This window comes from Nelumbo nucifera, chromosome 1 (genome assembly GCF_055504915.1).
Source record: "Nelumbo nucifera cultivar China Antique chromosome 1, China Antique-T2T, whole genome shotgun sequence".
Lineage (NCBI taxonomy): Eukaryota > Viridiplantae > Streptophyta > Magnoliopsida > Proteales > Nelumbonaceae > Nelumbo > Nelumbo nucifera.
Window position 1 is genome coordinate 54,477,338 of NC_142649.1, and position 144,179 is coordinate 54,621,516.

At 38.6% G+C, this 144,179-nt stretch overlaps 2 protein-coding genes and 1 pseudogene across 3 annotated transcripts; 1 reads left to right on the forward strand and 2 right to left on the reverse strand.

Moving 5' to 3' along the window:
* Positions 1–10,375: 10,375 nt before the first annotated feature.
* Positions 10,376–12,041, reverse strand: LOC148803280 (serine carboxypeptidase-like 50 pseudogene; annotated as a pseudogene).
* A 12,719-nt stretch (positions 12,042–24,760) lies between these two features.
* LOC104590227 (Sterile alpha motif (SAM) domain-containing protein) lies at positions 24,761–37,302 on the forward strand. Of its 2 annotated transcripts, XM_010248800.3 has the most exons (7): positions 24,761–25,225; positions 32,224–32,288; positions 32,389–32,669; positions 35,532–35,606; positions 35,683–35,745; positions 37,020–37,081; positions 37,211–37,302. In XM_010248800.3, exons 1-6 carry the CDS (start codon positions 25,119–25,121, stop codon positions 37,062–37,064), a joined length of 636 nt encoding a protein of 211 aa, XP_010247102.1. In that variant the 5' UTR covers positions 24,761–25,118; the 3' UTR covers positions 37,065–37,081; positions 37,211–37,302. The 2 variants fall into 2 exon arrangements, with proteins under 2 accessions (XP_010247102.1, XP_010247100.1); XM_010248798.3 differs by having other exon boundaries at positions 37,020–37,302.
* Positions 37,303–39,464: 2,162 nt separating this feature from the next.
* Positions 39,465–90,844, reverse strand: LOC104590226 (GPI transamidase component PIG-S-like protein). The gene is made up of 13 exons (XM_010248797.3): positions 90,529–90,844; positions 89,743–90,442; positions 87,041–87,125; positions 86,841–86,930; positions 71,567–71,640; positions 71,027–71,111; positions 64,155–64,244; positions 56,502–56,632; positions 54,377–54,458; positions 54,233–54,280; positions 43,651–43,723; positions 43,383–43,486; positions 39,465–39,944 (listed from the first exon to the last, which is right to left on the reverse strand). Exons 1-13 carry the CDS (start codon positions 90,677–90,679, stop codon positions 39,825–39,827), a joined length of 1,833 nt encoding a protein of 610 aa, XP_010247099.1. The 5' UTR covers positions 90,680–90,844; the 3' UTR covers positions 39,465–39,824.
* Between the last annotated feature and the right edge of the window lie 53,335 nt (positions 90,845–144,179).

Genomic DNA, 144,179 nt, shown 5'->3' on the forward strand with positions numbered 1-144,179 from the left:
GTTCGACCCAATTTGCACAAATTTGTGTTTACTGAGAAATTGGTTCTTAGTTTTTGGGTGTATGATCTGCAAATTAATTCTTTATTTATCTGTAATAATTATAGAATTGTTCTATCTTTATTTCTTGGTTTTTGGGATGTTCATATGGTTGGGGTTGAAATCTTTTTTATGCCAAGATTTGTGCTCTCTGCTGTATTATTCTATTCATTTTGGTCTGTAAATATTTTTTTTTATTTTTAGACAAAATGTATAGGATTTGAATTTGATGTAATTAATAGAAAAATAGGTTTTTCTATTTTTCCACATCCGAAGAACTACTGGAAGCACGCGGAGGAGAAGAAGTTTTGCATAACCGAATTTCACTATCTGCGGTTTGCAGATTTGGAAACTGCAATCTGCAACTAACATTTTTCTTGCAGGTTTGCAGCCAAATGAACAACCCTCTATTATTGTTTTCGTAGATTCTTGATTGTCTTTTATCAGCTATAATTAATTTTCAGATCATAATCTTGAATTGGATCTTGAAATGGATACCAAATCCCAGGCCGATTTATCCCAGATTGGTCCAAACTGGTTAGACCGAATCTATGGTTCAAAAGGGTCTATTCACAGCCCCAAAATTCGATTTTGGGCCAGGGGTTTGATGGCCCATTATAAGATGCAATTCGGTCCACCCCCGTAAAACCCAGTTTTATTAAGTTAAAACTGCATTAGCCCAAATTGAGCATAAATGCTATATGGGCCAAACTACTTTTTGTAGTTTAGCCCATATACCTAGATAATGTTATATGATAATATCATGGGCTTTAATGGACTGATATTGATTTAACTTAATTAATTAAGAGTTTTACAATTGATATAATTGATTGGATCAATTGTGTGATTGCATGTGCATATGGATGTATGTGTGATGTGCTGATTGTGATTCGCACATGGGCCATAAGTACTTGGCCCATGTTCATTTGATTAGTGGCTCTTTCGCACACCATGGCTGAATGCACATCATTGCCATGGTGTCCTTAAGATCATTGGATGCTCTCCCTTCTTGATGGGCCCCACTTCAGCTTCATCCCCAAGACAAATCGTGCAAAACCCTAGCCCGTTTAGGGCCCATTTGAATCTAACTTTAAGAAAGTCAGTGGAAGCCACTTTGGTTTGACCTAAATCAGAACTAGGGCATAATTGCTTATTCCCTCTAGTTATATATAAGTGCATATGATAGGAAGATTCATATGATGAACTTTCTAAAGGCCTTCCATCATTAGCATGAAAATTGGCTTATCAGTAATGTGGAGATGCACCATAAAATTGGGTTATCCATTTGCTGGTGAATCTGTCTGATTGTTTCATAAGATGATAGGGGCGTCATAGACTGACGTGGGAGGGGCCTATCCTAAATTGGAAGACTCTCTCATGATGCCTTGGCGTTTACGGGACAGAAAGTTTTAACCAAAAATGACAATGAACCTTGTCTGACTAAGGCCAAAGGGAAAGCTCATAAGATGAGTGGATATGATCCTTCACAAAAGGTGGTGGGGTTATGCAGCTGAAACAGTTAGCTCCATGCACTGTATGTGACTTCCCACATTTCCAGAGACATACTTCATAGTCTCCGTCACTGAGATGGGAGAGAAATCTCAGAGATAAATAAATGGAAATGACAACGATTAAAAGTCATTTCTATGTAATTAAGATGAATTGATTTAGGTTATTGACTAATAATCTGCTTTGCCTTTATCAGAAATGGCAAACGGACAGTTTGCCAAATTGTTGGACGACAACAAGCTTAAGGGCCCAAACTATGCTGACTAGTTCCATAACCTTATGTTGGTATTAACGTCCGAGAAATTGGACCAGGTTGCTAAAAACCTTGCTCTGGATCGTTCGGGTGATAGGGCTTCTAAGGCTCGTAGGAGAGAGTATCAAGAATGGAAAGAAAATTTCTCTTGCTCGGTGTTATAACATAACTTCCGTAGACAATCCGATACAGAGACAGTTCGATCATATTGAAGTATACAAGGATATCTTGGATAGTCTGAGGACCATGTAAGAAGAGCAGAATCGTTCTACTTGGAGGAAAGTCTTAAAGTTGTTTATGACCTTAAAAATGACTAAGAGCCCATAGGTTCATGACCATAGTCTAAAGATGATGGGTTATATTAATGAACTGGAGGCTCTCGGTTCAGGGCTTGATCATGACAATAAAATTGATGTCATCCTAAATTCCTTGCCTCTCTCCTTTAATCAGTTCATCATGAACTACAACATGAACAAGATAAATGTTAGCCTTTAGGAACTCAACAATATATTGCAGAGGGTTAAAGAACTTATAAAGAAGGATAAGCCTATAGTCATGCTTGTTGAATGTGGCAATTAGGGCAAAAAAAAATCATAAGGCAAAAATGAAGCCTCAGAATAAGAGTAGCAAGCCTAAGGCAAAAGAAGGACAAGACATCGGATGCCTATCACTTTTGCAAATAAACTGACCACTGGAAGAGGAATTGTCCTCAATACCTAGAGACCAAGAAACAAGGTAATTTCGAATCTTTTGTCATAGAGACGAATTTGTTGGTCACTTCTTCTTCCTGGTGTATTGATTCTATGGCTTCTACTCATGTATGTAACACATTGCAGGGTTTCAAGACAAGAAGAAGGTTGAGTGACGGAGAAGCTACATTATACTTGAGGACTTCTGCAACAGTTGCAGCTATAGCTATAGGAACTGTAGATTTACATTTCAGAGAAGGAATTGTAACACTTAAAGATTGTCTTTATGTGCCAAATTTGAGAAAAAATTTGATTTCTGTTTCAAAATTGTTCATGGATGGTTATTCTATTTTTTTCAATAATGTGATTACTATTAAACGGAATAACAAATTACTCACTTATAGAGAACTTGAGAATGGTCTCTATGTTCTTCATCCTTCTCTAGAAACCAACTTAACCAAAACTATGTCGGAAATAATCCTCAAGAAAAGAATACGTGAAACGGTTAATCCCACGTGCCTGTGGCATTACCGATTTGGCCACATTAACATAGATCATATCACAAGGTTGGTAAAGGATAATCCTTTGGATTTTCTAACTGTAGAAGATCTTCCAACCTGTGAACCTTGTCTTTAGGGTAAGATGACGAAATGACCATTTACGGGAAAGCCTGAAAGATCTATAGACATGCTTGACCTAATACATACTGATGTATGTGGTCTCCTAAATGTTAGGACACATAACCAGCACGCTTATTTTATAACATTTACCGATGATCATTCACGATATGGTTATGTGTACCTAATGAGACATAAGTCTGAATCCTTTGAAATGTTCAAACAGTTTAGGCAAGAGGTCGAGAAATAGTTGGGGAGATAGATTAAAGCCCTACGATTAGATCAAGGAGGTGAATATCTTTCCGATGAATTCAAGGACTGCTTAAAGGACAATGGGATTGTTTCACAGTTAGCTCCTCTTGCTACACTACAATTAAACAGTGTTAGAGAGGAGGAAGCGGACTTTATTAGATATGGTCTGATCATTTCTTGTACACTCGGAACTACCTACATCCTTTTGGGGGTACACATTAGAGACTACAATATACATGCTGAACAGGGTTCCAACCAAATCCATTCCTAAGACTCCATATGAGCTACGGACCAGTAAGAAACCAAGTGTAAGACACTTGAAGATTTGGGGTTGTCTAGCACATGTTAAAAAGACTAGTATAGACAAATTGGAATCAAAGACCAATTGTTGCCTATTTGTAGGCTACCCCAAAAGCTCTATAGGATATTTATTCTATGACCCAAAAGAGCAAAAGGTGTTTTGCAGTCGAAATGTCCATTTTTTGGAAGAAAATTACATCCTAAACAATCATCAACAGAAAATTGTTCTTGATGAAAAGAGCTCAGGGGTGGTGGGAGATGTTCTACAAGCTCCAAATAACAACCAACCTAGAAGGTCTACCCAGGTATCTAGGCCTCTGGTGCGTTACAACTATGATCAAGAAAGTTACTTGATGGAAGCCATGAACAGTGAGGAAGATCCTATGACTTATACGAAAGCTATGTTAGACATAGATTCCTTGAAGTAGGTAGATGCCATGAGAGATAAGATGGACTCAATGGAAACCAATGGAGTCTGGACTCTCATAGATCCGCCCCCTGGGGTAAAAGCAATTGGTTGCAAATGAATCTATAAGAGGAAGAAGGGCCCTGGTGATAAGGTTGAGACCTACAAAGTTTGTCTTGTGGCGAAAGGGTACACTCAGAAAGAAGGAATCGAGTATGAGGAAACCTTTTTGCCCATTGCCATGTTTAAATCTACAAGGATCCTTCTAGCTGTAGCAGCACACTATGACTACGAGATTTGGCAAATGGATGTCAAAACCGCGTTCCTGAATGAAGATCTTACTGAAGATATCTATATGTAGCAACCGCAAGGTTTCATTGCTACGAGTTAGGAACACATGGTATGTAAACTCAGTCGATCCATATATGGACTTAAGCAACCTTCTAGGAGCTGGAACATCTAGTTTTACTCTACTGTCAAATAGTTTGACTTTGAGTAGAATCTGGATGAGCCCTGTGTTTATAGGAAGACAGTGGGAGATAAGGTTACATTCTTGGTTTTGTATGTAGATGACATTTTACTCATTGGGAATGATGCAGAATGTTAACTACGGCGAAGGTATGGCTTTCACAGCAATTCTCCATGAAAGATCTTGGAGAAGCCTCTTATATCTTGGGTCTTCAACTCTATAGAGATAGATCAAAGATGATAATAGGATTATCCCATTCTATTTACATTAACAAAATTGTAAAGAGATACAGCATGGAGAACTCCAAGAAAGGAAATGTTCCTTTCAAGCACGGAGTCACTAAGGGTATGTCTCCCAAGACTTTTGAGGAGATTGAGGGCATGAGAGAGGTTTCTTATGCCTCAGCCATAGCGAGCATTATGTATACCAGGCTATGCATTCGACCAGACATTGCTCAGGCCATGAGTGTAGTAAGTAAATACCAGTCTAACACAGGACAAGAGCATTGGACAGCTGTGAAAAACATACTCAAATACCTTCGAAGGATAAAAGAGTTTTGTTTGGTATTCAATGGTGGTTCACTACAGATCCTAGGGTATACCGATGCCAACTTCCAGTCAGACCCAGATGATAAAAGTCTACATCTGGATACATCTTCACGATGAGGTCCTATGCAGTTACCTGGAAGAGCAGTAAACAAGGGTCCACAACAGATTCTGTAACCAAGGTTGAGTACATTGTCGTAAGTGAAGTTACCAAGGAATCCGTTTTGATGAAGAAGTTCATTCAGGAATTAGGAGTTGTTCCATCCAGCACATCATCCATTCTACTGTTGTGTGACAACACTAGAGCCATTGTTCATGCTAAGGAGCCACGAGCCCACTCAAAGTTGAAGCACATCAAGAGGAAGTACCACGTATTGCAAGAGATTGTTGGTAGATGGGACATCCAGATTCAAAAGGTAGCATCAACGGAGAATGTAGCAGACCCATTGACTAAGCCACTAACACAAAAAGTGTTTGAGAAACACGTAGAAAATATGAGATTCCGACTTATACCCGATTGGACCTAAGTGCAAGTAGGAGTTGTTAGATAGTGTATGCCCTTAGCTCCAATCAGTTTGATGTACATTATGACATTTATTGTAAATGAATAAAAGTACATATTTGATTCATGTTATATGGTGTGTTTCTGTGTAATACCCTTAAACTGGACACTATTGAGACTCATGTTAGTTTAGAATATTCACAGTCGTTGGATAGACCTGGGGAGGTTTATCCTGCCAAGGCTGACACTAATGTGTTGCCAAGTGGGTTGGGGTGGCTTATCTCAATTGCCAATGTGAGACCTGAAGCATATATAGTGTGGGTTTACTTGAAACTCTAAACCAGACCATTTTCCAATTACGCCCTAGACCTTGGAGATAAATGCGCAAAATTGGAAAGTTACATCTGACCCCTAGACTCGATTATGGTACTTTACTAAGTGTCGGATTGGGCTATCTTTGATATGTCAATCAGTGAGATCTTTAGAGGGGGTCAAAACCTGGGTATGTTGGGGCAGTCCGAGAATTCACCTAAGTAGGTGATCATAGTGACAGGATCAACCACTTTGTTAGACAAAGTGAATGATCAGGGAATACACTCTCTCCGATGGAAACCTAAATTGTAGGCAGTTGATTTCAAATTTATTGAGATTTGTTTTTGCAAAATAGATTTATATAGAGAAATACATATATATTATGGTTTCACAAAATATTTGTAAAAAGGTTTTAATTCTCAGGATCCATATGAGTAGAGAGTGCAACACCATACCTTCCAACCGAGGGAGGGGTCCTCTCTTGTCGGGTAGTGTTTGATCATTATAAGCTGAGAGGTTAAGTATAAGACCATTTAGGGCTTTTACCTAATGGACTAATCTCACATCTGCCCACAGTCCTTGGACCTTCATAAGATGGTTGGACCCAAGGACCATTTAGTGTAAGTGTTGGGCCCATTAAGAGCCCATACTGATGGACTCAAGGGTTCACTGTATTCAGCAGTGAATTTGGCCAGGCCTTGTAACAGAGGCTAGGCTGAACCCATGTGGCTTATGTGGAGATCAATGATAGGGTCCCCACGCCATACAAAGAGAGTCAAGCTAGCCAACATTAAAGAAAGTGAGCTCGAAAGCTTAATGGGCCTAAAGCCCAGTTTGAACTGGGTTAATTTGATTAATTAAATAAGGGGTGAAACTGGGTATGGATCAGTAGATAAGGAATCCTCTTATCCACTTAAATAGTCCAGATCCAAATAAAGATTTGTATTAGGAAACTCCTAATTGGATTAGGAGAAACTGATCCTGATCCACAAATAAGATGAGGGATAAGCCTAATCACTCAAGGAGTCCAGATCCAAATAAAGATTTGGATCAGGAAACTCCTAATCAGATTAGGAGATTAACTCTTTAAGTTTATATAAAAGGAGGAGGGTGAACTACAAAAGCCCACACTGTTTGATTGACTTTTCTGTATTCAGTTCTTTCTCTCTTTGTTCTTGCCGCCCTACCCTGTTCGATCTCCACCTCTTGGAGTGATCAAGATTGGATCTTGATATTGTTTCTTGGTCGAAGAAACAATCTAAAAGTTGTGCTCACATCCCTACATAATTCTTGCTGAAGAATCCCCTTGTTGATCCTGCCTCGCCCTAAGTTGTGTCGTCTTCAGTGGAGGAAGGATTTGGTACCCTCTTTGGGCATGAACACCTACGTTGGGAGGAGTTTTTTGCATGGATTCCGTATCAGGTATTCCTCTCCCTAATCTTGGTTTCAGATTTGGTCTGGTTTGTTTCGAGAGCGATCCTTGAAAAATGCATTTTTTCTAAAATTGGGAATAGGATTCCCCGAAGGGTGAAAGAAAATTTTGAAATTTCGCCCAACCTCCGTGCATGGTTCGGCCATCCATATGATGGATCACCCTTCCCTTCAAAGGTGTCTTCTACCTATCCAGCGATCAACATCTTCTTCATAACCGTCCTAATAGCATGGAAGGAAAGTCGTAGATAGAGGTATGCAACTCCAAACTCTCTAAACAACTTAGTGGTTTATTCTCCCTTCTCCATGTATGTTTCAAAGAGAATATCTAGGTTGAATGCATTTCAGTTCATGCTTCTGCTCTTTTATTATTATTATTATTATTATTATTATTATTATTATTATTATTATTATTATTTTGTTCTTTTTAAGTTTTTTATGCTTAGTTTGATGCCGATGAAAGAAAGCTAGGACAAAGTTTAGTAAAGAGTGTGTCATCTTCTTAATGTTGACTCTTGGACTCTTTTTTTTAACAATGCATAGGGAGACTTTGGCCGAAGGGATGTGTAGGTGCAGTGGTAAGGAGATGGAGATTGGTCAAGTCTCCGAAGGTCCAGAGAGGACAGCAAGGAAGAGAGAATACGAGGCCGAATATTGGTTGTGGAAGATGGTGGGAGAAGAGTGTAGGAGGGAGTGTGAGAGGGAGAGAGAGAGTCCGAGAGACTTGACCAACCTCTATGGCACGTGGCAAAAGCTCAACGGTGCTCCCTTAATAGATGACATAAAGATCCGCTTTTCTAATAAGAAATGTCTCCTTTTAGATCTTTCTCCTTATAGCCTTGGGGTCCTCTCTATAAGAAGGGGAATAACTCTCCCCCTTGAGAGAACACCAAGTAACCCTAACCTAGGGCTTCTCAGAGGTCTTTCTCACTCTGTCTCTTTCTCTCACACTCCCTCCTATGCTCTTCTCCCACCGTCCTCCACAACCAATATTCAGCCTCGTATTCTCTCTTCCTTGTCGTCCTCTCCGGACCTTTGAATACTTGACCAACCTCCATCGCCTTACCACCGCACCTATAGGATGTGGTCGCCTTATTTATCTATTCATTTATTTATTTTTGTTGACCGCATGAAGTCAAATCTACTGATAGTGGGAATGAAAGCCATTTTAGTTTAATGGGACAAAGTTTAGTTTGATTGCTTTATTTTCATTCCTTTGCTTGCACTCAAGATGTCTGAAAATTCATTTTAGTCTTTCATTATTAGTTTCTTGTTTGGGTTGTGCTTGTTTTGTTTTAATTTGGTGGACGCATGATCCTAATTAGAAGGATAATCCATAGGGTATGTGCTTCCCATGCTCTAACCCCTCTTCCCCTTAGGTAGGAAGGTGGGAAGCCTTGGATAATGAGGGGATGGGTGTGTATTCACTCATCCCACACCCAGAAGGAGGAAGAAGAGAGGTACGAGACAAAGGAGGAACCATTTCTCCAATGGTAAGGCCTTCATAATCTTGGGGGAGGTTCTTGGACAATAAATTAGCTTGCACTAACATTGGCATTCACAAGATAAAAAAGGGCAAGCCTAACACCTTCCCTCCCCTCCCTTGATTGCCTAGAATCTTGCCTAATGTCGGTTTTGGAATCATATTTTATATTATTACTAGCAAGGGAGGCCCATCACTCTCTTATGCTAGTCCTTATGTTGTCATAAAAGTGGAACCCCAAATTCATTGGGATGTCCACAGAGGGAAAATCAATTTGAAATTTAAAAAGGAAAAGAAAAGGGAAACATTTGGGAAAAAGAAAATTTTAAATCTATTAAGCCCTTGTTCTTGCTTAGTTCTAAATATTTTTGAGCTATATTTGAAAGCCCAAACCTTTGGAATTTTTGTGCTGAGCTTGAAAACAATATTCGAGAGGTTTGTGGGAGATACAAGTGTCAAATTGCTCTTGCGGTGTGACTAGCACTATATCAACTAGCATGGTTCTTGTAAGAGGGCATAGTTGTATGGTATAGCTAGCAGCAGGTCAACCAGGTAGGGGTTTTATAAGGTGTGTCTTGTACTAGATCTATTAGCTTGTGTACATTTTACTTGAATTAGTGGATTGAATTGTCAAGGGGTTTTCTTGAGGAGGGGACGTAGGCTGGGAAAGCTGAACCTCTATAAATCTGTTTACACCTCTTACTCACTCCTCTCTATTCTTAGTTCATCTCATTAAATCATATACTTGTAGTTGGGATTAGCTCTTAATTATTTTATGCAATATTGTTTAGTGAGTTACTAATGTTTTTGATAATTAATATCATATTCATTCACCATAGTTCTTATTTATCTACAGCATTGTACTATGCGTGAACATTCTCATTAACTAAACCATATATTTGTGAAAAATAACTCCAAAAACCTAATTCACCCCATATGGGGTTATATATATTTACACAACAACATACATATCCCCAATTCATAACCTTCATACATGTCCACAATGAAAAGTCCATATTCCTCAAACACTTAACGTCACCATCACCAGACACAACTTCATTCTCTACTACTAAATTCACAATCAAGATCATACCCAAGACATACAAGCATCCATATAGAAAGACCCATTATGGCCATATTCAGGTATTACCAGGTTGCATATCTTCATGAAACCAACCACCTCTTATCACGTACTGCACATATCCACTATTCAAAAATGTGATCTAGTTCTCTGAAATTTTTAAGCCTTAGAATTGTTTTGAAAATTTAAAGAATAATTATAGGCATTCTTTTTCTTTTAGCTTGTTCAACCAATCTTAATAGTAGAATGTTTTGACATATTATCCAAATAAACCTCAATTTATACCAAAGTATTTAACATAACCATAGGGCTTTAATGATATAGTGCTTTAACACTACACACAAGGGCTTTAATGATAGGAATATTACAAAATATCTCTTCATGTAGTACAACTTGCATACAAATACATGACTAGAATTCAATGCGAATCCTCTAAATTTAGACTTCATTATGCCAATTTCTAATCTGCGGAAATACCATGCTCCAATTCCTAATCTTCATCCATTTCTTGAGCACACACAAATTGATCAGTGGAGACCATGTGCCCAGAATCTAAAACAACAACATGAATCAAGCTCATCCATTACTGCATATAACTCTTAAGTGATCCATTTACATTCCGAATCTTTCTCCTAGCCATTAGGAATTTCTATAGACCATCCCATTTGAATTGATTGATCCATACTTTGTTGTCAACCACCCCAGCTTTTAAATCAAATTGCCCTTGACATAGCAATACCTTACTCTTATTTACTAATTCCTCCATCATAGATCTTGCACTCTTCATATGATCATCTCTCAAAGGTTCACTTATACCATTGTTGCATGCTTTTCAAATCAAACTTTTTTACCCAAAGCCGTCATTACATCTTCTTCAACAAGAAATTCACTAGCCCATTCAGTTAATTAGTGATTCTTCCTCATAATATCAAAAATGTAGCTAAACTTGTCATTTCCTACAATCGGTGCATGAAATCCTTATCTACCTTAGCTTCTTGTCTCCATTTTCCCTCTTTGGCAAGTGTTGTAGTCTTAACTTGAAGTGCCTCAAGTTTGACCTTATCTTTCCATTAATTAAACTTAAGAAATATGTAGTTGTGGGAATTATAGCCGATTGGATAATAGGGACAGTCCACCCATTACCAATTGCAATTCCCTTTAAATTCAATTTGTGGGAGGTAGATACAAGAGAATTTTGTTGAAGAATAAAAGACCCAATTGTGAGAATGCACTTTCTAGCATAGCTCTCATCAGTGATATAAATTGGGCGAGAATTAAATAATGGGTTAAAGGACATAAATGCATTGAGTGCAACAAAAAGATGGTTGACAATAGTATCCATATCCCTTGGTATTTCTTCAAGTGTTGAAACAATACTATAACCAGTTCCAATTGGATTATCAAGGAAAAGTATGCCAAACTTACAATTCCAAGCACTGGGATTTGGTTTCATACTTGAATTAAATTGCAAGAAGTCCACTTCGCTTAGGTGTTCAAAATCCAATCCAAGGGCTGATCTCATAAAGGTTTCCAAGCACCTTTGCGCTTTATAAAATGCATAGTACATGCCAAAACTAGACTTCGGGCTGATTAGAAGGTAGCCACTTTTGGTGAGAAGGGCTTGTTTTGGGAAGACAAAGGCGTTAGCCAAAGAAATGCAGAAAAAGAAAAAAGAGGACGAGGCACAAGAGTCTGGTGATTAAATTCCATTTGTATGTGCTACTTAGGTCAATGAGCTAGGTTGTATTCTTGGTAGAATGGCACCTACAAATGCATGTAGGAGATTGATAGTTATTATTAGCCGAAAATGCTTTTACAAGATAAATTATATTTAGATAGATATTTTTAGATATTAAAATTATGAAATAGACATTGTTGCATGTCCCCAAAAAGATAAACAATAAAAATGAAATATGATGCAAAATCTTGTCCTAGGATCATAGAGTCTGTCTTTTATTGTCAAAGTGTTTTAGCTTGCACGCATCGATACAATACCAACTTATCGTTTATCCTACTTTTTTTCCAGCACAAGTTAGAGTAGTGTTGTAAAAAGCCTGATCCAAAATTGGGTTTGTTGTATTTTCTAAAAGACTGTCTAATGAAATAATAAAATAGTATTTCTAAAATATTCAATACATAAACCTTACATTAGCCATGTTGTTGAGGGTTAAGACCCCAATTTAATGTGTCATACCTAGAAAATTGAATGTGTCAAAAACCCACTTATAAATGGACCTTTTTTCAAGAATCTAATTTTGAATGTAATTTTAGAGTATGTAACACTTTTTTTGTGTCCAAGTAATTACATTTAATAATTTCTTAGTGGAATTATTTTAATCAAAACCTCTAAGGCCCCGTTCGCTTTTCGGTAAGTTATTTACCCGGGAAAATACAATTACCTAGGTAAGTTTTTTCTAGGGTAAGTGCATTTATCCATTTTAGTCATAAAAATCCACTATTAAAATGGGCATTTTTGTCCCATTCAAGTGTTAACAACTTTCTTCCTAGGTGGGAAAGTTATTTATCCACCTAGGAGATGGGTATCACTTACCTGGGTAAATGATACCTAGGAAAATGAACTTTGCAATGTCCCCACATTAATCTGAAAAATGAACATGAGATTCTTGGTCAATGGGAACCAAAATCCCATTAACCAACTTTCTCCCCTCTCAAAATCCAGAAAAAGAACACCCCCTAAATGGGAAACCATTGAGTAGTTATATTACATTCTCTTTCCTTTGGTTCTTGTTATTTTTTTCTTTTGAGTAATGTACCATATCAAGAGACTGTAGAATATATAATGGATTAAAAAATTCTTATATAAGGTATTTGACAAACTATTTTCTAGTTCATCTTCAATTATGTAGACATTTGAACCATTAGCTTTTTACATATCTCTTTTGTTATATATCTTTTTAATTTTTTTTATAAATGTAGTGATTTAATTAGTAGTTGAAAATTGATGCAGTCTATGCTGAGTTAGCCTCTAACAATGAGCATCTAGTATATGTTTCAAAACATTGGATGACATTTTAATTTTAAATTTTACTAAAAGTGTATTAAAGATTTGTCAACGTTGATGTTTACCTTATTTATGCTCAAATGCAATAGAAATTTAATGAATTAATTAATTATCTCATGAAGAAAGTGAATACATATGGACAAGGAAACTACTATCGTAAATGAAATATCATCAAACCGTAGCAAATGGAATATATAATTGGATACATAAGAGAAAGAATTGAAACTTTTTACTTGGAATATATATTAAAATATTTTTCTACTCATCAAAAAGTGTCATCTTACATTTTTTATTGATATTGGAGTAAGATATGATAGAGAGATTGATAAAAGAGTGGATTTAGATCAAATTGTTCCTACAATAACAATTAGAATAGATTGAGACCATTTGAAATGGACATACTTGCATTATTCTTTAAGAGAAGAGAAACCAAAGGACTTTGGCGAGTAGTTTTTCTTGTTTTCTCCTTTTCCTTTTTTTGTCGACCTCCAAAACTAGGATGTAAATTGTTAAGTTATGAGTTGGTTTTCATTACATAAGACTATTGATATGGAGTTATAGGTTGTTTCTTCATTAACTACACCAAATTTAGGTTTCTATGAGGTGTCTTAAGCTTTGCAAAATGAGCCTATTCCAATGTATAAATACTTTGAACAAAATTAGTGCTATATTTAGATTTGATTTACTTTTTAACCAATTTGATGCCTAAAATAGAAACATAGAAAACATGATCCCCGCTACAAATGAGTATTTTTTCCATTTTCAAATCTGAAGCCATATACATATTCTTGATTTTCTAATTTAAAAAACATGTTATCACCTATTCTAATATTAAGTTCCATAATTTTTCTTTTCTTTGTGAATTCCAAGTGTGGCTAATGTTTTTAATCTATTGTCTTGTAATAGAAGAATGACAGATACTACTCATTCGACTAAAATAAGTCAAATGTCTTTGGTTGGATCAAGCAAAGTGCAGAAAGGAGGAGCTTACATTTCCTTACTATGGTTTTAGAGTCATTGTCATGTATTTAGATTATTTGCTTGTGACAAGGGTTCAAATTTGGTTATATTGCACCTAAGGAAGATTTTATGGACCATGTTAACCATTGAAATTGGTTAGAACTACTATAGTTTTGATTTAAAATGATTTGGCGGAAATTATGATAAATCAATAAATTTCTACAGGTCAAGAAACATCCCCCAATCAACCATGAATGATCCCAGGCTACAACAATACATTCCCGATCTACTAGTTCTTGCTTAGTTTTAAATCTATTGAGCCCTTGTTCTTGCTTAGTTTTAAATATTTTTTAGTTATATTTGAAAGTCTAATCCTTTGGAATTTTTATATTGAGCTTGAAAACAATATTCAGGAGGTTTGTGGGAGATACAAGTGTTGGATTGTTCTTGTAAGAGGGCAGAGTAATGTGGTATAGCTAGCAACGGGTCAACCAGCTAGAGATTTTATGAGGTGTGTCTAGCACTAGATCAATTAGCTTGTGGACATTTCACTTGAATTAGAAGATTGAATTGTCAAGGGGTTTCCTTGAAGAGAGGACATAGGCTAGGAAAGCTGAACCTCTATAAATCTGTTTGCGCCTCTTACTCCCTCCTCTCTATTCTTAGTTCATCTAATTAAATCATATAATTGTAGTTGGGATTTAGCTCTTAATTATTTTATGCAATATTCTTTAGTGAGTTACTAAAATTTTTTATAGTTAATATCATGTTCATTCATCACAGTTCTTATTTATCTACAACATTGTATTATGTGTGAACATTCTCATTAACTAGACCATAGATTTGTGAAAAATCAAAACAAAAACCCAATTCACCCCCTTTTGGGGTTATATATATATTTACACAACAGCATACATATCCCCAATTCACAACCTTCATATTAGATTCGTTGTGCCCAACAATGAAAGTTCATATTCCTCAAACACTTGGTCAATACCTAGTGTCACCATCACCAAACACAACTCCATGATCTATTACTAAATTCACAATCAAGATTATACCCAAGACATACAAGCATCCATATAACAAGACCCATTATGGCCATATTCATGCATTACCAGGTTGCATATCTTCATGAAACCAGCTACCTCCTATCTTGTGTTGCACATATCCACTATTCGTCATTTAAATTTTGTCATTTTATTTTGTCTTTTTAGGGGTAGGGGAATCAAATATTCAAAACTGGGCATACTTGGAGAGGAACTGAGTATTCAAAAATGGGATCCAGTTCTTTGATATTTTTAAGCCTTACAACTTTTTTAAAAATTTAAATAAAATTATGGGCATTCTTTTTCCTTTAGATTGTTCAATTTTTGTATTAAGCTTGAAAACAATATTTAGGAAGTTTGTGGGAGATACAAGTGTCAGTTTGCTCTTGTATTGTGGCTAGCATTATTTCTACTAGCTACGATCTTGTAAAAGGGTAGAGTTATGTGGTATAACTAGCAGCGGGTTAACCAACTATAGTGGATGATCCATCATGGGCCAACCAACCAGTGAGATCCATCATGGGTCAAATATCTGGGCATGTTATGGCAATTTAGCAAATCAAATGAGTGGGTGATCATGGTGATAGGATCGACCCTTTTGTCAGACAAAGTGAATATCAGGATTTACACTTTCTTTGATGGAAACCTAAACTACCAACTATGGACTTCAACTGCTTTTGAAATCTGATTTGCAAAATGTATTTATATGTTATATTAATATTTTATGAAAAGACTTGTAAAAGGTTTTAATCTAGGGATCCATCCGAGTAGAGAGTGTAATGTTGCATTTTGTAGTTAAGGAAGAGGTCCTTCCTTGTAAACAGTGTTAAGGATGATTATGAGTCAAGAGATTAGGTGTGATAAATCATTATAGGGCTGATTACCTTATGGGCTTCATCTTACATAAGTTCATTATTTCATTATCCTTGGGTCTTTATGGGGTGGTTAAATCCAATGATCATTTATATGTACATGTTAGGCTCAACTAAAGCCAAGCTGATTAGGGTGGGGGGCAATGAATTTGGCCTAACCTCTTCTAGAGGTGGGGCCGAATCCTTGTAGGTCCTACACCATGCAATGTTCAAACCTATATGGCCTATTATGGGCCATAAGACCCATTAATATGATTAGTTAAGTAGGCACATGATAACTTAAGTTGTCATAATCGAGCAAATTTTGGGTGATGGATATAGGTATAGAGCACCCATTCTTCTTATAAGATAGAGTTGATAAACCTTGGTCCAATCTAATTTGAATTTATCTCCTAACAAGACTAGGAGAGTGCTCTATATAAGAGAAGAGATGGATGGGCAAACCAAGATATAGTTTGTTTCATCTCTAGTAGGGACTTATTTCTTTCAATTCCTAACTAAGTTTTTGGATAAAAACATCAATCCTAAAAAGTCTTACACCGTTGCATTAGTCCCAAGAAGGTTGGAGGTTCGAAGTGCAGAAACTGCATTGCTGAATCGACTTCAAATCATTGCTACACCATATTCAGTGGTAGGCTAGTTTGGTTTTGACATTGGGTGTGAACCACCACTTTGGGAGTTGCGTTTATGGACTCCATATTAGGTATGATCAGAAATTAATTTGGATTTCAAATTTGGTCCAATTCAGATTTGGGAGTTGTGTTTTTGATTTCAAAATCATTGAGAAATCGGTTCTTGGAATAGGTTAGAAAAAAAATTAAAAATTCAGTTAACCACTAGGTCTGGTTCAGCCATGTCTAATTTGATTTCTAACCCTTCCAACGACCCTACTATTGAAGCAACTAGCAAACTTCAAAGGCTGTTAGGTGCCATTGTTGCAATCTTCAACAGTCAACACTATTATCAACTCTTCTTCTACTCCCTTTGGCATGATGGCATCAATTATTTCCCCTATCACTTGAATCATTCTCAATCTTTGATTTTGTTGCATGTGTTGTTTAATAAACCTGACTCCTATCATCTTTGTATATGCTTGATTTCTTGTATACAATAATAGGGCTTCTACAATTGATTGATGTGTAATCATATTTTTCAAATTAGATTTTTGGCTCTAGCAACCTTTGAACTTTGTCAAAAGCCACTTTTGACCCTAAAGATTCAAAAGGGCTATTTTCGCCTTCAAACTATGTTGAAAAGGCCATATTAAACCCACATGTGATGACACTAGATATGTGATTGACAATTATGTTAGACAAATAATAAAATAATAAGGCCTACTGATATGGCAATGTTCAAGTCAAAATAAAATATGGGAAATGAAATTTGAACATATCAACTAATGCTAATCAACTTAAAATTGACAATAATTTCTTACCTAATGGTTAGGATGTGTTGAGAAATTTAATCTAATAAAATTTCTTTCTTCAATATGAGTTAACCATTTGCATCCCCCCTTTTTTTATGTTCATTTGAATGATAAAGCTATCAGACTACGACGGTGACTCCAACAACCCCAAATCATGGAGGTGACTAGTTTCATCTTGACAAACCATAACACAACCAACCATTCATCTAAGAGATGACCAAAATTGCTCTTAGAACCAAACTGAAGGGATGGGATATCCATCACATGGATGCCTAAGTCTTGCAGAATGGATTGGGCGAATTTCAAAAATTTAATCCATCTTTGCAGGGAATCGAATTCCCTATTTTAAAATTATTTCAATGATCAATCTTGAACCATGAACCAAACCAGATCTGAACCATGAACCATGAACCAAATTATTTCAATGATCAATCGAATTCCCTATTTTAAAATTATATAAATATATTTTGTAAAACAAAATCTCAACAATTGAAATCGGCTGCCGGCAGTCTTGGTTTCCATCAGAGAGAGTGCATCCCTGATCATTACCTTTGTCTGACAAAGGGGCTGATCCCGTCACTATGATCACCCACTCAGATGAATTCTCGGACTGTCCCAACATACCCAGGTTTTGACCCCTGCTAAGGATCTCACTGATTGGTACATCAAAGACAGCCCAATCCGACACCTAGTGTAGTATCATAATCGAGTCTAGGGGTTAGGTGTAACTTTCCAGTTTTGCCCATCTATCTCCAAGGTCCAAGGCAATACTGGAAATCTGGTCCGGTTCAAAGGTTCTATTAATCCTACACTGCATGTGCTTCGAGTCTCACCCTAGTAGCTGAGACAAGCCACCCCAACAGTTGGCAGCACACCAACGTCAGCCTTGGCAGGATAAATCTCCCCAGACTTACCCAATGGCTATAAACATTCTAAACTAATACAAGTCTCATTAAGTGTCCAGTTTAAGGGTATTACAGAGAAACACACCACAGGAACATAAATCAAATGTGTACTTTATTCATTTACAATAAATTCATAATGTACATAAATCTGATTGAAGCTAAGGACATACAACTGTCTAACAATGGTGTGGCTGTGTTAGAAGTGGACAGTTGGTTGCTTACCTAGCCAGTCCTTCTCTACATGTCATTCGTCTAAGAGAGATGTTGCTATTAGACTGCAATGGTAACTTCAGTAGTCCTAGTAATTGGTACATTAATGGCCAAATCGTTGCTAGAATTTACAGGAAGTGGATTTCACTCTTCCTCCATAACCAAATCTAGAAGATCATACTAAACATCTTCATTTCTTTAACTAAAACAAATAGACATTTTTTGGAATGATTTGCATAGGATATTTTCAAGAGTCCTATGCGAATTTGTATCTCCTACCCACACCTACCAATGCCTCATTATATTTTTACATTGAGAATATCTCCTATATTTTCATATTACCATTCATGAGGAGATTTTCCCAATTGTAGTGTCATGTGGGCATGTGTGGGTAGGATATTTGAATTCATCCTATGCACACCCTTAGCGACGGATCCAACCTTTAGTGCATTATGATAAAATAATGATAGAAATTTTTAGCAACAATTTAAATTCCATCAGTATAGCATCATAAGACCATACCAGTATAACCCTATATCGACACTCATTGTGGGTACATGTTGATCACCACAAACGTAATAATGTAGAAGGTGCTAAATCGATGCCACAGAGACACCCGTGACAAGTTCATGAATCGACGACACACATCTGCAATGAGTTCAAAGCCTGCACAGATTTGCGATGAGCTTAGGGTCCCCATGGACTTGCAAAAGGCCCAAAGCTAGGGCACCATAAAAGAATTCGAAGTCACCAGAGATCTGTGATGAACACAAGGCCATTGCGAGCCCACGATGAGCTCAAAGCCATCGTGAACCTATGATGAGCTCAAAGCCATCACAGGTCAGAGACGAACAAAGAAATACATGATTTACTTACACCAGTCGTGACATAACGCCTAGTAAGATTAGAAAAGACACGTAAGATTAGTATTGACGTCATTCGTGCTACATTAGTTTAAGAGACTTGCAAAAGGAAATAGCATACGTGTATTATGAAAATCCTTAGACAAAAAGAAACCACGTCCTGCAGGGATTTAATAAGACATGTGACAAAACCCTAGCGGTGTCCCCTTACAACTGACACCTAATCAAGGATTCCCTTTCCTAATTGGAATAAAACACTTTTTGCTCCTTCCTTTCAGGACATTGGGTTCTCTCCCTATAAAAGGAGGCCTAACTCATAACGAGGACAACATTCAGTCAACCATAGCCTTTAACCTACCATTTGCTCTTACCCTTCCTTCATCCTTCAAGGAGACTCCTGTACGTAGCCTTACCACTACACTCACACCCGTAAATCGCATGCCTTGCTCTACCGTGATGGATATTTTATCTATACAAATGGTTCATGTCCATTGGCACATGTCACATTTTTTGTAGTGAAATGTCATATTAATCAATGTATTAAGGACTGTTAGATCCAACATTCAAATGTTCCTCTCTTCCCCTACCTTAAAATCTTATCTCTTTTAGTCCTCACTCCTCAAAATGAACAAGAATAAAACACAACTAAGACTGTTAATGATGAAGAACATAAGAGAAACTTCTATAGGATGTTTGAAATGCTTTTTCAATACAAATCTAGAAAATAACTAATAACTAAAGAAAAACTATTTCAAGTGTTTTCTATGATCAATGTTTGAACAATTGCACTAGAAACAAGGAAAAAACACAATCCTTCTCAGAAGAAGGAAGTCTAAACTCAAATTTTATAATTTTCTCTAACCAAGGAATTATAGCAGATTTGGGATCGAATCCCACCTACACCTGGGTCAAAATTATAGATCCATGCATTGAGAGTAGGGTTGTACAAGGGCCAGTTTAGTTTGGTTTCAGTTAATTGTACCAACCAAACTGATACTATCGAGTTGACATTTGTACTGACCAAAGATAACTTGCAAACTCTTAAAACCAATTATATCATTCAATTTACTCAGTTAAACCGTTAAAAGTTATCTTATGGTGGTATTGTTTTGTATTGCAATATTAAAGGTCATCATTTACATTAAATGATAACTTTGTACGGAGAAACTAGGCAAGAGTTTAGGTCTCACCATGAAATTAGATTAGATGTGTGGTGATAGACCTCATTTCATTCAAACAATTAGATGGTGTTTTTTTATCATTATATTTATGGGATTGAGGAGAAAGTACAGAACCTAGCCTAGGAATCTAGCACTAGGATGGTAGATATATAAAGCCTAAGAGCTATTGATTGTATGAAAACATTGACAAAAGAAATAAACAAAACCACTTATTTCATAGCATATGATAGGTGTAGTTGGTTCGGTTTAAAATTGGTTTATAAAGTCAAAACCCAAAATCAAACCAATACTTTATAATGAATAAAACCGAAGCCAACCCAACTCATTTGTAAGCTGACCAAATTGGATAGAATCGATCCGGTTTGGTTTGTTTTTACCATTTTCTCTCTCTCTGTTTGAGACACTAGAGAAAAGGGTATCCAATTTTGTCTTAGTCATCATCCATCATCTAGCATTATTGTAGTCACAAGACTAGAGTGAAGAAGATGTGTGTGGATTTGTGACTCAAAGAAGCAGAGTTTATCTTAGGTTATTTAGAAAGAGACATTAAAAAAAGTGGGCCCACCTATAGTTAATACTTTATTAATTATTGTTAAATAAAAATAATTAATTTTGTTTTTACTATTGCTCATGTCTAAAGAAGTGGGAATTTTAAATGCCACCCACCTATAACTTTTTAGATTTATTTTGACTTCAGTAGTGTCATATCAACAAGTCTAACAAAATGGCTAATAACGTCTCTAACATCATCACTTTTGGATTTATTGTGGTCTTTTCACCACAGCCTCTTTCGAATCTTTAGGGTCAAAAGTGGCTTTTTATGCAATATTCAAGGGTTGCTAGAGCCAAAGACTTGTTTCAAAATAGAAATTTCAGTTTAACCAGGTAAAGTTGCTAATTTATATATGATTTTACAAAAACATCATAGTGAACACAAGACCAAAACTGAAGATCAAAACTCATTTGACATTTATGCATTTTGAAGCCAAATTGTCAAACATCCTTCAATTGTTTGGTTTGATCATTTATCCTAGTTTGTGTTTTTTAATTTCTTTTTATTTCTACATTTTTCTATGTTTTCTGTAATTTTTCTATAGCTTTTTTGAATTTCTGCAAATTTATGTGTTTTAAGTATATAGGTTTACCCTATTGATATCTACCATGTGGTTAGGGGTGGCCACGAGCTAAGCTCTTCACAAGCTACTCAAGCTCGCTCAGCTCAATTTCAACCGAGCTTCGAGCCGAGTTCAAGCCTAATAAATCTCGGCTCGTGAAGCCCGCGAGTCGGCTCGAATATCTACATACATACATACATATAATAATAATAATAATAATAATAATAATAATAATAATAATAATAATAATAATAATAATAATAATAATAATAATAATAATAATAATAATAATAATAATAATAATAATAATAATAATAATAATAATAATAAAATAATAATAATAATATATGATATAAATATTATATATTATTTTTATTTTTATATATAATAATAACTAATTATTATAATTCTTAATTTTTTAAAATATCAAATAAAATTATATATATTTTTTAATTTTATAAAACATTGTTCTCAAGTTAAACTCGAATCGAATTTAAACTTATGAGCTTTTGACTCGAGCCGAACTCGAATAACTAGCTTTCAGCTCGACTCAACTCGAATCCACCCTTACATGTGATAGTCATGAGAATGACAAAACAATTTTCTAAAATTGATTTTTAGGTACATGGGTTGACCTAACCCATATCTACCACATGACAATCATGAGAATGACAAAACATTATATTTGATTTTAGGATTTGCGATTAGCCCAACCCGTATCTGCAATGTGGTACAAAACAATCCTCTAAAAATTATTTATCTAGTATGTGGGTTGATCCAAACCATATCTTCCATACATACATACATACACACGTGTGCGTGTATATGTATGCATATGATTGTATATCAGTCTATGTATAAAGTATCTATAAATAAAATTTGTACATATTTTTAATTAATTATACTTTTAAATTGGGTCACATAAATCATTTCAAACCCGATCAATCCGTCCAAACTTAACTAATCCAACTTGGCCCAGCCCGAACCCAAGCCCAACTTGAGTTGTGTTTGGTTAAGCTTGGATTGGGCCTGGGTTGGTAAACTTAAGTTTAACCTCAAGTTGGACTAGGTTTGCACCTTTAGGAATGGGTCTAGATTGACCTTCAACTCGACCCAAACCCACTTGAGTTGCACTCCTAATCATCAGCATCATAAAAAATTTTTGCGTGTGAAGCACGTGCACACTTACTAGTTCACTTAAATACACTTACCTCAACGAGTGTTTCCTGTTTCCTAAGAAATATATTAAAAGGAACAATTTTGTTAAATAACCTAAGGAAAATAATTTTTTCATAGATTCCACATAAATCAGAAAAAAAAACATGGGTATCTTAATCAATGAAAACTAAAATCCCATTGACCAACTTTGCCCCTCTCAAAATCGAGAAAAAAGGGGCCCTAAGTAAATTTTTATACTTTAAGGGTAAATAATCGTATGATAATTAGACCAACCTGCAAACCCGACCCAATACAACTCGAAAAAACAGGGTTAGGGTCTCATATTTAGCTACCTGAATGTGAAAATGACCCGACCCGATCCAATCCGGAAAAAAATTGGGTTGGGTCATGGGTCAACCTGTTGACCCGATTGTCAAGTTTAATTGGAACTATATATGCATTGTTAGAAGTTTCCACTCTTTAATTTTTTCTATTTGGTCTTACTCTTTATTAAATTGTTAAATGTTCAAGTTTTTTTATTTTATATTTGAAATTTTAAGGTTAATTCCTTTAATTTTGACATTTTCATGTAATTTTTCTTTATTTTTTTAAATTTCAGTTATTTTTTGGGATGACCCGAATTGACACATGGGTCAACCCTAACCCGAACATTTAGAGTTAGGGTCTAGCATTTGATAACCCAACCCGAAATTCAACCCAACCCGAAGCCAACCCAGTGTCTTGGCCCAACCCGAACCCAATCCACTAACCCAATTGCAAGGTCTAATGATAATAAGAAGACAAAGTAATAAATCATTCAATTCAGGCTGTTCAACCACTTCATCCATTGTTGAACGTCCCCTAGGTCCTCACTAGTGGTGGCAATTGGGTGGGTTGGGTTGGGTTTGGTTTGGGTTGAGCTTCAACCCAACCCATCTAACCTACCAACCCATTAATGACCCAGTTATATAAAATTAAATGGGTTGGGTTCAACCCAAACCCGTTTTAACCCAATCCAACCCGTCCAAACCCATTAATCTTATATTTATGGACTTAAAAAACAAATTCTCTTAACAAATAAGTTGGCCATAGCTTGGTGGTAATTGTATGTACTATTTACACAAGTAGTGAAGGTTCAAGTCACATTACATGCATGTTATTTTTACACAAGCGATGAAACCATTTGACTATGTTCAGATTTCGGATTTGACCGAACCACTTAGGTTTAAACTGGACAGACCAACTTGAACTATCTAGTTGGATTATCTTTGAGCTAATCACATCAAGGGTGGTTGAACCATTTAGGTTTGGATCAATCCGATCGATTTAGTCAATGGTGAATTAACTTGGACCAGACCATATCATATTTATACACGGGTTTGGACCAAACCGACTGACCCGAAGCGGGTCAACATAAATAAATCGGATCAGGCTGTGTGGATATTGGTCAGCCAGACGGTCAACAGATCGGGCAAAGCATGTGGACTCCTCACTTCAATAAAAAAGTAGTCGGGATTTGCTGACCACGATACATTTGAGGTAGGGCTGTTCATAAGAAGGCCCAACCCAGCCAAACTGACCCAACCTGAGTCGGCCGGGTTTTCATCAGCACGAATCGGTTTTGGGTTGTGCAAATTCCTAAACCGATGATTCGGGTAAAAAACCGAAACCGACCCGAACCGAACCGACTTAGTTCCTAGTTCAAACATGAAGTTCCAAAGCCCATTAGGCCACCTAGTTTTTGAATGGTTGCAAGAAACTTTGGATTAGTGAATAGTGATTAATGAACAACTTTTGTGATTAACTTTTCATTTAAATTTTATCATAGGAGATGACTGAAATGATGTTCAATTTATGACTGTTTTTAAAATTAGCAAGATTTTATCACAGGGATGAACTTAGAACCGAAACCGACCCAAACCGACCCAATTCGACTCAAACCGACCAGGTCGGTTTTGCTTAAGACTGAATCGATTTCGGTTTCTATGTCAGGTAACCCGATCAGGTCGGGTCGGTTGGAAAAACCGCATTAAACCGATCCAACCCGACCCGTGAACCTATTTTGACGTATCGTATTTCGGCAACCGTCGCATTTCCGGCTCCTAACTCTTTCTGTAAAAAACAAAAACGAGTCTCTGATTTCCTCTGTTCATTGCAGAAGGGGAAAGGGGTACACTCAAACTACGATGGCGCATTTCGTCTTCCACTGTATTTACAGCGGACCCAATTCCTGAAAAGGCCCAATCTATTCTCTGAATCCTAGCCAGTCCTCCCCTTCCCCCAACCGTATTCTCCGTTTCATTCTGGTACCGGAAGTCTTTCACTTCTAGAGGGTTGAAGCGCTCTCATTGTTCGTCTGGAATCAAAATCCTCATCTCGGTCTCGGTTTTAGGGTTTGTCGTTTTCGTCAATTAGGGTTAGCGTTAGGGTTTGGTTCTTGCTGGGAGGCGGTTTCGAGTGTTAGGTTCTACGATGTACGCTGATCGAATAGCGGCTGGAAGCAAGAGGTCGGTGAAGGAACGACTTAACGGGAATATAGGAGATGATTTTGGCCGAAGTAGGCAAGTTAACGGCAAAAGGTTTGGTTTCTTCTCTTGGTAAAAAAAGTTGATTTGTTATTTGTCCGTTCTTGTTCTCGTCGTGGTTTGTTCTTTGTTTCGAGCTCGACGTGTATTTTTTCTTCTTTGGTGGGCGTATTGAAATGGTTGGTTTTGTTTCTTTTAGATTGTGAACGAAGACATCGTGTGCTGGAATATACACTTTTGCTTTTTTTTTTTTTTAATTTCTTTCTTTATTTCTTGTCATCTACCTTCGATTAGGGTTTTGGGTTTTGCCAGATGGGACTGGGTTTCATTGTCCCCCCCCCCTTTGGTTAAATAGGTCATGGTGGAAGTTCTTGTTCGTTGTTTAAAAAATATACAAAGTATTGTTATGATACCGAACCTCAGAAGAAAAGGATTGTGGCAAATATAATGGGTTTTCAAATATCAATGAATGAAAATTCGTTACGGTAGAAACATTTTTTCTTTTTACTTTACAAGAGTTCACTTGGCGCCGGTTCTCTCCAGCCTGAACTTTCTGCTACTTTTAGATCTTGGGACCCATTTGAACAAGAAACTCTAGCTAATTTCCAAGTCTCTTCTATGTCTGACCAAGCAAAGTCCATAGTACCTCCTCCTCCAATTTCAACTAGTTTATTAAAACTTGACAAGCTCCTCAACTTGTTTTTGATGTGCAACCCACATGTTTAGCAAACTTAACTCCTTGTAGTGCTGGCACTGATTTTGCTTTCAAAAAATTTATTTCTTGGTTGCTTCCCAAAATATCAAGGCAGTGTATGCATTGGAATCTCTAAGTATTCCCCCATACCCAAGGCATCCATTGAAATTTTTAACTTTCAATTTCGAGGTGCTTTTCTATTAGCAATCATCATTCATCAATTCTCTTTGATTAATACCCAGCCACTATCTGCCATCTCCTTTGTAGTTCATCTATAGAAATTTCTTTGAATTCCTCACTATAGTGTACCCAATGACAAATTATTACATGGTAGGTTTTATAGAGTTTCTGAGCACTTCATTTGCATTGGAGTCTGTGGTTTAGCCACCCTCACCATGCTTGTGCTGAAACAAGGAATGGAGATCAGTGAGTTAGATATTATATGGAGCAGCTTTATGGATGGATTGCAAGAAGTAATAATGTGAGATGCCTTGGAGGAGATGCTTGAGGGTTGAAGCAACGAGATTTCTATTGGAGGATACAAGAATCAAAGGGAAAAATACTTTGAAGAAGAGGTGTATTGAGTTGAGTTGAGCCAGGTATCAGATTGCTCGAGCTCAAGCTCAACTAAAAAACGCAGAGCTTGAAACTCGACTCGAGCTTGACTGAGTTTCAACTTTCATGTATTTGGCTTGAACTTGACTTGACTCGATACTTGCGAGCTACTCAAGCTTAGCTCAACTTGAGTCAATTATACATAAATTAGTATTAAAAATTATAAATAAATTAATATTAAGTATATTAAAATATTTAAAATAAATATATTAAAAATTATAGATAAATTAATATTATAAATACTATAAATAAATATATATTATGAAAATAAATTATAAATGTATTTGTTTATATTATAAATAAGTTGATGTCAAAAATTATAAATAAGTTAATGTAAAAAACTAATGTTTATTTATATTATAAATACAAATATAAAATAATATTTTATTATGAGCTCGATTATACTTGCGAGCCACTCGAGCTGGATATTGCAAAGCTTGAACTTGGCATGACCAACTACTCAATTTGAGTCGAAGTCGACTTGAACTTGATTATTTCAAGCTGAGTTCAATTATTTAGCAAGCCAAGCTTGAGTAGCTCGCAAGTTGGCTCGGCTCACTTACACCTCTACCTGGAAGATCAGGAATTTTAATAAGGCAATGATACTGTTAGTGGGAGAAGCTATTGGTTGGTTCAAAAGATTTTTAGATGGCACGACCACTACTAGAGTGGGAGGGAAATGGAGGGCAATGAAGGAATATGGTGAAAGGAGATATGTAGCAGAAAGAAAAGTAATGTGAATGGAAGATAGATTGCACTCTAGGATTTTTTTGGGTAGGGGAGAAACAATTAACATGTTTTACAGAGGGGAGAAGTAGAGGATGGGTGGAGATTTCCAAGGAGAGCAAGGAAAGTTACTAATGGCAAGTCATGTTGGAGAACTTAAAATTGTTGTCAGAAAAGGGGGGAGAGCTTTGGGAGAACAATTTAGTGCTGTCAGAAAAGAAGAAGATAGAAGGTTGGTTGACTGTAGGTGAAGCTATTTGTAGTTTGTTGAGACTGAGGGGTTCATTAATGCTAACCCTTTTTGATGCAAACAAAGCTTTACTGGATTTGCTAGATGAGAATGTGGTCATTGTAGCCTCCTCCATTCAAATGAAGGCTGGACAGATCTTTTTTTTTTTTTTTGATGAGTAATAGTGCAATTTTATTAAAACAGAAACTGATTCAGTATTACAATCTCATGCACGATCCCTTAGAGAGGTGCGAGATGCAGCCCCTCCTGACAAATACATGGCTGGAATGATCTTACTATCTAGATGGTGCCCAAGTTTGAATGCGAAGGTATTGAATCTAGAAGATGAGGCAACTTCCATTCCACTTATGGCAGCAAGCAACTTTTGAATCAATTTTATCAATTTGTGGTACCTTAGGAGCTTTTTTCGTTAGAGACCTGCACTCAGCAGCAGTGAGGCTAAGTGGGAGTGAGGCCTGGCCTAAGTACATTCCTAGGAGGATTGAAGGTCTCTCTGATAGGATTTGCTCAGCATCTAGCTTGCTACCTCTTTTGAAGCTGCTCTATGGAGTGGAAATCACAAGTTGGAAAACGAACAAGCTGAAGAATATGACCTACATGGAATGAAAGGATTAGCTATTTGAAATTGCTAGAAAAACTGCTCAATTACAGGAATGGAAAGACCTATAGAAGGAAAAATGCATTCCAAAACTCCAATAATAGCTTATCTTTGGGAAGTGGAGAGCAAACTTGGGGCAAGTCCTACGTGTAGGTGGCATCCTCTGGTAGAATTGAAGTGCCAAGCATCTCAATAACCTCTAATGTATTCAACAAGCAAATAAACTCTTCTCGACAATTAAACTTAGGTGGGTTGGGTGGTAATTATTTTTGAGTAGAGGTGGGTACTTGTGGGGTTAATGGGGCATTGGAAGAAGACCCATGTTTCCAGGCAGGTGATTTAATTGTAGTGGACCTAACATTGTGGCAAATTGATTTGAGCAACTCAAAGGATTATTGTCAATTGATACCAACTGGGTTATTCCAGTTGGTACATTATCAATTAAAGAGTCATGTGAACCTGGATAAGGTTGTGGTAGACGGTGTAATTGGTATATCATCATCTTCGTTGGAACATGTTTTGAATAGTTGAGTTGTTCAAAGCTTTGTTCTCCTTGGAGCGACCTCCTCTAGACTGTAACTTGAAGATTCTTGAGAATTTTTCCTTAAGGGTGGATAAATGTAAGCTTGATTGCAAAGATCGAGCCCACAAGTTCTAAAGGTGCTGATTTTTACAAGTGTTGCTTAACTAAAGGCACTACATTTTGGAAGAGACAACTTGTAGTAAAGGATAAGTGTTTGGGTTTTAAGTAGCAAATTACAAGAGCGGACTCTAGAATTTGGACCCCTACCCCCACTAGCTTCTTTTCTTGTGCTTCCTTTTTCAAAGTCTTAAGCTAGTCCACCAGTCCTGGAACCCCCTCTTTCCTTGATGAGGTTTGGTGCAGAGCAATCACTCCTAGGGTTGGTAGTTTTTGTTGGGAAGCCTATCTGGAAAGATTCAACACTGGTGATCTACTCCAAAAGAAGAGACCCAATACTTGCTTGTCATCCCATTGGTGTGTTCTATGTAAAGCGGATGGGGAGACTGGTTTTCATCTACTGGTGTCTTGCCATTTTGCGAGGTCAATTTGGGAATGGGCTTTTTCCCTCTTTGGGTGTAGATGGAACCCTCCATCAGATCTACAGGGCCTCTTTTCCCCTTCTTTCTTCAGGTGGCGTAGGACTATGTTGAGAGGACTGAGGGCTGCAGTATGTTGGACATTATGGGAAGAAAGATTTTCAGGATATTTTCAGAAGCTGAGAGAGGGGTGGAAGAATTAAAGGCTATCATTCATATTAGGGCTGTTCAGTGGCTGAAATCTTTGGAACTATTCACAGATTACACGGTGGATGACATGTTGAGGAAGTGGGGTGAAATAGCAGAATGCACATAGACCAAGTCAGTAATGAGTGTGTATTAGACCCCTCCACCTGCTGGATTCATGAATTAAACTTTGATGGGAGTAGTAGGGGGAACCCTGGACAATCAGGGATTGGGGGTGTCTTTAGGGATGAGAATGAGGTCATTTTTGCCATGTTCTCAGGCCCAATTAGAGTGGGTGACTCCCTTAGAGCTGAGATCTTTGCAGTTATGGAAGGAGTCCAGAAAGCTAAGGAGATGAACATCAGAAAACTCCTATTTGAAGGGGATTCGGAGGTGGTGATAGGGTGGCTGAATGCAAACAGCAATGGTCTATGGAAGTATAGCAATCTGAGGAGGAAATTTAAGTGGCTGGTGTGGGTGATGGAAGTTAAGATGTGCTGGGTTAAAAGATCAGTGAATTCTTTAGCTGATGGTTTAGCTAAACAAGGGGCAGAAAGGGATTCAATGTTTTGGGCTAAGTTGTAACTTTATTGTATCTTCCTATTCTTTTGTTTTTCTTGAGGACCTTTGCTGTTTGTCTTCCTTATGTAACGTTTTTGGTGAATTAATGAAATTGTTATTGATAAAAAAAAATATCTGTGTTGGAAAAGGGAAGGAAATACAGTTTGCCCCTTAAGAAGTGGCAGAGCTTCAGGGTAAGTATCGACTCAAGTTCAAAAGGAAGGATGTTTGTTGGAAGTTTCTCAAGCTCCTGCTTGTGCAAATTCAGGTTTGGCAAAAGATGGGGAACCTGATGAGGATTTGGAGACAGTGAACACAGTAATGTTGGAAAAGTGCAGTGTCAGCTTGGCAGGGCCGTGGGGGAGTCATAAAAAGAAATTTGGTGAAAAGGAGGATAAAGGGAGGTATTTTGAAGCTCTGTGGAGGAGTTTTTGGCTTTTGAAGTGGCAGGAGACGGAGGTTTGAAGGAAGGAGCTAGAATAGAAAGGAGGTAAAGGCAGTCATTCCAGAGGGTGAAGTGGAGCCCAAACATTTTGGCTACAAGGAGATCAAGGTGAAAATGTGTAAAATAGAAAAAGGAAGTATAGAATGGAACCTTTAACAACATTTTTTTTTATCTTTTTCTCTAGCGGGGAGGAATTTGCAAGGGAAGCTTTTAAGAAATCGGAAGAAAGATTTGGTGTACTGATGAGGAGGGAGAATAAAAACCTGGATCCTGAGGTAGAATAATGCAGTCAGCTTGGGTGATCAAAGTGGTATGAGGTCTTTAGGGATTGGTTGCAGGTCAGAATTTTTTAAAAAAATAGGGTATTGGAATTAGAAAGAGCTAACTCCATGGCTTCAAAGATCATTGAGAAGAATCCTAATGCAGTAAGATGCTTCAAAAGTCAGAGAAACAACCGAACTGGTCAGGTTTCAAAAGTCTTTGCGGAATTATTTGGGGTTAGGCCTAAAAAGAAAGTTAAGAAATCAAATAAAGCTAACAGGAGTGTAGATGTCGGTGTTCAAGAATTTGAAAAAATGGAGTAAATGGGTAATCCCTACTCCCTAGTTATTGGGAAGGGGTTTGCAATTCATAATTTGTGATTTGGAATCAAAGGGCTAAATCTTAAGGTTTACCTGGGTAACTTGAATGGGTGATTTTTTTGTTTTATTGTTGGGGTTTTTGGGAAGGAATTTCTTGGTGGATGTAGTCTGGTTTCCAGGTTTTTCTACTTTTCTCTTGTGCTGGGTGATATCTTATCACCCCTTTTGTATTCTCTTCCTTTGTTCTTAATAACTTTTCTTTTTTATTTATTACCAAAAAAATTCATTGTTTCATAGATACTTGTATTCCCTTTTCCCTATATCCTCTGTAAAATAGCTCCTTTAGGACAGCACCTCATAATCTTTACCAAGAGCGACTAACTGAGATAAAAACTAGTCAAGGATACTTGAAGTGTCACCAAGACTTCAAAAAGATGAAGAGAATGTTCCGTAACTGGGATGTTTACTGACAGGATAAGAGGTGATTAATATATTTCCTTTTCCTTAGACAAAAGATGTATACATGAGGAGATAGACACAGGTTTTTTTTTTTTTTTTCCTTTCGAAATATCTCCCCCATATTGATCATCAATGCAGCCTCCGAACAAAAAGCTTTGACTTTTGGAGGTCAGGGACATCCTTCTCTTCTAGATCTAAATGCCAAATTCCAATTAACCTGATGACCTATTTTGCTCGGATGTGGATATGGACACATGGATATAGGAAATGGGGATATGACCAGTGATTAAAATTCAAGGTCTGCACCCTGCCTAGGCCCTGGTGTAGTCCCTTTGGAAAGGTACATGCCTGGTGTGCCTAGGCGTGTGCATTGTGCCTCAGCCCCTCCCATATTTCGTATTAATTGAATTACATTTATTAAAGAAAGCTGCTATTACACCTAAGGGTTCTGGGACTGGGTTGGCAATTTAGCATATATGGAAGTTTGATTAACTCTGCCACTACTTTGATTAACTTGCTACACATTGCCATCCTCTTATGATAAAGTGCATAGAAGTCCCTCTTAATTAATCTTGTGTTAAGGACCATTATGCCATTCTCAACTGTAGTTGGGTTTTCAAGAATGGTATGTTTGCAAGAACTTGTGGGCACTGCTATTTATCAAGTTTTCTAGAACTGATGTGACCTGGAAATGTGACCATGCCATCCTTCATTATGTAGCATTATGATTAATAGATAATAGAATAGTTGTTTATTCTTAATTCAAGTGATAAGTGGTATACTTCGTAAGGATCTCATTGTTTCTTGTTTTTGCTCCATGTATGCTATTGGGTTAGATTTTGCAATTTATGTTTGTTTTTAAGCAATATCTTTCACAGGCAGCGGCCAAATGATGACAAGTGGGAACACGATCTTTATGAGGATGATGGACCACAACTATCAAGTATGTATTGATTTTGATATGGTTATTTGTGACCAAATATCATACTTAAGTTATTAAGTTTGACATAATGATGTTAATGTTATGTTCATTCCATGTAAAGATAACAAAGTTGATAGTCGAGACCTCAGATTGAAGCTCCAAAAGAAGGGTATCCAGCAAGAATACCAAAGTGGAAAGAGTACTGTTGCAGGTGTCCGGGATCTACGTGAAAAACTATCTGGTACAATGCATCTGCAACCAGCAAATACTGATCAGCCTAAGTCAAAACCACAAGCAGAGGCTACCAAGCCTGCTAGAAAAAATGTTGCAGTTGAAGCGTGTCCACAAGAGACCAAAAAAGTTTCTAGTTCGACTGCTTCAAGGAAAAAGACTCAGCAAAAGGTAGTACAAAAAGTTTGCTTTCTACTGTATGTAATTTCCTGCTCTAGAGTTATAGATTAATTTCAAGGTGCTGAATACAGGTCTTGGGTGCTAGATGTAAAGAGGGAACATATTAGGTTTTAAGGGTAGAGAAACCATGGCTGGTCGTGTGTCCCTGTTAACCATTTGATTTTTGCATTATTTTGAGAGCTTTGTTTTTTAATAGAGTTTTCTGTCCCACTGATAAAGAGTAAAACATACCATTGGATTCATCTCTTTGAAGGAGCCCATTTAGTTGGGACCTGTTGTTGGCCGGACCAGGCCGGGCTGGGTTTTGATAGAGGTGCAAAAGCACATTGCCTGAGCTGATAATATATGCCTGGCCATCTACGATGTATGCCGGGCTCGATATCTGGGATTGCAGGAAGAGAAAATAACTTAGCGGTTTCTGCCAGTAGGAGGTTATTACAGAAATTCAAATTTAGAAATGCCAATATGTATATGTTTATTATGGTAAAAACCTTTCTCTGAAAACCAACCTTAGCACCAATCTGCAGGAGTTTATGCAAAAAGGAGAACAATGGGAAAACCCTAGAAAGAAAAACAAACAAGAATTAATGCAACATGTTTAGAGACACTGTGGAATCATGCAACCAAACCTACAAAAGAGAATTAACTTCACAGTTAAATGGGATTACTTGAACCAGAATTTCCCTGAGTCTTCAATAAATGAGTATGAACTAAATATAGGAAGAAATGGAACTGGTTCATGGGAAGAGAGGGAAGACAATTCACCAGCTGCTAGACCCATCTTCTTCTTAACCCTTGATGAGGATGAACAGCGAAACCCTATATAAGAAGGCCATTGCCCAATGCTTATCCCAACTTGGCCTCATTGTTTTAAATATGGAGTTGATTGTTGAACATTGAGGCTAAGAGTTTGATTCTGAAGAAGGTAGTTTGTGGGGATTCCACCTTAGAGATGGCATTGTTTTTTCAACCATGGAGTTGACCCTTCAAAATCAAGGTGAAGAGTTTCATCCGCAAGGAGGTAGTTTGTAGGGATGAAGTGATGCTGAAAATTGTAAGGGGATAAAGGATCAGTTGTAGTTGATGGGAAGACAGTAGTCCGGTTTAAAGGTTGTGGATGGAGCTTTATTTTCAGAAGGTGGGAAGGGTTGGAGGAACAACATAGGGGATGGCTAACTAGTAAAGCAAGGGGTGTATAGAAATCATTTGTTCTGGGCAAAAATGTAAATTCTTACATTTGGGGATTGGTTGGAATGGTCTGACAGCTGTTACCATCAATTATGGACCTTTAGAGGTTTCTAGATGGTGCTCAACATCAAATTTGATGCTTCCACATATTAGTTCTAAAGTGATAAAAATTGGAATTGCCAGGCTTCCTTTCAACCTTTGGACGGAAGTAGTTCTTAGGTGAATGGGTGATTTCTGTGGTGGATGAAGTTTCAGGTAAGGTAGACATACAAAAATTGGTGGATAGAGAGGTCACAATTGGAAAAAGCTTGAGTCTGTTGTTTTGGCATGGTTAGGAATTTACTAGGAGGGCCTTCGAAGAATTTGAAAGAAAAAAAGAGGAAGAGAAATTGAAGAAAAAAGTACAGATGGAAAGGAACAAGGAATGGGATGAGGAATTCTCGAATCAAGAGGATGAGTTCACAGACGAAGACTGATGTGGGCATCTGGAAGGGTTTTTGTGCTTGATTAGATTGGGGGGTGGCTTCTAGCTTTTTTGGGTTTTTGGTATTGGGTCTATCTCATGATCTTTTATCAGAGTTGTTTGGGTAATCTTTTGTACAAGGTGTGGTTTTTTAGGATCTTTTTTTTGGGTTTTCTGTGGGTGCTTCTTGCTTCTGGTGACGTCTTTGCACCTCTTGCTGTACGTAATATTTTCTTAATGAAGTTTTATTTGATTCTTCAAAAAAAAATTGTGGTGGATTTTTGCAGGCTGATAAGTATATGTTGAATTTCTAAAATCTTTGCTTTGCTTCCATGGTTGTGGGATACCACCCAGATGCAATCCCTAGATCCATCAGAATGTTATTGAGGGGTTTAAAATTCAGTATCAGGATTTTTTTTCTTCATGTAGGAGTTGTAGAGGCTATGTTGTAAGGTTGAAGATGATGAGGTGGGCAAGTGTGGGCCATGTGTTCAAGCTGGCGTAGTACAAGCCAAGCACATTAATACTTTAACGAATAAGGAATTTGAACAGGCAAGGCAGTTTGAAGAAGATTTGTCAGGGCTATGCACTTGGACAGAAGCCAAATTGACTATTGGGCATTTGATGACCACGTTTTGTTTGGATGCCATGCTGATCAGCCAAAAAGAAGGTAGCAATTTGATATTCAACTTTGAATCAGAGCCCTATATAGTGGTGAAGAGTTAAGTCCAAACCAAGTGATTTCCCCTTACCTTTGGGTTCACAGCAAGCAATTGGTGGAAATATTTCTAATGAGAATATGTCTTCGTTGTGTTGTGGCCAAAGTTTTTAAGCTTGGTCAATTTTTGGTAGTTTCTATTTGTGGAATAGAACTATTGGAGGAAATAGAGAAGAGATACATAGAAGAGAAAGGCATAAAAAGGGTAGGATGGAAAGGGAGCTTTTCAGAGTATCTTGGGGCAGTAATTTAAAAGGCACGCCTAGGCTCACAGGCAAGGCACATTTTAGGCTTATGTTATTCATTCATTCCTAATACAATATTTTCTTAAAAAGCAATTAAAATTATAAATTCATTATTTTTTTACGTTAAATATTTTCATTCCTAATTTTATGATGCTATTGCCATTGTTAATATTCATTTTTCACTTATCAGAAAAAAATGTTAGTCTTCACCTTTTCCTAATGCATGTCTACCCATGCAGGATGATAAATCAGTGGATGGCTTCCTACAATCTCTGGGTCTAGAAAAATATTTGATTATTTTCCAGGCGGAGGAAGTATGTAATCTTTGGTTGTATTGTATTTTTGGAAGTTTAATTTATTTAGGTTTAACATATATATTGCGTCCTTCAGATTGACATGACTGCTCTGGTTCACATGACTGATGAGGACCTTAAAGCCCTAGGGATTCCTATGGTAAGCTCATTTAGACTTGCTAGCTACTTTGGCTCATTATTATTCTAACTCTAATAGTGCCCAATTCTCATTATTATTTTCATTTCTTTTGCTTGTCTTGATAATTCTGGATTTTGAAAAATCTCCTCTAGCTGATTTTTGTTTTTACATTCTTTCTGCATGCAACATTAGTTGGCCCTTGGAAGTTTTAGTCATGATTGACTTATTGCGACCTTATTGCTACTTAGAAACCTTTTTGGAGGAAATATTTCTTGGATGCCAAACACCGTTAGATTCAAGAATTGATTTAGGCTACATTCAACAGGTTCTTGGATACGTGTATCTTAAGTGAAATGGTTTTGTCGGTTATTTATTATTTTTTTTTCAGTTTTTATTTGTGCAGTGTTTAGAAACCAGGTGATCTGGCTTTGGAGTTGCCTGATCTGGATCAACTCAACAGTAAACCTGGGAGAGTTGACACCTGGGAAATATCTGATCCTCTTAGAACTTGACTTGGTTGTCTAGATCTTAGGATGACTAAAGCCAGAAGATTAGATTAGGTGCATCAGGCTATCTGAATCACCTAAAAGACAATGATGATAATGATGGGATTAAATAATAAATAAAAAGAAAAACCTTTGTTTAAACTATTGATAAAAAACCTTCGTTTAAAACTATTGAAGGGTTAGTAAGAAAATGCGTTCACAAGGAAAAAGAAGCTTGCAAACTACTTGAATCACTTTTAGTTCTGCAGATTTTTCCCCTAGTTTTGATTTTGCTCTTGAAGATTTCAAGAGCTATTATATAAGCAAATTTTCAAAAGTTGTGTTGAGATCAAATATTCTAACACACTTGTGGTTACAGTACCTTCCCTTTTATGCCAACTACTTGCACGGCCCATATCTGATTGATTTGGTAGTTGTACATAATAGTTGGCCATGTTTTTATACCAACTTTGGGAACCCTGTGTTTTGTACCAAGCCAACAACACTGATGGCTATTTTATACATTTGGCTTTTTGTATCACAGTTATCTTGGAACTTGATTTTTGGTAGATGCTTTTCTGTTATCTCATCTCATAGTAAATCCAAAAAGGTAAAATGATTTACATCTGTTATCTCATCTCATAGTAAATTGTACATTTCTAATAATCAAAGAGTGTTACTGTCAGCTATCAAATATTGACATGCATGGGCGCAGACCCCAGTATGACCTTTCTCAGCCAGAACAGGGATTGAACCCATCTACTTTTAGTTATTTCTGAAATTTTAACAACATGGTTGTGGTTTCTTCAGGGTCCCAGAAAGAAGATACTTTTGGCTTTGGATTCCAGAGTCTGAAATTGGGAGTCATCTAGGTTTGCTTGCTTTATCCTGGAGGCCGACACAACACTACCTTGCACAGTCGCAGGCTAATGTTTTAACTGGTATAAGCCTGTCATGTAACCTCTTTGGTTTTAAATTTTAATTATTCCATTGTATTGTAGAAGTGGCATCGTTGGGAGAGTAGTATTGACATCAAACTAAAAGAGATGATTGCGACAAAGGAAGAACTTATATTAATGGTTTTGTTAGTATCCTTGTATCTAAGTCGTTCATCTCCCCTGCTATCTTTATCTTGTATCCAAATTATCTTTCCTTTGTTAGTGTTCTTTTCCCTAGGGGGAGGGGGTGGATTGAAGCAGAATTTAAGAATTCTTTTGTTTACCCTTCTGGCGAGAAAAGAATTCTTCATCTGGAATCTGGAAAACGAATCATGTGTTTTTCTTTTTTTGGAGAACTTATAAATTTTTGCTTGCATTCAAGGAATGTGGAGTTAGGTATTGCAAAAAGTCACATCTAATGGAAGCTTGTGCCCATGAAGTCCTCTTTATAATAATCATACATCTTTTGTAATTTTCAATGATTAGAAAACTGGACCGGATTGGTTGGGAGATCGGGTTCAGTCCTCAATCTTCACAGCCACTTGCAACTGTGGATTGGGAGTATCTCCCAATGAATAAAAACATGAATTACAGAGATTGTGTGAGCACCGTTCTTTAGGACTGAATCCGAGTTCATTGATTGGATCAAATGATTGGGCCTCTAGCCAGTTCGGTCATACTCCCAAAATTGCATTGGGTAAAAACTGGCTAAAATTGCTGACTCAGATGTATGAAACTTTGAACCAGAAAATTAGTGACCCTGTCTTGGTTTTAGAAAACCGGTTGGGTTTTTTGAAAAACTTTGGCACATAAATTTTAACTTCAAAGGGCCATAACTTTGTGCTCGATGTCTGCTGAGGTAGATCTTTTTTTGGGGATTTTAGGTAATTTTTTGAGATCTGTATCCAAGGTGCTAAAGGTGCCTTGCCCTCCACTATTTTCGCCCAAAAAAGTCTTTCGACTCCAAATCTTACTTAATATAGAATAGTTGAAACTGATATATATATATATATATATATATACATTAGTCATTTTTCTCAGCAAGAACGAAATTTTAGGCGTTGAGTTTTTTAATATTTAGTAGCTGCCCAACTAATTAGTATACTGTATAGTTGCACATCCAATCCAATTAAGGCTGGTTTAAATTTGATGCATTTGTAATTGGATATATGGATCCATCTCCATGTGATCTGGTAATATTTGTGTATCAGAAGAATTGGAGGAAAGTCGATTAACAAAATCCATAAAATTTTTAAATTTGGATAAATTACAAAGATCCCTTTCATTTGTGACAGACCCCCTGGACGTTTACATTGTGACAAAGGCTCCCCTTAATGGTGTTCCATGGAAAAGATTTTTATTTGGTTGTTTAAAGCTTTTTAAGTTTCATAACTGCCATTTTATTATTTGCTTTGATGATTTTATCCCATCACTTACACTTCGATAACCCAACAGCTACTAAAAATATTGGTTTTCATATGATTTTAATAGCTGGTATATGGCATGTGAAAACAAGTTCTTTGACAACAATTAAAAATGCCTTTTGGGCCACCCAAGTTGAACTTGTATCACTAGATAAAAGGAGTTGCCCTTCTCTAATAGCCTCTGACGTTTAAGCTCGGATGTAACGTGGAGATGGCAATAATACAATTTTGCCAAAAATAGATATGCTCAAAACCAAGGTTTAATACGTATCATTCTGGGACCCCTCCAATACATCCCTATAGTGGGTGTATTGGGGGTCTGACTGGTTCAGGGGGTGGAGGAGCCCTAAACCGGTTTCAGAAAAAAAGTATCGGCAATCGATTACAACACCTTCCATCTCATTAGCTTGTATTTGAGCTTTTTAAGCATTCAAAAGCTATTGAAACTTGAGAAAAGACTCAAATCGAGGTTCAAAATATCATTACGTATCGGCCCGTATTGGCTGATATGTATCGTATCATGGCCTTCCTGATACACCCCTACAGGGAGTGTTTTGGGTCAGATAATGGTTCAGAGGGTAATTGGGGCCTTAAACCGACCCCTCTGAATCAGATTCGGAAAAAAAAAAACCTATACAGGCCGATACACCTTGTATATACTTTGAACCTTGCCTCAAATTTTCAGTGAAAATAATTGAATCCAATTCTAGGGAAGAGACACTATAGGCCAAGTAAATTTAAGGCCCAAATCAGATGATCTCTAATATTCAATGGAGTACTTGATATCCCTTTTAGTTAAAATCTTTGTATTTGCGATAAAGCAAATGGAAACCATTGACAGGTAGAACCAATTGCACGAGTGATCAAATTCTCTGCATATTATGACTAGGATATATCAAACTGCAATTCGAGGGTATTTGATATTCTACTTTTGTATTACTTTGGAATAAAAGTTAACAGTTAGTATTTTCTTCACTGTAAAGAAACAGAGAAATATGACATTACCTTTTGCAGAAAATTTTACATTCACCTCAGCTAACAGGCAATTGTAATCAATTTGTACCCTTGAATGTGCACAGAATAGAAACAATAAAGGGCTAGCAGGAGAAATACTGCTAATACCCTTCCGCTGACAATAGCTATATGATCATGGTGAACGGGATGTTTCATCTCTCATTAGCCCTTTGACTGCTAGTGTCGTTTAAATAGAGATCTGATGCATGAGAATGACAATTTGAATGCCAGTAAGATGATTAGGATTGCGGTTCTGCTTTAGCTTTCCATGCCAAGTACTTTGCCTGCTCTTTCTTGTACCGTCTCCACTCTTTGAGGGCTGCAAGGATGATGTGTAATGTAACTGGCAAAAAGAAGGGCTGTCCAAATAGTAAAGAGAAAACACATGAGAAGACAATAATTAGATTACAGCACAAACAAACATGTATACAACTGACAGGCGATTAAAATTAAAGGTAAAGAAATAAATAAATCAAACACAAGGATGCACATTCTTGTTGTGAAGATCCGTGCTTGACAAGGACCAGACTGTGGAAGAAATAGTACACATTTAGAAGAAAGTAACCAAAATAAAGTATATGTAGGATAGAGCATTATAGAAATGGCCAACATTTTACCATTTCACCGATCAATGATCCCCATGTTAATGCACTGTTTCTATGTTCTAAAAGGCAGCAGAAGTTAGCCTGTTGCTCCACCAAAGTTCAAACTACTGAAATCAAAATCCCTAACATCCATGGTAGTTCCACAACAATTTACAGCATTATGGATCAGACACCTATTACAGAAAAAAAGATTGAACTTTGGTATTCATAGATGAGAGACGTATCATAAAGGGAATGTTTCTCCTGAAAGAAATTTAACGACTTTTAGGCGTGATGAAACATAATTTTTTATTCATATGTTCAAATATCATCAAAATATTTATTTATATAATTTAGTTAATAGGGCCACTGCTGGGTTCAATGGTAAAATATTGGTATGCCAAGCATGATAATGTGGGTCCAAGTCTGATAGTGGCTACTTTGTGCACACACATAAAAAAAGCCAAAGGTTAGGTCCATATCCAACCTACTCCCAAGACACTAGATAGCTAGGACCATTTGGTAATGGACTTTTTTGTGACATCTTCCATAACCTTGGTTCAGTAATCCATAATAAAGAAGAGATTGAACAAGATGGCAAAATTGAGTGGTGTATCTGGAATCTTACATGATAGGAGAATACTATTTAGAATGAAAGGAGAATTCTATAAAACAGTCTAAGGCCAGCAATATTATATTGAGCATTGTGTTGGGCAATCAAGAAACAACAAGACTAAAAATTGAATGTGGTAGAAATGCAAATGTTGAGATTGATAAACAAGGAAACTAGGAAGGATAGGATTAGAAATGAATAAGGAAACTAGGAGTAACTCCAATAGATGATAAAATGTGGGAAAGTAGTAGAGTTGGTTATTTCTGCATGTGGCCGCATTGCTAGGTCTGGCCTCTCTTGGAAATTTCTAGGCCCAGTTATATATTTTTCTTCTAGACCTGGCTTTCCCCGGGCTGGCACACAATGCAGGTTGGGCCTCGGGGTGCAACTCTGGTGGGTTGGGTCAGGTTGAAGGTCAACCTAGGCCCAACCCTAAAGGTGTAAACCTTAGGTTCGGGCCTGGCCTAACCCATGGTTAATCCCAAGTTTATCAATCCAGGTCCAACCTAACACAACTAAGGTTGAGCCGAGTTGGTTTGGTAGGGCTTGGGCAGGTTGGTTGGGCTTGAAAGAATTTATGTATATATTTTTATATAGCCATCTTTTATTGGGCTTTATGGCCCAATTTAAGAGTTGAATTGATTGAAAATATATACACATTTGACTTACAAATGTATATATACATATTTTATACATATACACATGTACGCATAATTAGAAAAAAGATATTTTTGTATAAAAATAATACACATATGCATGTGTTTGTTCGGGTGGGCTCAGGTAGGGTTGGGCTGGGCTCAAGCTACTTGAGACTTCAACCCAAGTTTAGGTCAGGCCCAGCCTGCAGCCCTAAAACCCGAGCCCAACCAATGTTAAAATTTTACAATTTACAATAAGATTCACTATTTGAATCATTAATCCCAAGGATATCTATTCAAATCTTATGCCTGAGTCCTTTTCTAAAAAAATCTTCCGATTTTTGTTTGAATCCAACATTTGATTCTACAATTGCTGTAATTCATTGTGGTTCGAATAAATTCAGTTAAGAATTAGTTCTCTACTTTGTAATTTGTTTTGTTTATATTTAGTTGTCAAAGTTGACTTGTTTTAAAGAGCTTACTAGAAATTGATTTATTTATGCTATGATTGCTATCTAAGACCATATACTGAATTATATATGTATGTATGTATGTTTTGTAATTTTGATTATAACTCAAATTATAATTTCGATTTTTAAAAATGTAATTTTATTAATTTCCATGGGAAAACCCAGATGCTTGGTCCAGCCCGGTCCAGACATATTATCAGGTAGGCTGGGCTGGGCCTGGGCAGCCCTACATGCTGTACTACCCTGTAAAAACCAAGCCTGGACCTGGCCCATGATAATCTCTTAGAAAGTAGATCAAGATGGTTTCAGCATAGGTAGAGAAAGGGACTGGATGGGCTGGAGACAAAATCAAGCACACTGGGCTGGGCAACCTATCATGAGTGCAAGCTTCAAAATTTTGACATGATATGCCCAGTATCAAGTGTATTGTATCGCATTGGCAGGCCCTTGAAAACCCAAATAAGGGATGTGTTGTACTTCAACAGTTTTAGGGGGGGGGGGTAGACAAACCTAAAATCAACCCTTAAAGCAATCTTGAAAAAAAACTAAAAAAAGTTATTAGGTATTGAAACACCTGATACACCTGTTGTGTGTATTGGTTGTATCAATACTTTGAATCCTACACGAGTGAGCATGCCAATGTTCTGTACACATGTGGCCCATGTTGGATCCACACCTAATTTGTATGGAAAGACTAATATGTTCGCTCCTGTGCTTGATTTTGTCTCCAACCTATCCAGACTCAGAGAAAGACCATCTACAGCACTAGTAAGAAGTAATCCATTACTAGCTAAAGGGTTAGAAGTGCTAGGGGCAAAAGCCAAAAAGGACATTGGCATTGGTGGAAGTAGTGAGTAATTATTTAAGGGCCCATTTTACCAATGGATATGGCACTGAATAGAACAGATTAGGAGAATAGGATTATGTAGCCAGCTTCATATAGTTGGGACAAAGGTTTGGATAATGATGAGAATACATCCTACCAACTTTTACATATACGTGGCATTTAAAGAATAATAAAAAATCATAAACCAATATAAAATTTTCCTAGTTAGACCTGCTCAAACTGTCATGTAAAGGTGTTGTTATATATCTGGACCCCCACTTATGCAACATGTGCCTGTACAATCACTTGATTTAATCTTCAATTTAATGTATATATTGCAACACACATAGACAATGCTCAAAGAAACTGGACATGGTATATCATTTTACAAGATGCCCTAATTAAATGTGACATTTTTGAGACTTGTTTGAAACCCCAAGGAACACAAGAATAAAATTTATACAGCTGGATTACCAGCAAAGTATCTTGGGTGGTTGGATCCTCAAGTGGTGGTTCCACCCCTTTACTGTGCAGCATTTGCATAGATGCATTTGTCAGATAGCTCAATATGCATGCTACCTATCCAACTAGAAACTAGCTAGATATTTACTTGCTCTGAAAAGAGGAATACTTATGTCAGTTCAAGATGTGGCTGTAGTAACTAACCGTGTATATGGCAAAGCAATGCTCAAAGGAGTAATAGCTAACAGACATAATGGATGGATGAAAGAATGCATCCTCTGCTAGAACCCTTGATTGCCTTGATGAAACTGAAGAGAGGAAGAACACATATCATAAGATTATCTCTCTTTCCCCAACCTTACTAAGGGAAATGTAGAACACAGAACCACTAAATAACTTTAGAACTATTATTTATCAAAAAAAAAAAACTTTAGAACTAGTTCATGGTTTAGAATGGGTGATCAGAAAGTACCAGCTGAAGCATCATAGATCCCGAGAGAGGCATTCTCTTGAGCCAAACTTGCAGCTTTGAGAGAGAACTTTACCTACCCAAGCAGATTTCAACAAAATCAAAGTATTTCTATTTATATTATTAATATTTCTGCAAAAATAAAACTTACAATTTCAGAAAATAATTATGTCAAATAGAAGAAATTAAAATCATAACCAGACTACTACTGAGTATCTTTGTCATCATTACCTTACTGAAAAAAAAAAACACAAGAAAGATAAGAAATCTGTGCACCTAACAAATGACATTGCAGGACAACATTGCATTCCAAATAAAAGATTCAAGGTCATGTTTTCTGTTTGGGCAGACCTATTCAAATAGGTGAAACGGGGGGGACTAGAAACATGCCAACAACCAGAATTCACTAAGCCAAACTTGGCTTCACCAAATCAACTCTCTTTAATTGCAATCACAATGATTTTATCTATGGACTCAACATATGAACACACATGTTCCTTTGGACCAAGAAACTGACCCAACTTAACTTTTAGTTGCTTTAAAACTAAGACAAATCCGTAGGTAACCCATATGGACACCAACTCCTAAAGAACTCCAATAACACCTCAATACACCTACTAAAACTAAATATAAAGACACCAGAAATTACTGAAATAGTAAATTGTGATTTTACTATAAATAGTAATTATGAGAATTACCATCTAGTAAGTCCAATGTGATGGTCTCTTGTTACCTTGGTTCAATAAGTCATAACAAAGGAGAGATTGAGGAGGATGTCATCCATAGAATTAGAGCAGGATGAGAAAAATGGAGGGGGTGCATCTGGAGTCTTATGTGATTGGTGAATACCACTTCGATTAAATGGAAAATTCAATAAATAGTTGTAAGGCCAATTATGTTGCATGGAGTAGAGTTTTGGGCAGTTAAGAAACAGTATGTCCAAAAGATGAGTGTGGCAGAAATGTGAATGCTTATACGGATGAGTGGTAAAATTAGAAAGGACAGAGTAGAAATGAAGAAATACAAAGGAACCTAGGAGTAGCTCCAATAGGTAATAAAATGAGAGAAAGTAGATTGAGATGGTTTCTCCATGTACATAGAAGACCCCTACAGAACATGTTGGGAAAAGTCATCTATTAAGAGTTTAAGGGGCTAGAAGGGCTAAAATCAAATGTAGATGCATAAATTAGTGTAAACGCCATTAAGCAAACAAAGATTGATCATATTGGATTATCAAGTATTACAAAGTTTTTGAGGCTCTTTAGTGACATGCTACAGATGTGACAAAGAGAATAATCTCTTCAAGTGTCATGTTGGTAACGGTGTCTACATGTGTCCAACATGGACATGGTTCCCATTTTTATGTGTCCATGTAACATATCTTCAAAGGTGAGGATTATATCGAGTCTACTCCTCCCAAGACACTGGATAGCTGGGACCAATATTGGGTAATGGCCTTTTTATGCGACATAGCTACAAAGCCAGCAATGAAAAAGAAAACTTCTTTTATCAGTGAAAGTAAAAGAATATTTATTGATAAAATAAATAAATAAATAAAAGAATACTCTTCCACTTTAAAGATTTATCTAATCTCTAAAATTGATCTCCATGATCATCATTTAGGATTACAATGGCCTTACAAACATGTAGGTCGAGATCAAGAAATAAGACATCTGGCATTTCTCATCCAAAAAAGACCGAAGCAGGAAGTGTTTAAGGCATCAACAGATGAATTTTATGATTGAGTGGGGGAGCATTCTCATTTTGAAAAAAAAAAAGAAGTCAGTATTACAAATTCATCATTGAGAAAAAGTGAGTATTACAAATTTATCAAATATTACAACCCTATCATTTATGCCCACATTTTACCCTAAGATTTTGTGTTCCTTTAGTCAAACATTGCAGATGTACCAAAGAGAAGAATCCTTTCATGTATCATATTGATATTAGTGCCTACACATGTCCAACATGGATATGGTTCACACACATTAACTCTCTAAAATTAGCCATTATGATCCTTACCTGGGTTTACAATGGCTTTATAGATATGTAGACCAAGAAATAAAACATTTTTGCTTTTCTCATTAAAACACAAAAACGGAAAAGCAAAGGCAGGGAGGGTTTAAGGCATCAGACGGGCCTTATTTGATCGAGTGAAGGGGCGTTCTCAATTTGAGAAAAAGTCACTTAACAATCAGACTAGCAAAATTCTGGCAACTAGACTAAGGGCCTGTTCATTTGCTCTGAAGTCTGACATCTGAAAGTGTAATAATTACATTAAGAGGTATATTGGTATTGGTGAAATTTTCTTTCCTTTGAACTCTGAATGCAGAGAATATTGTTTTGAATTCTGAATTCTGAATTCTGAAAACTATCAAATATCCATTTTGACCCCATATATGAGAGTTTTTGTTTGTCTTTTTGGGGGTATCATTGGAAAACAAAAGGTTGTATGATTGCACTTCAAGAGAAGATAAGAGATAAGAGGAAATGAACAACCAATTTTCTCTTAAAGTTAAAAGATTCCTCTTAAGAGATAAGAGTTAAGAGGAAACGAACAGACCCTAAGAGGAGTAATGGACTCTTTGGTTTCTAGCTTCCAAGGTGCCTTTGTCCACAACAAACAAATCCACGATGGAGTTCTTATAGCCAATGAGTTAATTGACTCAAGGAAGAGAAGTGGAAAAGCAGGGATGGTTGAAAATTAGACTTAGAAAAAGCCTATGATCATGTAAACTGGGTTTTTTTAGACTATATGATGGAAAGAATGCACTTCGGACCAAAGTGGAGAAATTGGATAAAAGTCTGTTTCTACTCCAAGGTTCTCAATCTTGCTAAATGGGTCAGCAAAAGGAAATTTCAAAAGCTCAAGAGGGCTGAGACAAGGAGACCCTCTATCTCCGTTGCTCTTCCTCTTAGTGATGGAAGGTCTTAGCAAGTTGGTAGACAGAACCTCAGAACTGAATCTTCTAGAGGGTTTTGAAGCAAGTCCTAATGGAACAAAAATCCCCATCCTACAATATGCAGATGACACTCTCCTTTTCTTCAGTACTTTAGAGGACAAAATCCTTAATCTGAAGTATTTACTATTTTGGTTTGAGATAATTTCAGGACTGAAGGTGAACCTAGCTAAGAGTGAACTATTAGCTGTGGGAGAGGTGCCTAACATTCAAAATTTGGCTGATATATTGGGATGTAAAGTGGGTAGTCTGCCTACAACTTATTTAGGTCCACCCCTTGGAGCCAAATGTATCTCCAAAGCAATTTGGACTCCAGTCTTAGAAAGGATGGACCAAAAATTGGCTTTTTGGAAGGCAAGGTATCTCTCTAAAGGTGGTAAGGTCACACTCATCAAAAGTGTGTTAGCCAGCCTTCCAACCTACTTTATGAGCCTATTCCCCATTCCCTCAAAGGTAGCAAAGGAAATGGAAAAAAAGATGGGAATTTTTCTTTGGAAAGGCTGGAAAGATTCTCACAAGTATCACTTAGTGAGCTGGGAGCAAATCTGCAAACCCCAGTCACAAGGCGGGCTTGGAATAAGAAACCTTAAGCTTTTCAACCTTGTGTTATGTCCCAGAAACTTGACACACAATTCTCAGACTCACAGCAGAACTCACACAACTAGAACATCAACAAAGGAACTGTATTCATTCAGAAGAAAAGAAGAACATTAACAGTTGGTAGGTTCTTCGAGAGACCGCCGGCTCTCCCAATCACTCACAGTATTCTTCACTCAACAAAAGCCTCCCTCCCCCATCCCTCAAAGCCCCTTCTTATACTCTTCTTACAGCATAACTGACTCCCTCAATAAATGCTCAGCTGGCCAAGTTATAAATGCCCACACTCTTCTTATTCCTAACTGACATAGCTATAAATGCCTCAAGACTCTCCTTATTCCCTCCAGCCATAATTGCCCCCATGTTCAATTATTTCCCCCTTTAGCCGAAAGCTGACCTTTCCCCTTCCTAGCATACGTAAAGTTAATTGGGGGCCTATCATTACCCGCCGCCCAAAGTCTAACCTTGTCCTCAAGGTAAAAATGAGGAAATTGGTCTCGAAGTAAGTTAAAAGGCTCCCACGAATCTTCAAAATCAGGCAGGTCTTGCCAATGGATAAGCACTTCCGAACCAGTAACTCCAGGCATAGTGGATGGACGCACCCCTTGAACGGCCACAGGTTCCACAAGCATTTCCATATCAGCCGACAGAGTGGAAGGAACCATGGGAGAAGAGATATGATTGCCAATCGCCTTCTTGAGTTGCGAGACATGAAAAACTGGGTGAATCCTTGCATTTGGAGGAAGCTGAAGTTTATAAGCGACAGCGCCAATTCTTTCCTCAATAGCAAATGGTCCATAAAAACGAGGGGCAAGCTTTTCATTGACTCAGAGAGCTAGAGACTGCTGGCGATAAGGTCGCACTTGCACATACACCAAATCCCCAACATCAAAATTCACATCACGTCGTTCACATCAGTCGAGTCTTTCATCTTTTGTTGTGCACGGTGTAGATGAGCACGCAGCTCCCTAAGTATAGCGTCTCGCTGAAGGAGAACAGCTTCAACATCAGCATTAGCCGTAGAGCCAAGCTCATAGCGGATTAATGGAGGAGGATCGCGCCATAAACCACCTTGAAAGGTGTCATGCTAGCAGCAGTGTGAAAAGAGGTATTATAGCTGTATTCTGCCCATGATATCCAAGAAGACCAGCGGGAGGGGGAATCAGCCGCAAAGCATCGCAAATAAGTCTCTAAACAACAATTAACCACCCCCGATTGTCCATCCGTCTGAGGATGGTAAGCTGAACTGCGACGCAATTCTGAACCTTGCAGGGTAAAAAGCTCGCGCCAAAAGAAACTCATAAAGACTTTATCACGATCTGACACAATTGATCGGGGAATGCCATGCAAACGGTCTATGTTGTGCAAGAAGGCCTGAGCAACCGTGAGAGCTGAGAAAGGATGACTGAGAGGGATAAAATGGGCATACTTGGAGAGACGATCGACCACGACCATAATTGTATCAAATCCCTTCGACTTAGGAAGAGCCTCGATAAAGTCCATAGCAATATCCTCCCAGATCTGTTCAGGAACGGGTAAAGGTTGTAAAAGGTCAGCAGGGGACATGGCTTCATATTTACTACGTTGACACACATCACAGGCCTGCACAAACTCCTGGACAGAATGCTTTATCCCCCGCCAGTAAAATTCAATTGCTATTCGCCGATATGTCCGGCGGATACTAGCGTGACCCCCCAACTCCAGAATGAAACTCTTTAAGTAAGAGGGGAATAAATGGGGAAGAAGCCGGCAGAACCAATTTACCATGATAACGAAGGTGATCTCCAACTAAAGAGTAGGCGGGATAGGCAGTCGGATCATGCTGTATGGCATGCTTAATGTTGGCCAGAAAAGGATCAGCATCAACTTGCTCCTTAAGGTCATCAAAATCAAGAAAAATAGGGACTGTAAGAGAATTTAAGTGCATTTCAGCAGGAACTCTGGAGAGAGCATCAACCACGGTATTATCAGTACCTGGTTTGTACTGAATCTCAAAATCATAATTCATAAGCTTAAGGAGCCACTTATGATGCTCACCTTCGACAACCCGCTGCTCCAATAGATATTTAAGACTACGCTGGTCGGTACGAACAATAAATCGTCTTCCAAGAAGATAGGGGCGCCATTTTTTAATGGCAAAGACAATAGCCATTAATTCCCACTCGTAGATAGATTTTGACTGTGTAGACAGGCTAAGCTTGTGGCTGTAAAAAGCTATAGGTCGACTATTCTACATTAATACCGCACCGAGACCTACACCGGATGCATCTATCTCGATCAAGAAGGGCCGGGAAAAATCCAAAAGGGCCAACACAAGTATGGTCGTCATAGCCCGTTTCAACTCCTGAAATGCATTCTCAGCTTCCGCATTCCATGAGATGGCGTCCTTTTTAAGCTGCTGTGTCAATGGCCATGCTATTTTACTGTAGTTACGCACAAAACGGCGATAATAGCCTGTAAGTCCCAGAAAACCGTGAAGAGCTTTAAGTGAAGATGGTTGAGGCCAATCAACCATGGCCTGGATTTTAGAAGGATTGACAGAAACACCAGTCGAACTAATAATATGACCCAGGTATTCAATGCTAGGCTGAGCAAAGATACATTTCTTTGCGTTGGCAAAGAGACGGTGGGCGCGCAACACAGAGAAGACTTGTCGAAGATGATCCAAATGGGCAGCTTCAGAAGCATTGTAAACTAGAATATCATAAAAAAATACCAGCATAAAGCGACGGAGGAAATCATGGAAGACGATATTCATTAATGACTGGAAAGTCGAGGGCGCATTGGTGAGACCGAAGGGCATGACAAGGAATTCGTAATGGCCCTCATGGGTGCGAAATGCAGTCTTGGGAATATCCTCACTGCGGACCCGAATCTAATGGTAGCCTGATTTAAGATCAATTTTGCTGAAAATAGAAGCACCATGAAGCTCATTGAGAAGTTCTTCGATAACCGGAATGGGGAGTTTATCCGGAACCATAGCACGGTTAAGGGCTCTGTAATCCACACAAAAACGCCAACTTCCGTCTTTTTTCTTGACTAAAAGGACCGGGCTTGAGTAGGGGCTTGTACTTGGCTGAATAATACCTGCAGCCAACATCTCAGAGACAAGGCGTTCAATTTCATCTTTCTGGAACTGAGGGTATCTGTAAGGACGAATAGAGATAGGGGAAGTGCCCTCCTGCAAGACAATAGCATGCTCCGTAACCCGTGTAGAGGGTAAGCCCGTAGGCATATCAAAAACATCTTTGAACTCATCTAGTAAAGCGGAAATTGGTGGGGATGTAGGCAAGACAGAGTTCAACGAAGAATCCACTACCTGTAATTGTTTTAGTTCTAACAAAACCCCTTGTCCCTCATGTTGTAAGTTACGCATCATAGCATGCAAAGATACCTGAGAAGAACAGAGAGAAGGGTTGCCCTGCAATTTCACACGGACACCTCCCAAATTGAGCTTCATAGACATGTTGCCCCAATTCATCACTGAGTCCCCGAGGGATGCTAACCAAGGAAAACCAAGAATGGCATCTGTAGAGTCCAACTTTAAAGGAAAGAAATCAGCAATGACATCCAATTCGGGTAAGTTGAGGCAAACCTGACGGCAAACTCCAGAAGTTCTCACCTCATCGCCATTCCCCATCTGAACTCCAAACTCGTGTGTAGGAGTGCGGGGTAATTTCAATTTTTCCACTAATATGACCACCTCACGTGACAAAATGCGTCCACGTACCTTAAGGGAATTGGCCGCACACAATCCAACAAGAGACGAAACACAAAGCGCAGCTGATTCTGGAGCCGGAGCAATTTCAACCTCCACATCATCTTGAACCCATAAAACCTAAAGTGATTTTTGAGCACAACGATGTCCCAGACTGTATTTCTCGTCGCAATGGAAGCATAGACCCTTCGTACGTTTCTGCTGCATCTCTTTATCAATCATCTTTTTGAAAGCAGGAGGTGGGGCCTTAATAATAAGGACTGATGAAGGAGGAATCGCAGCACGTGCAGGTCAGGTGACGACAAAAGTAGTCACTTGCGAAACCCGTGAGTTAAAGTGAGTTCCAGAGGGGGGCGTTGTGGGCCCACGAGGAAATAAACCTGATTGATAAGCCCATAAGGCCTGATTCTTCTCAATTTTCTGGGCCGTAGCCATTTTCCTGATCAACCCAACGGGTTCCATCTGTCGGAGTTCGGCCTGGATATCTGGGCGCAACCCATTAACAAAGGCTGCTTCAAGGACTGATTCTGGCAGGTCACATAAGGGAGCGGAGAGCACCTCGAATTGGCGACGATATTCCTTAACAGTAGTGGATTGATGTAATGATAGAAGCTGCTCCTGCAAATTTTCCTCCTGAGTCGAACGAAAACGTTCAAGGAGGAGCTCCTTGAATTTTGCCCAACTACGAAAAGGTCGCCGACCATCTTCCCAGTAATACCACGCCAATGCATCACCCTCTAAACAGACCAGGCCGCACGCAGACGCTCCGCCGGAAGCAAGCCATTAATCTCAAAATAGCGCTCCGCGCGAAAAAGCCAGCCGTCTGGATTTTCCCCATCAAAAATAGGTAACTCCAACTTCCGAGGAAGTGAATCAGAAGTATGTCCCGACACCGACATTGAAGAAGACGTCGGGAAAGCTGCACTCTTCCCTTTGTCAGCCGCACGACTTGATGCGACTAAAGGAGGAGCAATGTCAATTGTAGACAAAGGAGCTGAAAAGGTATGTTGCTGAAGCAACAGATCAAAACGTCTTACCAAATCTTGAACGCCTCCTTCCAGAGATGAGATCTGAAGTATGTTCCGACACCGACATTGAAGAAGACGTCGGGAAAGCTGCACTCTTCCCTTTGTCAGCCGCACGACTTGATGCGACTAAAGGAGGAGCAATGTCAGTTGTAGACAAAGGAGCTGAAAAGGTATGTTGCTGAAGCAACAGATCAAAACGTCTTACCAAATCTTGAACGCCTCCTTCCAAAGATGAGATCTTCGATAGTCTAGCTTCTACCTTTTCTGGATCGAGTCGCTAAATCTCATTACGTAAGCCATCCATCTCCACACGAAATTCAGAATGCAGAGAAGTCAAGCGTTCTTCGAAACCCTCCACCTGCGATGCCACTTCCTTAGCTGTCACCATGGGCAAGGAAAGACGGGCTCTGATGCCACTGTTATGTCCCAGAAACTTGACACACAATTCTCAGACTCACAGCATAACTCACACAACTAGAACATCAACAAAGGAACTGGTATTCATTCAGAAGAAAAGAAGAACATTAACAGTTGGTCGGTTCTTCGAGAGACCGCCGGCTCTCCCAATCACTCACAGTATTTTTCACTCAACAAAAGCCTCCCTCCCATCCCCAAAAGCCCCTTCTTATACTCTTCTTACAGCATAACTGACTCCCTCAATAAATGCCCACACTCTTCTTATTCCTAACTGACATAGCTATAAATGCCTCAAGACTCTCCTTATTCCCTCCAGCCATAATTTCCCCCATGTTCAATTATTTCCCCCTTTAGCCGAAAGCTGACATTTCCCCTTCCTGGCATACATAAAGTTAATTGGGGGCCTATCACCTTGCCCTATTGGGAAGTTGGCTGTGGAGATTTTCATCAGAACCAAACAAACTCTGGAGGAAGGTGATTGAGGAGAAATATGGCTTAAGGAATAATGGATGGGATGCTGGTATTCCCTCTGGCACCTATGGTTGTGGGGTGTGGAAAGGAATTTGTAAGGCTTACAGGCAGTTCAGCAGTGGTGTTAAATTTAAAATGGGATATGGAAGAAAAACCAGGTTCTGGTTAGACCAATGGGCTAGTGGCAACACCCTAAAAGAGCTGTTCCCGGCCCTGTACAATGTGGCTGTAGATAAGGAAGCCTTAGTGGCCGATTCTCTGTGTCTCCAAGAAGGCAGGCTATGTTGGGTTCCTCTCTTTAGGAAAGTTTCAACGACTGGAAAATTCAGCAGATGGCAGATTTTCTTAATCTGTTACAAGACCAACAGCTAAGTTTTTAGGAGCAAGATTCAACAGTCTGGAAATGGTCAAAATCTGGAGAATTCACAGTCAAATACTTCTACAACTTTCTGGTGGGAAGGCCTGAAGTCTCCTTTCACAACAAGGCCACTTGGGGGAACTTGGCTCCTCCAAAAATCAAGTTTTTTGTTTGGGTGGCAACGCTGGAGAGGTGTCTGTCCAAAGAAATGCTGCTGAATATTGGAGGTTCTGTTTTTGCAATATGCAAATGGAATCCTCTGGGCATCTCTTCCTTAATTGCAAGTTTAGTTCTGCAGTATGGTCACACTTCTGCAAATCCCTGAATCTAAGCTGGTGCATGCCAGCCTCAGTTAGAGCTCTGCTAGAGAAGTGGCATATTCAGGGGCTGTCGAAGAAAGGAAAGTTGCTTCCATCCCTCCGGCAGTTATGTGGGCTGTGTGGTCAGAAAGGAACAAGATTTTTGAGGAAAAATTTACTACTGAAGCTAAGGTCATTAACTTGGCAATAGAGGTTTTGAGAAGTTGGATGTCTATACATAATGATTTTAGAGATAGTATATTTGATCATACTTTTTTGAGGATGGCCTTTTTTTGAGGTTCTTCATTTTGTACAGATTCTCTTTGTACACAGGACCATATATTAATACAATCATACTTTACCTTCTTTCAAAAAAAAAAAAAAAAATCAGACTAGCAATTTGTCACTTTTCCTTTACAGTAAATGATAAACTGTATACATAGAAAGTCTCTAGAATGAATTGTAAACACTCATTTGATACCATTAACTATTTTGCTTTTTGGAACATCAAAAGGTGGAAATCCCAATTTTAACCAATAATTTATCTTTTGCGTTCTCAGAACAGACTGGTATAAACAAGTTTTTACATGACCTTGCATTTTTAAGGGACTAGTCAACCAGAGCCCATAGTTCAAAAGAAGCCATCATTAAAGAAATTATTACTGAAGCAATATTTAGCAATTATATATAATATATTAAGATCATAAATTCAAGAAATCTTTATCACAAGAACTGACCTGTTTTCCTATTTCATCCATGATAATCATTCTTGGAAGTGATTGGACCTATTCCAAAGATTTCATCATAACAGTTGACCAATTTACGAAATGGGAAAATAAGATTTTGATTTCTGCAAAGTAGACCAGCTTTGAAGAGCATACCAATCTAGAAAGAGAACCAAGGGTTGTTGCACATGAAAGAAGATTAAAACATGTGTGATGCCGTGACAACACATCCAATTCCCTACAAAGGATAAAGCATTAAAAATATAGAAATCCCATGTTGTATCTGCCAAACTACCAACTGGTAGATGGAATTACTACAGAATTATGGTACAATAAAAAGAAATTCAATGTGTAACCAAGGTTCAAAGTATCGGAAATGCAAAGTGTATTGGACGAAAAACCAAGATACACATGGATATGCTATGAAACTCAAATAAATCCTAAAAAATATATTAATAACAACAAGCACAAGGTATATATGATCATAAATAAGTTATTTACACATAAAAACCTTGCTTTAATGGTTTATATTAAGTGTGAGAGATTGGGATGCAATCGGTAACTGTTGAAAATGGCAAAATTAAACTAAAATGTGTACATATATGCCTTGATTTTCAGAAAATCAATATAATTTTTCTTAAAATTTGTTAACACATAAATTGTAATAATCAATTTTAGAATTTATTGTCAAACATCTAGGGGTGATGATCATTTGGAAATTCTAGGTTTGGGCCTTGGGTTTTGTGTTCAGGCTTAGCCCAACCTATATATTTAAATATCTGTATTTTATATATAAATATTATAATATTTATATATTATACTATGACACGTATAATATATATTATATAATGTATCAAAAAAATTTATATGCATATTATATACCATTTAATATAAAATATTATATATGTAATATTTTATATAGAAAAGACTTACACCTGACCCAACCCATAATCACCCCTATAAACATCCACTAAAAAGAAAAAGTTTATTTAAGGATCAAAATGTATAAAATTTAAACAGCAAAATAGATTTGGCATAGTGGTGGACTCATGGTCATTACAAACTAGTGACTAGGGTTCAAACCTTCTTACAGCCTACTTTAGTTTTTACACCCAAAATTATGTGCATCAAGTGTTAGATGGCATGCCGAGAGGAAGTAATTAATGAGAAGGACTAGCAATAATGAGAGAGAGGGAGAGTAATTAATTAGAAGGATTAGCAATAAAAGAAAGATTAATGAGAGAGGTAGATTGGCCCGATACAGATGAAAAGAAACAGAATGACTACTTTCTATACGCAAGGTTCAAAGTATCAATACAATGCGAGTTTCGACTGTATCGTATTGGTACCTAGAAACAGCCGAAACACTTTTTTTTTTTTTTTTTTTTTCAAACTTTGGTTTTTTGGAAAGATTATAGGCTGTTTTTTATTATTAAAAAAATGGGGGTCCGAAACACCTGGAAACAGGCGTTTCAGACCGTATTGTTTGTAAAAGATACGATACGATACGCCCAATACGGGGCGTATCGTACGATACTTTGAACCATGTCTATACGTTCTGTGTATCGGGCCTTTATTGGAACGATACGTATTGGCTGATACAGGCTGTTATGTTGAGAAATTTTGAACCTTGTGTGTGTAACCTATTATTTGTGGACACAGACACAAATCTCTGGTGTCAGTACAGACATGGAGTATCAGAGAGCAACCCCCAAAATGTACACATGGACATGGAATATAGATATAAAGACATTTTGGCATTCAATTTCTTAATTATTGTAATGAGATTGATGAACAGTTAGGAGTTCAACACTTGATAGTTGAAGGAGACTCTAAAATTGTTGTGGGATGGCTGACAGAGCCAGCTTCAGCTATGTGGCGATATAGAGATTTATTGAGGAAAGTCAATTGGCTCACAAGAAATATGACAATTACCTCTCTTTGGGTGGAAAGATCAGCAAATTCCTTAGCGGATGGACTAGCTAAGCAAGGGGTTTCAAGGGATCATTTGTTTTGGGCTGCTATATAATTTTAGTTCTGTTTATTTCTGCTTATCCGGTTCTTAATTGATGTAATACTTGGTTAGAAGAGGTAACAGCTCATGCCTCTTCAAGGGTTTCCTGTATTGCCTTAATTTCTGGATTAATAAATTATTTTCATTCATCAAAAAGATGAGATGAGAAAATACTAAATTCTATTGGAATCTAGAAGCATGTGAGATAATCAGGTAATGCTAAATATTTTTACTAAAAAAATGCAAAAAATGGCTTTTTCACCTCACCATTCTGTAAAGCCACTTTGACTAGCTAAAAAGTTGGAGATGCCTGACCCAGCAACTTTAAGGTTGTCTGAGTTAAGACCGAAAAGTTGCCGAAGTTGTCCAATGAAAACTTCAAAGACCTTCTCAAGATCCTGTTTCAGAAGATGCATGCATCAACTTTTGAGGATATTAACTAGAAGTCATCTATAATAGTGGCACATGAGGTTTTGTCATTTCATGTTCAGAAATAACTAAGATATAATGATAACCAAGAGAAGAAATGAAGAGAGCAGACAGCTTGTTTCAAAGTGGTTTCTTCAGAATTCTCCTACAAAAATAACCGTCCATTGGGCTGGAATTATATGTGCATAAGAGAAGAAAAGAGATAAACTTGAAACATGATCCATGTATCTCCATAATAATAATGCATGTCACATAGTGACAGGCTTTAGTCAAATTTGTGTTACTTAGTTACAAGGACAACTTTCACATTCCATTTTCTTCTTTTACCATATTCCATTCAATTTTAGAAACAGCAAACATTGCAAACACAATCCAGCATATTCAGTTCATTCTTCATCTTTCTTATGTCTTTTCTTCTCATTGTCCTTCAAATAAGGTAAGACACACTTTCAAACAATAAATCTTTTACCCAGGGGCAGAGCCAGGGTGGGAGCCATGGCCCCCCTATGGTCCAGAAATCCCCTGTTAGTAATACAATTTTTCATGTAAATTTTTTTTTATCAAAAACAGTAAACTTTATGATGTGACTATTTGTGAAAATTTAGATACAAAAGGGGAGGTAAAAAGACTTAACTCCCCACTACAGAATACAAAGATAGGAAATAAGAAATTAGCCCAGAAGATAGCTTCCCTATTCACCCCCTGCTTGGCCAGCCCATCTGCAATTGAGTTGGCGGACCTCTTCACCCATCTATAGTGTATCTCAATGTCTCTGCCCAACCAACAGAATTTTTTCTTTTCATTGTTATATCTCCACATGCCACTGTCCTCTTCCTTCAGCCAGCTAATCACCACCTTCGAGTCACTTTCCAAAACCAAGCGTTTGATATTTAGTTCCCTAGCTCTTTGAATTCCTTCCAGAGCTGCAAGGATCTCAGCCCCAAGGGCCCATTATATATTTATTCGCCCCCCCCCCCCCCCCACCTCCTAATCCACTTTAGGTTTGGCTCCCATCATGAAAATTTCCTGGCTCTGCCCCTGATTTTAACCCAAGGAAACTGCAAAAGGATATAATCTTTTTTGCAACTAACATGGAAGCCAAAACAAGGACATCATTGGATGATATTGCATACTGTGATCATTGGATGATATTGCATACTGTGATCATCTCCATTGGGCAATCTGGTTCACTTTCAGCTTGGACATGAAGTTTTTCCTGCTCCTTCCCGAGGCATAAGTGTGAAAAAATCTGTGAGTTATTGTCTCCTTTTAGCCATTTCACTCTTGATCTTTGTCTCCAGTAAATTTCTTCTCTTCTGATTAGTTCTTCCCATTCCTTTTTCAAATCTGCTCTTCTACTTCTGTTTAGAACATCAAGGGTCCCGTTTTGTTTTTTGCTATCCAGCTCCTCGATCTCTGTAAGAATTCTTTTCTTGTCCTCTTCAACAGTTTTGAATACCTCCCTCCTCCAAGCTTTTAGGTTTCTCTTTAGAGCTCTTAATTTCTGTAGGAGCCTAAAGCCAGCCCAACCCTCTACTTTGCAATCTTCCCACCATTCTGCAACCTTTTTATTGAAATCTTTGTGAGATAACCAGAATTTTTCCAATCTAAAAGGTGCCTTTCTTCTAATGATTCTTTCTGTGTTTAGCAAAATAGGCCAGTGGTCTGAAGTACATTTGGTGCGAAGTTCTTGGCAGAGGTTGGGGAATCTTTCCAGCCACTCCTGAGAAAGCAGAAACCTATCAAGTCTGCAGCTTATGACATTTTCTTGCATATTTGAACAGGTGAAGAGTCCATTAGTAAGGGGGAGGTCACACAGATTATGCCTGGAGATGAATTTTGAGAAGTTCCTCATACTTCTTGTTGGGGCTCTACCATTAGAATGTTCCAAACTGAATCTTATGACGTTGAAGTCTCCAGCTAAGCACCATGGAATATCCTCCTCCGCATGCATGGAATCCAGTTCTTCCCAAAATCTCTCTCTATCAGAGGGAGAGTTGGGGCCATATACTCCAGTAAGAATCCAGCTGAAATCATCTTTTAAGTTTGTGAACAAGACCGAGACTGAGAACTCACCTATGTCTATCTCCAAACCTGAGATTTCATCTTTCCTTCCAAGCTAGGATGATGCCCCCAATGGAACCCACCGCTGGAACAGCAGTCCATTTTCTACCCCTTATTCCCCAAATTGCGTTCATAAGTCTCCTATCAATGATTTCCTTTTTAGATTCCTGAAGGATAATTATATCTGGGTTTTCTCTTTTCAAAGTTTCTTTCACTAAGCTTCTTTTGATCTGCCCACCACCTCCTAACATTTTATATATGCTTCTCATGGTTAACCTGTAATAATAAGATGATTAAATTCCTTATTTTATAGAGGATATCCATTTTCTTGAGCAAATTTGGATCATGCAAGTAGCCAGCAGGTGGTTGTGCTTATGATTGGAAAGGTGTGTAGTAAACAAGGTTTAAAATATTGATTTTGATGGAAATGTCGACCACTTAAAAATAAGAAATATTGAAAATATCACATGGATTTATTTTGAAAATTCTATAACATTGGAAAGATTAATTTATGAAAATTTGTGTATGATGTACTCCTTTTTTCTTTATTAGTAACAAAAAGGAATTCATTAAATTAGCAAAGAAAAAACATTACATCTCTTGGGTACGCTCGGCTATCCCTGATACAGCTTAGCCAAAAAACAAAAACTACAAACTTCACTCTTTGACAGTTACAACTGAGCCCAAAAACACTGCTCTCTATTAAGCCCTTGCTTTGCTAGATGATCAATAAAGCTGTTAACCACCCTTGGAACCTATTGAATTATCACCTGCATATCCCTTGAGAACCTTCTAAATTTTTTAATTTCGTTCCTGAAGCACCATGGAGTCTTTTCCTCTTGTTTCAACCAGATGATGCCTTCAATGATTAGCTTACTTGCCCCCCTATCTCCAAGGCTTTTTGCACCCCAAACACCACTGCACTCAACTCAGCTGCTGTGGAATCTCTTGCCCCGAGAGGTCCTGAATACAGACCCAAGAATACTCCTTTCTCATTCCTTAGTACCCCTCCACATCCAGATGGACCCGGATTACCCAAACTAGTGCAATCAAAATTCAACCTAATAAACCCAGCCAATGGTGGATCCCAATGCCTGAAAAGTCTCTTCTTTGAAGATTAAGTGGCTGCAACTATCCCCTACTTTCTTATTACATCATCAAAGGTAAAGTCCGATAATTAATTCAATGACTTCACCCATTGTGCCACCTTTACCATAATACCTTCTATCGATGCTTCTTTATTTCTTTTTTTTTTCTTCAAAGAGTCTTAGGTTTCTTTCCCCCCAAATTGTCCATAACACCACTTAAATAGAAATCAACAAAGCTTTAAAGAAAGAAGAACAACCAAAATATCCAGGGCCATTTAACTAGAAGTGTTAGATTCTTTTCTTTCATTCGTCCTAGCCCCAATCCACCTAACTCCTATGGTCCAAAAATCCCCACTCGTGATACACCATTCCATGTAAATTCCCCCCCCCCCTCCCCATTCCAATGGGTTGGCCCCATAGTTGTCAAGGCGATGCCTAGGCGACAAGGCACCCTTGGAGTCTTGCCTCGCCTAATCGCCAAGCAGTTTTCTATAGTGTGTTATAACAGACTTTTATATTCTTAATTTTTTGAGATTATAATTATAAAATAGACATTTTTAAACTAAAATACTCATTTTGTGTGTTTATATACTAATTTCTTTTTATTATTTTCTTATTTGTTAGGGTTTAATCAACACAAACATGCTAAATGCTGTATTGAACCTTCAAAGACTTCAAAACCTGAACCAATAAGTAAGAAAGAACATAAAATGTTGTCCAACCAACACATTTTATTCTTTTTCTTTACTAATTTTGTGTTTTTATATACTAATTTCTTCTTCTTCTTCCTCTTCCACCTTTTCTTTTCTTCTTTTCCTATAACAGAAATAGGGGTTCAGCCCCTATATTTTTTGAAATTTCTTTTCTTTCTTCTTTTTCTTCTCATGAATATGTTGGAATATGTTGATTTTCTATACTTTAACATGAAGTTTATACTTTTCTTATGAAAATTATGGATATTTATTAAGGAAATATGATTATGGAACCTAGGGAACTACCCTAGGATGCATGTTTTTACTTGATAAAAGATCCATCGCCTAGGCGACTAGGCGCCCCTGTCCCCTAGCCTCGCCTTGGCACCTTGAAAACTATGGTTGGCCCCCCTATGACCATCCATATTTACCCCCCCATTCCACCTTGGGTTTTGGCCCCCCTCATGAAAATTTCCTAGCTCTGCCATGTTTATCATCAGCTTGTGGGCACCTTATGTATCTTACAATGACTCACCCAGACATCTCACATGACAGTTGTACACCAGCGTATCATCAGATATATCTGTGGAACAATATCTTATGGTGTGTTTTTCCCATCCACCTCTTCACTTCAACTCTCTACGTAAGCAGATGCTGACTGGGCTAGTTGTCCAGACACCAAAAGATCTACTACTAGGTGGTGCATACTCCTAGGTGATTCTCTTATCTCATGGAAATGGACGAAGCAACAAAATGTTTCCAAGTCATCCACTGAAGCAGAATATAGGGTTATGCCCTCAGTATGCAGTGAGATTATCTGGCTCCAATCTCTTCTACATGATTTGAATGTTGCTTAGTCCCCTCCTGTTCCTTTATTGGTTGACAATCTAAGTGCAATCAAAATTGCTTCTAATCCTGTCTTCCATGAATGGACGAAGCACATTGAGGTGGATTGTCATTTTATACGGGATCTCCTCACTTCTAGCTGCACTTCATTGCCTCATGTATCATCTAATCTTCAACTCTCTGAAATTTTCACAAAGGCTATGACTAGGGCCCAACATTCCTTTCTCATGGGCAAATTGATGTTGGTGCCCCTTCATCAATTTGAGGGGGAGTGTAGAGATAGTGATAGTGAGGGCTGAACAGTAATTTTACTTTCCTATTGTATTAGTAATTTTCTATTCTTTATTTCTTGTACATAACTTATTGTATTATAAGGATAGAAGTGTCTCTTTACATTCTTTAATATAAATAGTTCTTTCTTGGTGTCGTCACCCTAAGGAGACACACCCTAAATATGTTGTGTCTCTCTTGTACAAACTGCACTGATAACAACTGATCTTGAGCTCCGCAAGGGAAAGAGGAAGTGTACAGCCCATTACATTTCAAACCATCTCTCCTATAGTGCCCTTTCACCCTCCTACCGTGCCTTCCTTTCTTCACTGGATTCTGTGTCTATACGCAGGAATGTTAGTGAGATTCTCTCCAAACCTAAGTGGAGAACAACTATGATAGAAAAGATGGAGGCTTTGCTTAAGAATCAGAAATGGGAGATAGTTGATCTTCCTACAGAAAAAGAAACGGTTGTAGATGGGTGTTCACTGTGAAGTACAAAGCCGATGGAAACATTGAGAGGTACAAGGCAAGGTTGGTTGCAAAAGGGTATATAGGCCTATGGTATAGATTATTTAGAGGCCTTTGCACCAGTGGCTAAGTTGAGTTCAGTTCAGGGTGGGGTTCTCTTGTCTCTAGTAGCTACTTACTCATGGCCACTCTTCTAGCTTGATGGTAAAAATGCTTTCCCTAATGGTGATTTGCATGAGGTATATATGGATATTCTAACCGGCTTCTATGAGAATGTTGATGAGGGAAAAGCCTGCAAGCTAAAAAAATCATTATATGGTACAGTCACCTAGAGCATGGTTCAATAGGTTTGGGGGAGCATTGATTTGGCTTGGATACACACAGACTCAATTAGATCATACTCTCTTTGTGAAGAGGAGAGAATCACTGATGTCAATATTGATTGTATATGTGGACGACATAGTTGTTACAAGAAATGATCAGAGGGAGGTTGATGCACTCAAGAAGTCACTGCAACAAGAATTTGAGATTAAGGACCTAGGAGAACTGAAATATTTTCTAGGGATTGAGGTTGCAAGGCCCAAGCATGGGATATTCATTTCTCAGAGGATGTATTGGACCTACTACAAGAAACTGTGAAGTTAAGAGTTAAACCAGTTGATACTCCTATTGATCTGAACCATAGGATTATTGCTTTGGATGGTGAGTTGGTTAAGGATGTGGGAAGATATCAGAGGATGGTGGGTCAGCTACTAACCCAGCTATGCACCCATCCCTATAAACAGATTCAACACTTCCATAACTAAAACAAATAGCAACTACCCTTTCTTCATCCCCATAAACAGATTCAACTACACTTTTACGAATTTAAAAAATTATAATATTGTGTCACCATGTTTTGTTTGATATAGAAGTTCTGATTCATAATTTCATATAACTATTCTTCTTATGCTTTTATTGTTTATCATTTCATAAGAATTAAAAATATTAAGACAACAATCATATTTTATTAAGTCATGTATAATTAAAAATATTTCATATAGAAAAATGAGGAAGCCATTAAATATGAAAACTTGAAAATACGATGGGTTTGAAGAGAACAAAAGTATATTAGAATGAACTATTTGGATGATATAGTGTTATTGATAAAAAAAAATGATATGTACGTATGTAAATTGAAAACTTTGTATTTATGCAATTAACAAAGGAAACATTTTTTGTCATGCGCTAGGGAATATGTTTGGATACTTATAATGTTTCATGTTGGTACCCGTGGAAATGGAAATATTGTGAATACATAAACATTTCAAAACATGGTAGTTGGTACAAAATGCCATCCCTTGTCATGTTGGCTATTATCATTGTTTTGTCAAGAGATTTTGACTATTCCAATCAGTCACTAATGGCCTTCTAAAATTGCTCCACTTAATGGTGTAGTTCTTTGAAGCCCACATAGTCAAATTAACATCAAATTGCAATTGTTAACTGATTCCTAGAACATTCAAAATTTTCTCGTAATCTTTTATTTTCCTTTTTTTTATTTTTTTTTACATTAACATAGCAAAATATGGTGCTAGAAAGGCAAAGGGAGTAAGGGAAAATAAAAATGAAAATGGAATACCAAAGCACATGCATGCATACATGCACACATACAACAAAAGGAACCAATTCCAACAATTAGATAAAGAGCAAGGAGAGTAGGAGAAAATAGGAAATGAAAAATTCATGAAAATGAGAAAGGCTATAGAAGGATCTTAAATCTTTAATATGCTTCAAAAAATTTGGACCAAACAAATCTTCTATCAACACATAGATAATGAAAGATAAAAAAGGCCATTACCCAATATTGGCCCCAACCATCTGGCATCTTGGGAGGGGTGGACTCAATACATATAGAACCTCTAGCTTTTCTTTTCTTTCTTTTTTTTTCTTGCATAAAGTAACTGCTCTCAGACATGAACTCATGTTCTCACGCTTGGCAGCCCAAGAGTTTACCAATATACTAAGCCAGATAATGAAAGATATTTAAAAATTATTTAAAAGATGGTTAGATATCTGACCTGTGTGGATATTGTGCGTATGGTATGATTCCCACTTTCTTGATCCTTCAGACAATTTGGAGAGTTCCAGACAACAACACCTCCCCACATCTACAATATGCCAATGCTATAATTTAGTTATATGAAGATGTCAAGATGCAAATATTAGTCAATATACCATTATTGGTGCAAATATTAATCAATATACCATTACTGATAGCTGATCAGAAAAATATTCATAAAAAAAAAGCTGATAAGAAAAATGCCATATATACCTATAATAAAAGAGTTTCATGCTCTCTCTTTTCGTCCATGATGTAACTTTTGTTTTCCAATTTTTCCCTTATAAATTTCTAAAATTTGTTCTCTATCAAGTATCTATACATCTATCTATATAATGTGCTACTAAATTTCTAATTATTTACAATAATGCCATCATATAAGACAAATGTAATCATGATACTTTCTCCCCCTGTCATATTTATTACTGAATATCTAAGTATTTATGGTCATGCCACCAAATAAATCAAAAACAATAAAAGTAATCTCTCTCTCTCTCTCTTGAGGCCAATATTCAAGATTGTCAATTGGTCAGGTCTAGTTCGGGGTAGCCTGTACCAACCCCATCCTAATAAACATTTATTTATTCATTTTTTATTTTACTAAAATAAATTATTGTCTATGAAATTTTATTTATATAATTTATTTAGAAATAATTTACTGGCAAGTTATTATTAGCCCAATATTTAGGGTTGTCAATGGGTCGTGTCTGGTTTAGGATAGCCTGTACTTGTCCTATCCAATAAATTTTTATTTATTCATTTATTTATCTGATTAAATTAAATAAATTATTATCTATAAAATTTTATCTATTTAATTTACTAAATTATTTATTTATTTAGAAATAATTACTAACAAATTATTATTAGTAGAAAAAAATAACCCAAAACCATCTTGATTAATACTCCAGAGCCCAATATTTAGATCTATCAATAGGTCGGGTCTAGTTTAGGATAACTTGTACCAATCCTATACCAGTAATATATAAACTTTATTTATTTATCTTGTTAAATTAAATGAATTATTTGTTTATTTATTTATCTGTCCCACTCTCTCTCCCCCCTGTGCCCAATATTTAGGGCTATTAAAGGGTCGAGTTTGGTTTAGGATAGCCTCTACTAGTCTCGTGCCAATAAAGTTTTATTTATTTATTCATTTATTTTATTAAATCAAATGAATTGTTATCTATAAACTCTTATTTATTTGATTTACTAAATTACTTAATTATTTAGAAGAAATTTACTAACAAAAATTAGACTCAAAACCATCCCAATTAATACTCTCTTAATACCTTTCTCTCTCCTTGAGCTCAATATTTAGGGCTATCAACAAGCCAACAAATTATTATTTTGTCAATACCCTTCATGACGGTGCCCTTTATTGATTATTTCATGATTTCTCAAAATTTTATTGTTATTGATTTTTATATTTATATAATAAAAATAAAAATCAAGGGAACATTGTCTAAGAATCTATACATGGCAAGCTTGGCATTAATATTGACAACTTTTGATCTAAATGGTTGTAAGAGAACAATGTTTTGGTAATTTTCTAGAGAAAAGAGGGTGACAATGGATAATCGTTACTATATTGCTAATTTCCCATAGAAACAACGTTTTTATTTCTTTGTATAATAATTACTATATTGCCTCTAAGCATGAGACCTTTTTTTGTCATTTCCAGCACTATTTAAACTTTTTTTTTGTTAAAAGCTAAGCCTCAACCTCCAACACATACTAGGTTCAAATCAGTCAATGTACCAATACTTTATCTCTCATTGTGTATATTGCTATTCTTATTTAATCTCAAGTGACACCATCTCTGCCTTTGTAGTTGCCAAGAGAAAATTCTACTAGAAAGTAAAAAGTAAAAGACAATAATGCTTGCCCAACTCATTATTAAATTTTATTTTTACTTTATTATAACATTATTTTTTTAATATAGCGAAAGTAATTATCCACTCTCTAGATTTTGTTGTTTTTTGCATATTATTGATAATTATTGGTTAGAGCAATTGTCATGTAATCAATTATTCTTTGAACTTGTAATAATCTTCGTACAATAGGATTATGGATAAAAATTAATTTTTCATAATGTGACTTTTCCTCTTGGTTTTATTTTAAAAAATTATTTTTCATATTAATAACTTTTACTATTCTATATATTCTCACATTATATACATGTGTGTAGCACGTGCCCTTCTACTAGTTAATAATCAAAGTCTATGTATTTAGAGGGTTCTTTTGAGATTGGTAAGGGTAGGAGCTCAGGTTAGCATAGATTCATTAGTTGGTGCGGTGACTATGATCATCACGATCAAGATGTGTTTTCATCATCTTTGTAATTTGGTAGGAGGCAAGATCAGGCATGGCTTAAAATGTCCTTAATTTCCCTAATATGTTTCCATTTCTATGGGTAATGACACGAAATTTTACCAGAATCAAAATATTCCCCAATGAACACTACCAGCGCTATGTGGAGTACAAGAGATAGTTTCCACGATATATTTCATTTCCACTTCCATGGGTAGTGACATGAAATTTTACTAGAATTGGCATATTCTCCAATGAACACTACTAGCACTATGTTGAGTACAAGAGTTAGTATTATAACATGGTCACTATAGTAGATATGTGGTGTAACAATGTTATTGCTTGCCTACCTTACATGATTTCCATTTCCATGACATATTTCCACACTACTAGCACTATATGGAGTACAAGAGATAGTTTCCACAACATATTTCCATTTCCACTTCCATGGGTAGTGACATGAAATTTTACTGGAATTGACATATTCTCCAGTGAACACTACTAGCACTATGTCGAGTACAAGAGATAGTATTATAACATAAGTTGGTCAGTATTGTAGATATGTGGTGTAATAATGTTATTGCCTGTCTAACTTACATGATTACCACCTTGAGCTAGCTCAATAATATTCATTTCAAACATGAAGTTAAATATTAGTTTTTGCTTGTGTAAGCTTTGTTTAATTTTTTTTTTTTTTTTATGAATAGCTTTGTTTAATGATTTGGAACAAGATAATAAGTTAAGAAAGGTTTGCTTATGTTTCTTTTATCATTTCATAAAATATCATTCTATATTTTGCATTTTTACAATGTTTCCACCATGCCTATAATTTTTTTTATGAATCACCACGTCTATAATTTTTACAATATTTCCATACGATATTTCTGACATTCCCAACATGTTTCTTATAATTGGACGACCAACATTTCCACAGACATCGATATTTTAAACCTTGGATCGGGATGGTGACATACCAACTTAAGAACTTTGCGAGGCAGGCAGCTTTGCATCAATTGGGGCTTATATGCTGATAGTAACAAAAGTAGAGAGAAAGATTTTAAGTTGCAGGAAAAAGAGGATGTTGCTGGTTGATGATGGAAAGAGTTGGAGATTGGCTTGAGAGTCATAGTTTTCTTCTCATTCTTCAAATTCCGATAACTCTTGGGTGCTCTTGTCAAATCCTTCTATAATATATTGGTTGTGAAACAAGAAGAAAGTAACCCTGGGAAATGGATATGGAGGACAGGTTCCCCAACCAAAGATGGGTGTCGGCTAACTGGTATAGAAATGGTTTCAAAGAGGTGAGAAGATTGGGTGCAGGTCAGTTACTTTTTAGTTTCTGCAGTGAAAAAGAAGTGGACAGGATTCTAGAGCGGGAGAGATTTGGAGGAAGTAATTTTCCTAACTTGCGGCTGGATAAATGGTCTCCATTGTTAACAAAGCTTTCCGAAGGAGTAGATTTGGTTTGGATTGATGTGTATGGTATTCCGCTGCATGCATGGAGTTCTGAATCCTTCATAGTGATTGGAGATGCTTTAGGCAAATTCAGAGGAGTTGCTTTCAGAAACCAAGTGTGGGACCAATTGCAATTCGCCAGAATACTGATAGAGACAAAGGATGCGAGGAAGGTTATGGTGCTTTTGGATCTTTTCTATGCAGGGGATTATGGGGGGGGGGGGGGGGGGGAGCTCGACAGAATAAGGGGAGAAGATGATAAAAGGTTGGAGAAGATTGAAGGAGATGAACAGTCAGGGTTGGGAGAGGAGAGAAAGGGAAAGAAAGGAACCAAAAAGTCGACCCGAGGACTAGAGAGGGACACAAATGTCCAATCCGGAATAGTCAGGGGTAAAAAAGGAAAAGCCTTTCATAAAATTTTTGAAACTCAAAAATTTGAGAGGGGAAAACTGAATCGTTCGGAAATTGCAAAGAAAACTGTAGAGGCAGAAGTATTTGAAGATGAGGAGGATGTGCAGCCTAGAGCTCAGAGAAAACCGGTTCAAGTCATACACCATATTAGGAAGAAAAAGACAGCATATGGCTTTGTATGCTGCACAACTGGGTATGGTAATAGCGATGGAGAGGGGGACGAGCAGTTAAAGAGTTCAGGTGGGGGAAGAATTTCCATCAGATAAGAGAAGGAAGTCACAGTGGATTGAAGATCGGAAGCAAGGGGAGAGAGGAGAAGATAAAGAGGGAGAGAGGGAAGAAGGTCATAAGCAATGGTGGAGAATCTGCGGCACTTCTTCCATCAAAGGAGTCCAGCGGCAGTGGAAAATTCCCCAGGAATTGTAAGGACTATAGTGAGGAGATTCGAACCCAAGTTCTGGAGGATTCTTGTGGGAGATTGGTCGAAGCGAACCAGGTTTACGGTTCTTAGGTAGGTAAATTTGACTCTGAATCTTGTGGGGAGGAGGAAGTTGAGAACTGCCAGAAGGGTGGGAAGGGAGAAGTAAAGAAGAATGAAGAACAAGGGGAAAGGTTTATAGAGAAGATGGTGAAGGAAAGTGAGGAAAGAAGGGAGGTGTGTAGCGTGGTGGGGTCTGAGGGAAGAGAAAGGCCTCGACCTGTAAAAGATTTGGGAAAGAAGAATTCCAAAGAGTTGAAGGGGGAGGAAGAAGAATTAGAAATCAACAACAAAGAAATTGGGGGTGATGAAAGAGGAGGAAGAAGGTGGGGAGGAGGTTGGGGAGATTGGAAGAAAACAGGTTTACCAAAGAAGAAATTACAAAATGAAGCCTTTAGAGGGACAAGGGAGAAGGGGAAGAAGGGAAGGATCAGGAGTTGGTGCCAATAGACAAAACACATCAGGTTTGTCAGGGTGGGGATCTAGAGAAAGTTATTGATGTGGAGGTTAAAGTTGGTAAAATTCTGGGTTTGTTCTTAGGGGGTGAAGAATTTGCTAGGGAAGCTTTTAAGGAAGTGGACGAAGAAGGAAAGAGGAGAAGAAGAACTTGATTCAGGAAGAAACGATCAGGGATTCTAGAGTCTGAAAGAAAAAAAAAAGAAAAAGAAAAAGAAAAAGTCTAGTATCAAATAAGAGGAAGATTAGTGAAAAACAAAATAAAAAAAGGAAAGTCAGTCATGAGAATCTATTGCTGGATCATAAGAGGCTTGAGAGAAAGAAGGGAGGTAGGAATCTCGTCGGGAGCTTTAGAATTGAAATGTTGTTGTTGCAAGAGTCGAAGATTGAAGAGGTAGTCTGGAAAGTTATCAACGATATTTGGGGCCCTAGAAATAGGGTCTGGGTTTGTAAAGGTTCAGAGGGCCTTTCTGGAAGTCTGGTTTCAATTTGGAATTTAGATCCTGCTAAAGTTAGTGGATTTTTCAGCAGGATAATTTTCTGATTCTGTGTGGTAGAACATATTCCCTCAAAAATCAAGGTGTTGATTTCAAATGTGTATGGGCCAATTCAGGACAGGGAGAGGACAGAAAACAGCAAACTGAAAGACTACTTAGTAATTGACAGCTTTGCTGATACACTAAGTAGTATGATCTCTTGCACAACTTCACAAGGGAACTGAAAGACTTAGCAGCATCTTTCTCATAGGTCCAAAGGACAGCAAACAGCTTTGCTGGTACACTAAGTAGGCAAGGTGTGCAAAGAGATCATACTACAATGGGGGAATGTCTTTTCTAAGGGTTAAGTGTTGTAAGAAAAAAAAGAATAAAATAAAATAATAATAAAACATGAGAAATTGGGGCTAGGCAGCAAGGACTTACCTTAAATTTCAAGGATCATAAGAGCATATGACCACATAAACCATTGTTTTAAAAGCACAAGGCACAAAAAAAGCGCAAGGGCCAATTTGCGCCCGAGGCAAGAGGCGCAAGGCGAGGCACATGCCTTTTTGAAGCAAGGCGTAAAAATACAAAAAAAAATGCTAAAAATTAAAAAAAAAAGTCAAAAAATTCAAAAAATGCAAAAAAAAATATTAAACATAATAGTAATAAGAAATATAAACTTAAATTTTAAAATTAATGGTTTAAAAATCATATTATCTAAAATTAAAATACATAAACATAACATGTAAAGCATATTCAAATGAAAATTTAAAAATAAAATCAAACAAAACATTTTCAAGCATATAAAGCCCACAATCTCTTTTTTTCCTCAATTGCATTACTTCAAGTAGCTAATGTGATGTAAAACATATTACATTCCTAATTCTACGAGTCGCCTTTGTGCCACACCCCTCAAGGCAACCCCCTATTTGCTAATGTTGTTCATCCATTCATCTTAATAAAAGATCTTCTTACAAGGCAATTAAAATTATATCGGGGACGGAGCCCCCGGCCCAGCTGATAGGTTCAAAAAAGTAAAAAAAAATGTACAGTTTGAAAGTGCTGCGCCTAGGACCTAGGCGAGGCGCCTACCCTAAAATGCGCCTCGCCTATGCACCTAGGCACGCCTTTTAAATCACTGACGTAAACTACCATTATTTTTCTCCCATGACTAAATAAAGATATCAGTTACCAATAAAAAATGATAATAAAAGTCTATAATGGTAATGAATAACTCACTGGAGATATAAATCCATTTGTTGTCGAAATTTCTCCATTTGGAAGTTGTAGCAGAAGAGGGCACTCCTTTGCAGATGGTATGTATCTAGAGATATGAAGAAAGACAAGTCGATGTTATATGGTGGTAATTACCATGGGTTGTTTTATTGTATGTATTTGCTGCTATAAGTTACTATGGATCAGAAATTTCTATCAGGAGTTCAAATGTTCAAGTAACTAACATTTCTAAACCAATATATGAACAGCACACAATAATTAAGTAGACAGAGTTTGTTTCTTTTAACATCTCAATTCTAAAGCTCGAGTATAGAGGGATATGGAAATGTCATTCTTAAGATCATTAGAACTATTTGAATTGATAGGACAAGGAGTTCGACTAAACATGTATTAACATGGTCACAAGGGTTTGAATAAAATAAAGTTTTCAATTCAATTCACAGGCATATGTGATATGACCATATTGTAACAATAACTCCAAAATTGAGAATAGAATAAAATAAAGATAGACCCAGGCGTAGAACAATGAGTGAAAGAATATACATCACAAATTGCAAGATTTTTGACCGCCCACCAGCTGCAATAGAGGTATCCAAGTGCCATTCATTTGAATTCACCTGTTAGATTCCCGATTGTTAGTTTGTGTTCATTCAAAATACTCCAAGATAAAAAAAAAAAAATGATAAGGTCAAATTAACAGCAAAATGGTAATGGCATGTATTTTCTATTAAAGAAACCACCACTGTGGACGCTGAAACTTTCAGTATCCATGATGAATTTAGGTAAGACAAGCCCCTTTGTGTTTTATATTGCATTATAGACTGGAGACTTAATGAGGAGCTTTATGAAATGATACCAAACTACAAAAGACCAACTTAGAAGACAAACAAAAGATGGTCATAGACCAAACACTCACTACATGCTAAAATATAGCAACCAACATTGTTTTGAAGGTGTGAACATTTTCCCTTTTTCAGCTTTATGCTAGTTAGTCACCTTTGTCCCATAAAAAATTATGCATCCAGTTGAAATTTACATAGGGCAAGCATGAGAAGAGTGGAAAAAGAAAAAACTGAAGGGTTTTAAGGAGGCCCACACCTCATTCAAAAGTTTTATTAGTAATGTACACATGCACCATTTTATGCTCAGGGTTCAGCCTACAAAGAAACTCAAAAATACAGTTCTCTGGAATAGAACTAGAAAGTAATCTGACTTATCAGCAGCACACACTGTTGTTCACACCATCAACATTCCTAAAACTGGAGAATTTCATGGCTGACAGTAAAATAGAAAAAGTAAAAACACTTCCTAGAACTCTAATACTGCTCCAATCAAAGCAAGAACATTTCCAGGCTCCAGACTCTTTGACTAATTACCACAGACCAAATGACATGCAGCTAAGTCATTCGGTCCTTGCCTCCTTGGTGCAGCACAGTCCAGAAACTCAGATATGGATATTTTTTATTCTCTAGAAAAATTTTAAAAAATGCTATAACCTTCACAATAAATCATGAAAAATGATTTTAACATCTATAGTACTCCTCTATCAAGTGGTTGTGGTATTTTCCATCATCAAGAGAACCATCCATACATTGTACGACATGGTGATATCAGCTTTATTCCTCAATCTGTCAATCAGTATTGGAGGAAAAAAAGGAAAAAGTTATTTGAACCATATCAAATTCAACTTTGATAGATTTAGAGTATCGGAAACCCAGAAACTTCAGGAATTGGAGGTGTATTCCATGATGAAGCAGGACACAATAATTTTTTTCTCAGGAAAAGCAAAGAGGTCCCTATTTAAGTCATCAGAGTTTGATCATTTATGTTCTTTTGTTGTAGGATGTTATACGAGTCTTGTTTAGTTTAGTGGGAGACTGGGAGTTGGTTGTTTCTATTGGTGTCTGTTTCTTTGGTTTTGTGGTTGGTTTGGTTTTGGTTTTTTGGGGATTGGGGCTGGTTCTGGAAATGAAGTTTGTTTCTTTCTCCTTACAGGTGACTGCTGGTCACCTTCCTTTGTATTCTCTTTTTCTATTTTAATAAAATTTTCCTATATTTTTTATTATAAAAAAATCTCAGGACCATTAGACTAATGCAATTCCATTATAGCAGAACTTCTAGCCTTAATGCAATATCTCGGATTGGACTATTCTTTCAATTACAGCAGCATAATTATGGAGGGGGACTCTAAGTGGTGGTAAAATGGAAATGAAGTTTGTTTCTTTCTCCTTACAGGTGACTGCTGGTCACCTTCCTTTGTATTCTCCTTTTCTATTTTAATAAAATTTTCCTATATTTTTTATTATAAAAAAATCTCAGGACCATTAGACTAATGCAATTCCATTATAGCAGAACTTCTAGCCTTAATGCAATATCTCGGATTGGACTATTCTTTCAATTACAGCAGCATAATTACGGAGGGGGACTCTAAGTGGTGGTAAAATGATTCTTAAATGACAGCCCAGTCTATGGATGTATAGACATCCCTTAAGGGAAGCAAGGTGGATCACTACACAGATGAGTATAAGGTTTACTTGAACCCAATGATTGACTAATAATCCGGTTGACACCTTGGCTTTGCTGAACAAGGTATATAGGAATCAATTGTATGGGGGAATTGTCCAATCAAAAAGGTATTCTTAGTGGCATACAAAAATGTAGGAAAGCTTGGGGTTAGGTGGCAGGGGCCAGCCTAATTTTCAATCAAGGGGTGCCTGGCATGGACTGTATTCACATTACATTTTTCCAATAATGAATAAAATTTCTGATTGATTACCAGTCAACCAAAAAGGAAAGAACTAACTATAGCGATGACTTGTAGGCTCTGCTACCAAGTTGAAAAGTCACCTACAATTTGTAGAAAGAAGATAACAGACATAAGATGAAAAAAGAAAGAAAATATTGAAAAGTTGTAATGAGACCAATGCTCAGTCAAATGTTTTATTAGAAAGCTTAAGCTTAATTATAAATGAAACTATAAATCTTCCCTTACTAAGAGAATACGCTAGCAACTTTACTACATTAGTGTAAAACACCGCCGTTCGAGGTGCTCTTAGTGCAGAATATTACTGGTAGGAAAAACTGGAAGGAAGAATAGGGGCAGCAGGAGAACGAGAATGGAGGAAAGGAAATTTCAGAAGACTGAGGTTCGAAGAAGATCTCTAAGGATTGAAGCAAGGCATTTTCTGTTTGAAAGTTTTAGGATGAAGGGGAAGAAAGCATTAGAGATCAGGGAAGTCAACATGGTGATGGTGTTTCTGATAGGAGAAGAAGCTATGGGGTGGTTTCAGACTTTCATGGAGGATGTTATTCAGGTGCATAGGAAGCTTGTATGCAAAGAATCATTTGATTTTGCTGGTAGGAGGTATGTAGTAGAAAGAAGGGAGAATGTTAAAAGGAAGATATGTTGTGCTTATGGAGTTTTTTGTGGAAGGAGAAAAGCAGATGGTATGCTTCCTCGGAGGAAAGAATGGGACTGGCTGGAAAGAGGTCACAAAACTCTTGAAGGACTACACTGCTCAGGAGGAAACTAGAGAAGATAGAAGAGTGGAACTTGTAGAAGAAACACAGGGGGTTACTGGAGACTCTAAAGTGGGAAAGCAGAAGGAAAAGCCCAAAAAAGAAACAGAAATGCAGATTATGGCTAAAGCAGCAAAGGATTGCAGAATGGTTTGCAATATGCTCAAGAATGATTGGAAGGAGAAATTTATTGTAAGTTTGACAGTACCACTGCATGATTGGAAGAAGATTGCTGAATAATTGTTGAAAAAGTTGAAGTTAAACTGCACTATAATTTTAACCCCCTTTGAAAAATGTAAAGCCCTTCTAGAGTTAGTAGGAGAGAAATTGGAACTCAATGCCATGTGTTATCAGTTGGAGCCAGCCTCTGTGACTGTTTCAAAATGGCCCCCTCACTCTAACTACAAGGATTTGCATGAGAAAGACAAAGTAATTGTTCGAATCCTGGGATTGCCATTCCATCTTTGGAGTCCAGATGTTTTTGCCTCTATAGCCACTCTGTGCAAAGCAAGGTTGGATGGTATTTTTGTTAAAGACCTCCATTCTGCGGCAATATGTCTAGTACTGTATTCAGCCTCGTTACTAACAGCCGTTGAAGCTGAGCTATGGAGGGAGGGAAGAAGAAGATGAGAAGATAGAAGAAGAAGAGTGGTTTCGTTGAAGAGGTCAAATGGATGAAGAAAAGGAGAAAAGAAGTTACACTGAAATAGAAAAACAATCTCTGGAGAGAGAAAAAGGTGAAATAACAGGGACAGAAATATATAAGCCAAGGATAGAGAGGGGCGAGTACGCTGAAGCAATGACCAGTGGACTTCGTTGTGGGAAGCAACCCCAAGTTCAAAATTCAAAAGCAGGGGTGACTCAGCCGGCTGGGACATCAGACCTGAACCGGACTCAGTTAGATGGGTCAAATTCTAAAAGCCCATCACGTGGCATTTTAAGTGACCATGTGAGAGGTAATAAGGAAATCGGGCCTGGGCTTTTAATGCTTGGGCCTAGCTGCTCGTTTGTCCCTTGAGCCCAACCATTGGGCTTAAAAAGACCGAAACACATGACATTCTCAAAGGGCACGTGATCACTAAGGCAGCCCAACAATGGAAGATAATTTCGGTCCATCATCTTCTGCCTCGAACAAATCAGAAACAGTGGAACGCCGAAGAAAAAACCAGGGGCAACAATCTTTGATGATGTGGGTACAGACCAAAGGGAAAGCTTCTGCTTCCCCAGAAAAGAGGAACCCAAAGTTTAATAGGTGCAGCGACAAAGGTAAGAAGAAATTGCAAGATTCAGACTCAGAGTTTGAAGACAGTAGTGGCTCAGAATCAAGTGAATACTCGAGTTTGGGCAGTATAGATCAAACAGTGAAGATTGATATGAATGAAGCAGAGAGCTTCAACACTAAAGAACTGTTTTTAGAAGACTTTTTGGAGAAATCGATCGGTGGAAAAGAAATAAAAGATTATGGGCATGCAGTATTTACAGTCGATGCTGAGCAGATTACTTCCTCCCTAAACTTAGGGAATTTACCCCCAGTCTCCCAGCAAGGACAGGAAGCTCAGGAAATGAGACAAGAGGAGACCTTGAAGGTTAGCATGGAGGCAATAGAGAAGGGAATACCAGAGAAGGTTAATGGCGCAAACAGAGATGTTAACTCTCCCATTCCTGATCTACAGAAACTAAGTTTAGGGGATAATCCTGATTCTTTGATCTCCAAACCTGGACCCCCAAACTCCTGTACTTTCGTTCCTCCACCAGTGTCTCCAGGTAAGTGTGTCCATTCAGTTTTGGTTACTGATGTGTGTGCTCTACCCAAAACAGGTACACCATCTACCCAACCTGATATCCCGAGGAGGGTGAATGGAAGTGGGATAGAGAGGTTGGAAGGGAGGGAGATAGAAGTTAGGAGGGGGACAGAGGAGGAAGTAGAAAGGATTTGGGGTTTGATTAGCGAATTCTTGGAGGACCTTAAAAAAAAGGAAGAAATAGGTCAATAGGGACTCCAAAATAAGGCTGACCCAGTTGTAAAGGAAAACACACAAAAACAAGGGAATCAGAGGGTGAAGATGTATGCTAGAAAGAATGAAGAAAAAAAGGGAAAAAAAAAGAAGAAAAAGACAGAGGTAGAAAGACTAATATCTGATGTAGAGGGTGATATTGAACTCAGTGGGAGAGGAGATAGAAGGAAAAAAATTAAGTAGGGAGGAAAGAATAAAAAGTGGGTCAATCTAAAAAGTGAAAGAATGAAAATAATTAGTTGGAATGTAAGAGGTGTAGGGAGTGCACGGAAAAGGAGTGTGACAAAGGACTTAATAAAAAGAGAGGATCCTGGTGTGGTGATGCTGCAAGAGACCAAACTAGCAAAGTTGGATAGAAGATTGATCAGAAACTTGTGGAAATCAAGAGGCATTAGATGGCTGGATGCTTCTTCCTGAGGGGCTTTGGGGGGTATAGCGATTTTATGGAAGGATGAAGTGGTGGAATCAATGGAAGAACTAATTGGCAGATATACCATATCTGTTAAGTTCAAAACTGTGGAGGATGGATTCACTTGGGTGCTAACTAATGTTTATGGACCAAATAGTTACAGAGAGAGGAGTGATATGTGGGAGGAACTGTATGCAGTATTTGGGCTTGTGGGAAGGTGCATGGTGTTTGGGAGGTGATTTCAATGTAATAAGATTTTCCAATGAAACTTCTAACCACCATCAGTCTATCACCATCAATATGAGGAAGTTTAATGAATTCATAGATTTGTGTGAATTGAAGGAAATCCCCCTATTGCAAACAAACTTTACCTGGTCCAACTTTCAGGAAAATCCATTGTGCTCAAAATTGGAGAGGTTTTTGTTTAACATAGGGTGGGAGAATCATTGGGAAGGTTTGGTTTCGAGATCATTACCTAGAGTCACTTCGGACCACCACCCCATTAGATTAAGAACAAAATGCTTCCTACGTGGTCCTATTCCTTTTAGATTTGAAAACATGTGGTTGACACATCCAGATTTTATTTGAAGAGTGGAGGAATGGTGGAAGAAGGATCTAAAGGGGATAAGATGGGAGGGAATCAAATTCCATAAGAAATTGTAAAGATTGAGATCTAAAATAAAGGAGTGGAATAGAGATCGTTTCGGGAGGTTAGAAGAAACTAGAAAGGAAGCTGACTCTTATCTCTCAAATTGAAGAGTTGGATAAGGTAGAAAGTGGAAGGAACCTTCAGGCAGAAGAGAGAGAATTGAGATGAAAATTAAGGAAAGAATTGGAGGAAGTCCTGAAGAGAGAGGAAATATCCTGGAGACAAAATTCAAGACATGAATGGATAGAAGAAGGGGATGGGAACACAAAATTTTTTCATGCGATAGCCAATGGAATAAGGCGTAAGAACTTTTGTGGCTAGGCTAGAAACGAATGGGGAACAGATCTCGAATTAGGATGAAATTTCCAGAATATTTGTGGATCATTTCAAATCCTTTTATAGAAGACCCCCGGAGGAAAGATTGAGTTTAGAAGGATCAAAGTAGCCTTTACTAGATGAGGAGATAGCAAGGTGGTTGGAAAGGGACTTTGAAGGAAGAGGAAATAAGAAAGGCAGTGTTTTCCATGAATAGATCTAAAGCACCTGAACCAGATGGCTTCATAATGGCTTTCTATCAGGATTGTTGGGAAGTGCTGAAAGATGATTTATCAAGTCTTTAAAGAATTTTCCAACACACATATTGTTAGCCCTAGAGTTAATGCAACTTTCTTGGCCTTGATTCCAAAAAAAACTTGATGCTAGCCATCCAAAGGATTTCCGACCCATTAGTTTGGTGACCAGTGTCTACAAGATAATGGCCTGTCTTTGAGAATCAAAGTAATTCTCCCCTCCCTCATCAGTTAGTTTCAAGGAACTTTTGTGCAAGGAAGACAAATAATTGATCAAATCCTGATAGCTAATGAATGTGTAAAGGAGATGAAAAGGTCTAAAAAGGAAGGATTTGTGTGCAAACTGGACTTAGAAAAGGCTTATGACAGTGTGGATTGGAAATTTCTCCTAGAAGTAATGCAACATCGAGGGTTTGGAGAAAGATGGTGTAACTGGATATTTGGTTGTATACGGTCTTGTCATTTCTTTGTCCTTGTTAATGGAGTAGTGAAAGACTTTTTCCCAGCATACAAAGGGCTAAGGCAAGGTGACCCTCTCTCTCCCTTCCTTTTTACTTTAGTGGTGGATGTCTTCAATAGACTCCTCTCTAAGGCAGATAGGGAAGACAAGTTTAGGGGGTGGAGAGTGGGTAGAGATAATGTTCCTGTTAGTGTAGGGGTATTTCTATCTTTATACTTATGTTGAGGTTGCTGATTTGTAATATTATATTAGAACTAGTGTCCCTCACTTAAATAAGGGCACATGTGTCTTTTCCATTATATTAATAATATAAAAACATGCCTAGCTGAATGGGAGAGTAACTTTTCCCTAATTCGAACCAGACTTTTCTTCTCTCCTTTTCTCCTCCTTTCTCTCTCTCTTTCTTCCTTTTTTCTTCCTCTTTCTTCTTGGTTGTTATCAGACTAACAGAACTCAAAGGCAGGCCGAATTATAACATGGTATCAGAGCTCAACTAAGCAACTCGGATCTGCCCAGATTTCTGTTCTCTGTGCACTCAATCTAGGGTTTTCCCTTGATTTCTCTGCCATTGATTGGAGATAAGGGAAAGGGCTGAAAAGGAGTGATTGCCCTCTTCCCTTGGAGGTTTCTATGCCTCCAGTTGTGTCTTGTGTGGTCGGTTGCTGTGGTTTCTAAGAAGCCCTCCCCTAATAGATGAAGAGAAGAGGGCTGATTTGTGTGGTGCAGTGGGTGTCTTGTGTGGACTGATTTTCTTCTCGTGTGGTTTGTCTTTCAAGTGATGAGGTAAGAGATTTCTATGCATATTTTCTGTTATGAATCAAATAGGAAGTATGTTTTAGACTGTAGTGTGCTAGGGTGTATGCTGTTTTTTTGTGTGATTCGAAGGAGGAGTGGTGCTCATATAGTGGTGAGATTTCAGGTAGTCGTAGGGTAGGGTTTGTGGTGTAAAGAGTGCAACCTTCAGCAATAACAAGTGCTGAAACCAGTGTGATCATGCAGTGTGCAGTGTGCCGAATTCAGTGATAACAGAATTCAGCAATGGGAGATAACAATGATAGCAAATCTAATGTGATGATACCTACTGGCTACCTGAATGTTCAAATGACCTCCATTAAACTGAATGGAGAGAATTATGTACCTTGGGCTAAATCTGTAGAAGTTTTTCTAAAGGCAAAGAAGAAGGTGGAACACATAAGGGAGGAGAAACCCTCCACTGATTCTCATGAGTATGAAGACTAGGAACAAGAGGATGCACAGAGTATCATGTGGTTATGGAATAGTATGGAACCCAAGATTAGTGTAAATTTCATGTTTCTTGACACTGCCAAAGATGTGTGGGACCATGCTAAGAAGTTGTATTCTGGTCAAGACAATACAACCAAAGTATATCAGCTGTATCAGGAATACTTTAATCTGCAACAGGGCAATCAGAGTCTTTAGGAGTACTATGCTAGTATGTGAAACATCCGTAATGAGTTGAATGTTTATCACCCCCTCACTTCTGAAGTCAAAATTCAGCAACAACAAAGAGAACAGCTTGACGTGACTTGATTTTTGGTGGGGCTGAAATCTGAGTATGAACCAGTATGGACTCAGATACTAGGAGGGTCAGCTCTCCCTTCTTTAGAAGAGGTGTTTTCTCGACTTCGGAGGACTTCTATTGGATCTACTGAGAACTCTAATGTTTCAACTCTAATGTTTCAGATAGATAAGCCTTTGTAGTGTCAAGGGGCCGTGGTGTTAGAGGTGGAGCTCGAGGAGCTCAGTCTGGTCGTGGTGGTAGCAGTGGTCCGGTATATGGCCGGAGTGGTGGTGGTGGACCTACATATAACCGTGGTGGTGGTCATACTGGAGGTAGAGATTCAGGGGGAGCCCATGGTAGAGGACGTGGCTCGGGTCCGAGGAGGTGTACTCATTGTGGTATGGATGAACATACCATTAATTATTGCTATGACTTGCATGGTCCACCCTCAACCTGGGCCAATCATGCCATGACTAGTGACACCAGTTCCAATTTCAGACAGGAGAATCGTTCAACTGATCAGATGCCTCCTACATCCACAGATGGTCCCGGGAAGGAGATGGTGAGTGTTCCCCGTGATGAATATGAAAGGTTTGTCCAATCCACATCTCAGCAGAACACGGCTACTTTCGCACACTCAGGTATGGCTTGTTTGGCATCCAAACCCAATCCCTGGATTATTGACTCTGGAGCCTCCGGTCACATGACTGGAACTCTAGGTGTGTTTTCTTCTCTCTCTCATTGTTCAACATCACAATCCGTTACCCTTGCTAATGGTTCCACATCCTCCATTTGTGGTGTTGGTAATGTTGACCTGGACCCTGTATCCCTATCCTCAGTTTTGTATGTCCCCAAATTTCGGTTTAACCTTATGTCTGTTAGTAAGCTGACCAAGTCACTTAATTGTTCCATTACCTTTTACCCTTTTATGTGTGTTTTCGGGATCTCAAGACGGGGATGAAGATTGGTGGAGGGCATGAAGCTGGTGGATTGTATTATCTTGACAGTGGTGGAAGAACATCAACAGCTCTCTAGTCATCTCTCTCTCCTCTCCAGTGGCATTGTCAATTTGGTCATCCTTCGCTGAAAGTTTTGAAATCTTTGGTTCCTTCGTTGAGTCAACTTTCTGTTTTAGATTGTGAGTCGTGTCAGTTTGGGAAACACCATCGTGTTCCCTTTAGTTCTAGGGTTGATAACCATGTGTCGAGTCCTTTTTCTTTGATTCACTCGGACGTTTGGGGTCCTTATAAAGTGATGTCATACAATGGATATAGATATTGTCATTTTTATTGATGATTTTTCAAGGATGACGTGGCTCTATTTAATGAAAGAAATAAGTGAATTGTTTACCATCTTCTAGAAATTTTATGCTGAGATTCGCAATCAATTTGGTGTTCACATTACAATTTTCGTTCTGATAATGATCATGAATATTTATCTTCATCATTTCAAGAATACTTGGACCAACATGGCATTATACATCAGACCTCATATACCTACACCCCACAACAAAATGGGGTAGCTGAGAGAAAGAACCATCATCTCTTGGAAACAGCACGATCCCTCATGCATCACATGAATGTTCCCAAACCCTTTTGGAGTGATGCGGTGCTTACTTCTTGCTTCTTGATTAATCGAATGCCCACGTCTATCCTTGATGGTCATTCCCCATTTACTACCTTGTTTCCCACCTTGTCTCTGTTTCCTCTTTCTCCTCGGGTATCTAGGTGTGTCTGCTTCGTCCATAATCTGGGCCCCGGGAACGACAAGTTAGATGCACGATCCCTTAAGTGCATCTTCCTTGGCTATTCTCGGACCCAGAAAGGGTATAAGTGTTACCATCCTATTTCTCGACGTTCCTTTGTGTGTGTTGATGTTACCTTCTTTGAGTCTACTCCATTTTTCTTGGGGTCCGGTGATGCTTCTTCCTCATCACCTCCCCTTCTTCCACTTCCAGTTGTCGATTCTGTCCCCCTTGTTCCAGTCGTGACCAAGTCCTTGCCTCCAGTGCCACCACCTATTGAACGCCCACCTATCCGTCAACTGTATACACATCGCCCACGTGTACCAACTGCTACTCCTCTGGCTCCATCACCGTCGACAAATCCGGCAGTTGTCTCCACACCAGCCCCAAACCCGGCATCTGATCTTGATCTTCCCATTGCCTTGCGGAAAGGTAAACGCACTTGCACCCTTCATCCTATTTCTAATCATGTTTCACTCACTCACCTTTTGGCCTCCCATCGCTAGTTTATCTCTTTGTTATCCTCAGTTGTTGTCCCTAAGGATGTCTAGGAAGCCCTTGCCTCTCTAGGGTGGTGTCGTGCAATGGAAGAAGAGCTCTCAGCTCTACTTCATAATCATACTTGGCACCTCACCGCTCTTCCTCCTGGGAAGCAGGCTGTCGGTTGTAAGTGGGTTTATACTGTTAAGTATTTGCCTGATGGTAGTGTTGAGCGCCTGAAAGCTCGATTGGTTGGAAAAGGTACTCCCAAACCTATGGTATTGACTACACAGAGACCTCCCCAGTTGCTAAGATAGGGTCGGTTCGTGTTGTGATCTCTCTTGCAGCTATGTATGACTGGCCCCTATATCAGCTTGATATCAAGAATGCCTTTTTGCATGGTGATTTGCTCGAGGAGGTCTACATGGAGCAACCACCAGGGTTTGTTGCTCAGGGGGAGGATGATAAGGTATGCAGACTAAAGAAGGCTATATATGGGCTTAAACAGTCTACTCGAGCATGGTTTGGTAGGTTCAGTGAGGTGGTAAAGAAGTTTGGTATGAAACAGTTCCAAGTTGATCATTCTGTCTTCAGTCATGACTCTCCGACAAGAAAAATACTATTGGTGGTGTATGTAGATGACATTGTTATTATCGGGAATGATAAAATGGGCATTGACAGGTTGAAGACTTTTCTACAGGAACATTTTCAAACAAAAGACCTTGGTAAATTGAAATATTTCTTGGGGATAGAAGTAGCAAGATCCAAGTATGGCATTAATTTGTGTCAGAGGAAATATGTGCTTGATTTGCTGGAAGAAACAGGTTTGTTAGGTGCTAAACCAACTAAAACACCTATGGAAACAAATACTAGGCTGAGAAGTGATATGGGTGAAGTGTTTGAAGACCCTAGCAGATACTGACGACTTGTAGGTAAACTGAACTACCTAACCATTACTCGGCCAGATATTTCATTTGTGGTTAATGTGGTAAGTCAGTTCATACAGAAACCTCTGGTTCCTCATTGGAATGCGGTTCTAAGAATTGTGAGATATTTAATAGGGGCCCCTGGTCGTGGTTTGATATACAAAAGTGGTGGAAAACTTGAAATCGAAGGGTATACTGATGCTGACTAGGCTGGTTCTATGTCTGATAGGCAGTCTACCACAGGTTATTGCACTTTTCTGGGGGGTAATCTGGTGGCATGGAAAAGTAAGAAGCAGACAGTCGTGGCAAGAAGCAGTGCAGAGGCAAAATATAGAGCTATGGCACATACTGCTTGTGAATTAGTGTGGCTAAGGAACCTTCTACAGGAAATAGGATACAACATTAATACTCCAATGAAGCTCTATTGTGACAATCAGGCTGCAATTCATATTTCTTCTAATCCGGTGTTTCATGAAAGAACCAAGCACATAGAGGTTGACTGTCACTTTGTGAGAGAGAAGGTGCTGAATGGAGTGATAGACACTGCATACGTTAATATAGGAAACCAGTGGGCAGACTTATTTACAAAAGGGTTGAGTCGGGGAAGAGTGGACTACATATGTAACAAGCTGGGATTATATGATATATACTCACCAGCTTGAGGGGGAGTGTTAGTGTAGGGGTATTTTTGTCTTTATACTTATGTTGAGGTTGCTGATTTATAATATTATATTAGAACTAGTGTCCCTCACTTAAATAAGGGCACATGTGTCTTTTCCATTATATTAATAATATAAAAACATGTCTAGCCGAATGGGAGAGTAACTTTTCCCTAATTCGAACCAGACTTTTCTTCTCTCCTTTTCTCCTCCTTTCTCTCTCTTTCTTCCTTCTTTCTTCCTCTTTCTTCTTGGCTGTTATCAGACTAACAGAACTCAAAGGCAGGTCGAATTATAACAGTTCCAATTACTCATCTCCAATTTGTAGATGATATCATAATTTTTTGTGAAGGGGGAGACATTAGGAGAGTGAGGAGATTGAAAGAACTGATTAAGAAGTTTGAATAAGTTTCCAATCTGAAAATAAACTTAAATAAGAGTTGCATAGCAGGGGTTAATATGGAGGAGAATGACCTGAGCTTGATGGCAAATTGCTTAGAGTGTCATATCACCCCTAGATGCAAACCCAAAGGAAAGCAGTTTTTGGAACCCAGTTGTAGAAAGAAGTAAAAAGAGGTTGGCTGGTTTGAAGAGAAATTATATCTCTTTGGGAGGTAGGATTACTCTAATAAGATCTACATTGGCTAACCTACCAATCTATTTCCTCTCTGTTTTTAGGATCCCACCAAGGGAGGAAAAGAAACTGGAAAAAATCATGAGAGACTTTCTTTGGGATCCAGGAGAGGTCAGGAAAGATCGCTTAGTAAATTGGGAGGTGGTGTGTAGAAGCAAGGAAGAGGGTGGATTAGGTATTGGGAATGTAAGAAAGAAAAATACAGCACTCCTAGGGAAATGGTTATGGAGATGGCCTTTAGAGAGGGAAAATTCGTGGGTTGAGATGGTGGCTAGCATACATGGCAGATCGGAGAATGGTTGGGATGCTGGTGTATCACGAAGGGCTACCTTGGCAGCACCTTGGAAGGCGACACATAGCCTCCTCCCTCAATTCCTCAAGTATATCAGGTGTGATATTTGCTCAAGGAATTTAATTCGTTTTTGGGAAGACATCTAGTTTAGTAACCGGCCTTTAAAGGAGTTGTTCCCCTCTTTGTATTCTATCTCTTTATACAGAAATGAGGTGATCTCCAATTTTCTTGTTCTTCCTTCTTTGCCTTTGAAACTTAATTGGGATCTTGGGTTTCGGAGGGGGTTGAGGGACGAGGAGGCTAATTGTTTGTCAGAGCTTCTCCTTCTCCTTGATAAAGCTTGCTTAGAGCCTACATCCCAATAGAAGACTTTGGTGCCTAAACCCTAAAGGCCTTTTTTCTTGTGCATCCTTTTTAAAGCTCTTTGCCGGTCCCCCTCCTCTTTGTCCTTTCCTTGGAAAGAAATTTGGGTTCATCCGATTCCCCCTAAAATTAAGGCTTTTTGTTAGAAAGTGGCTCTTGGGAAAATTAACACGTTGGATTCATTGCAAAAGAAAAGACCTTCTCTATGTATTTCCCAAAATTGGTGCTCTCTATGTAAATGCGACGGTGAATCTTGCTTTCATCTACTAATTTCTTGCTCATTTGTTAAAGAAATCTGAGATCGGTTTTTCTCCTTGTTTGGGTGTAGGTGGAATATGCCAACGGAGATTAAAATGTTGTTTGATCCATCAACCTTTGGATTGCCAAAGAGAAGGGGAAGAATAATGTGGAGATGCACTAGAGCAGTAGTGATCTGGACATTATGGGAAGAAAGAAATGCAAGAATCTTCCAAGAGAAGGAAAGAAGTGAACAACAAATTATGGAGTGTGTTATGACCAGGTTTATACATTGGTTGCAAACATTGGACCTCTACAAATATTTCTCTTTTGATGATATATGGAGGAATTGGAGCTTCATAGCCTTTAGTGCAGTACAAAAAATTAAAGCAAGGTCAGTTTGGAATCCTCCAATTGAAGATTGGCTGAAACTAAACTTTGATGGGAGCAGCCAAGGCAACTCAGGTCCGTTTGGCATAGGAAGGGCTGTAAGAGACAAGGAAGGAAATTTAAAAGCCATCTTTTCAGGACCAATGGGACATGGAGACTCTTTAAAGGCAGAACTATATGCAGCCCTACAAGGCATTCAGATTGCAAGAGATTTAGGAGTGGAGAAATTGATGATAGAAGGGAACTCCAAGGTGGTGGTGGGTTGGCTAAAGAACCCAGATTCAATGATTTGGTGTTACAGAAATGAAATGAAGAAGTTCAAATGGCTCACTCAACAGATGATTTTAATTATACAGTGGGTGGGAAGGGAGGGCAATGAACTGGCTGATTCTCTAGCTAAGCAAGGGGTAACTAGGGATCAGATGTACTGGGCCCATTTGTAAATCTTCTATGTATTTTTGTTAAAAAGTGAGGCTGCACCTCCTGCCTCACACTGGGATGCTTGTAATAGATGTAATCCTTTGCTTCTAATGAAATTTAATATTTATTTATCAAAAAAAAAACACCTCCCTTCGACACATTGCTTAACTAATATGTCATCATGATTATACCTACTTTTATACAACTATGCATTGCACATGCAAATCATCCACCCATCGATTCCACAGTGCACGACCAAAACCTACTTCCACTACTTTATTCAAAACTAAGCTCAGTTGTTTAAATTATCAATGCAGTCCAACATCTTGTTCTAGGTAAAAAAAAGGATCAAGCGCTCAACAGTGATTTAAAAACACAAGGCAGGATACAACCACACCAAAAAACCTTATTTTAGGATTCTTTATCAAACTTCAACTTAAATTTATTATCATCAGCAGGGCTAGAACCAATTTGCAGTTAAAATCTTGTTTCAAATGGATCTTTCCTAAAACAAGTTTAAGAAGCATACAAAGAAAGGTAGATCTTTGGTACTAAAGATGTAGCTGGCCAACTTCTCATCCCAATAAGAAAATGATGACTTTGGAGTATGGTATAACACCTGTCCACAAGCAAGAACTGAAAAACATGATAAAATAGTATAGGTGTAAGCATATCCAAATGGTAGCACCAAAGAATTCTAAGCAAACTTTGAGAAGAATGATATATTACTTGACTTTCCACACTTGTATCTGCAACTGGAGCCAAAGCCTCTATAACAGGGGCCAACATAGTTTCATCTATCTCTTGAAAATCCCTGCAGGTAAAAGAAATAGATAAATTTAACCAAGTGTTGAGAGATTTTATTAAAAGAGAAGAAGTACAATAGAGCCCCCAAGGATAACCCCTTGGCCAGGGAGCAGCCCCCACTAATCAGGGACATTAATGTAATTGTGTTGTTTTAGTTATATCAGTTAACGATGAAACAAGGGGGGCTCGCATTGGTGCGTATGACTGAGAATTCTTTCTCCCCGTTCTCTTGCCCTCCCTTCTCTTCTTCTCTTCTACTGATTTTCTCCCTTCGCAATCAGTTTTCTGTTCTATTTCTTGTTTTTGGTACAAGATAAATCCAAGGATTCATGTGTCTACTAATTATTATAATTTCATTGAGAAAGGAAAAAGTGCACTAACATGAAAGAAAAAGAGCACAAACAAGAACTAGGAACCCCAAACAACAAAAGAAGGATTCAACAACAGACCTCAAGGAAGCATGATAAAAGGGAAAAAAAGAATATACAAATTAACCACAGAAAAGATGATCCTAAAAGTAACTCCCCATTACTGCTTCCATGAGATGTTCTCTACGGAACCTAGGGCTCTTTATCCCTAATGAGGATGACTCAATCAACAAGGACTAACTAAGTCATCTCTGGTCCAACAAATAATCACTTGGAATCACCATCCACTTCCACATGCTCAATCGCAACAAAAATGTCAACTCGAGAACCTGCGGTTAGGGCTGTCAATGAACTCCAAAAGTCCAAAACACAATCTGACATTTGATCCAATTATTTTGGTTTCAGGTGTTAAAACATGTATCCATTTAATAATCAGATCAGATGTGGATTTGACCCCATCAAATCTAGATGATGATGAGGATGAGGATGGTGAGGATGATATTTTATAAAGTTTTTATAAAAGAAGGAACAGTAAGACCTCTGAAACATCAGATTCGGTTGATAATGAGAACTCTCAGAATACCTCGGACCCGGGTAAGCAGCTGGGGACTGGTCATCTTGTTGGTGCTCCTAAAAAGAATTCCAATTTTGGTGTTAGAGAACCTGATAAATGTCTCAAAGAGGAGGTGGAGAAAACCAGTGTTTTCTCTTTCAAGGCAGCGGCTAGAAAGGATGTAGAAATTGGTAAAATCTTGGGTTTGTTTTTCTGGGGAGGTGAAGATTTCACCTTAAAAGCTTTTGAAGAGTTTGAAAGGAAGAAGAAGGAAGAAAGATCGAGAAAAGGGTTAATTGGAGGAGGAAGATGGGACCAAGATGGTGACAACCAAGAGGAGGCTTTTGATGGGGAAGTTTAGCTTATCTCTTCTGTCAATTTCTTTTGTGCCGTGTGAAGTTGTCCTTTTGTTTTTGGTCTAGTTTTTGGAGATTAGAGGTGTGATCTGCAGCCTGCTTATGTGGATTTTCTTTCTTTTTTTGGTAAAAATAAATAAATAAATAAGCAGAGTTTAAGGAGAACTGGGAGAGAGAGAGAGAGACCTCTGTTGGTTATTGCTTCTTGGCACCTTTCTTTTTTTCTATATGATTAATTATTCCTATGTTGACCTTTATTGCTTACCAGTTGTCATTTCTTCCAATATGGTAGCCAAGCCTCTAAAAATAAAAGAAATTGACCTCGCACATAAGTAATTGGATGTGAGTTTAGTTATGTAAATTGTCATTGAAGGTCTTGAATGAAAGGTTTTGTACAATGTTGAGGTTTTATGTAAATGTTATACTCCATTCTAACTGTACACTTATTTATTCTTTTGTCTGACTGAATTGCCCTTTTAAATGAAGATAGAGATAGATGAGCAACACAGAATGCTAAGAGAATTTCAAAAACATAAAGAGCTATTGGGACTGATTCCCCCATTAACTGATTTTGCTTGCATCATGTATAACATTTTCTTTATCGAATATGACCATTTCTTTGAATTGCATTTGATGTTACAGTGGACTCTCTTCTCATTCGATGTTTCATTTTATGATTTTCCCTTGAATAAAAACTAAAACTAAGAGATGGTCTGTTGTATAATTTTTGTATAACAGGTTGACAAACTTTTACCTAAAGAGATCAATGTGATTAATTCTTAGCTAGCATACATGTCTCAGCTCATGTATTATTTTTTTAATGATTTCCTACATTTTGTGATAATTCATGTCATCTCCACTTTACAGTTGCACTACTAACATTTATGTTATTTTTTACACAATTCATATTTTGATATAGTGACAGGTGAATGCAACATTAAAACATTGCCAATTTCTAAAAACTACATTTTTCCGTGCATCGCACGGGTCCCCACTAGTAAGATTATAATACCTTATTACTGGATAACTATACATCCACATGTCAAAGAGCATTTGACAATTTACAGCTAACCATACAAACAAAGAAATCAAATTGAATATAACTTATCTAGAATCAATAGATGGAGAAATCAAACCAGCAAATAACTTCCGAGTACTTGGTTATTTCCACTTGTATATAGTGATGTACAATTTTTGGATCTTTTTTTCACAGTGCAACCTTTCAGGTTCACGTCATATAATTGTATTAACATGTTCTTTTCACATCATATATTTGTCATAAGAAAAAAAAATATTCAAAAAAAATGTTGTCTTTCAGATAAGAAAAATAAGGATCAAGTTTCTCACCAGTCATAAATCCAATCATGTGGATCAGCATTTAGAAGGCTGAAAGAAAGAACGACCCTTCCATCTGCACCAACTGGCATGAACTCTGCCCGAACCAACCCTTCTTTCTTCCCACCATTCATAAAGAACTTCACAAAAATATCGGCAGTGATTGAAACCGCATCCATCTCTGAAACTTTACCAACAATCCAAGCGTGTCGATGCTTTCCCACCACAACCCTGGTCTCTTTGTCTCTATTTACCACCACAACAGTGTAAACTTTCCCACTGGAATCCGAACAACCCCCATCTCGCTGCAAAAGAGATTCTAATAGTTCATCAAAAGCCTCATCATCCCTCAAGCTCTCAAGGAACCCAGAAACATCCCCGTTTCCACAACGCCACAAACACCCAGCATCATTTCTATTTGGAATGCAGTCCAAGCTGGAATCAACCATCACCGAAACAGGATAATTATTGCCACAACCACCACAGACCGGATCATTACCGGTCAACTTTCTCATTCGCTCTCGAATCAACAACCCTAGTTCATCCGCACGAGACTCATCGGAATTATGGCCATAAAAACCCAGAAAAACAACCTGAAAACGGCAAGGAAGGGACAAAGGTTTCGATTCAAGATGGTTCAGTAACATATCAATTTCGCGAAATGGCAGTGGTGAACGGTATATCTCTATTGATTTCAGCAAAAACGGAGCACCTACAAACAACAAAAAAATGAGGAGCCATTAAAAAATGCTTTTGAACCCTAGAAATAAAGAGAAGAGAGAGCAGTGTCATCGTCACCTAAGAAGAAAGAGAAGAGAACTGATAGTATCAGAATCAGTCGCTTGAGCCCTGGCTTCGTCTTTCGCATTGTCTTGGGGTCGAAGTCGGTAACAGTTTCTCCATGGGAGGTATTTGTTGCTGTCTCCCGAGCTTCTGAGATTTCCGCCATTGTTGTAAAACAGGAGAACACAACTTCTGAGAGCTGTCGAGTTCTCTCAGGGAGGTAAGTCAAAGTAACTAGCAAAGAAAGCAATGTTTTAAAACCGGAACGCACATGGAGCTGGAAAGCTGCTCCGATCACAGAGGTACGGGCCCGTTTGAGAGGGCCCCAGCTTTTATTGAGCTAACTTTCACTGAACCGCTATCAATAAACCACTAATCGCTTGTTTGGGAGGGCTTTCACGGACCGAGCTTCTCGTTTTGCAAAGTGGGCCTCCCATGGAAAGCCTACAAAGTAAACTATGGTACTGCTTCGACCTGTTCATGGGCCGGGTAGTCTGACGGTCCGGCCTGCACCCCGGTCAGGCTTCGACATGTAACTAGGCCTGCGGGCCTGACCTCGGGCCCAAAACAGCAAGTCCAATTGTGTTTCAGGCCGAGCTCGGGATTTTTCAAAAAAGCCCAATTCGGCCCGACTCAGCATTATATATTTTATAAAATATATAATATGTATTTTATATAATATAAAATATATAATATTTATTAGAATATATATATATTAATAATTTAATATATACATCTTTTATTTTTTCTTTATAATTTCTCTCTCTCTCTCTATAGATATATCATTCAACCACTTCAGCAATAGCAGCGGCATGAGCTAGACTTCGGGCTCAAACCCAAGCCCGGGCTTCGGGCTTTTTATGAGGGTCGGGCTTGGGCCCAAGTTGTAGGCCCAATGGTCGGGTCGGGCTTAGGCTCAGGCCTTAGAAAAATTTGTTAATGCAAAGTGAAAGCCCGGCCCAACCTGGCCCATGAACAAGTCTAGTACTGCTGAGTTGCGATGACAGAGTAACGGTAGTTGAGCAATTATGTTATCGAGAAGTTACCTTGAGTAGCTTCATATAATAGTGGCATTGCTTTTCGGATTTTCACTAAATATAGCTTCTAGCGTTTAGGGATGGCAATTTTCTCCATCCTGATGGGGATTCAACTTTCAGACCCGAGGGGAATTGTTTTGGTGAGACAGGGTATAGCCGTTTAGGAATCCCCAATCAAAGTCGAGGATGGGGATTGAGGTCCCTGCCCCACCTCAACATACATATATATATATATATATATGTGTGTGTGTGTGTGTGTGTGTGTGTGTGTGTGTGTGTGTGTCTTATCTATAGCAAGGTTTTAAAAACTAGACCCGGAAACAGAACCGTTCTAGCTACCGGTTTTTGGGTTAGTGGTTTGACCGTCCGGGTTGAATGGTTTGGACAGTTTGCATTAGGGCAAACTAGAAAGTAGTTATATATACTTATATATGAGAAAAGAGAGGTGGAGAATAATAGAGTTTTTGTCGGCTGAGAAAGAAGAAAAGAAGGAAAGAAAGAGGGAAAGAGGGAAGAAGGAAGAGGAGGAGAATCATTTGATATTCACCAGCCACGGCGACGGTGACGGCGACGACGACGGTACCAGCGCGAGTGACAGATCTTAATCTAAGATATGAGTTCTCGGATCTTAGATTTGTGATCGATTTTTCATTCTTTTTTTTAGATCTCTGCAACTTCTTCTTCTTCTTCTTCTGGATATCAGATCTCAAACTCAAAGAGTCAAAGTTTCTCCCCTCTCTACAATTTCTTAAACCGCGAACCATTGTCTGGGTCAAACAAATCAATGGTTCGACCGCCTGGGTCAACAATTTTCTGACGAAATCAACGGTTTTTTACCCAAGAACAAGTCAGGGGTGAAACAGAACCGGTTGCTTGGACGGTTTCCAGGCTAAATGGTCCAACCGCCCGGGTCAACAGCGGTTCAAAAACATTGATTTATAATATATACAAACATATTTAAAACACCATTTATAATTTAAAACTTTTATTTAAGTTAATTTATTTTTCAAAAAAATAAACATGGACTTTAGGCCTATCTTTCTAAATATTAAACATGGAATACATATTTTTATATTATGTGAAATATAATATATATGTAAAAATGTATGTTATAATTTATGTCTTACCCATTAATGAAAATAAGAATGGTTCAATGTTATCGTTAAAGAACCCTGATTTCATTCTTCCATTTATACCCCTGTCATTAAAATAAATGGATGAGCGTCCATGGTCCAACACCCCGATTTATATTTCCAATCCTACCCCTCCTTGATTTCATTTTTCCAATTTTATCCCCTCTTAAAATGCTGATTTTATAATTTTAATCCTACCCCTCTCTAATTTCATATTTCCAATCCTATCCCCTCTTAAATGCCTGAATTTTATATATATTTATATTTATATATTATATTATATTATATATTATATAATAATGTTATCGTCAAAGGACCCTGATTTCATTCTTCCATTTATACCCCTATCATTAAAATATATTTTCGTCTTATATATATTAAAGGGATAGGGGTGGTCTCCCCTTTTGCCACTGGTTTCAAGTCGACAGTTCGATCGTTCAATTCGAACGAATGGCCTATTTTGACAATAAAAATTACAAGCGAAAAATTATAAAACCATTATGGCCATCAGTTTTCGGGCTGATGGTTCGAATGAACGGCCCATTCTGACACCAAAAATTATAGGGAAAAAATTGAGTGTGTGAGGTCCATTAAGCAGTATATACGTGTTATGTCATTCAAGTGTGTGACTCATACAACCCAAAAACGGAACCGTTTTGGCCACTAGTTTTTAGGTTGATGGTTCAACCGTCCGGTTTAAACAGATGGCCCGTTCTGACAACACAAATTAAAAAAAATGACCAAAACCATTGAACGGGTTGATGGTTCGATTGCTCGGTTCAATGGGTCAGTGATCGATTCAACGGTTTTTTGGCCAAGGGACCGGGATTGAGGTAAAATAGAACTGGTTGCCTGGACGATTCCCAATTAAAAAAATAAAAGAAATGGCAGTTTGATTGTCTGGTTCGAACAGACGGCCCGTTCTGGCAACAGAAATTACAGGAAAAATTGAGTGTGTGAGGTCCATTAAGCAGTACCATACGTGTTATGTCATTTGAGCATGTGACTCATACGACCCAAAAATGGAATCTGTCATGGCCACTGGTTTTTGGATCGACGGTTTGACCATCCAGTTCGAACAGACGACCCGTTTCTAACAACAAAAATTAAAAAATAAAAGAAAAATAACCAAAAACCATTAAACGGGTCAATGGGTCATTAATCGATTCAACAGTTTTTGGCCAGGAACCGGGATTGGGATAAAATGGAACCAATTGCCTAGACGATTCCCAATTAAAAAATAAAAGATGGTCAAAACCATTGAACGGGTCAACAGTTCGACCGCCTGGGTCAATGGGTCGTTGATCGATTCAATGGTTTTTGGCCTGGGACCAAGATTGGAGTAAAATGGAACCGATTGCTTGGATGGTTACTGGGCCTAAATGTTTAGCTCCATCTCAAAGTGGAACTTTGGACTCAATTTTCTGATTTTTTTTCCTTGGCTTTTCTAGTTTGCTAGATTTACCACCATTTTTTTTTGTGTTTAAGGTCACTTTGGATTTATCTTTCAAGGTTTTGGAATCCTTTGCAATGTCCAGCCTTCCCATGACTATGACTACAAAGTTATTTTGTCTAATTATTGACATTTAGAAAAAACAACCCGGAAACGGAACGGTTCTGGCCACTAGTTTCTAGGTTGATGGTTCGATCGTCTGGTTCGAACAGATGGCCTACTCTAACATAAAAAATTAAAAATAAAAAATAAAAAATGGCCAAAACTGTTGAACGGGTCAACGGTTCAATCACTTGGGTCAACGGGTCGTTGACCGATTCAACGATTTTTGGCCAAGGATTGGGTTTGGGGTATAAAATGGAACCGATTACTTGGACAGTTCTCGGGCCCAACGGTTCTATTATCTGGGTCAACTGGGAGTTGTCAATGTGAAACAAAGGACAATTATGAAGTAGAACTCACAACTATCACTGTATGATCGTATTCTTTTATATGAGATACTTTGCTGAAGCAATATTTAAAAAATGAGCATATGCTGATATCTTTTAAGTTTTTATATGAGTTTCAAGACTTGAGTATTTATAATTACAAGTTTCTTATTAAGAAACCCATTGTCTTTTATAATGCAGCAAATAGAAATGTTGCAATTTCATTACAGCCCCTACAAAGCGGGGCCCTCTCTGCTAATAATATATAATAAAAATATTATATATAATATATTATGTTCCATATTATTGCAACTAAGTGTTGAACTCGACTTGAATACAAAACCTAGGTTCAAACCTAAAAATTTTAGGGCCAGGTTGGGCTAGAAAAGATCATCCCTAATAGTTGGGCTTGAGGCTTGCGCTCAAACTAAACATGAAAAGTCAAGCTCAATCTACCCAGTCCAAGGCCAACCTTAGGCATGCACCCAGTCTGAGTCTAGCTTTATCACTTGAGCTTGGGTGGACTTACCATGCCTAATGTGTTAAAAATGGTCCTATGCAAATCTCAACCATTAGATAGGAATATTTCATGTACATATATTTGTATGCATGTATGCTTGTTGGTATTTATGCATTTCATCTATGCATGCATGTAGCATAAGTAATAAGTCAATTAAAAAGTATAGGTGCCATTTAGCAAGCATTTTTAGAAAGATCTTCCAACAGCCCAGATGTTTGAAAGACGTATTGAGCTTTTGGGGTCTTGTCTTTAAATACAAAGACCGTTTGGTAAAAAAACCAGACACACTTTCCAGATTTTCACTAAATATAGCTTTTGGTGATCCCGTGTGGGGTCCAGATCGGAATTCTAGAAGTCCTGTCCCGAAAACCCTCCCAAACGAGGACTATATTTGGTGAAAAACCAAGAAAGCCCAAATAGACTTCTATTTGGTCAGGTTTAAAATATATTTGTATGGAAAAGATTTGATTCCTTTTCCATATTTTGTTGGAATTTCAAGGGTGCTAATAGAAAACCTCTTTTGCAGAACTTGAAAATTTTGGTTAAAAGTAATGCCTCGTAGTTATTTTTAAGGAATTAAAAACTTTAAATACCATTTCAAAAAAAAAAAAGATTTTAAATACTAAAGTTGTACAATTGGGGCAAAAATTAAAATATCCTAACCATTATGCTTGGCTTTTGAAGGATTAGTTGGTGGGTTAGCTGTTTTTTAGAAAGACAATGTTTTGGTGGATATTTTGTTCTCTTATAAGAGGTGTAGTATTTGTTTCGTCAGGTCCTTTTCTTGGCCATATTTGGTTATTATGCTTCATCCATGCTAAACTGTATAAATGATAGATTTTGTTTTTGGAAAAATTTTCTCGATAATTTAAACTCCTATAATTAGTCAGAAGTCTGCATTATTGTGAGCAATTTCAATTTGGGTTTTCTAGATATTGATGATAGTAATTTTGATGTTGAGATTTGTGTAATGCTACAAGATATCATTTTGATGTCTTGTAATGCTACAAGATATCATTTTGGAATTTGTTAATAATTTTCATTTGTCTGAGATTTGTGTCTATTAAGGAAATAACACTTGGTCTAATGGGCAGTTAGGTTTAGGAAGAATTAAAAGGAAATTGGACAAGGTGTTGGTGTCAGATGAAGCTTTGAAGTTGTTTCATACTATTAAAGGCTAGGCATGCCCAAGACAGGGTTTGGATCATAAACCTTTATTTGGAATTGAATTCAGGAAATAAACCAAGACATAACCCATTTAGGCTTTTTTAGGCTTGGCTTCAAGAAGAGGAATATTTGGAAATAATTAGTAAGGAGTGGAAAGAAGGTATAGCTGGTTATGCTATCTTTCGGATTAGTGCCAAGTGAGACATAATTTAGAAGATTCTTAAAAAATGGAATAGAGAGAAATTTGGGGATATTAACCAAATAATTGAGTGTTTGGATATCCAAATTAATGTATTAGAGAGACATGAATTAATTGAGGATCATTGGAGACCAAGGGGGTGTTCTTTTTTTGGATTTTGAGAGGGGGGAAGTTGGTTAATGGGATTTTGGTTCCCATTGACCAAAAATCCCATGTTCATTTTTCAGATTTATGTGAGGACCAGGGAAAGTTTATTTTCCCAGGTATCACTTACCCGGGTAATTAAGTGATACCCATCTCCTAGGTGGGTAAATAACTTTCCCACCTAGGGGAAAGTTGTTAACACTTGAATGGGACAAAAATGCCTCTTTTAATAATGGACTTTTATGGCCAAAATGGTCATTACCTTATTTACCTTGGAAATAAAAGAACACGGGTAAATGCACTTACCCGGGCAAGTGTTTCCCAGAAAAAACTTACCCAAGTAATTGCATTTACCCGGGTAAGTAACTTACCGAAAAGCGAGCGATGCCTAATTATAAAGTTGGGAAAGATGAAGGAGAAATACTTTTAATCTATTGGAATTATTCTGGAAACGAAAATCAAGATAACTTTGGTTGAAATTTCGTGATAGAAACACTTCTTATTTTCACAATGCTGCAATGTTTTGAAGACAACAAAATTTCTTGGATTAAAAACGAGGAAGGAAATTGTCTCTCTAAACATAGAACAATTTATAAGCTTTTTATTAAATTCTTTTTTGATCTCTTTTAGTCTTCTAGGGAAAGGATGTTTCAAAGGGAGACAAAATCTATTTGGATCTATTATTTTCGAGGGGAATGAGACGCTAATTGCAATTCCATCCATGGAGTGGAAGTTAAAAAAATGTGGTTATGAGTACAAGTCCTCTTAAAGCTCCAGATCCAGATGGTATTCCTGCAATTGTCTATTAAAAGTTTTGAGATGTTTTAATAGAGGAAACTTTTGAGTATGTTTGTGATTTCTTTAGATACAAAAAAAAAATGTATTAAATTAATCATATACATCAATTCCAAAAGTTCAAAATCCTTTAGAGGTTAAGGATTATAGACCTATTAGTCTTTATGATCTGTTGTACAAGATAACCACTAAATTAATGGCTAATAGGCTTAAACTTTTTCTTGATAAATGTGTTTTTTCATACCAGGCCACTTTCATTTTAGGAAGACAAATCCAAGACAAAATTGTCATTACTCTTGAATTAATGTACTGTAAAAGGAACACAAAGTTGAAAGAAGGGATGATGGCTTTAAATTGGATGTTTTAAAAGCTTATATGACGTGTTAGAATTGGATTATTTGTTATGAGTCTTGTGGTCCTTGGGTTTTTGTGATTCGTGGTGTCAAATGGTGTTTAGCTTGTTTGAATCAAATAAGGGTATTCCACAAGGTGATTCTATATTCTTATATATATCACCTTATCTTTATTGCTTTGGATATGGAAGGATTGTTGATAGATAATTTTTTTCACATATGGGGTTTACCAAGGAGAAATCATTGGCCCGAGAGAACGTCTTGAGTGGGGCCCAATGTGAAGTTAATGGGCCCTCTAATGGATTGACCCAAAAAGATGTATTGCCAATGTAAAAGCAAATTGACAATGCAATGAATATCAGAGTTTGGCTTCAGTTAGGACAAAACCCATTCGAGCAGATTTTACTGTCTTGCATTGAGAATATCTCCATACTTGTATGCTTTATTTCATAGAGAGATTTCCAATGCAAGGTTGCAAAATGCTGTTAGAACGGTATGGGCACAAATTTTCCCTAATAGAAGCCGATCTTTGAATATTAGCTACATGAAGGGGTGGGTTTCTTGCCATGTGGCATGCTCTTAATGACCCTTGTTGAGTGAATGGATTCAAGTGCTGTTACATGTGATATAATTTAAATTGGAAAATGGTTCTTGATGACAAAACCTAGCATCCAACTAGAGAAACCTTCCCAAGTTATTCTAATGGGCCCCGTGTGAATGTAAATTGGCACCTAAGGCTTAGTTTGGAAGGAGTACAAATACAAATATGTGTTAGACAGTCTTGTATGCCCTTAACTTCAATCCGATTTGATGTATTTTTGTTATTTAGTGGAAATAAATAAAGTGCATGTTTGATTTATGTTGTTTGGTTTAATTCTGTGTAAGACCCTAAAACTGGACACTTACAAAGACTCGTGTTAGTTTTAAATATTCACAGCCGTTGGATAAGTCTGGGGAGATTTATCCTACCAAGACTGATACTGGTGTGCCACCAAGTGTTGGGATGGCTTGTCTCAGCCACCAGGGTAAGACCCGAGGCACATGCAGTATGAGATTACTTGAATCCTTGAACCAGACCAGAATTCCAGTGTTGCCTTGGACCTTGGAGACAGATGGACAAAATTGGAAAGTTACACTTGACCCCTAGACTCGATTATGACATTTCACTAGGTGTCGGATCAGGCTGTCTTTGATATGCCAATCAGTGAGATCCTTAGATGGGGATCAAAACCTGGGTATGTTGGGACAGTCTGAGAATTCATCTGAGTGGGTGATCATAGTGACAGGATCAGCCCCTTTGTCGGACAAAGGGTAATGATCGGGAATGCACTCTCCTTGATGGAAAACCAAACTACCGGCAGTTGATTTCAATCGTTGGAATTTTGTTTTGCAAAATTAATATATATATATATATATATATATATATATATATACGGTTTCAAATTGTTTGCAAATGGTTTTAATTCCCGGGATCCATATGAGTGGAGAGTGCGACACTGTTCCTTGCAACCGAGGGAGAGGTCCTCTCTTGTCGGGCAGTGCTTGATCATTAAGGGCTGAGAGGTTAAGTGTAAGACCATTTAGGATAGTACCTGATGGGCTAATCTTGCACCTGCCCACAGTCCCTGGGTTTTTATAAGATGGCTTGGCCCAGGGACCACTTAATGTAAGTGTTGGGCCCATAGGGTCCATATGATGGGCTCAGGGGTTTACTGAGTCTTTTAGTGAATTCGGCTGGGCCTTGTATTAAAGGCTGGGCCGAACCCATGTGGCTGGTGTGTAGATCAATGCTTGGGTCCCACGCCATACAAAGAAACCCAACTGGGCAGCAGATTGGAAACTAGTTAAACACTGAACATCTAATGGGCCAAAAGCCCACTTCGAGCTGGGCTGATATGATCACCCATCTATGGGGCGAATCTGAGATTAATGTTAGTAAAAGGATTGGGTCTTTAACCTTATCCACTCCAGGAGACCAAATTCAGATTAGATTTGAATCTGGTAACCTCCTGATAAGATCAGGAGTAAACTATTAATCTGCAGATAGGATTAAGATAATCCCCTATCCAAATACAGATTTGGATTGGGATAACTCCTGATTAGGAGGTTTCTTAATCAAGAAGAAAAGAGGAGAAAAACAAGGGGAAAAACATCAGAATTCGAACTAGAGTTTTGGTGAAAAGAAATCTCCTTGCGAATTGAGATTAGCTCTCATTCATACTCTAGAGAGAAAAAGAAAAGCAGTTTAGCCTTTTTCGCCCTTGGAGTTCTCCTCCTGCCGCTGCCATCTACCTTTGCAAGATTCGATCTTTGTAGAAATAGGAAGTCAAGAAATCTGTTCTTGACATCAGTCTTGCAAGAAATACTGAAAAAGACTCAGTGTTTAGTGCTTCCAGAGGGTTCTTGTGAAGGATTCAGTGTGTAGGACACACCCTGCTGGTTCTGTTCCATCCACAGCTGTGTCATCTTTAGTAGGAACGGATCTTGGTGCATTCTTTGGGCGTGAACACCAACTTTGGGAGATACTGCTTCTCCGGATCAGGTATATTCCTCCCATTTATCTTTTGGTTCAGATCTGATTTCATTATGGTTCAAGTAGGATCCTTGAATATTGTATTCTAAATTTAGGGAATATGATTCCCAGTTGGGAAAAGGTAGGAAATTTTTGAAATTCGCCCCACCCATTCCGCAACCTTTATGGCGTCCATTAGATGGAAAATGGTTTTTGATGACAAAACCTAGCATCCAACTAGAGAAACCTTCCCAAGTTATTCTAATGGGCCCCATGAATGTAAATTGGCACCTAAGGCTTAGTTTGGAAGGAGTACAAATACAAATATGTAGAGTGCAAATCCTTGTATTTTGTATTATTTTATATGTATTTGCATTGTACATATTTGTGTTTGTACTCCTTCCAAACTGAGCTTAAGTGATTGAGAACTAAAAAGGAAACTTTGGTTGGCTATGAGATTTGTTGGAGATTAGCCTAATTGAACACACTAGAGTTTCGAATTTGTATGTGGGCCCAATTTCTTGCCAAATGACCTCTTCAAAAGGTTCCTCCAATTAGTCTTATATATTGATTTCCGGATCACTTAAAAATGTCAATACAAATTTTACTAAGGCCCCATTCGCATTTCGGTAAGTTGTTTACCCGGGTAAATGCATTTACCCAGGTAATTGCTTCCTAGGAAAGATTTACCTGGTTAAGTGCATTTACCCATGTTCTTTTATTTCCCATGTAAATGTGGCAATGACCATTTTATCCATAAAAATCCATTATTACAAGGGGCATTTTTGTTCCTTTCAAGTGTTGGCAACTTTCCCCCAAGGTGGAAAAGTTATTTACCCACCTAGGAGATGGGTATCACTTAGGAAAATAAACTTTCCATGGTCCCCACATAAATCTGAAAAAAAAACATGGGATTTTTGGTCAATGGGAATCAAAATCCCATTGACCAACTTTCCCCCTCTCAAAATCCAGATAAAGAACACCCCCTAAAGAGATTCCTGTTTGGTGGATTGAAGTGTTTAAGTGCTTTGTGAACTTTCAAGTATGAGAGATCAACTACTTGTCTCATGATGAGGACTGAGAATTCATAATTGATTGTGTCTTTTGCTTCTTGAACAACTCTAAGGGTCCCTTCAAAAAGTTGAAACACCAAAACAGAGCCTTCAAGGTTACCAATGGTGGAAGGCATTACTAAGGAAGGGGTAGCTTTGAGAAAAGAATTCATCTCAACAACTCCATATGAGTATCTAAGTGGAGGGATACTTATGTCAAATGTAGAATCTAGTATTGGCTCAAGGCCCAACTTGCATCCCAACTCCCCTAAGACCGGGGATTTTGATTATATGCGAACACACTCCTACACTTTGGTGGCACCTATCATGATGGTGAGAGCCACTATGGTAGAAGAGAAACTTGTTGAGAAGGTTCTAGCCGTCGCTAAGTTAACAAGGATTCTAGAAGAGGACCTTAAAATTGCTTCTCTTATGAATAGAATGGAATAAATGTAAACAATGACATCTAGTCAAGGGTTTTTGCACCCATAGGGATTTACTCCATACGTAAACCCTTTTTGAGGAAAGTTGTTGGAACATACTAATGTACGTGATGACTAGTGTACCCTGGTTAAATCCCTTTTAGTACAACAACTTTGAAACATGATAACTAACATGGTCCATGCTTAGTATAGGGGTGTTCCATAATTATCCTCGGTGTACACTAAGCCATACATTGAGCACATTGATCCCTTGCCTATGCAACTAGGGTACTAACCCCCCGAAGTTTCAACAATTTGATGGAAAAGGTAATTGTAGGAAACATATTGTGCACTTCATAGAATCATGCAACAATGTTGGAATTTTCAGTGATTTGATGATAAAGCATTTCGTATGATCTCTACAAGAAAATGCTTTTGACTAGTAGAAGCTAATAGAAGCTAAGTTTACAAGTCCCCAGGTGGCCACATTTGGGGATCTAATAGAAGTTAAGTTCTATTGATGAATTTTTAACTAAGATGAAGAAAAGGAAAGAGTGGAACAAGAAACAAATACAACTTACTCCTACCAAAAAATAAGGCTAATTACACTCGGTTATAAATAAAGCAAAAACAACAAATTTTGAGAGATTACCAAAGGAAAAGGGGGGGGGGGGGGGGGGGGGGGGGGAAGGAAAAAAAAACCCAAAAAAAAGGAAAAAATAAAACAAGGGGCTTGTAAAAGCCCCACAATTTCCAGATGGTAAAGGGGCCTGCCACACGGGAATTGTAAATTTTTTCTGCGATGCTGAAGGCTAGTCATGGTAGACATCCAGTGCGCATGCGATGGAGGGTGTGATTCGATAACAGGGCATAGGAAGGGTAGATGGGTGCAATTTAGGTGCGAGAAGACTGAAATAAGGTGCGATGGGTAGGTTCTGAGGTGCAATGAGCAAGTTTTAGAGTGCGATGAGTAGGAAGGAAGGTTCGATGAACAGGTTCTAGAGTGCGATGAGCAGGAAGGAATGTGCGACGAACAGGTTTTGGACCGATGAGTAGGAGGGAAGGTACGATGAACAGGTTTTGGAGTGCGACGAACAGGAATGAAGGTGCAATGAACAGGTTCTGGTTGAAGGAAAGGTTAGGATCCATCATATGGATGGCCGAACCATGTTATATGGCTAGACGAAATTTCAAAAATTTCCTAATCTTTCCGGGAATCAAATTCCCTATGTTTTGAAAAATTGCATTTTTCAAGATCAGTCTTGCACTGAGCTGGACCAAATTTGAAACCAAACAAAGAAGGATATGTATACCTAATATGGATGTCACAAACACAGATCCCAAGGTGGAAGTTCACACCCAAATCAGTCCCAAAACCAGCCTCCATTGAAGATGGCGTAGTGTATTCTTGAAGCTGGTTCAACAATGCAATTTTTAACAAAACTACAATCCAAATGTTTGGATCGAACTTGGGAGATGAGCACGGAATTCCTTTGGACTTTTTCTTGCAAAAATCAGAAGAAGACTAATCTCTATCAATCCCAAAATAGTTATAGTCGAACTAGGATTTCTTAGGAGACAAAAGAAGAAGAGAGAGCAGAACATATATGTATATATATTTAGAATTGCTCAGGTTCCATTTGAAATTTATGCTTAGTTTAGAAAGAATATCATGGCAAACATGCACAGTATAAATACAAACAAAATAATACAAAATACAAGATTTTGCATTCTACATATGCATTTGTACTCCTTCCAAATTGAGCCTTATGTTGTATTTGGTTGCAATATAAATAAATTTGTATTGATGCTAAACTATGACAGTGCAAATGATTTGAGTGTAAATTCTGACTTATTTTTGTTTAAATTTTTATCTTATTTTGTTTGATCACAGTACAAATGAAGTAAAATAAGACATGAAGTAGAATAAAGTAAAACCCAAAACAAAATTAAATAAGAATTTGCATTTTTTACATTTGCACTCCTGTACATTTGTACTAGTGCAAATAAATTTTCTTTGCAACCAAACACAACCTTAGGGCCAGTTTAAAGAGAGTATAAATACAAATATAAACAATATCAAACTGAGCCTTAACAATCTCTCAATTCAATCCAACCCTATCCCATCTGCATCCTTATTGCCAGATGGAAAGAGGATTCAAGTTGCTAAAATACAAATGAAATCATATAAAAACACCAACTTGAATTTACCATGTCAATGGTCGGTCCCAAACAAAACATCCAAGTATACTAGTTGTTCGTACTAAGAACTAATGTTTAAAGTATCAATATGGTACATCTAATATGGAGCATTTTGTATATCATATCTAAGGATCATCAAAATGCTATTTTAGCTGATTAGTGTAGAGGTAAGTAAATAGGGGTGTCAATTGACCAATTTTGGGTTGGACCCATCCAAATCAAAATCAAATTGGATAGATCAATTGGACAGATTTGATATATTGCATTGGACCAATCTAGATTTAATGGTCTAATATATTTATTGGATTGGATTGGACCTGGTCCATTTTGCATTGGACTAGTTCAAAATGGTCTAAAATATTCATCGGATTGGATTGGACTTGGTCCATTTGTAATGGACTCATATTGGACTAGATTGGATTGGAGCAAATCTGGTCCAATTGACACCCTGCAAGTAAATGGTAATGATATAAGGACATTATATTTAACCTTTATGGCATACATCAAAACCAAAAACCAAGGCAAGCATTTATGGCATGCATGAAAACATTAAAAGTGATGTGACAGGATCCATTTGAGATTATAAAATCAAAAAGTTGAGGGAAATTATCTAAAACTCACCATGACTTTTTAGCATTTCTCTTAAACTCACCATAACTTTTCAAAATGTCCAAGGAACCCCACGTTAGTAATTTGACACTAAAGAGACTAATAGGTGTTAGTAGATTACCATTTTACCCTTTGTTAGATTTAACCCATTTTTCCAAAAATACCCTATTATCATTGGACCCAAAACCTTTTTTCAGCTTGGAATAGTTTTAAGGAGCACAATGAGAACAGAACGTCTCTCAACGAGTAGAAATTTTACATATAAGGCAGTTGGGAACTTAAGGGAATTTTAATCATAAAAATATATTTAATACAGTTGACTCACCATTCTGGGGGAGTTTGGTCATGAAAATTGCATTTATGCTGATGTGGACAACTTCTAACAATACACAAAATTTGCATAGTAAGAGTATCCATACTTTGAACCATGCTCAAAACAAGGTGATAGTTAACCAATGATAGTATAGCAAAAGGAGGGGAGAGAGCTCATGGATCCTTACTTTTCCTTTCCTTTCCTAAGCCTTTCTTTTGGACCAAACACAGCTAATAGTCCCAATGATCTAAGTGGCAAGATGGTTGGAAGCCTGAAAGGATCCCCACCCTACATATATCTCTTGTTGCATCATTAATTGGGAAAATTTCATCTACAGAAATGTAGTATCCACATCTACCGAAAGGAGAGCATTCCCTCTCCTTTTTAAAGAAGTGAAAGTATTTTTTTCTTTTAATTTATTTTTTGGTAATACATAATACCAATGTTTTAAAAACCAACCCGAAAACTGAACCGCTTTGACCATTGTTTTTCAGGTCAGTTGTTTGATCGTCTAGGTCAAACTATTCAAGCAGTTTAATAGATTCACACACACACACACACACACACACATTGTTCATTTATGAGAAAAGAGAAAGAGGTAGGTGGTTGTCAGATAAGAATAAAAGAAAGAAAAAAAAGGAAAGAAAGAAGGAGGACGAGTTCATTGGTGATGATGATAGTGACAAAAGAAGTGGCAATAAAAACAACAGTGACAACATTCTCCCTAGCCATTTTGGATCTCAGATTAAACCTCTCTCTCTCTCTCTCTCTTGGATCTCAGTGATCAGATTTGAGATCTCGTCTCAATCCCTCCCCCATCTCTTGATCTCCTCTTTTCTTTGTTAATAATGCTTCCTTAAAAAATTAAATAACTAATTGTTGCCTAAGTCAAACGGTTTAGCGGTCCAACCTCCCGGGTCAATAGTTCTTTGACCAATTCAACATTTTTTTCCAAAAAAAAAAAAAAAAACGGTCAAGTCCAAAATTGGACTCGGAGACATGGCCAGTTCTCAGGTCAAACAATTTGACCATCCCTCCCATCTAGTCAGGTTTTCAAGACAATGCATAATAAACATCATAAGGGGACTAAAGAGTAGGGACAAAGTAGGGTGTTCCATTGAACTTAGCATGAAGAATCTATAGTCATGGTTCAAAGTATTGATATTCTTGATATACAAGATATCAAGAGTTTAACTTATGGTAACTCTTTTTTCTCATTTTTGGTTTTGATAACCTATAAGGGGGTAAAGTCACATCACAATTTAACATTTAAAACAAATCAATCTAATAAATTATTAATATATAGTGTACCGGTGCCCTTGAAAATAGATATGATATATCCCATGTCGAACATATTGTATTGATACATTGAACTTTGCTTGTAGTTCCATGGATTTGCCTCCCCACCTCAATTTTTGGATGGATGCTAAGTGATTATCTCAACCACTAGGTCATGAGAAAAAAAGTGAATTCCCATTAGGTTGACTATGTATAACCATCATCTCATTTATGTCAGATTTATATGCTCATTTTTATAGAATTAGATTCAAGTTATAAAAGCTATGGTTGGATTTGGTGCCATTGTTGTTTTTACCTGAAATGTTTTGGGTTGATCAATATAAATTAGCATACAATTATTATTTGAGGTTGTTTATGGTTGAAATAGACGTCCCTTAAAAATGCATATATGTGAGGCTATTTCTAGAAACATCAAATTGGTATTTCTTGCTCCAAGGGTGAAGTATAATCATTCTAATTGAAGTAGCTCTCATCAATGGCAGATCTATGTAAAAGTCAGTGTGGGCAAACTACTCCCATTGAAATTAAAAAATGTTTTTTATATAGTTATGAAAATTATGAAAAATTTTAAAATTTTTCACAGTCGCCCCCACTCAAATAAAATAGTAGGGGGCCAAATAAAATGTGGCTTCTTAAATGAGGTCATTTTTTAGTAGTGAATAGGTAAAAAATGAAGAAAAATTATACAAGAATGACAGCTATGTCCCAATTCCATATTAAGCAAATTATGAGGTTTGGGATTTAGGGTTTTAACTTTATATTTTTCTATCCTTTTGTTTTTTTTTTTCATTTACATCCCTCAACATCTCAATCTCATCACTCTACTTCATCTCCTCAAACCTAGAGATGACAATTTTCCTTGTCCACATTGGGTACCCATCCTCTCCACTGGGTACCTTGCCCCTACTTGGGCTGGAAATGGAGTTGTCACACATTAAATTAGGAAATAGAGACGACTAGACCTCCGAGAATGATTTTTAAAATGGTTGGTTTTAATAGTGACTCCAAAATCCAAGGCACCAGTCCAAACCAGTCCAGGTAAAACTCGGATGGGAGAGGGAAGGGGTTAGACACCCATCTCCCGGTCCAATAAGTGGGGCCAACATGGTATTATAGTCTCCAATATGAAACAGAAGTAATTACTTAAACAAAAATTAGCTAGCTAATAAAAGGAAGACATTTAAATGACAAACCAGAATTCAGCTAAGCAATAAAAGAAATGCATAAGTGTCCACCGTGTGCATATTTGCCCTTTTGAAAAGCATTAATAGTGATGAGGTAAAAGGGATTTATTCTCTTACACAAAAAGACTAGGCAACTGCAATCTTAAAGCATCAATATGATCAAATGAAACTAAACATAGCATACTTCACCATTTAGCATGAACAAGCAGGAATTAGTTTAGAAACCCCAATCTCGAAGATCATTAACAAAAAAAAGACTAGAGGGAAAGGAAGAAAATAACCTCTGTAATAGGACAGATGAATCAAAATGAAACAAAATAAAGAAAAGGAAAATAACAGACGCCTCTATATTTATCACCCTACCACAGCATAAACTTCAAAGACAAACTGACATAAGTCCATATCCATTCGATATCCAAAATTAAGGTATAACTAAATTAGTCTCAGATCTAATCACACGAAGCATAGCAAATAGCAAATTCAAGGTTAGATTGGCTGAAGAACATATCTGTGGGGGTGAACTCGATGGAACCTACTCCATCGATCTATTCTCCAACCTCTAATCGTCACTGTAAAAAAGGAAAAAGAGTTTCAGTGAGGCTACCTAAGTAATACCCTGACCTGAAATCAGTAAGTGAACGGGAAGAGATCTCCGAGTGATAACTACTATCGCCAGACTGACTGCAGACTCATTTGCAATGTGGCCTGTAATCAGGAACTTCTGTAATGTGTTTGAACGATTTGGGATTCTTCCTATGCCGATGATGTCATTCTGAGATGTGAGAAGGCAACTGGTTTGGCGGTGATAGAGGGGGCGACAACTGTGAGAAGTAGTAGAAATAGAAAAAAAAAGAATAATGAAAGATAGAGGGGAGAGAGAGGCTGGTGGTGGGTAGCCACCGCTTTCGGTTTGTATACAGATGAGATTTACCGCTTGAAGGGGCGGTGACGAGAACTGGAACAAGAGGGGAAATGGAGGGAAGAGAATAATAAAAAAGGAAGAAAGATTGGCTTGTAAGAGGTCGGAGAGGAGATATCCACTGAGAAGAAGAAGAAGAAGAAGAAGAAGAAGAAGAAGAAGAGAGGAGGATAAATGGAGAGAAGGAGGTCGGAAAAATGGAAGGAAACCCGCCGCTGCTCTGGTTAAGGTTTGAACAGGGGAGAAGGTGAATAATCCAATCCTTCGAGTTCTCTGGTTAGGGAGAATGAAGATGTTAGGTTGAATTTATATGAGAGGCAGGGGCAATCTTGTAATTTGGAAAATTTAAGGGGTATTTTGTTAAGTTGGGCTAAACCGGGTCCAAGGGTTGAACTGGGTTTTTGGTTCAATGATGGGTGGTTCTGGGTCAAAAAGTGGAGCGTTGAGATGGGTCTGATTACAGAGAGTGGGTTTGTGTGTGTGGGCTAGTAGGATTGGCCGAAATGAAATCTTTTTGGATGGGAAGGGTTGATGAGGGTATTTTTGGCTAAAAAATTGGCAAGGTGGGGTTTTTTGGGGATTCTGGGTTGATTAGTGGGGTCAGATTGGCCCAATTGGGCCTAGATCAGACAGATCTGGAAAGTTCTTGATTCAGCTAATCTAGAGCCTCATAATGGAATCTATGCTCGATGAAGGGATAAAAGAAGGTATTTTCGGGTAAAATTTCACAAGGTAGGGTTTTCGGGCAGTCCAATGTGATTGGTAAGGTTAAATTGGGCCAATTGGGCCTGAATCGGGCAGATTTGGAATCCGATCAATCTGGAGCCTTAAAATGGAATCTTGGTGCAGTGGAGGGGTAAGAAAAGGTGTTTTGGGATGGAATTTTATAGGTGGGTATTTGGAGGTGCCCGGGATCTGATGGTGATGTTTGATCTGTCTTTGGAGGGTCAAGGTCGTAGGAATTTGGGTCAATGGAATGGTATCAGATAGGTTAAGTAGTGAATCTGAGGGCTTTTGGGGTAAAATTTGGGTTTTCTGGGTTTTTGAGTGTTTCGGTGAGGTCAGAGGGGTTTGATCGGGTCGGGTGTTTGGGGTGAATTGGAGGTTCAGGAAGTGGACCGAGCAAAAATCGAGTGCTGACATTCCCAATGTACAACTATAGTGTCCTATGGGTAGGTGAGGGTAAGAGATCTGAATTGATACAAATGACCCTATAGTCTAGGCAGTCGATTCATCGGTTGATCCATTTACAAGGCAAGTTGAACCTGCAAAGAAGTAGGCTTTTTAGTTGGTGTTGCATGCAGTTGTATGCTACATGAGAGGGCTGCAATATAGATGGACCCAACCCAAGCTTGACCTGAGTTTTTTTTTTTCATGGGTTGTGATTGAGTTTAAGACTATGGGTTTAGTTTGGGCTAGAAAAGTCGAGCTTGACCTATACATGGGTTGGACTTGGTTGAGGCCAAGTGTCACACCTCAGACCTAAGTCAAGACATGAAAATGCCACATATTCAAAGAATATGTAAAGCTATCTTGGTTAAAATCAAAATTGGTGATTTGTAGAATAATCGTAATTACCTCAAAATAAAGTTATCCAGAACTATTGAATAGTCCTTACATAAAATAAAACAAGAAAACCCCATTTTAACAAGTGGGATCAAAATTCCTATTCAAGCAATAATTATCTTTAAAGAATGATTCCTTTAAAACCTCATTTTAACAAGTCGGAAAATAAATCCATATACATTTTATTGAAGAAAATAATAATTTAAATAGTTATAAAACAAAACTTACATATTGGAAAAAAATTATTAGAACACATGACGTAGAACCACATATATGCCTTGTAGTGAGGGATAACTAGCCTATGATGCCATCATATTCATCCCCAATGGCGAGGTCCAAAGCATAGTCACTTAATTTCAGAATGCAAACAAATACAACAATCCACGCATGGGTCTTAATAACACGTTTAACCATTATAGTCAAAACATATCTGACTTGAATACCAAATATTTAGGAAAAAAAATCAATCATTTCCTAAGGACAAAATTTATGAATTTATACTCCTAATATAGACTCTCCATGACCACCTATAAGATAGAACCAAAATTAGCCAAAAAATATTACAAAATGGCTAAAAATCATTCTTTGTGGATTTTATATCCAAGTTCAGTACGTTCAGAATGTCAACTTCCCATGGTCATAACTTTTCACCTAGAAGTCCAAATGACGACTTCTACCTACCATTTCAAAGATCTCACCAATAACTATAATTTGGAATCAAAATCTGGCCAAAAACGTCACCAAAGGGCTGGTTCCTAATGGTCTAAAGTTGGATGACATCTAGTCAATTATAATATAAAAGCTACAAGTTTGGATTAGTTTGGAACGTAATGGCATGGGGTTCTGATTAGAATCATTTTCCTCACTGAAAAGTGTCTAGAAAATGGACGTCTAATGAAAAATCCTAGTTATTGATTTAAAACTAATCCTAAAATGCAAGAAAAAGAACTCAATGATTTAAAGAAGAAAATAACTTACCTAAATTGAATACAGCAGAGATGTCAATCTGAACCAACCTCTTTGAGTCTCCAATACTTGACTTCCTCCTAATAGAAAAGAGAAATTAAAGGACTCTTAAGTTTGAAAGAAGAAAGAAGAGAAAAAGAGTTTTCTACATTCATGACTAAACATTTAGGTTTAGTCTTTATGTTTTCTTTTGCCTTTTACTAAAATAACCCTCCAAGAGGAAAAATTATATGGTAACCCCCAGACCCTAATTAATTAAATAATTTCTTTTTGGTATTTTACACCAAGTTTCAAAGTATCCATACATTTCAAGTGTACCATATTGTATATTGGGGTCACCTAAACACTTTTTTTTGTGGGGTGGGGGGTAGTAAATTTCTGTTGTTTTATATGTTAAAAAGGCAATGACGCAACTCATAAGGTGATAATGAAATGATTAAAAAAGAGTACAAAACTCTTTATATGCAAAAGAGAATAGATGCTTTGAATCATGGTTGAGGCCTCAGGTAGCTCGAGCCTAACCCAATTCAAGCCATTACTGTAATAGCACAAAAGGTACTAAATCAATGCTATGAAAACATTTGCGACAAATTCACAATTTAGCATAGATCTGCGATGAGCTCAGAGCCTATACACACTTGCGATGAGCTCAAAGCCACACTACTGATATTAAACTCGAGGTCGCCACGGACCTACGATAAGCCCAGAGCCATCGTGAGCTTGCGATGAGCTCAGAGCCATCACAAATTGGCAATGAAGGAAAAATACAACAAACTAGCTGACATCACTCGTGACAAGACGTCCAATAGGATTAAGGACACGTCGAAACTAGCACTGACATCATCCATGCCACGTGAGTATGGGAGACCTGCAAAAGAAAATAGCATACGTGTATTATGAGAATTTTCAGACAAAAGGAAACCTCATCTTGGAGAGATCTCATAAGACACATGACGAACCCTTAGCAGTGTCCCCTGCTGACAACTAACACCAAATCAAAAATTCTCTTTCCAAATGGGAATCAAATTCTTTTGGCTCATTCCTTTTAGGACCTTGGGATCTCTCCCTAAAAGAGGAGGCATGAATCATAATGAACATATGACTCTGTCGATAAAAGCCTTTAGCCTGCCCTTGTCTCCAATCTTCATCTTTCAAGGAGGCAATCACACTTAGCCTCACCACACCACTCACACTAGGCGGTCGAACCGTCGACCCATTCAATGGTTTTTGACCATTTTTTATTTTTAATTATTTTTTGTCAGAACGGGCCGTCCATTCGAACCAGATGGTTGAACCGTCGACCCAGAAACCAGTAGCCAAAACGGTTCCGTTTCTAGGTCATTTTTTAAAACCATGCATTCTATCCCGAGTCCAGCAACTTGTTAATTGTGATGGCAATTTTGAGAACACTCCCCGTCTCGTGAAATCCCCACTAATAAATGTATATATGTATGCATACGTTATATATGTTTATATATGTACACATATGTTTATATATTAATATTTTTAAAAATATGATTGAATATATTTGAATATTTTCTAATAGGATTGTAAATTTTAATTATTCTATTTTATTTTTTAAAGAAAATAAACAACAAAAATAAAATGATTAATATTACAAAAAAATACAGGAAATGGGGATCCCACGAGGATGGAGATCCGTGTAAAAATGGGGATGGGGATAACCTTGTCCCCGTTAGCGGGGACGGGGATGGAAATTTTCGCGGAGACAGGGATGAGGAAAAGCTCCCCATCCCTGCCCCGCCCTGTTGCCATTCCTAGTTGTTAAGCCCGTTGCTCCCTGGTCCATATCGAGATCATGGGCTCGCCATTGGTCAAGTTTTATTTCACTACCATGATCGGATGAATGCATGCGTCTGACCACCCGATTCAAAGAAAGAAAACTACCTTTTTATAATAAAAATTAAGTCTTAAATCCTTAAACCTTAAAATTAATTACTTAGTCGGACGCATTTCTCCAACGAGGTAGGAGCCAAAGTTTTTCGATAGAACAGGGCTTTTAGCATGCCATTAAATACATTCTATTCCATATATAGAATATTTTATAATATTTAATATATAATATATGTTATAATTTATTTAAATGGTTTATAAATATATTGCGGGCTAGCCGTGGCCAAAATTCTGGATCGGGCTAACAGTGATCAATCATTCATTCCTCATGCAAGTAGGTCTGTAATCTGGATGTGATCACAGTCCGAAATATAATAGAACAAACTTGGATTGCATTGAAATTACAACCAAGTCCAGCTTATAGTCTTTCAAATAAAAAAAAGTAAAGAAAAAACTTTAAAAATTAATTACTTTTTAATTTATAGTACATAATTATTTTATATAAATATAATAGAAAATATTGAATTTATTAAGTATAAAATTTATAATAATATATAATATCTACATTTATGCATAATTATATCACAATATAATGAATTTTAATCAAAGCAAATGGATAAAAATCGCATCCAATCCAATCATTAAAATGGATGTAGGTGTCGAAATTAAAAGATATTGAAACAGGTTTTGACTTTTGGAGTCCATCGACAGTCCTAAGTGCAAAATCTGAGACCTCACTTGAAGAATTTACACAGTATTGGTCCCAAGCCCACCGGACCGAGTCTCCATTCAAAATTTAACCAACTTCAACCCAGTACCGAGTACCATCCAAATTGCAGCCTCCAACACCCAAAGAAAATTCAGCACTCGTGAGACAAAATAATAACCTCCTGAAAAAAAAGACAAAACAATAAAATTTCAAGGATATAATAATTTACCCACTTTAGTTTTAGTCATTAAGACTGTGTTTGGTTTGAAGGAAAAAGTAAGGAAAGGAAAGAACAGGTAGAGAAACTTATACAAGATTTGTAAAGTTTTTCTTACTTTTCCCTTCCTTTCAGTACTTTTTTCTTCAAACCAAATATAGCCTAAAGGAACTCACAACCTCCTGAAAAAAAGACAAAACAATAACCTTTTCAGTTCAGCACCCAAATTTTTGTTCAAGGCTTTAAAAACTGATCTGAAACTGCTTTGCCAATCGGTTTTTAGATCAAATGGTCCGATCATCCGATCAAATGGTCAGTACGTGATGTTTTTAAAATAAAAAAAAATAAAATAATTAAAATAAAAAATGATCCAAAAAACCGTTATCTGGGTCGGTTCAACTGTTTGAGCCAACATTTTTTTTGGTGCTATATTTGGTTGCAGTGCAAATAAATTTGCACTGATGCAGAACTATGATAGTGAAAATTCTAATTTATTTTTGTTTCAAATGTTATCTTATTTTATTTGATTGCAGTATAATTGAAGTACAATAAGACCCAAAACAGAATAAAGTAAAATCAAAACAAAATTAAACCAGAATTTACATTCTTTTCATTTTTACTCCCATATATTTATACTAATACAAATAATAATGCACAATGCACTGCAACCAAACGCAGCCGCACCGGGAAATTCTGAGTCAGATGCAAAACGGAACCGGATAGGTGATTGGTTCCCAGGTCGAACAATTTTAAAAACGTGGTTCTAAAAGAAATAAATAAAAAAATCGAGAAGGCATCTGGGATAGTTATTAGCCCTTGATGAGGACATCTGGGTCCCACTTGACGCCTTGAATATTCTAATCAATTGCAGTCTTGTTTAAGAAGACAAGCTATATATACAGTCTTGACTTTCAAGTTTCCTATAAGTATCCATGTCACCTTGCATTCTTGTTTTGATTAGTTTCTCTCTTTTGCTTCTGGTCAACGGTCTACCTTCCATCCGAAAGCATGCCCGGAGACAAGAAACCCACCTGCAACCACACGTCGATAGTCATCATCGAACCTGCAGAGTTCGCAATCTAGGTCAGTCTATTGTTCTGAAAAACTTTTGGGTTGTTTCCTTTGATATATATCTCTCTCTATCTTGGAAACATCTTTTTAATCTTGTTAGCCATTATTGTGGATTTACCATTAAAGAAAGCTAAATGGGTTCATCTTTTTCTTTTCATTAATGTTGATTTATTATATATAATAAGCATATCCCATTAATGGAAAACAGTTTTCTTCCCAAACATCACAGCAAGAAACTAGAAGAAACCAAAGGGTTTTATCAAGATTTCATCAAGTATGTCTGAGAATGGGTCATGTAGCAGCTCAAATCATACCACAGGCATTAATGCCAGACCGATGCAGCAGCGGAGGCTTCTGTTTCAAAAGATTTCATCAAGCAGCGATGTAGGTCGCTTCAACAGGCTTGTCATCCCATCAGTTCATGCCAGAGCTCACTTCCCTCCCCTAAAGATAGGCGAAAACATGTACAAAGTTGAGATACTAAGATTGATTGACAATCAAAATGGAACATGGGAAGTCAAGTTTGAATTCTTGCCAAGAAACAGAACTTTGGTTCTTAGCAGAGGGTGGAAGAAATTTGTCAGGCATCACGACTTGCGAAAGGATGGTGTTATTCGTTTCTACGAAATTATTGTATAATTCAGAGAGGAATCACTTACACTACAGTGTTGAGTATGAGAATCTGCCACCTTAGAAGTTTTGATTGTTTGGGCAAGAATTTCCACTGGAGTATCCGAATGGGCAATGACCATATCAAATAATTGTTGAGTATTGTTTCTTTCTTTCTATTGTGAGGAAGAACTTTCATGAAACTGACATACACTTGGAAATTATATATATATACATATATATATATATATATATATATATTATTTGCACATAAATAAAACAATTAAGTATGTAAAAAGTGTGTATGCATGGGTGGGCCTTGGTGGGAGCCTCCCCCATTGGGCTGCCCTTTAAATGGACTTTGATCCAGCAAATTACACATCACCATTGGTCCACATTGTTCAAGCAATTATTTAATATTGAACCCTTGGTTTGATTTAGTAGAAGTTTGAGCCAAGCTTGGATTTCCAGAAAAATATGAGGCTCAAGTTTGAGCTCAAGCTCGATTCTATTTAGAGGTTTGAGCTCAAGTTCAGTTTGACTCAAAAACTCATATGTTAGAGCTCAATTATGAGTCTTCATATAAAATATAAGAAATATTTCTTATTTTATATGAAAATTAAGAATTATAAAAAATTATATATCATAAAAGCTTGATTAGGCTCGAAAGCCTCACTAGCAGAGCTTCAGTTACACTAAGCCGAATCAAGCTTTTCATGAATCGAGATCAAATAGATCATGAAAAGCTCAATTCAATGCCAAGAGTACTGAACTGGGGGCATGTGTGTGAATTGTCAGCCAAGTGAATGCGTGAGTTGTAAAATATGTGCAAATCACTAACAAGATTAGGGTTGAATATATATAAAAGAATTTAAAGAATCTAAAGAGAAGATGACTGTAAATTTAACAAATTCACAACTAGAGCTGTCAATGAGTCGGGTCTGGTTTGGGACAGGCTATACCGGTCCCAGATGGATTATTAGTTGGGACAATTGGGTCTGGCTCAATTAGATCCAATTTCACTCAATTAGACCTTGAGATCTATTTCTAAAAGCTAACAGCTTTTTTTGAGATACATTGTCAATGTAAGGAGAGTGCAAGTAAAGAATAATGATATAAATTGACATTATATAATCAAAATTTTAATTTTTACAACCTACACTAAAACCAAGACATATATATCATTTCATAGATAAGTCACAATATTGTAAACACTCCTACCAATCGAGGGGTGATTCATTGGTATGTTAGTGGATTTGCTCCAGTATTGACACAATCAATTCTCGCAACCATCAATTTGGAAAAAAGGGGGTTATTAGTGGTGCATGGCACCAAATACCAATAAAATAAAAAGTACTGTAACACCTCCAGTCAGTATACATTTCCACCAAATACTATTTTTTTTTGTAGTTTTTTTCTTGTGGATTCATTCGGAGTTGTACTCGTACAAATGTGCATTGCAAACAAATATTGGAGCCTATCAGTGAGGTGCAAAACTTGGGAAATATGTCAAAACAATAAAATTATAAACCAATAAAAATGCTAACTGGTCCAATTGGTAAAGTCTGTTGCTAGTTGTAGTAGAGAACTAGTCGGGACTACACAGGCTTTGTCATGCATTGACCTTATTCACGGGTTGAGGTCGGCCTAGGCTTTATTACTTATCAACAGAAAATGTTAATGCCTGAGTCCCGAGCCAGGCCTTTATATACAGCCCAAAGCCTAGTTTGGATAGAAAGTAATACTCAATTTAAGACTCCAGCCTGGGTCGGATACTTACAGCTTGAGCCCGAACCCACAGGCCTCAAAATATGTTAGTGCATAAAAGGTTAGATTGGTCAATTACTTAATTAAACTAGTTGAGACACGTGCGTTATAGGGGTGCCATTTGGGTGAGCCCAATATACTTATTTTCAATCAATTTTACCCTTAAATTGGATCATAAAACCCAATAAGAAAATTGGCTATATTAAAATATATATACAAATCCTTTCAAACCTCACCAATTCGCCCAAGCCCAACTAACCCAGCTCAGTCTGGTCCAAGCCCGAATCTGACCCAAGATGTGTTGGTTTAAACTCGGCTTAGACCTAGGTTAATAAATTTGGGCTTAATCTTTAGACTATGTTTGGTTTGAAGGGAAAGGTAAGGAAAGGAAAGAAAAGGTAGGAAACCTATGCAATGTTTATAAAGGTTTTCTTACCTTTCCCTACATTTTCCTTTAAACCAAACACAGTATTAGGGTTGGGCATGGGTTGACTTTCAATCCAACCCGTCCGAGTTTCACCCTTGGTGCATTATTAGGTTAATAAACAAGCCAAAAAGTAATTAAATTTATAAGAAACTAACGTTATTTAAATGAAATTTCTAAATTCACAGATCTTGCAACAAATATAGAAAATTGAAACCGTAAATAAAAAATCTACCTTACTCGCTGTTAACGAATAACAAAAAAGCATTCAGGGAAAGTAGAGAAAATTAGGAACTAAAACCTGAAAAACTGCAACATACTTCAGTTCACACAGCCGTTCAGTGTTTTGGTATATTCAAATGAAATGAACAAAGTCTTGCTAGATTAAAATGAAATGCAGAACTCTCAGTTGATTGAAAGCCCATAGGCAAATTTCATTGCAACATATCTTTCCTTACTACATGATATAGAAAATCCAGAATGTCTTAGCTAGGTATAGTAAAAGCCATGCATTATTGCATATTTAGCATTTAGCATAGGAATGGTGATGGACAACATATCTTTCCTTACTACATGAATTCTTCCACCTTCCAAGTGTATGTCAGTTTCATGAAAGTTCTTCCTCACAATAGAAAGAAAGAAACAATACTCAACAACTATTTGATATGGTCATTGCCCGTTCTGATACTCCAGTGGAAATTCTTGCCCAAACAATCTAAACTTCTAAGGTGGCGGATTCTCATACTCAACACTGTAGTGTAAGTGATTCCTCTCTGAATTATATAATAATTTTGTAGAAACGAATAACACCATCCTTTCGCAAGTCGTGATGCCTGACAAATTTCTTCCACCCTCTGCTAAGAACAAAGGTTCTGTTTCTTGGCAAGAATTCAAACTTGACTTTCCATGTTCTATTTTGATTGTCAATCAATCTTAGTATCTCAACTTTGTACATGTTTTCGCCTATCTTTAGGGTAGGGAAGTGGGCTCTGGCATGAACTGATGGGATGACAAGCCTGTTGAAGCGACCTACATCGCTGCTTGATAAAATCTTTTGGAACAGAAGCCTCCGCTGCTGCATCGGTCTGGCATTAATGCCTGTGGTATGATTTGAGCTGCTAAATGACCCATTCTCAGACATACTTGATGAAATCTTGATAAAACCCTTTGGTTTCTTCTAGTTTCTTGCTGTGATGTTTGGGAAGAAAACTGTTTTCCATTAATGGGATATGCTTATTATATATAATAAATCAACATTAATGAAAAGAAAAAGATGAACCCATTTAGCTTTCTTTAATGGTAAATCAACAATAATGGCTAACAAGATTAAAAAGATGTTTCCAAGATAGAGAGAGATATATATCAAAGGAAACAACCCAAAAGTTTTTCAGAACAATAGACTGACCTAGATTGCGAACTCTACAGGTTCGATGATGACTATCGACGTGTGGTTGCAGGTGGGTTTCTTGTCTCCGGGCATGCTTTCGGATGGAAGGTAGACCATTGACCAGAAGCAAAAGAGAGAAACAGAGGGAAATTTAGAAGTGAAAACCAGAGACTTGGGTCGATATATATAACAAGAGTTGAAAGAGTTCAGAAACTAATCAAAACAAGAATGCAAGGTGACATGGATACTTACAGGAAACTTGAAAGTCAAGACTGTATATATAGCTTGTCATTTCCAAGTTTCAAAGCGAAAATGTATACTGTCATTTCCATAAAGATCACAATCACAGTACCGAAAATTGTAGAAACCTCCGCGTCGAGATTGAAGAACTCATCCGTCACAGATACTTAAAAAAAATTGTACAAAAAGACAACAGGAACTCAAAAGATCGGCAGGGGGAGCAAAGAAGAAACGCTCCCGAGTCCAGCAGCCAGTAGGGTGAACAACAGCAGAGGCCACTACTGGAGGAAAGACCGATCCGTGGAGTAATGAACATGATTACTGGCGGGTCTATTGTCGCAGGCTACACCTCGGCAGCGGGGAAGACCTCGGTTCACAAACTGGAATGAGAAGAGCAGAATCCTCCGAAGCGACCAAGGCTCGAAGACTCCATATTCTTCACAGAAGACGATGCACGCGGAATTCAATACCCTCATGATGACGCGCTAGTCATAAAATTGAGACTGAATGATTTTGAAGTTAAGCGTGTCCTAGTAGATTCAGGGAGTTCAGTTGATATCTTATTCAAGGACACCTTCAACAAGCTCTAGCTCCAGGAAAGCGACATCAAGCTCATAAGTACTCCTCTGGTAGGCTTCAGCGGAGAAGAAGTCAGGCCCTTAGGGCGAATTTCAGTACTTGTGGAGGTCAGCACGTTGCCTAATATCGCGAGGTTCGAGCACACTTTTCTAGTGGTCGCGACTCCCTCCTCGTACAATGCCATTGTAGGTCGGCCCATCATCCACGCACTTCGCACAGTGGTATCCACCTACTATTTGGCTATGAAGTTCCCCACGGACTTCGGAGTAGGGGTAGTGCAAGGCGACCAGCTCGAGTCTCGCAAATGCTATGTCGCCGCTCTCAAAGGGAAAGCTAAGTTAGCGGATGACATTGAGCTAGAGCGAACTACAGAGTTCACCGGGGAGCGAGCTACACCAACTGAAGAGATAGTACATATCCCGACTTCAAAAGAAGATCCGGCTAGAACTCTCCAGATCGGTGCATCGGTCGAGGAACCTCTCCATTCTCAACTGGTAAGTTTTTTGATTCAAAATTTAGATATATTCGCATGGCCCGTGGCAGAGATGCTCGGTATAAATGCAAAGATAATCACTCATAAGTTAAATACTGATCTTGTAGTCAGGCTTGTTAGACAGAAGAAACACAACCTCTCCCTAGAGCGCTGGAGGATAGTCGACGAGGAGGTCAGGAAGCTCCTCGTAGCTGATTTTATCAGGGAGGTCCATTATCCGAGTTGGGTGGCTAACCCAGTCCTGGTAAAAAAGGCCAACGGTAAATGGCGCATGTGCGTCAATTATACCGACCTGAATTGAGCTTGCCCAAAGGATTGTTTCCCACTCCCTAAGATCGACCATCTAGTGGATGCGACCTCAGGGCACAAGTTGCTGAGTTTTCTAGACGCGTACTCAGGATATAACCAGATCAAGATGGACCCCGCTGACGAGGAAAAAACAACATTCATAACCGAACTAGGATTGTATTGTTACAAGGTCATGCCCTTTGGGCTAAAAAATGCCGGGGCGACCTTCCAAAGACTTGTAAATAGAATCTTTGAGCTGTTGATCGGCAACAAGGTTGAGTGCTATGTAGATGGCATGGTCGTCAAAACCCAATTTTCAAATTGTTTAATAAATGATTTACATTGTGTTTTTGAAATTTTGCGCAAGTATAATATGAAGTTAAACCCTAACAACTGTGTCTTCGGTGTCACCTCAGGTAAATTCTTGGGTTACATAGTTAATTGGCGTGGCATCGAAGCCAACCCTGAAAAAATAAAGGCCATCCTAGATATGAGGCCACCTCGTAAATTGAAGGAGGTTCAGAGGTTGAACGGTCGTATAGCCGCTCTGAGCCGCTTTATGTCGAAGTCAGGAGATCGCTGCATGCCTTTTCTCAAGGTAATTAAGAAAAGTAAAGATTTTGAATAGACTGAAGAATTCCAACTCGCCTTCGATGAGCTGAAAAAAAATACTTAGCTAGCATCCCAGTTCTGACCCGACTCGAGGAGGGAGATGTTTTAAAGATGTACCTCTCCGCGAGTGATGAGGTAGTCAACTCGGTACTGATAAAGGAAGTAGATCGGGTTCAACGACCTATCTACTATGTCAGCAAAGTTTTGCAGAACGCCAAAACAAGGTACCCAGAGATCGAGAAACTGGCGTACGCGTTGGTCATTGCAGCTCGGAAGCTTCATTTGTACTTCAAGCTCACACCATTGTCATCCTCACCAACAAACCTCTGAGGCAAATCTTACTCAAGCCCGAGGTATCTGGCAGACTGATGAAGTGGGCCATCAAACTTATCGTTGCAGAATGCACCTTCAGCACCGTAGTCCCCGAATTGATTGAGCTCGGGCATAGAGAGGAAGCTTCAACTAGTGCGGCACCAGTCCCGGTTAGAGCAAGGCCAACCTAGGATGAGGAGCCCTGGATTCTCCACATAGATGGCTCATCTAATCAACAAGGAAGCGGAGCCGGCATTATTCTGTACAAGCCAAGCAGGGTGAAGCTGGAGTACACACTTCGGTTCGAGTTCATAGCATCTAATAACGAAGCGGAGTACGAAGAACTGATAACCGGGCTCACTCTAGCGAATGAAGTACAAGCTAAACACGCCGTCATCTACAGCGATTCCCAGCTCGTGGTGAACTAGGTCACCGACGATTATGAAGCTCGCGACTCCACCATGGCTGCTTATCTAGCCAAGGTAAGGGAAGTTTTGTGCAGCTTCCAGTCATACTTCATCAAGCAGATTCCAAGGTCCGAGAACACTGAGGCTGATGCCTTGTCCCAGTTAGACAACACGAGTAGCAACACCATGAGGACTGTGTATATTGAGAACCTACCTCGGCCCAGCATTCTCGGGGGGGGGGGGGGTAGGAGAGGTCGCTCTTGTCGCACAAGTAGAGCTGAGCTGGATTGACCCACTCGTGAGTTACCTGCTTCATGGGACCCTCCCTACAGATCGCTACGTAGCCAGAATGGTAGAGCACCAAGCAGCTGAGTACGTTATGATAGACGGACGGCTGTACTGGAGATCCTACATGCTCCCCTACTTGCACTGCTTGCGACCCTCTGAGGCCGAGCTTGTTCTCCGTGACACTCATGAAGGCCTGTGTGGCAGACACCTGGGGGAAGGGCTCTCACCCAGAAAGCGCTACGGCAGGGGTACTAATGGCCCACGATGAAGGCAGACACATTCGAGCTTTTCAAGAAGTGCAATAAATGCCAAAGATACGCCAACATCCACCACCGACCTGCTGCCGACCTGAAGTACCTCACTAGCCCATGACCCTTCGCACAGTGGGGAATCAACATTCTTGGACCATTCCCGCCGGTGACAGGACAGAGGAAATTCCTGGTGGTAGTAGTGGATTACTTCACGAAGTGGGTGGAGGCGGAACCCCTAGCAACAATCACAGCCCGAAGCGTAAAAAACTTCTTTTGGAGGAATATAGTATGCCGCTTCGGGCTACCATGGGTGCTTATCTCTGACAACGGTAAGTAGTTCGAAGATATCAAGTTTCAGAACTGGTGCACTGAGATGGGGATACGACATAACTTCACTTCGGTGGCACATCTTCAGGCAAACAGGTAGGCAAAAGTCAATAACAGAGCTATACTCCGTGGACTAAAAGCCCGCTTTGCCCGAGCTAAAGGACTATGGGTAGACGAGCTACCCGGTGTATTATGGGCCTACCGAACTACCATGATGACCACCACGAGATAGACGTACCTATGCTACGCCTAGAAGCTTACGACGAAGAAACCAACGATGACAAGCTCCGTACCAACCTCGACCTGGTGGAAGAAGTACGAGACCTCGCATATATTCGGACCACAGCTTACTATTAAAGAGTGGCTTGGTACTATAATGCCCGGGTCAAGAAGCGGCAATTTCGTGTTGGAGACCTGGTCCTTTGGAAAGTTATGGTGCTTGAGCCCGGTGTCGGTAAACTCGGACCGAATTGGAAAGGTCCCTACCGAGTAAAGCGGGTACTCGGGAAAGGTACGCACAAGATCGAAACCTTAGAAGGAAAACAGGTACCTCGAGCGTGGAACATCAGCAATTTAAGGCGATACTACTTGTGATCGTCGAATTGGAAAGCGGACTGTGAGTCACTCCCAGAAGTCCAAGGACTAAAGTGGTGAGCTGATAAAAGACCTTGGCATCATATAAGTCCCAGTCGCCTCTTCGGCATGGGTGATCCACTCCCAGTCGCCTCTTTGGCATGGGTGAACTAGTCCCAGTCACCTCTTTGGCATGGGCGAACTAGTCCCAGTCGCCTCTTCGGCATAGGCAATCAAGTCCCAGTCGCCTCCTTGGCATAGGCATATAAGTCCTAGTCGCCTCTTCGGCATAGGCAAAATACCTCTAATGCCTAAGGCATAGACAGCTCGGGCGTGAGCCCTACGATGTCTAGCCCACTTTGGCATATAACAATAGGTTGGGCCCGTTAGGGACAACCGACATTTAAATGAGTAGCCCGTGCGCAAACTGGTTAGGTATAAACCCTGCAATGTCGCCCATCTCTGCATATATTACGTAAAGTTGCCCCTACTAATAGTCCTAGTAGACAGTTCGGGGTGACTAACACTTAGAAAAATTTGTTACCTTGGTTATCCTTACTTGTTGTCCAGATCGGTAGCTCGACAATTGAGTGTAACCTATACACCTACTCCTACCTCTATCTGATTTAGATCACTAGATCGGGGGTCCAATTTGCAGATCTTTTCCTCTCCCACTTTTTCAATAGTTGACGATGTTAGAAGACCATCATTTCCCTAATGTCCATCAAGCAGAAGCGTGGGGAAAGCCTTTGGGTGTACTTAGACCGATTCAAGCGGGAAGAGCTCAAACTTAGGGATTTTGACCCCTTGGTCTCCATGCATGTGGCCATCAATGGCCTTCGACCTGGACCCCTCAGATGGTCCATCCCCAAGACTCCGCGTATGAACAAGGTCGAGTTCTTAAAAAAGGCACAAAAATACATTGCCACCGAGGAGGCCAAAGCCAACCAAGTCCTCCTGGAACCAGAGGACGAGCCAAGTTGAGGGGACATGGACAAGATGAGGATGGAAAGGGAAGACTGCGGCCACAACCACACAAACAAAGAAAGTGAGAAAAAGCCATCAACCTCTTCCTTCAAAAAATATACACCATTGAATTCCACCCGAACACATATACTAATGCAAGTAGGGAATGAGGAATACATGAGGTGGCCGACAAAGATGACTAGGAGCCCAAAGAGAGGTAACCCCAAGAAGTAGTGCAAGTACCACTATGACACCGACTACGACATTGAGGATTGTCACAAACTCAAGAATGAGATTGAGTTCCTCATTCGTAGTGGGCACCTGAAGGAGTATGCTAGGGGTGACGCCGACACCTCGTCTTCACAACAATAACAACAGGTCAGGCTCCAGGTCCATAACCCCCTAGCGGGAGTTATTGACATCGTCATTGGGGGCTTGGCCTTGGGCGGAGTATCAACCTCGGCCCAAAAGGCATATGCCAGGCAATACAACATACAAAGCCTGACGCCAAAACGTCTGAGGTTGGAAGACATCATCTCCATTTCTGAAGACGACCTGCAAGGGGTCTCATTTCCCCATGACGATGCATTGGTGGTGTCTATTGAAGGGATGAGGGATCCATCATATGGATGCTCAAAAATTGTGGAATAAAGGGGGCAAATTTTAAAAATTTTTCTCACCCTTCAACTGAGAATCACATTCCCTATTTAGAAAATCATATTTTCAAGGATCAATATTGAACCATAAACTGAACCAGATCTGAACCAAAAAGAGTGGGAGAGAGGTATACCTGATACAGAGAAGTATTATCTCTCAATGGAGGTGTTCACGCCCAAGGAAGGATCCAAAGACTGCTCCCACTAAAGATGGCGCAGTGCAGGATGGAGCAGAATCAACAGCATTCTCCAAGAACCTGATCCTTCGTAAGAATAGCTAGATGGCATGTGAGCACTGCTTCCAATCAGTCCCTTCGCAAAGGGCTGATATCAAGATCAAATCTTGATCACTCCTACAAAGTTGGAGATCGAACTGGAGGTCTGGCGGCAGCAGGAAGGAGGCGGCAAGAAAGAGTTTTGCAGAGATTGCAGAAAACTTCCTTCTGTGATTTCAGCTCTGAAGACTAGAGATCTTTTCTTCTCTTGTGTTGTGTGTCTAAAGGCTGCCGCCCCCTCCTCCTTTTTATAGGCATAAAGGGATCAGCTCCTAATCCCATTAGGAGTTGCTGATCCAAATCATATTTGGATCTGAAGTCCCTTTAAGTGATAAGGGAGAATCCTTATCTTATCTGTAAATTGGATCAGCCCTCTCCTAATCCAATTAGAAGGCTCCCAGATCTAAATCTTATTTAGATCTTGGAATCTCTGAGTGGATAGGGTCAAGGCCCAATCCTATCAACTGATTCAATCCCAGATCTGCCTCTCATTTAAACTGATCAAATCAGCCCAGTTCGAAATGGGCTTTAGGCCCATTAGGGTTGTGTGCTCACTTAGCCTTCCAAACTGCTGCTCAGTTGGTTCTCCTTGTATGGCGTGGGACCCAAACATTGATCTACACATCAGCGACATGGGTTCGGCCCAGACTTGGTTACAAGGCCTGGTCGGATACACTTCTATGGATAGTGCACCCCTTGAAACCCATCAAATGGGATCTATGGGCCCAACACTTACTCTAAGTGGTCCCTGGGCCAAGCCACCTTGTAACACCTGGGGACTGTGGGCAGATGCAAGAGTAGCCCATCAGGCATTATCCTCAATGGTCTTACACTCAACCTCTTAGCCCATAATGATCAAACACTGCCCGACAAGAGAGGACCTCTCCCTCGGCTGCAAGGAACAGTGTTGCACTCTCTGCTTATATGGATCCCGGGAATTAAAACCTTTTGCAAACATTTTAGAAACCGTAATATATACTTTTATATCTCATATAAAATATATTTTGCAAAACAAATCTCAACGATTGAAATCGACTGCGACAGTCTTTGTTTCCATCAGTGAGAGTGCATCCCCGATCATTACCTTTGTCTGACAAAGGGGCTGATCCTGTCACTATGATTACCCACTCAGATGAATTATTAGACTGTCCCAACATACCCAGGTTTTGACCCCCGCCAAGGATCTCACTGATTGGTATATCAAAGACAGCCCAATCCGACACCCAGTGAAGTATCATAATCGAGTCTAGGGGTCGGGGGTAACTTTCTAGTTTTGCCCATTAATCTCCAATGTCGAGGGCAATACTGGAAATCTGGTATGGTTCAAAGATTCAATTAATCCTACATTGTATGTGCCTAGGGTCTCACCCTGGCAGCTGAGACCGGCCACCCCAATCGACTTGGTGGTACAATAGTGTCAGCCTTATCAGAATAGGTCTCTTAGACCGACCCACTGGCTGTGAACATTCTAAACTAACACGAGTCTCATTAAGTGTCCAGTTTAAGGGTATTACATAGAAACATACCAAGGGAACATGAATCAAATATGTACTTTTATTCATTTACAATAAACTCATAATGTACATCATTCTGATTGAAGTTAAGGGCATACAAAACTGTCTAACAGCTCCCATTTGCACTTAGGTCCAATCAGGTACAAGCCGGAGTCCCATGCTTTCCACGTGTTTCTCAAACACTTTCTGTGAAAGTGGCTTTGTGAATGGGTCTGCTACATTTTCCGCTGACGCTACCTTCTGAATCAGGACATCCACTCTACCAACAATCTCCCGCAGTACGTGGTACTTCCTCTCGATGTGCTTCGACTTCGAGTGGGCTCGTGGATCCTTAGCCTGAGCAATGGCTCCATTGTTCTCACACAACAACGGGATGGGTGATGTGCTGGACAGAACTATTCCCAACTCGTGAATGAACTTCTTTATCCATACGGCTTCTTTGGCAGCCTCACTTGCTGCAATGTACTCGGCCTCGGTCGTGGAGTCTGTTGTGGATCCCTATTTGCTGTTTTTCCAGCAAACAACACGCAATCCTATCGTGAAAACATATCCAGATGTAGACTTTCTATCATCTGGATCCGATTGGAAATCGGCATCTGTATACCCTTGGATCTGTAGTGAGCTACCATCGAATACCAGACAAAACTCTTTTGTCCTTCGAAGGTACTTAAGTATGTTTTTCAAAGCAGTCCAGTGCACCTGCCCTGGGTTGGCCTGGAATCTTCTTACCACACTCACTGCCTGAGCAATGTCAGGACGAGTGCACAGCATGGCATACATGGTGCTCCCTACGACAGAGGCATAAGGAACATCTTTCATGCCCCCAATCTCCTCAGAGGTCTTAGGAGACATCTTCTTGGAGAGAGTGAATCCGTGCCTGAAAGGAACATTTCCTTTCTTGGAGTTCTCCATGTTATATCTTTTGACTATTTTGTCAATGTAAGCAGATTGGGATAATCCTATTATCCGCTTTGATCTATCTCTATAGAGTCGAAGACCTAGTATATAGGAGGCTTCTCCAAGATCTTTCATGGAGAATTACTGTGAAAGCCATACTTTCACCGTAGTTAACATTCCTACATCATTCCCAATGAGTAGAATGTCATCTACATACATAACCAAGAAGGTAACCTTATCTCCGCTGTACTTTCTGTAAATACAGGGTTCATCCAGATTTTGCTTGAAGTCAAACGATTTGACAGTAGAGTCAAAACGGATGTTCCAACTCCTAGAACCTTGCTTAAGTCCATAAATGGATCTATTTAGTTTACATACCATGTGTTCCTGACCAGCAGCAATGAAGCTTTGCAGCTGTTGCATGTAGATATCTTCAGTAAGATCTTCATTCAGGAATGCAGTTTTGACATCCATCTACCAAATCTCATAATCATGGTATGCTACTACAGCTAGTAGGATCTTAATGGATTTAAGCATGGCCACAGGCGAAAAAGTTTCCTCATAATCGATGCCCTCTTTCTGAGTGTACCTTTCACCACCAGACGAGCTTTGAAGGTCTCAACCCTACTATTGGGGCCCTTCTTCCCCTTGTAAATCCATTTGCAACTGATTGCTTTTACCCCAGAGGGCGGATCTACTAGAGTCTAGACTCCATTGGTCTCAATTGAGTCCATCTCAGCTCTCATGGCCTCCACCCACTTCTGGGAATCTATGTCCAACATAGCTTCCGCGTAAGTCACGTGATTTTTCTCACTAGTCAAGGTTTCCCTAGGTAACTATCCTGGTCATAACCATAACGGACCGGTGGCCTGGATGCTCGAGTGGATCTTCTAGGTTTGTCATTACTTGGAACTTGTGGGACATCTCCCACTGCTCCTGAGCTCTCCTCATCAAGAACTACTTCCTGACGATGGGTGTCCAGGATGTAATATGTTTCCAAGAATTGTGCATTTCAGCTGCAGAACACCTTCTTCTCACTTGGGTCATAGAATAGGTAACCCACAGAGCTTTTTGGGTAGCCTACAAATAGGCAACGACTGGTCTTGGATTCCAACTTGTCTGCACTCATTCTTTTAACGTGTGCTGGACAACTCCGAATCTTCAAGTGTCTGACACTTGGTTTCTTTCCGGTCCAAAGTTCATATGGAGTGTCTGGAACCAATTTGGTTGGAACCCGAATCAGCACGTAAATCGCAATTTCTAATGCGTAAGCCCAAAAGAATGTGGGTAACTCTGAGTGTATGAGAAGTGACCGGACCATATCCAATAAGGTCCTATTCTTCCTCTCCGAAACACCGTTAAGTTGTGGTGTAGCAGGAGGAGCTAATTGTGATACTATCCTATTGTCCTTTAAGTAGTCCTTGAATTCGTCAGAGAGATACTCGCCACCTCGATCTGATCGAAGGGCTTTAATTTCTCTCCCTAACTGTTTCTCGACCTCTTGTCTGAACTCTTTGAACTTTTCAAAAGATTCAGACTTGTGTCTCATTAGGTACACGTAACCATATCGTGAGAAATCATCGGTGAAGGTGATGAAATACACGTATTGATTCCGTGTCCTAACACTCAGGGGACCACATACATCAGTATGTATAAGGTCAAGTGTGCCTGTGCATCTTTCAGGCTTACCGTTAAATGGCTGTTTCGTCATCTTGCCTTACAGGCAAGGCTCACAAGTGGGAAGATCTTCTACAGTTAGAAAATCCAAAGGACCATCCTTTACCAACCTTGTGATTCGGTCAACACTGATGTGGCCAAGTTGGTAATGCCACAGGCACGTGGGATTAACTGTATCAAGGACCCTCTTCTTGGGGATTTCAGCCGATGTAGTTTCGGTTATGTAAGTTTCTAGAAAAGGATGTAGAACATAGAGACCGTTCTCCAGTTCCTTGTATGCGATGAATCTGTTATTTCTTTTAATAATAATCGTATTACTAAAGAAGATAGAATAACCATTTGCACACAGTTTTGAGACATAAATCAAATTTTTTCTTAAATTTTGTACATAAAGACAATCTTTCAATACAATAGCTCATTCTCTAAAAATTAATTCCACGGTTCCTATGACCGCGGCTGCAACAGTTGAAGTAGTCCCCAAGTAGAGCATGACTTCTCCTTCACTCAGCCTTCTACTTACCTTGAACCCCTGCAGTGAGTTACACGCATGAGTTGAAGCCCAGAGTCAATACATCAGGACGCTGAAGCTACCAATAGATTGGTTTCTATAACACAAGATTCGAAATTACCTTCCTTGGATTCTAGGTAGGCAGGACAGTTCATTTTCGAGTGGCCGGTCTTCTTGCAGAAGTGACAGGCATCCGATGCTTTGTCTTTCTTCTACTTCTTTCCCTTAGTGGCTTTCTTCTGAGGCTTCTTTGCCTTCCTCTTTCTCTTGCCTATCTTGCTAATTTCAACAAGCATAGCTACAGGCTCATCTTATTAATCAGTTCTTCCGCTTGTTGCAACATATTGCTGAGCTCTTGTACGCTGACATTCAACTTATTCATGTTGTAGTTCATGATGAATGGATTAAAAGAAGGATCCAAAGACTGCTCCCACTGAAGATGGCACAGTGCAGGATGGAGTGGAATCAACAACATTCTCCAAGAACCTGATCCTTTGCAAGAATAGCTAGACGGCACGTGAGCACTGCTTCCAATCAGTCCCTTCGCAAAGGGCTGATATCAAGATCAAATTTTGATCACTCCTACAAAGTTGGAGATCGAACTGGAGGTCTGGCGGCGGCAGGAAGGAGGCGGCAAGAAAGAGTTTTGCAGAGATTGCAGAAAACTTCCTTCTGTGATTTCAGCTCTGAAGACTAGAGATCTTTTCTTCTCTTGTGTTGTGTGTCTAAAGGCTGCCGCCCCCTCCTCCTTTTATAGGCTTAAAGGGATCAGCTCCTAATCCCATCAGGAGTTGCTGATCCAAATCATATTTGGATCTGAAGTCCCTTTAAGTGATAAGGGAGAATCCTTATCTTATCTATAGATTGGATCAGCCCTCTCCTAATCCTATTAGGAGGCTCCCAGATCTAAATCTTATTTGAATCTTGGAATCTCTGAGTGGATAGGGTCAAGGCCCAATCCTATCAACTGATTCAATCTCAGATCCGCCCCTCATTTAAACTGATCAAATTAGCCTAGTTCGAAATGGGCTTTAGGCTCATTAGGGTTGTGTGCTCACTTAGCCTTCCAAACTGCTACCCAGTTGGGCCTCCTTGTATGGCGTGGGACCCAAACATTGATCTACACATCAGCCACATGGGTTCGGCCCAGGCTTTGTTACAAGGCCTGGCCGAATACACTGCTATGGACAGTGCACCCCCTGAAACCCATCAAATGGGATCTATGGGCCCAACACTTACTCTAAGTGGCCCCTGGGCCAAGCCACCTTGTAACACCCAGGGACTGTGGGCAGATGCAAAATCAGCCCATCAGGCATTATCCTCAGTGGTCTTACACTCAACCTCTCAGCCCATAATGATCAAACACTGCCCGACAAGAGAGGACCGCTCTCTCAGCTGCAAGGAACAGTGTTGCACTCTCTGCTTATATGGATCCCGTGAATTAAAACCCTTTGCAAACATTTTAGAAACCATAATATATATAATTTTATATCTCATATAAAATATATTTTGCAAAACAAATTTCAATGATTGAAATCAGTTGTTGGCAGTCTTGGTTTCCATCAGTGGGAGTGCATCCCCGATCATTACCTTTGTCCGAAAAAAGGGCTGATCCTGTCACTATGATTACCCACTCAGATGAATTCTCAGACTGTCCCAACATACCTTGGTTTTGACCCCCGCCAAGGATCTCACTGATTGGTATATCAAAGACAGCCCAATCCGACACCCAGTGAAGTATCATAATCGAGTCTAGGGATTGGGTGTAACTTTCCAGTTTTGCCCATTAATCTCTAAGGTCCAGGGCAATACTGGAAATCTGGTCTGGTTCAAAGATTCAAGTAATCCTACACTGTATGTGCCTAGGGTCTCACCCTGGCAACTGAGACAGGCCACCCCAACCAACTTGGTGGCACAAGAGTGTCAGCCTTATCAGGATAGGTCTCACAGATCGACCCACTGGCTGTGAACATTCTAAACTAACACGAGTCTCATTAAGGGTATTACACAGAAGCATACCAAGGAAACATGTATCAAATATGTACTTTTATTCATTTACAATAAACTCATAATGTACATCATTCTGATTGAAGCTAAGGGCATACAAAACTGTCTAACATCTATGACCATTGCCAACTACATGGTGAATAGAATCCTCATATACAGTGGATCCTCGGCCGACATCTTTTTCTATGACACAATTGAGAAGATGCTACTAATGGCAAATCAGTTGTAACCTGTGGACTTGCCACTAGTCAGGTTCTTCGGAGTAGTCTTCAAGCCTAAAGGGAAGTGTAGGTATATAGTGTTCACTAAGACCCTCAGAGAACATCAAATAATAAATTGATACTGTGTGGTTGCATGCGAACAATCAAATAACCAACTTCCCCGCTGCAATGAACCCACAATGCACTCCAGACCTGCGGTGAACCCACATCATGCATCACAAAACCATGATAAACCCACAGTTCATCACACACCCCCTACACGCCCATTCACGACTCGAGCCAAGAGAAACCCAGGCTGAGCCCACGGCGAGGCCTACGCGTTCCCAAATCTGCAATAAACCTATAGCCCATCAAAAGACATGGTGGAACACCACGTAGGGTTAACAAGACACCACCCGCCAGGCAGTGACATCACTAAGCTCCACGTCAATTATATAAAGTGCACAAGAGGTAGTAGCACATGTGATTAATGAGGGATCCTAAGTGGAAGGAAAGCCGATCCTCAGGAAGATCCTCACGAGACACGTGGCGAAAACCTTGAGGTGAACTGAATGATTGATAGCAAATCTAATATTCCCTTTCCCGATAGGTCACAAATCTCCTACCGTTTAGGATCTTAGGATCTACCCCATAAATAGATATGCTCCTCATATTGAAATTCATTGAGCATCTTGCACTCGAGCACCCTTTGTTTCAGACTCCTTACCCCAACACCCTTAGCCTGAAAGCGAATCTCGCCAATTCCTGGTCTTTCTCTGTCTTTCAAAGAGACAGTCTCCCAACCAAGCCTTACCCTACCTATAGTAGAATCTCTTGTTGTGTCTTTGATCATAGAGAATGGCCTCATGAAGAATCAACCTTACCTCCATCCCCGAATAGCAGAACAACATTCCAGAAAACACCAACCCAGGGGTGGAGAACCAGCTCGAGATGGAAACGCCTATCTAGGCCGACATCAAAATACTTTCAAATAAAGTATACGAGTTCGAGGCACTCTTTGAAAACAGATTCAGAAAGCTCGAGCAGAGCCAAGAGGAAATGAGGAGCACCCTCTAGATCCTACTCAATCATTCAGCCCAAGCCGAACAAGCCCCTGCCGCCACTCTTACTAGTGTCCCCAACCCTAGTTTCCATGCCTCCAACCAAATTCCCGTCATCTCAGAACAACCCAATAGGGCCAATGCTACTCTAACCCAGACAGGCCACCAACCTATCCACCAGTCTCACGCCCTTCCCTGCCTTGACCTGATAACAGAAATCCCCCTCAGTTGAGACGAGTTGAGGGAATATGTCTAGGGGCTAGTAGTTGAAAGCCACAATTGAGCCCAGGATTCAGCTGTCCTACAAAATCCGTATTCTAATTGCATCTTGTACAAGCCCTACCCTATTGGGTATACTCCTCCTCAGCAATGGCCACAGTACGACGGACAGAGGGGTAGCCCGCAAGAGCACATCAGCAAGTTTGAAGACACCCTCGGTTCCTTTGCTCTTAACGGGAACCTTAAAGTACGCAAGTTCTCAAAGTCTTTGACCAGCCCAGTGTACACATGGTTCGTAAGTCTTACCCCTGGAAGCATTGATTAACGGAGTGAACTGGCCAAAAAGTTCTTATTGAAATGGTTCACCCTGGACAGAAAACTGACAATGAACAATCTGAGGAACGTGGAACAAGGATTGGGAGAGGACCTTTTGGCTTATGTTATGAGGTTTCAGAAGTTAATGCACTCCATCTTTGACGAACACGCTATGGAGAAGAGTTTTGTTGAGCAGTGCGTACAGGGCATGCACCCCACTTACAAAATTGGCATCGAGAATGTTGAGGTCGAGATGTTCGACCAACTTTGGAGATGCGTAGATAGAATGACACACACCGTCAAGGACACCTCCCCATACAATAGGATAGGGGCCATACCAGTATGACAATGCCCCAGGAAGAAGAAGCATCCCTCCCCCCTTCCCCTGCACAAGGGAGGAGGTGACTATGATAATGAATAAGCTAGTCAAGGACAGGTCATCAACTTGCCACCACCACCAGCTGGAGTAGACCCGGAGAAGGACAAGCACGACGGAAGATGGTGTAACTTTCACCAATCGCCGCACCATAACTTGATGGACCGTTTTACCTTGAGGAGATTATTTGTACAAAAGATTAAGTTTGATGAGTTTGTCGAAAGAGACCCAACATGCGTAGAAACTAACCCCCTCCCAGCCCATACCTAGAGAGGCAGTTTCAATGTGGTAGGAGTAGCCATCCAGTATCAGTCTGATGCCCTAATAGAAAAGCTGGAGCAGAGCCAAGAGCTACAACAATTCTTTACCAAATAAGGGACCAACACGACAATGGAGAAACTGGCCACCAGAGTGCTGGCGGAAGTCTTCAGGCATCGACTACAACCCTATAGCCACGACCACAATAACGTAGAATTCAAAGTGGATGACATGTTAGCCGCTGACCCCCACCACAACAGACAACTATACATCCTAGCAAAAATAGGCGGTTTTTGAATGAGAAGGTCGATGGTCGACCCAGGAAGCTCTGTCAACCTCATCTCCATCCACACGTTGGAACTGATGAACGTACGGAAGGAAGACATCAAAGGATTGCCATTAGTGGTGACAAACTTCAATGGGAACGCATCTCTCACAGAGGGGTTCCTTGAACTACAAATAGCAATCTGCTCGTTCAACATTACGCAGGAGTTCCAGGTGATCATAGGGAGGATCAATCAGGATCCCAGCCACCCAGACCCCTTCGATAAGTCAGAAACGCTCCTACAAGATGCTATCTACTTCGCAGAGCTGGCAGATGAAAGGGAGATGAGAATAGACAATGTCAATGGGACGAAGCTGCCTAACCCCACAGAGAGCAAGCTTGCGGAGACCGCCGAGTGAAAGAAAAGAAGCAGATGTGTCCGGGTGATGGGGAGCAATGGAAAGGACTACTACACCATCGTCGCAGATTACAAGGACAATGAACTACCAGCAACCAAGAAGGCCATTCCTAAGGTATGACTTTATAAATTATGATTTATCCTTCTGCTAAAAATGAAAAGGTAACCTTATCGCAATTTGTAAACCGATGCCAAATATTTTTTTTTTCAAAAATCCAGCCCTAATGTGTAATCCTCTTTAGTTTTTTTTCTCAAATTCTGATTTTTTGAAAGATCATCCGCCAAGAAAGCACATTATGAACTGCAATACCCTCCAAATATATTTGTGTAATCCTTTGTTAATACACATACATATTATCTCTTTTCCCAAGAGAGTCATCATAACCATCTAACAAAGAACTTTAAGTAATGTTTCAACCATCACTATTTCATCACTATTTCTCCATGCGCCCCAGATTAGCTCATTCCCAAAAGGAACTGTATGGAACACAAGCCCGTTTTGGGCTCATTTGAATATGACTTTATGAAAGTCAGTGGGAAGCTAGTTTGGTTTGACCTAAATCAGATTTTTGGATGTTTTAATTTGTTCCCTCTAGTTAATATAAGTGCAAGTGATAGGGAATTTCATATGACGAATTCTCTAAAGGCCTTCTGTCATTAGCATGAAGATGGGTTGAATTGGCAATGGTGAGATGCACCATAAAATTGGGTTGTCCATTTGCTGGTCCAGTTTTGATGGATTGCATCATAAGATGATAGGGGCGTCATAGACTGATGTGGGAGGGTCCTATCCTAAAATGGAAGACTCTCTCACAGTACCATGGGGTCCACGATATGACAGGTTAGCACTTGCTGGACAGAAAGGTTTAACCTAAAATGTCAATGAACCTTGTCAGACAGAGGCCAAAGGGAAAGCTCATTAGATGAGTGGATATGATCATTCGCAAAAAGTGGTGGGGTTTTGCAGCTGAAACAGTTGGCTCCATGCACCTATGTGATTTCCTACATTTCCAGAGACATAATCACATCTCTATTACTAAGATAGGAGGGAAATCTCAGAGATGAATAAATGGAAATGGAACATAGAAAAAAGACCTTTCTATAAAATTAACATGAATCAATTTTAGGTTGTGAACTAATTTGTGTTACATTTTATCAGAAGTGGCAAATGGAAAATTTGCCAACTTGTTGGATGATAAAAAAATAAAAAGACCAAACTATGCTTACTGATTTCGTATCCTTATGCTGGTTCTGACGTCTGAGAAATTGGACAAGGTTGCCAAAAATCCTGCACTGGAACGTCCGGGTGACATGGCTTCCAAGTTCTGTAAGAAAGAGCATTAGCAATGGGAAGAGAAGAACTCTCTTGCCCGGTGTTACATCATAGCATCTTTAGACAATCAGATACAGAGGCAATTCGATAAGATCGAAGTGTCCAAGGATATCATTGATAGTCTAAAGACAATGTATGATGAACAGAATTGTTCTGCTCGGTAGAAGGTCCTCAAACTGTTGATGACAACATAGATGATTGAGAACCAATAGGTCCATGACCATTGTTTAAAAATGATGGGTTATATCAATGAATTGGAGGCTCCTGGTTCTCAGCTAGATGAGGATACTAAAATTGATGCTATCTTAAACTCTTTGTTTCCCTTCTTCAATCAGTTTTTCATGAATCACAACATGAACAAGCTAAAGGTTAGCCTTCATGAACTCAATAATATGTTGTAGAGGTTCGAAGAACTGATAAAGAAGGATAAGCCGATAGTCATGCTTATTGAACATGGCAAGTTAGGCAAGAAAAAGAGGAAGGCTAAGAAGAAATCTTAGAAGAAAGAAGGTAAGCCTAAAAAGCAGAAGAAGGACAAGGCATTGAATGTGTGTCACTTCTGCAAAGAGATCAAACGCTCGAAGAGGAACTGTCCTCAGTACTTGGAGAGGAAGAGGAAAGAAGGTAATTTCGATGCCAGGGTGAGATCCAAAACACATGTAGTTTGTTTTTACATGAAACACTGAACCCGGGCCATTTTCCAGTTATGCCCTGGACCTTGGAGACTGGTGGGTAAAACTAGAAAGTTACACCTAACCCCTGGACTTGATTATGGTACTAAACTGGGTGTTGGATTGGGTTGTCTTTGATATGACAATTAGTGAGATCCTTAGCAGTGGTCAAAACCTGCGTATGTTGGGGCAGTCTGAAAATTCACTCGAATGGGTGATCATAGTAATGATCATAGTAATGATCGGGGACTGCGTTCTCTCTAATGGAAACCAAAACTTCCGGTAGTCGATTTTAACTGTGTTTGAGATTTGTTTTGCAAAATATATATTTATATGATATATATATATATATATATTATGTTTTATGAAAAAGGTCTGCAAAAGGTTTTAATTCCCGGGATCCATTCGAGTGGAGAGTGCAACACTGTACCTTGCACCCGTGGAAGAGGTCCTCTTTTGTCGGGTAGTGTTTGATCATTATGGGCTGTGAGGTTAAGCGTAAGACCATTTAGGGCTTTTATACCTGATGGGCTAATCTCACTTAAGAACCATAGTCCTTGGGCCTTCATAAGGTGGTTGAACTCAAGGACCATTTAGTGTAAATGTTGCGCCCATTAAGAGCCCATACTGATGGACTCAGGGGTTCACTGTGTGCAACAGTGAATTCAGCCAGACCTTGTAACAAAGGCTAGGTTGAACCCATGTGACTTTTGTGAGATTAATGTTTGGGTCCCATGCCATACATAGAGAGCCAAGTTAGCCAACAATTAATAGGGGAAGTGAGCCCACTTACTTAATGGGCCTAGGGCCCAAGATTAATATGATTAATCAGGGTGTCACATGACAGCTTAAGCAGTCATGTGACATGGGGCGAATATGGGTATGGATCTGGGTTTGGATCAGCAGATAAGATAAGGGGATAAGCCTTATCACCTAAGGAGTCCAAATCCAAATAAGGATTTGGATTAGGAAACTCCTAATTGGATTAGGAGAAGCTGAACCTTATGGCTTATAAATAGAGGGGACGAATTGCTTTTGTTTCATCTTTTTCTACTCTCAGTTCTCTCACTCAATTCTTACTGCCCTACCCTATTCTATCTTCAGTTTCTTGGATTGATCAAGATTGGATCTTGATTCTGATTTTTGTTAGAAAAATCAGATTTAATTTGTGCTCACCTTCCCTTGCTTGTTCATTGCTGAAAGATTGCAATTCTTGTTGAAGGATTGCATTGTTGAACATACTTCATCACAAGCTGCGCCATCTTTAGTGGGGGTGGGTTTTGGTACCCTCTTTGGAGGTGAACACTTATGTTGGGAGCTATATGTTTAGGTTATGTATCAGGTATTTCTCTCCCTTTCTTTTGGTTTCAGATCTGGTCCGGTTTATTTCAAGAACGATCATTGAAAAATGTTGTTTTTCTAAAATTGGGAATACGATTCCCGAATGGGAGAAAAGAAATTTTTGAAATTTTGCCCAGCCACCTTACATGGTCCGGCCATCCATATGATGGATCTCCCTTCACTTCAGTGGTATCAGAGCCAGGTTCAAGTTTTGAACCAAATTTAGATTACATCTGAAGCAACACAAATCGGTAGAAACTGTTCTACTCGATTTGCGCAAATTAGTAATTTCCTGAGAATTCAGTTCTCAGATTTGGGTGTTTTGTCTAGAATTAATTCTTTATTATTCTGCAATAATTTTAGAATGGTTCTATGATTAATTATTGAATTTTTGGGCTGTTTGTGTGATGGACATCGTATTCTTTTGTGGCGCCAAGATTTGCGCACCCTGCATTTTATTCTATTCAATTTTGGTCTATAAACAATTTTCTTTTTTAATTTTAGACAAAATGTATACGATTCGATCTAATGTAATTAATAGAAAATTAGGTTTTTCTATTTTTTTACATTGGAAGATTTGTCAGAATGCACGAAGGAGAAGAAGATTTTGTAGAAATGAAATCTACAATCTGTGATTAACCCTTTTCTTTCAAGTTTGTAGTTTGTTTGGATCAGATTCGGACCATCACACTTGCAACCCAAGTTCTTGTGTTTTCTTGCTGTTCTTGAATGTCAGTTTTGAGTGTAATTAATTTCAGATCATAATCTTGAAAATTACAACATGTTTTGGACACCAAACCCTAGGCTGAATCTGACCTAGTTTGGTCCAAATTGGTTGGACCAAATCCATGGTTCGATGGGGTCTGTTCTCAGCCACATGGGTCACGTTTTAGGTGATCCAAATTTGGTTATGGGCCAAGAGTTTGATGGCCCATCACATGAAGCAATTCGGCCCACCCTTGAAAAACCCTATTTTGCTAAGTTAAAGCGGCATCAACCCATTTTCAGCATAACAACTATATGGGCCGAATTGTTTTTTGCAGTTTAGCCCATATACCTAGATGATATTATTTGATGATACATGGGACCTAATGGGATGATGATGTGTTAACTTTAATTAATTAGGGTTTTATAGATTATTTAATTGATTGGATCAATTTATGCATGTGAATGTGTGTGATGTGCTGAATGGTTTTTGTACATGGGGCATAAGTACTTGGCCCATGTTTAGCCCATATACCTAGCTGAATGCACATCATTGCCATGGTGCCCTAAAGATCATTGGATGATCTTCCTTCTCAATGGGCCCCAGATTATCTCCTCCCCAAGAGGAACCATATGGAACCCTAGCCCATTTTGGGCCCATTTGAATCTGACTTTATGAAAGTCAGTGGTAGCCTCTTTGGTTTGACCTAAATCAGATCTAGAGACATTTTAATTTGTTCTCTCTTGTTAATATAAGTGCAAGTTATAGGGAATTTCATATGTTGAATTCTCTAAAGGCCTTCTGTCATTAGCATGAAGATGGGCTTAATTGGCAATGAGGAGATGCACCAAAAAATTGGGCTATCCATTTGTTAGTTCAGTTTTGCTGGTTTCCTTCATAAGATGATAGGGGCATCATAGACCATGTGGGAGGGGCTTATCCTAAAATGGAAGACTCTCTCACAGTACCTTGGGGTCCACGATATGACGGGTCACCACTTGCTGGACAGAAAGATTTTAACCTAAAATGGCAATGAACCTTGTCTGATAGAAGCCAAAGGGAAAGGTCATTTGATGAGTGGATGAGATCCTTCATAGAAAGTGGTGGGGTTTTGCAGCTAAAACAATTGGCTCCATGCACCTATGTGATTTCCCAATTTCTAAGGACATAACCGCGTCTCCATCACTGAGATAGGAAAGAAATCTCAAAGATGAAGAAATGGAAATAAAACATAGATTAAAGACCTTTCTATGTAATAACATGAATCAATTTTGGTCATGGAATAATTTATGTTGCCTTTTATTAGAAATGGCAAATGGACAATTCACCAAACTATTGGATGATAACAAGCTTAAGGGACCTAATTACACTGAATTGTTTCGTAACCTTATGTTGGTTCTGACATATGAGAAATTGGGCAAGGTAGCCGAAAACCCTGCGCCAGAACGTCCGGGTGACAGGGCTTCCGAGGCCCGTAAGAAGAAATATCAAGAATGGAAGGATAAGAACTCTCTTGCCCGGTGTTATATCATAGCCTCTCTAGACAATCCGATACAGAGACAGTTCAATAAGATCAAAGTGTCCAAGGGTATCATGGATAGTCTAAGGACAATGTATGAAGAGTAGAACCGTCCTACTCGGCAGAAGGTTCTAAAATTGTTTATGACAACACAGATGTTTGAGAACCCATAAGTTCATGACCATTGTCTTAAGATGATGGGCTACATTAACGAATTGGAGGCTCTCGGCTCTGGGCTAGATGATGACACCAAAATTGATGCCGTCTTAAACTCTCTGCCTCCCTCCTTTAATCAGTTTATCATGAACTATAACATGAATAAGCTAAAGGTTAGCCTTTAGGAACTCAACAATATGTTGTAGAGGGTTAAAGAACTGATAAAAAAGGATAGGCTGATAGCCATGCTTGTTGAAGGTGGCAAGTCGGGCAAGAAAAAGAGGAAGGCTAAGAAGAAGCCTTAGAAGAAAACTGGCAAACCTAAAAAGCAGAAAAAAGGACAAGGCATCGGATGCGTGTCATTTCTATTAGCAGACTTGACACAGGAAGAGAAACTATTCTCAATATCTAGAGACCAAGAAGAAAGAAGGTAATTTCGAATCTTTTGTCATAGAGATCAATATGTTGGTCACTTCTGCTTTCTGGTGTATTGACTCTAGGGCTTCTATTCATACATGTAACACATTACTGAGTTCAAGACAAGTAGAAGGCTGAATGACAGTGAAGTGATGCTTTACTTGGGGACTTCTTTAATAGTTGTAGCTACAAATATAGAAACTGTAGATTTATTTTTCAGAGAAGGAGTTGTTACACTTAAAGATTGTCTTTATGTATCAACTTTGAGAAGAAACCTAATTTCTATTTGAAAATTGTGCAAGGATGGTTATTCTATTTTGTTTAGTAATACGGTTACTATTAAACCGAATAACAAATTCCTCACTTACGAAAAATTTGAGAATGTCTCTATGTTCTCCATCATTCTCTAGAAACTAACATAACCGAAACTACGTTGGAAATTATCCCCAAGAAAAGATCACGTGATACGATTAATCCCACATGCCTGTGGCATTACCGACTTGGTCACAATAATATAGAACATATCAAAATGTTGGTAAAGGATGGTCCTTTGGATTTTTTAACTACAGAAAATCTTCCAACCTGTGAATTTTGCCTTCAGGGTAAGATGACGAAATGACCATTTTGGGAAAAGCCTAAAAGATCTACAGGCACACTTGACCTAATACATACTAATGTATGTGGTCCCATGAATGTTAGGACACGTAACCAGCATGTTTATTTTATAACCTTTACCGATGATTTCTTTCAGTATGGTTACGTGTACCTAATGGGACATAACTCTGAATCATTTGAAAAGTTCAAAGAGTTTAGACAAGAGGTCGAGAAACAGTTGGGGAGACAGATCAAGGCCCTTCTATCAGATCGAGAAGGTGAATATCTCTCTGATGAATTCAGGGACTACTTAAAGGACAACGAGATTGTGTCATAGTTAGCTCCTTCTGCTACACCTAACCCCTATACTCGATTATGGTACTGCACTAGGTGTTAGGTTGGGTTGTCTTTGATATGCCAATCATTAAGATCCTTAGCGGGGACCAAAACTTGGGTATGTTGAGGCAGTCTGAGAATTCACTCGAGTGGGTGATCATAGTGATAGGATCAACCCCTTTGTTGGACAAAGTGAATGATTGGGGACTACGCTCTCTCTAATGGAAACCAAAACTTCCGGTAGTCGATTTCAACCATGTTTGAGATTTGTTTTGCAAAGTATATATTTATATAAATATATATATTATGTTTTATCAAAAAGGTTTGCAAAAGGTTTTAATTTCCGGGATCTATCTGAGCAGAGAGTGCAACACTGTACCTTGCAACCGAGGGAGAGGTCCTCTCTTGTCGGGCAGTATTTGATCATTATGGGCTGAGAGGTTAAGTGTAAGACCATTTAGGGCTTTTATACCTGATGGGCTAATATCACTTAAGAACCATAGTCATTGGGCCTTCATAAGGTGGCTGGACTCAAGGACCATTTAGTGTAAATGTTGGGCCCATTGAGATTCCATGCTGATGGACTCAGGGGTTCACTGTGTACAACAATGAATTTGGTCAGGCCTTGTAACAGGGGCTAGGCTGAAGCCATATGGATTTTGTGAGATCAATGTAATGGTCCCACGCCATGCAAAGAGAGCCAAGTTAGCCAGCAATTAAAAGGGGAAGTGAGCCCACTTACTTAATGGGCCTAGGGCCCAAGTTCAGTTGAGGTGGGTTTTGGTACCCTCTTTGGGTGTGAACACCTATGTTGGAAGCTACACGTGTGGATTCTGTATCAGGTCTTGCTCTCACATTCTTTTGGTTTTAGATCTAGTTCGGTTTTTTTTCAAGAATGATCCTTGAAAAATGTTGTTTTTCTAAAATTAGTAATATGAATCCCGAAAGGGAGAAAAGAAATTTTTGAAATTTTGCCCAGCCACCCTACATGGTTCGGCCATACATATGGTGGATCTCCTTTCCCTCATATGTTGGTCACTTCTGCATCCTGGTGTATTGACTCCGAGGCTTTTACCCATGCATGTAACACATTGCAGGGTGTTTGAGGAAAGTAGATGGCTAAGTGACGATGAAGTGACACTTTACTTGGGGACTTCTACAATAGTTGCAGCTACAACTATAGGAACCGTAGATTTAATTTTCAGAGAAGGAATTGTTAGGCTTAGAGATTGTCTTTATCTACCTAATTTGAGAAGAAATTTGATTTCTGCTTCAAAATTATGCAATGATGGTTATTCTATTTTGTTCAATAATACGATTACTATTAAAATAAGTAACAAATTCCTTACTAATGGAGAACTTGAGAATAGTCTCTATGTCCTCCGTCCTTCTCTGGAAACAAATATAATCGAAATTACGTCAGAATTTATCCCCAAGAAAAGATCGCACGATACGGTTAATCCCACGTGCCTATGGCATTATCGACTTGGCTACGTTAATATAGGTCGTATTACAAGGTTGGTAAAGGATGGTTCTTTGGATTTTCTAACTATAGAAGATCTTCTAACTTGTGAACCTTGCCTTTAGGGTAAGATGAAAAAACGACCATTTGTAGGAATGCCTAAGATTTATGGGCATAGTTGACCTAAAAGATATATGTGGTCCCATGAATGTTAAGAGACGTAGCCAATACATTTATTTTATAACTTTCACCGATGATTATTCTCGGTATGGTTACGTATACCTAATGAGACATAAGTTTGAATCCTTTGAAAAGTTCAAGGAGTTCAGACAAGAGGTCGAGAAACAGTTGGGGAGACAAATCAAGGCCCTTCGATCAGATTGAGGAGGCGAATATCTCTTCGACGAATTCAGGGACTATTTTAAGGATAAAGGGATTGTATCATAGTTGTCTCGTCTTGCTACACCACAATTATACGGTGTGTCAGAGATGAGAAACCAGACTCTATTAGATATGGTCCGTTCACTTCTTGTCCACTCAAAACTACCTATATCCTTTTGGGGATACGCATTGGAGACTGCGATATACGTACTGAATTGAGTTTTAACCAAATACGTTCCTAAGATTCCCTATGAGCTTTAGACCGGTAAGAAACCAAGTGTAAGACACTTTAAGATTTGGGGTTGTCCGGCACATGTTAAAAGAACAAGTGCTAACAAATTAGAATCCAAGACCAGTCGTTGCCTATTTGTAGGATACCCCAAATGCTCTGTAGGGTACCTATTATATGACTCGAGAGAGAAAAAGGTGTTTTGTAGTCGAAATGCCTACTTCTTGG

Excerpts from the sequence above, each read along its gene's own strand:
- LOC104590227 (XM_010248798.3), top strand. The coding sequence starts at position 25,119 with ATGTACGCTGATCGAATAGCGGCTGGAAGCAAGAGGTCGGTGAAGGAA. Across the intron at positions 32,289-32,388 it reads TGATGGACCACAACTATCAA|ATAACAAAGTTGATAGTCGA; the intron begins GTATGTATTGAT and ends TTCCATGTAAAG. Across the intron at positions 32,670-35,531 it reads GGAAAAAGACTCAGCAAAAG|GATGATAAATCAGTGGATGG; the intron begins GTAGTACAAAAA and ends CTACCCATGCAG.
- LOC104590226 (XM_010248797.3), bottom strand. The coding sequence starts at position 90,679 with ATGGCGGAAATCTCAGAAGCTCGGGAGACAGCAACAAATACCTCCCAT. Across the intron at positions 43,724-54,232 it reads TGGATGAAATAGGAAAACAG|GTAAAGTTCTCTCTCAAAGC; the intron begins GTCAGTTCTTGT and ends CTGCTTGGGTAG. Across the intron at positions 43,487-43,650 it reads GATCTATGATGCTTCAGCTG|TTTCATCAAGGCAATCAAGG; the intron begins GTACTTTCTGAT and ends TCCTCTCTTCAG.